We start from the raw sequence: 121,896 nt of genomic DNA on the forward strand, positions 1-121,896 counted from the left end.
TGGGATCCATGAGTATTACCGTGCAAATTGTCCATGACTATTATCATTAATTTTTCTCTTACATCCTATGTGCTTCTAAGCAATGGATTTTTATGTATGCTGCTGCAGAAGTTGTCAACAGCTTGTTTTGAGTTATCTTTTAATTCTTGAAGATCTCACTGGGTAAAATAAAGTGCATGAACATTGTGATGGAGAATTTGCTTGGTAATATTTATGCATCCCACTTTATATCTTCAGTGTCAGACCATAAAAACGGATCACTGCTGTTTTTCTTTGGTGCAAACGATGAGAGGAGCGGCTACCTTGCAATAATGAGAAAAGAAAACGAGGGATGAAAGTCAATACAATTTGGACTGAAGGTTTTAGTGGGTGTTCTGCAATATGTGGGACTGTTTTTTCCTATTGAAATTTGAATATTATGAAATAAACTTGGAGCATCGTTATTTATAAAACTATGGTGACTAATTTGTGAAAGTTTTTAGAAAAAAGTTTAAAGTTTATTCTGAAAGTACCAACACTGGCGTGTCAAGGATTTTCCAAAGGGGAGTTTACGTATAGTTAGTTTCTTTTAGTAATAAGCTTCTATTTTACCATATTTTCCTGCCTTCGACGATCTTTCTTAGGAATGGACTGGGCCAAAGGTGATCCGCAGCAACCCCTACTTGGGCACGCCACTGAGTACTAATTACTTAATTAATCTCGCTTTAATTCAGTATAGTTGTGACCAAGGGTGTCTGCATAAAAAAATAGTCTTCTTCAGTTTTCGTGTTCCTACAAAGACACTCTTGTAAGTGTTGATCGTTTATAATAATTAGCTCAAATTATTGAGTCTGTTATATGTGTAAAATATATAATTTTAAGTTGACATTTAATTTCAAGGGGACAACGACCTCCCCTCCGGACGCCCATGGTTGCGACTGCGAGGTGTTCTGAAAATGAATTAATGGGCGGCATGCAGTATGCAGTTCTGTGTGTTTAGTTCCGCAACACGCCGCCAGACGCCGCTTGGGGCGGAAATATGTTCGTTTTCTGTTGCAAGGACGCGCTGCAAGTTCGGTGACGTAAGATGTATTGGAGTGAGAATATATCCATGTCATGGACATTCACATCTCGAATTACTACCAAACTTCCTTAATTACAAACAACATGAGTGAATTTCACTTCCATTAATTATACAAAAATATAAACAAAGAAATGTCACACGATATGGACTATGACACTAGAAAAGAATGATTTGTCAATTATGAAATAAACAATTTATTAATTATGTTTATTATATTTTTTATATTTATTTATATTATTTTATTATATTTATTAATTATTTATATCTAAACCTTCTCTATATAAAATGAGCAGAAAATGCTTTTAAAAGAGCTTTCCCAGCCCCCCTTTAGAAAGAATTACAATACTTCCTTCCTCCTTGCTACAAATTTGAAAATAACATCACCGGTGCTATTTCAATATTCCTCTACACTTAACAGTGTATATCGTCCATTCGTCAACTTCCAATTTTCTCGCAAATCCAAATATTAGCAATATGAAAGAAATAATAAACCAGAAAACAACATAATGAAAATATAAAAACAACAAAGGTCAAGAAGGAAAGATATCTAATAGTTGAATCAATCACCTGAAGACTATGAAAAGAAGAAAAATAATAAAGTTTGTTAATAGTACATGTAAGATTTATATGATTAAATTTTCAGCTGTTTGTAGTGGATAAGTTTTTAAAAAGTGTAAGTGACGTATAATTCCTGCTATATTTATATGGTTTTAATATAACCGTTATTATTTATGTAAACTTTACAGCTGTTGAGGATTCACTGTTAAAGATTGCATCATCTAATCATATCTCTCCTAATAAAATTCTGAACGCCAACGTTAGATGAGCGTGTCAATTTTGACGTCACTACATTATGGTATTCCCTTGATAGCCACTTTCTTTTCTATCTTACATGCAGGCAGGAACATTATAACCAGTTATAACTGCAGAGTAATTATATCAGTCTCCTAATTATTGAGTCAAATATTTTCCCTTCATCCCACGATGATATTGCTCAGCAGTATTTCTGGCAAGAAAAACTAATTGAATTTTCCCTGAATAAGTCACTTTTCATTCTAATTGAAACATAAATACAACAAGGAACAAGTTTATGCTTCAAAATTATGGTTTTAAACTATATTTTTTCACGTTGTTAGCATCACGCAGGTCACATGCAAGGCATCTGATGGTAGTGAAGATGACACAGGATACATTTGTCTATCTGTGCGCGAGATCCACTTCAACTATATTGCGCTAAATTCTTATCTGAACTTAATGATAATTCGTATAAGAAGCTCATGAAAAATTTTCGTACTAAATATTTGCAACTTCGTTGGATAGCCATTTTTCATGGCTGCAGAATTTACCTTTGAACATTTAACAATGTATGTCATATTCGACTTACTTTGCAGATACAAATATCTGACAAAAAGTTTAAAGTTTGTGCGGTCGGTGCACGCTGTAGTATTTTCGAGACTAGACTTACTATTCGAGATCGAGACGGCAACGAGACCGATGTCTATAAATCGAGATGAAACAACGAGACGTTGCAAGCACAATTTGAGACGAGACTCGTCTCTTCTCGTAATGATACAGTCTCTATTAGAATCTAACACTCAGAGACAAGCGCTAAAACAACCGAGCTATCCCTCCCTCCCCCTTAAAAGAATCATCTTCTAAGATTACTTTTAAAGAACTATTAGATACCTTTTTACTTGGTCTAGCTTTGCGTTTTTTTGCTTTAACTTCCATTTCTTTTTTGACTTTCTCAGGAAGAACAACGGAAGTTTGGCAACATCAGAAGCACGTGACATTTTTCTGAAACCAATGAGTTTTTCGCCACTCCCAGCTGAGCTACGAGAAAAGGCTACCTCCTATGTTTCATCTTTACATAGCCGAACCACAAAAGTCAAATGTATAACGATGATGAACTAGATGATGAACAACACACGTTGTTCAAACGCTTGGTTTTTATGCCTAGCGCCCTACGACGCTAGGGGTCCCGGGTTCGAATCCTGGCCCGACATAGATGTTATTTGTGAGTGTCCATTCTTTAGAATTAGCTTTTCGCAAACTGGTTTTATTATTGTAGAAATTACTCACTTGGCCAAGCATTGCCATGGAATGCCAGAGACCCGAGATCGAGTACTGCTGTAGCTTTTATTTTTTCACCACTTTCATCATATCATCACTCATATTCATCCTCGCGATTAGCCAAGCGAAGTAAAATACACCAAACCAATCAATCAATTGAACGGTTGGTCTTGGAGAAGGTCAACTAGGAAGGTGGCTAAAGCTTCTGCCCAACGATTGGAGACCAAGTGTGCTGTTGCCAAAACGAAAGTCACAGGATTCTGCCGTCTGCTAACTTCTGTAAGGGAAGAATGCTTGTGGGCGACTTTGATCGTCCTTACTCCAGAATGCAGAAGTGTCGAACTGGCAACAGGGCGTTTATTTTCCACGTGCTTTCAGAGGAACCTTTTCGCTGCTAAATGCCTTCCTGTTTGACGAAGCCTCTATGCTAAGTTCTAGATCATCGACATGGCATTTTTACGATGATGATGATGATATGATTAATGCATAATTGTTATGAGCTTCTTTGGTCTAACACACAGAGTCTCAATTGCACCTCGGAAGGTTCTAAATAGAGCACGAGACATTGTATTTAATATTTCATCTCCTTTAGCTAATTCTATCATTATTCATATTTCAGCATAAAGTATCAACAAAGAAACGCTAAATAATAAAAAATTGAATAATTTAATACCGATCTTATATTATTATTATTATTATTATTATTATTATTATTATTAAGAAAGCAAATAGATTTAAATATTTTTATTAAATTTTTCATTTCAAATCTAAAATCCACATCACTTTATGATACAGTTTAGCTAACGAATGATTACACATATTTTTTTATTCATCAGCAGTTCCTTAAAAGATTGATTTTAGAAATCAAATTATTTTAAAGTACAAACATAATTTTCGTGACGAACCAAGGAAATTCACTTCCGTCACATTCAGTGATTTGAGATCGAACCTTGCCATTTCACGCACGAAGACCTGGCCACACTGCACGTTACTCGCAAATTCTTCACGGTTTGGGCCTGAATTGAAACTTCCTATCTAAGAAAAGAAGCACGGCCAGTAACATATGCATGTTCTATTCTTTTTCGTCATGGAAAGTCTGCTCGTACAGTGGGATCCATGAGTATTACCGTGCAAATTGTCCATCACCATGTTCGTGAACTTTATTTGACCCAACAAAAACTTCAAGAATTAAAAGAAAATTCAAATCAAGCTGTTGACAACTTCTGTACCAGCATACATACAAATCCATCGCTTAAAATCACATAGGATGTAAAAGAAAAATTAATGAAAATAGTCATGGACAATTTGCACGGAAATACTCATGGATCCCACTGTACAGTTCTTTATTACCCCGTTATACTAACAATCTCCGAAAAGAAAGAAAAAAATCCTTAATTTGCGTGTGCATTATAACCCGTTCTCACGAAAGAGTCCGCTTGTTGACTGGGACAATATTATTAAGCAAGAATTCAGTGGTGTGCGAAAGAGAAATTGTCCTAATTAAAGCGTAGAATTTGAAATATTTCAGGTAAGGCTGCCAATGACAATGGCGTTATGTACGATGTAAGTTTTTAAATGATTTTGACTATCGTAAAACATTCAGTTATTAACATTTTGGGAGGTAAATCGTACTATCTGGATTCTTAATCCAGAAATCGATGGAATGTTGTTCATACAGTAGGATGCACAACTATTGGTCGGCAAATTATCCACGACTATTTATCTAGGAATTATTTTTTACATATGCTGGTGGAGATGTTTTTAGCATCTGCAGGTTTGTTTCGATTCTTAAAGATCGTTTGGTAATATTTACACATCCCACTCTACATGAGGCGAAAATTAACACCTTTGACTCCTATCGACAGCACATCAATCTGCCATTGTCTTGATACAGAGGGAAGGGATAACTTGTATTACTGTATTTCGTTATACCGGGTCGAGTATCAAGAATGTCGCTTTGCTCGACACCAGTGCCGGATCTACAAATCTTGCCCCCCCCCCGCAAAATATTACCAAAAGCCCCCCCCCCCTACCTACCTTCACACACACACACACACACACACACACACACACACACTATAAATATATATATATATTTTTTATTACACATATATAATGTCTGTGTGTATAATTCTTGATCTCATGTTGACAAACTCACATACGTGAGCCTACAGGGTGATTCAAAAGTCCGTTAACACCCCCTATAAAAAGTAAAGGAGTTAGGCTGGGTACAATTGGTCATGATAGAAACAGGTTAGGCTGTTGGTGTGTTCCAAGCGGACGTCCAACATATTAGTGGCCGCTATATTGAATTCAACTCAATTTTTCTTTAAATGGGAAGGGGTGATGTGCATAGGCGCCGATTTCTTAAGAGATTTAGGGGGGGGGGTAAATCTAAGTAAAGCATAAATACTGATTTCTTTCTGTTTGCTGCAAGAGGGGCAATTTTCTTTTCCTTAAGGTGGAACCTAATACACTTGAATTAACCTTTGAAAAAATAGTAATTGCAATAACTGTCTTTGATAACAAAACATATACGTATACCAGGGTACATCGAACTTTATTAGCTGGACAAAAAATTCACTGCACTACTGTGATTAGGCTATGTAATTACTATACAACATAATACTTTACATGTCTTTTGACTGAGAAATTTTTATCATATTCTGTTTATAATACTTATTCTTACAATCCTTTATAGGAGTTTAATACCTTTACACATATTTACATAAAAAGGATAAAATTTTCATCTGGGCGAGCGATTTTTGACATTTCCGAAGGGAAACAAAGTCAAAGGGCTCTGCCCCCACATATCCTAAATGTGCCTTCATGGCACGGTGCTACATGCACAGGGAACTTTACCTTTACCTGTGTATATTGTATTCGTTTGTGTACCTCGGAGTAACTAACTACGTTTAATTTTTATATGCGCATATACGAACCCTCTACTATGTCCATGGCTCAGGGCCCCCTAAAGGTTTACTTGTCTCCGGGTCCCCCCGCGCTGCGGGGTTTTGCGGGTTGTATATTCGACACTGCTCAACACACTACAATCGTTACAGGGCCTCCCCGATGGCACAGTGGTCGCCTTGTAATCAGTAATCAAGGGATCCCGGGTTCGATACCCGGTGAAGGCACATAGTGGTTTGGATCCCACTTTAAACTATGCTAAGTCCCGATTAGCCTTGCTGTGCATAAAGTGGACTTAAAACACCAACTCAATTAATCAATCAATCTTTACGGAACTACACCATAGTGACGTATTCAGGCTGCTTGAGAATCCGGAATGTCCTAAACTTTAAAAAAAATAATGTACTTGTCTCTGTATTCACGGTGGACTCATGTCAAGAATAGCAAAATATTCCAAAATGAGCATTAAAATTTCGAAATTTTTCGTAATTGCCTATTAATGCATACAAATTTTTAAAAACATCATTATAATGAAACCAGAAAAATTAACGAGGCACTTACGATATATTACATATGCAAAGATAATCATTGAAGCACACAAGTTGTATGTAATTGTGATATGCCAAACTAAGGTTTTATCATGATTTTAAAATATTTCCTAGCAGAGTTGATTTGATTCTAGTATAATACAAACTTAAATTCAAGACACCCATTTTTTTCATGGGGATAGCAACGTTAGTGGACACCAAAGAGCGTATACAACTCTTTCATGGACACATACAAATCTTATCTACTCAAATAAAGTCGTCGCTGTTTATATCACTGATACAAGTATTTTACCCACAGAATACCTTACAGAGGGCATTCTAACAAAATTTTTGATTTTAGATGTTTGCGCTTATTGTTTGTGTAGAGTGTGACGTCTAGAATATACAGTTTAAGGCAAGATACGGCATGAATATTTAATCCGCACGTTACAAGTTTTGGTAGTCCTAGGTGGCGGTGGCAGTGGCGGATATACGGTTTTCAAATTATCCGACAGCACCAGATATCCAGTTGTGTAGAATTATTCAAATACTTTCACAAAAATGTAGCCCTTCTTGCCAATATAAGAAACTTAAAAAAACTTTAATTTAATATGCAAGCAATTTTGACGGTATCTTTTAATTAATTTAAGGTTATCTCATGGGCTCCTTCATTTGTCATCAACTTTCGAGCTGCAATCATGTTTAATGGGAGAAATTATAAACCTTTATGCTTCCGTTTCCTTGCTCAATGCATGAAGACTCATTGGAAATGGAGTTATAATTCACATAGGAATCGATAGCACTACCCATTCACCTACCTGTGCAAGAAATGGCCGTAACAACGAATTTGGTGTAGCAATTAGTGAACTAAATCTAAGCCAAATAAGTTATTTCTGTAGCATATTCGGACATGTTTTTTCTCATATCTAATGAAACATTTTGTCCACTGCTAATAATATTTTTCTGTTGCAGTGTACGTACCACACCGTACCACACAGGCTTGAAAATCATGTGCAGTAACGGTGGAAGATATAAGTCGATAAATTAGAATATTTAGTTTGCAAAATTACTGCAGTATATCGGCGACAAACTTTCAGAGTGCAGAGGAAAACTTCAAGAAGGAACGATTATTCTTAATAACATTTTTTCCCCGTCGCTGAAACATCAAAAACTACATTTTCTATCGTACTTGTATGCAGCCACGTGTAACACATCCACGGGTGTCACTGACATTTATTTCTTGACGGAAATCGACAACATTTTTAATACACCAAGACAGAGTATGTTACTAATCCAGGCAAATGTCTTCCTCGGGAGTGTGAATAATTCGCTCACGAGGTGTTTCCTTCAACGCAAGGGAATCAAATGTGATAGATAAACAACATATGTGTGCGTCTTGTGTGTGTGTGGTGACAAGGATAAGCCTAACGACTTACATCTAACGGTTTATACTGGCATGTCATTTTTTCAATAGAATACTTATAGCTTTTAGTGTCTTATTCGACAGATAAACTAAATACCAGTGGCAACCGTGACTGTACATTAGAAAATTCGAGAAAATGCACTTCCGCGACCGCGACGGCCTAGGATCCGGCGCCAAGACCGCCTTTATGGAAGCGACCCTCTGTTGCCGCGTTTACCTACGAAGAAACTCGCGGTCAAACAACCAATTGGGCAAGACGCGGAAACCTAATCACCCCTCCCCCCAAAGCAGCCAGCAGGAAAACAGGATTTTGTCAAATTAACCTTTCTGCGATGTGAATGGACACCGGACACCGGTTGGTAGCCAGTGTTGCCACAATCAGAAAGTATAATATCCCCTTAGGAGGTGCGAAATTTCACTTTTCCATCAAAATTTTCCTTCATCTTAGAAAGACCACGACCACAAAATGTTACCAAATATTATTATTAGTAGTAATAGCAGTAGGAGAGGTAATTATTTGTATTACTTTCACTGTAACTTATAAATCATTATTTCATGGAAGTATGACGACTTACTGAATAGACTAGGAATGGAATAATTAAGATTGTTGATAGCAAATTCATTTCTAGTCTGTGATTGCCACTTTGTGAAAAACATGCAAAATTCGTCAATTTTTACAAATATGACAATAATATAAATAGTTATATGATAATGGGAAGACAATTTTCGTTCACAAGTCAATTTTAAAACAAAATTATGTTTTGTTTTTGGAGGAGGATAAATTGCGCAACGAAAGAATGGAATGTGTGTTTTATACTTCGATCAGCTTGACTTTAATATGTAAGCCGGATACCTTCAAATTCTTTTGCGATTTTGATATTTTAATTAAAGTTCTATTTTCCCTTTATACTTAAAATTCTGCCTGAAATTCCTTGCATCTAGGGAAATTTCCCTTATTGTGTCAACACTCGTCGCACATCTAAATGAAGCGTCCACGAGCAAAATGTTATCAAGAAAAGGCGTTGCCTTGATGCACTCTCTCTACACGCTGTGAAAGTTTTTGTCAGTGAAGTACAGCTAAACTACATATCATTTTTTTTAACATTCCCAAGTCCTTTGATAATTTCATATTTGATAAGATCGTATTAATTGAAGTTGGTTAAGCTGATTGAAAGAGTGGAAGCGAAATAGTGCCAAGTGACATTTTCGTTACCTGTGAGAAACACATAGTTTTAAAGTTCAAACTATGGCACAGCATTGCCAGGGTGGGCAATCATGTCGGGTGCATACACTGGTGTGCAGTCAGTTTGTAAATTTCAGGGTGGGTAACTTTTCTAAAGGCCGAATCATACGGAACTGGATTTCCAGTAGGAATGCCCTATAATCGTTTTCACGTTCAGAAGACACAACGGCGCTTATGAAGAAACCGCACAGTGTTGCCAATACAGCGCTAGCTCATGTCGCCGGGAAATGATGACCTTCCTTCACAATGAAGGTGTTACATATTTTGTATATATAATGATAATTATATGTAATTATTAATATTAATATTATACTGTGAACGTTACAGTTACCCTTTTTACTATGATCCATTGCGATCACTACACACGCGAGTGTAATGCACGAATATGACACTTCAGAAATCACTTAAAAAAGTAAAAATCACTGAGAGCTCACACAACTGAAAACACTTTTGCGAGAGAGGGAAAAAGTCTAAACAGACCAAAGCAGATCTCTCACTCAAGTAAGGGGAACCTGGCACATGGGTTAGATTCAAGTTGCAACCCAAACAAACAAATGAGTTATGGCCCACGTGAACTGATAAGACGTGAATGACTCAAGCAAGGCATGTCATATTTCTATCTTGAAGCCCCATATTTTGTCACGTGTTGGAAAGCCTTTCAAAGGTTAATATGGTGTCTATGAATTTATGTGTACGTTGGAAACTGAAAGGTGATCTTCATTTCAGTATTAATGTCGACAGTAATGTAAACAAAAACAGCGTGTATTTGCGACAGCACTAATGTTGCTCACAACAGCAGCATTGGAAATACTTGTCAATTATTAAATGTAAGTAATTTCAATTCTATTATAACAAACTGCATGAAGTTCATATTTTTACTGAATGGAAATAAAATAACAACTCGAAAACTTGGTGGTGATTAGCCGGAATGCTGCGGTGAGTCAGCTCAAGATGGCCAGACAACGTCTCCTTACTTCGCGCGCGGTTCGGGTTAAAAAGAAACTCCAAATGCATGGAAGTAATATTTCTGGGAACCTTTGAGTGGTTATAAAAAATAATTTCATTATTTTCTCCACAACTTTGTCGCTGGAAGTTTTTACTTGGAATTAAAGAACAAAAAATGGCCAGCGACGACATTTTCTACTGCACGAATATAAAAAATCTCCACATACTTTATTTGAATATTTTTTAATGCAAATATGCTTTAAAGTATTGATAAATTCTGAGTACCACCGTCACCTATGACAATTAAAAAACAGTGTCAATTTTTTTTAATAATGAATGCTTCAATTTTACGGCATGTTTCAACGTTAGGAATGAAAACAATGTAAAAATTGTGTTTTCACAGAAAATTTGCGTTTTTAATTTATCTAAAATGATGTAAGCAAGTTACCAGGTTTTTGTGTTCACCATCGTATTCTCTACAAAATTTCCTGCAAAACTGCAGGTACCGATTTTACTTAAGCTAAATTTGTAAATCCAGAAATTTCACAACAGCGCTCTCGTATTTCCCATAAGAAAAGCATTGCCCATAAGAGCCCATTGTGTCTTCTGAACGTGAAAACGACTTTAGTTGGCGCTGGACTGGCTACCTGGCCGGAAATGATGGCTGCTTGCAGGGGTGCACATCCCCCCCCCCAGGCAATGGCGTATCCCCTCCAAAAATCATGACATGCGCCCCCCCGAAATCATATCATTAGCGCCCTCAAACCATATCGTAATCCCCACAAAGTTTTTAATTACGACAGCGTGTCTACCGAGTGTAACTACTTTCTTAGCTTAAAGCCCCTATCACACGGAACTGGATTTCTAGTAGGAATGCCCTAGTTGGCGCTGAATTAACTTTCTAGGTAGCAATCATGGCCGCCTGGCTGACTGCTTGACTGGTTTGGAGGAATAGGACATGTTCTAATTGCTACTTGGGCTGTGTCCAAAAGGTACAAAGTACATACTTGAAGTACAGTCTTGACGGAAGTGACGTCACCTAGTGCAGTTCGAAAGCGCCAAGCAAACGAGTGTACAAGACCAGAGGACGCAGCACACGAGCGGTGCACACTTGCGATCTGTGCTTGCTTTTCATTTGTTAAAAAAATGGACGTCTGAAGTCAATCAGCTGGTAGTTGTAGTTCTTCCATTGTGTGGAAATGTAAGTAAACAAGTTTTTAAAATACTATGTAATTTTATTTATTGGTTTTATTCATATATGCGTGGTTTCTTTCTTCTATAGTGAGAAGGTGTTTAAAAGTGAGAAAACAATTTCTTTTCCCGCGATCGTAAACCATGTTGCGGAATGTGTGAAAATTAATTTGAAAGAGCAAATTTCTTTCATATTTCTATAATTAATAACGTGCTGTGTTATATAAACTGCACGCCGAGTCATGTGTGTGTTGTTAACGGAAAACAAGAGTGGCACATACAGTCGATGTTTGATAATTTTAGTTTCGAAGCAACTTTTGTTGCATTCCTCACTTGTGTTGGCGCTGCAGTCGAAGTGCGGTTCGAAAGCTTTCCGCTTCCAGGCTTCAAGACCGCACTGCGAGTATGCTCTCGAAGTATGCTCGCTTCAAGTATGGTCTTGCAGCTTTCGGACACAGCCTTGCTTTCCTCGACTGGATTCTGTGGAACAGCCAATGAGAGCAAAGTTTCGCCATGTGAAGATAATCTGTGAGTGTGCAAAGGAGCGCTTTTGTCTGTGGTTTCAGAGTGTTACCCCAGCAATGTATAACGTATACAGCATGAAAGGCGCGTTGAGTTACACCATCTATGCTGAGGGCACGGTGTTTACATTTCAAACAACTAAAATATTCTTCCATACGTGTACAGTAAGCGTTGTAAAGTATGTATTTAAGCAGCGCCATTGTTTTGTACCTAATAATGTTTTATACGAAACGTTATTCCTCTCGGTTGAATAGTTATCGGCTTTTAAAAATGTGAAGTGATACATTGTTTACATCTCACCCGGCCACCATTACAACTTCCCTCGTATAGGAACAAAAGTCTATCGACAAGTACGCTGATAAGTATCGTGTGAGGCGAAAACTAGCAAATTGGTAGCCAGTCCAGCGCCAACTAGGGCATACCTACTGGAAATCCAGTTCCGTATGATGCGGGCTTTACTGGACACTATACTTGTTCTGCCCCTCCTCCCTAAACACTCCCTCCATCACTCAAAACCACCCCTAAAATCTTTCATCATAATCCCCCCAAAATAGTTTGGATGAATACGTAATAATTGATGTCTAATTGAATGAAATACCATGTTAAACTGTCCATATTTTTTAATTGTTCGATTTTCGAAAGAACTTAAAGCTTGCACATTGATTCGTTAAATGTAGTAAATTAAATTATGTAAATATGCATTTAAATAGTGTTTGTGAGTGGGTTTATAAAGTTCACAATTTGATATTTAAAACAAATTGATACACAACTTAAGATAAAGATAGAAAATTCAACCTTGGCAAACCAAATAACATCTTCCAGCCGTATGACCGATTCAATTCTTGTTTCACTAGCATTACAGAACCCTAGCTAGAAATTGAAGACTAAAATTGGTAAACGCTGTAAGTGCCAAAATAATTCAAACACCGTTTTCCACGTTAAACTGTGCAATGTGCCATGCTTTATAATGTGGTAAACGTGAAATGTGGCTGGTAGCCCTCTAAGTAGTTCAAAGGGCGTGTAAAGAGGTCATTAGTGTGAACGTTCTTAAGGGCTGATGTGCGGAACGATGCGATTTCCCAACACTTTCGCTTTTGGCACTTACAACGTTTACCACTTTTAGTCCTCAATTCTTAAGCTCAAGGCGATAATATAATACGGTTCCTCTTTCAAAGAACTCACCCCCCCCCCCAGTTTTCGTGGGGTAAATATAATTATTTTAGTAACCCATGACAATAATTATGTGGATTTTATTTTTCCTGTAACAAGAAGTTAGAAATACGGATTCGATATATTTTTGTCCCAAGTGATGCACCTGCTTTAAATTAAGCAGTATACGAACACCAAGCATTACATTTTAAGAAGTGATGTTATTAATGAATATCGAGAATGTCGCTTACGCCTTGTAATGCAGCTATAGTATAAAACTTCACATTCACCTCAGTAAAGTGCCAACACACATTCTTGCATCACATTATTGTGAGCAAGAAAATGTTTACATCCATTTCTTTGCAGGCTTTCAAGAATTTTAATTTAATGGGGTGTCAATACTTTCTTAGGCTCCCGAGATATTTACTCTTTTCCAACTTCTCTTTTCACCGTCGAAAACGTGTGGATACCATATCGCTATGTACTGTATAGTCCCCAAAATATAGTAATATAGTGTTCGAACTCTCCCCCAACTACAGAAATCCCTTCACAATCTAAGATTTAATTGATTGATTGATTGATTTGGTGTGTTAAGTCCACTTTATGCACAGTATGGCTAATCGGGACTGGACCTACAGTTTAAAGTGGGATCCGAACCACATGAGCCTCCACCGAATCTAAGATTTAACACTTTATCAAGAGCTTCCCATATCCCCCCTTAAATTTTATACTCAATCCAACCACCAAAATTCCCAAGCCAATTTTACTTACCGTTGGTATTAAAGAGTGGATATTGCCTCCTCCAAATAAATAATTCTCAGTCTTCACAACAGAATTTCCTCAACAATCTAAGACAATAGTAATACACAAGAATTGGATACCCCCCGTCAATTTAATGCTCAATCCCCTCTAACTAAAATATCCGTCATAATCTAAGACCTAGAGTTGGATACTGGCCCCCCAACTTTTCATTCAGAATCCCCAAATTTTAATCCCAGAACCCATATGTAAGAGTTGGATATTTCTCCCTCCCTCCCCCCCTTCGATAATACCCTACACTTTCTTTTCTTCATCTAATGGATTAAATATGGTGCATTTAAGGTGTAAAATGTTTACATACAAGGGTTGATCAAATGAAAAGGTACGAAACGTCGTAACAACGGAATCGTTTATAAAATACCGATGCCGCGATGGGAGAACGTAGCGTGATATGTAGGGGTGCGATTGGAGTCGCCACGCGGCATCGGAGCATGCAGGGGAACGCGCATGCGCAGGAGAGAGCAGAGGCTCCGATACAGAGCGCCGTCCAAGTGACGCGGCGGTGCGTGTTCGGACAGGATGGCGTTAACATTGGCAAATTCGACTGTTGACGTGCAACGTCCACTACTTGTGGAATTCCTTGAACACAGACGAACCATTAACTCTGATGTGTACTGTGACACACTCCGCAGCCTACGCAGGTCCATCAAGAACAAACGACCGGGGCTGCTCACGGAGGGTGTGGTTCTGCTCCATGATAACGCACGTCCACACGTCTCCAGGGTCACACATGCGGAACTGGCCAGGTTCAAGTAGGAGCAGCTAGACCATCCGCCCTACAGTCCGGACTTATCCCCCTGTGACTTCCATGTGTTTGTTCCCCTGAAAAAGCATCTCAAAGGAAAGCGCTTCACCTCGGACGATGAACTCAAGGATGCTGTGAAGGACTGGGTCGCGTCACGGCCAAAGGAATTCTGGGAAAAAGGAATCATTCGGCTCGTTCATCAATGGGATCAATGTGCTCAGGCCTATGGAGGATACTTTTAATAAAGTATTCATTTACACCGACAGTGTCGTTTTGTACCTTTTCATTTGATCAACCCTTGTATATTTTGGAAAAATATATAAATTTTGAATTTTATAATATTTGTCGGGAACCCCCCCCCCCACCAAATCTCGATGGCGCAGCTTGCGCCATTATATCCCCCTGTGGGCACCCCTGGCTGCTTGACTGGTTTTGACGATTATCCCGTGTTCTAATTGCAACTGATTCCTCTGCTGGATTCTGTAGAACAGCCAATCAGAGCGAAGTTTTGTCACATGAAGATAATCTGAGTGTTTGGAAAGGAGAAAGTTACTTGTCTGTGACTGCCGAGTGGTGTTTTTTTTCGCTGCTCGATGAAAGAAAAGAACAGAGACAATGCGCATTCGGGTTCATTTAGGAATTTATCTAAAGCGATGAGATTTGTAAACGACAAAAATGTGATAGCCGATAATGCTTGACATATTTAGTTGAACGAAATATATATTTTTATGAATGAATCCTGCGAATTTCATGTATGAATATACATGCCCGAGTTCATTCAAAAACTTGTTGAGTGCACATTGATTACCATACTTCCTTTCGAGATAATTTCTGGTCCATATAAGTACTTTTATTTTAATTCTTTTAATTTAATTTTTAATCACTTTTTAGCTTGTCTACTCTCATGGCCGCATTTAGAGGGGGGTTTCTAGGGTTCAAACCCCCCGAAACTTCTGACATGTTGGATTAATGGAAGTTCAGAAACCAAAATCTGTAACAAATTTTCAATTATTTTTTTTTCGAAGCATCACTAAAATACAAGGAGACAATGTTGAAACGATCGAGCTAGAATTTTCATACATTTGGAATTCTGAAAGTTGAGTGGAGCAGGATTTATTCTCAGAATCGGAACCAACCCGCGACCCCTCCATTTTCACTTCTGCTGTCATCTTTCCAGTGTTGTTCCTGCGTCACAAGGAATATAGACTGAAGATTCCCTTATGATTGTCCCAAAATTCCCTTTAGAGCTTTTAAATCCCCTGTCCGATAAAGTCGAAAATCCCCCTTGATAGGAGTTCAAACCTAGGATCTCCAGTTTCATAGCGCTACGTTCGCGATTGAGGTTACAATCCATGCACCAGGCTAAGTTTTTAAAAAGAATAACTGGTTCCACACTTTTCAAAATTCCAAAAATTTAATTTTAAAGTCAAACAACAAAAACTTTATGACTGAAATTTCCATCTAACTTTTAAAGCTTTTTCTTGAAGGTGTCTAAAGTTTAATGACGAAGTATAATAATTGTGCATTTCAGTACACTGTATGAAACGTAAAAGAAAACAAAAAGAAACTTGTGCTGGATATTCACTCATCTGCTGGATTGAGTAAGCGCCCCTCAAGGATATAACAATAATATAATAATTATTATTATTAGTATTATTATGAAATAAAATTGTTTTATTATTATGAAATTTTAATAATTATTGTACAATTATTGTTATTATTTCTATTATTCAAATTTCTGGCGACGCCCATGGGAACAATTATGAATGAACCCCCCCCCCGAAACGTTTTCCTGCCTACGGCCGTGTCACTCTACGCAATGCCTTGTGGGAACAAAAGCATACCGACAAGTACGGTAACAACTATCGTGTCAGGCGAATACTAGCAGATGGGTTATGGGTATCCAGTCCAGCGCCAATTAGAGCATTCCTACTGGAAATTCAGTTCCGTGTGATTCGGGCTTAACTCAGGGTGGGCGTAACTGAGTGTAATGTGTTAAGGAGAAATATGGGAAAATACTAAAACGAAATTCGAATATAAACTAAAATACGGAATTCCAAAATTATTGAAAACTTACAAGCGACTTCTATTGTGATGCTCAGTGTCTAACTTTACGGAACCAAAATCAGCTTCTTTCGGAGTTTATTTTTCTGCAGCTAACAAGGGAAGATCGTTCAGATTCAGACCCAGCGCTTCTGAGGTACTCCCTCTGTCCCATAATTATTGTCCGGTACACTTTTGTTTGTTATCCCATAATAATTGTCCGATAGGCAAACTGTGACATTGGTGTATACAGAAGAAAATTAAACACGGGAATGAACCATACAACGTTATTACTCAAGGATCAGTACAAATTTGCCGATCAAGTATCCAAAAGAACATGAATAAAAAGTCACCATTTTGGCATACCGGACTATAGTTATGGGACAGAGGGAGTAGTTTTTAAAGACGACGAAGGCAAGAATAGGTCTTGTCACAGAAGACACGACACGACGCACTAGACGCTGGGATTACGGCCGCAATTATTGCTCATTTGTCACGCTCGTGGAAAGCCATTTGATAAAGTCCTAGTAGAGTTGTAGAAAATGCCCTCCTCCACCCGCATACGTTCGAGGGTATGCGCTTGTGTCCTGTTTCCTATAGCTACACCAGGACTTCAGCACCGCAAAGATGCCGGATTCTCCATTTTTTTATTTCCACTGACTTTATTTATTATTTCATTTTATGTACACAAGAAAGGATGCTTGAACCAATAGCCTAAGCCTAATGCGTCAACCGTAGTTTGATCAAAATTGTTCGGTAAAATCAGAACATAATTGGTTCACAATATGAGCGATTAACCTTGTACAGTTAATACAGACACTGGAAGATATAAGTTAGGATATGAAAGTCTATGGGGTGAGAAAGGGTGATCCTTTCTACGGACACCCAAATGTAAACCTCCCTTCCACGTAATACACCTTGGACTGCATTATGCACACTAGCGAGGCTCTGGCGTCCTGACTCACGGGCAGTACAATCCTCCTGGGACTCATATTGTGCACTGTCCTTGTGTGCTTGTGATTGTTCTCTCATGAATTTCATCTTATCATCATCCATCCTTTGTATGCACTTTATTATTATAGTGGGACCACAGACAATAGGACCTGCGCAGATCAGCTGTGCTAACCACTCCGCCACGACGGTTGGCCGTTTCATACCCAACCTTAATTATAATAGATACCCAGTACCTCTCAGATGTAGTTACTGATCTATGATTTTAGTAGCTTAGTATTTTAGTTTAATATTTCTATTAGTTATAATTAGTGCTCGGAAGTTGAGGAAAAATCCTTTTTTCCCCTAGTGTCCGTAGTCGAGGCCCAACATAATATATGTTCATTTCTGGGTCATTGTAGGCCAGAAAAAGGTGGGTTTTATTTGTCCTTTTTTTGGCTCATTGGTCCTTTTTTAGGTCTTAAAGGCTTTTTTTTGCAACTTCACCTTCTCTCGACTACGTTTTTACTGCCCATTCTCAATTCGAATCATCATCAGTTCATCACCTCTTAAACATCCTTTCTGTAGTAAAGAAATAAAAAAAAAAAAAATTATATATATTTGAACCGATCCCTGAAACGAGAGAAGCAGGTACGGTACAAGATCCTATAACCCTAACTTATCTGGAAGATGGCGCTGTAAGTGGCAACTTTATCTTGTTTTGAAGCTTTCAGCACGGTGTATACGACCAGACAGCACACGCCTGCAAAGATCTCAAGGTGCCGCGCAGAGGAAGGGGATAGGGAGGTTAAAACTGAAGTTATTAATTAATTTGGATCACATTTATACGTCCTTTTTTCCGTTTTTAGGTCCTTTTTTATATATTTCTAGGTCTTTTTTTGACAATTTATAGATCTTCAACTTCCGAGTCCTAGTTATAATGATATCTAACCTTTATCTCAATATAGTTGCCTTTAACTTTCATGTTGATAGATTGATTTGATGTTTGTCCACTTTATACACAGTAAGGCTAATCGGGGCTTGACCTACAGTTTAAAGTGGGATCCGAACCAGTATGTTCCTCCACCGGAACAAACCCGGGGCCCCTTGATTACAAGGCAACGACGCTACCACTGGGCCATCGGGGAGGCTCTTTAACTTTCATGTTTTACTTTATTTTACTTCGCTTTTCTGCCACTTTTAGCTAATCGCGAAGATGAGGATGATCCGGAATTTTTCAGCAGCTGAACTTTCAATCTTTTTTGGTATTCAATAAATAATACATTCATAAAATTTGTTGACGTTAATTTATTTGGTACGACAGCGGCTTGTAGGCATATTTCAGTGATTTTACATAAAATAGATAATGAATACGTGCTGTTATATCTCTGTTCTTATGTAATCTTTTTACATTTCATGTAATAATAATAATAATAATCATTATTAATCATTCTTACCTATTAATTATAAACTTTATTGTTATTATTATTATTTTGTTATTACATTGAGCATGGACGTCCGCAGGATTTTTTTCCAGGGAGGAACAAGGAAGGTATTTTTTCCAAGGGGGGGGGGGCAAACGAAGACAATTTTTTCCCAAAAATAGTGTTGTTCCCTAAAAGACATTGCTTAAATTTGAATTTATGGTGTTCATGCAATAGTTAACACATATTATTGTGGTTAAAATGAAATTATATGTGTGAAATACATATTTTTTGGTTGACTTTCATTTTCCAGGGGGGGCCACGGCCCCCCTTGCCTCCCTTCCGGACGCCCATGACATTGAGACACTTGTTTCGGATCCTATCCAAATACAGTTCTGATACATGCCTGTCCCGAGCCGCAAAGCCAGCAAGTTCCGTTCATATACTGAAATATGACTGTATTTAAAACCTTGATAAAGAAAAAGAAAAAGAAAAACCTTCGCAAAGTGAATTTACATTGGCCGTTGCTTCAGGGTTATTTCATCCCCTGTAGAGCGAAACGGAAACTAAAATCGATATACCAGGTAGGGGGTCAATTTTTTCGAGTTTTTCAATTACTTCGAACGGAACGAAGACAAAAAAAACAAAAAAGAAGGACATTGATTGATTTTTCAAAGTGCGGCCAGCGTACTGTGGAACTTGAAGGTGACGAGGGACTGAAAACAAGATCGGTGGTCGCAAATCGAGACATGACGGAGAACAAGATTTATTACGTGTGTGTGTGTATGTGCATACACGTTCAGACTGTGTTCATCTTCCTGCAGCTTGGTCTCATTTTTTGTCTGTGGTTCTGGCTTTGTCTCGTCTAGGCTAGAGGCATATTTGATTTCGTTTGTTCTTTCGTCTGCAATTAATTCATCCTCATCTTTGGCACTAAAGAGTAGAGAAGAAACGTTACATGACCCAGGGTACAAAATCTGTGTGTGTGTGTGTGGGGGGGGGGGGGATTTCCCCTACCAACATTCTTGCCCTAAAAATCCTCCCCATCAAAAATTTTGGACCAAAAAATAAACAAAAACCTTATCCCACCCCACAGTGGGTGGCAGTGGCGGCGACAGGATTTGAAATCTGAAAAGTTACCGTTACCTAGATAGCACAGAAAACTTGCTGTAAGCCTGCAGCAAGCTTGCCATGTCAAGTGAAGAAGCTTGCAGCAAGCTCTCCATGGCAAGCTTACACCCAGCTATCTACTTACCATAAATCGAAGTTGCAGCAAACGTGCCAAGGCAAGCCTGCATCAAACTTGTCATAATTATCTGTAAGCTTTCGGCAGTAGCCTTTCTGAAAAACAAAAAATGCTGGCGAACACTCACTTGCCGAGTACCACTTACATCGAACTTGCATCAAGCTTCCATATCAAACTTAGCCTACTTCGACAACTACATGTATAAGCAAACTATCATAAACTTGCCACAAGCGTGCGTGCTACTTGGGTAAATTTTAGCAGTCTACCTGGTAACTTACAAAGTAGGGACGCAAAGTTGTTTTTTTTTTTAATTTTAATGTTCTATCATGCATACAGATAGATAACGGTTATAAAAATTTCTTGTCTGATTTTTATTATTTAGCATAGCTATTCCGCCAATTTTTGCTAATCGCGACGACGAGGATGAGTAATGATATGATGAAGGGACACTCAAAAGGAACATTCCCATTCCCAGGCCGGAATCGAACCAGAGAGCCACTGCGTAGTGAGATGCTGTGCTAACCACTCAGTTACGGAGACAGACGATTATAAATTGCGGTTGCATGTCGCATACCATAAATATATTTTATTTATGTACACGACACGCAACTGCAATTTATAATCGGTATCTAAAAACAGAATCAATAAAATTACATTAGGCCTGATTAGGTTAGTCATGTAATAGCCGTTAAAACTCTAAACACTTCTTTTTTTACGGTAGTTGGATGGCAGTTGACCTTAGGCCTAGCGCAAACTAACGATTGAAAAGTTGGGCGATTTGTTAATCACGGTGGGTTTCATATGACGTCAGGATTCACAACGCTGCCATGTTCGCGGCCAAGTTATTTGTCACCATTCGTTACAACTGCGCCCAACTGTACGTTTGTTAGTACTGTGTAAAATGTCGGTAACATTGCCTAAATTTAATGACAACGCCGTGCCATCTGGAAATAGCGGTAATTTTTCATATGTTTAAACTCTTTGAGCAGTCGACATGGAGAAAAAGCGAAGTTTTGCTGTGTAGATCCATATGAACTGGACGATAACGAAATGAAGAGGGGCCTATATATACCTTTCGCCAACTGTATTTCACGTGTTTATTTACTTCACCCAGCTACCTGGAATCAATTGTTTTCGTATTTATTAGTGGTTAGGATTCTGCTTGAAATATTTACATCCAGTACAGATTAACTGTAAATTCCAAGGCTCCGCCATTATCGTCTCTTGTTTCATTTTAAGGTATGTTCAAGCGCTGTAATTTAAAATGTTGAGGTGTTCGAAAAGAGTAATTTCACTCCTTGCTTTAACGATTTGGGATATACCGGCCTCCATGGCAGAGTGATTAACACAGCGTGCTACGATGCCAGGGGTCCCGGGTTCGAATCCCAGCCTGAGCAGTAGCTGGACTCGTGGCATTTTTGGAGTGAAGGAAGAAATTATGGTAAACCGAGGAAGGTTTGAAAAATGCGTTCGATCACAGTCACACATATCGCTTGTACTATCCACTGCATTTTGAATGTGCCAACGAAGATCAAACTGTGCAAGATTTAGTACCATTTTGATGGGGTTGGCACCACTGATCGAGGAACCCCTCGATGCTTTAAAACCGCAACTTTCCCCTGCCTCTTTTCCAATCCTCACCATAGACTTCCCTTCTTAGTCTATGTCCTCACCCTTCTGTTTGTAGTGATACCAGCGAGGTTCCTCAGGCGGGGCAGCAAAGCGTGTGTATCCATAGTCTTTGGCGCTGTGGCTGGAACGAGCAGCAACAGTTAACTCTTGACAGTAGCATAGAACAGTAGCTAACCTAGTCTATTGCACATAGATTGCGCTCATAATTTCATAATGCGCATTATTACTAAACTCCTAAAAAGTAGAGAACTGGAAGCAAGTATAACTGAATTGTAGGAAGTTCCTCACTTCCTACATGGAAGAATCGCCCTGAGCCTGAGCATGGATGTTTGCAAGTTTCGCCTTATCAGTCATAACTATCATCACTCAGCCTCGTCTCCACGATTAGCCAAAACTGGCATAAGAGCGAATCAATCAATTTGGGATAGTTTGAAAGCAGTTCTTTTTTTTTCTGACAGTACGCAAAGCCTACTACCAGCACATTTTCTCATGGATCGAATAACAATTAACAACAGTTTGTGTTAACGATGGAAATATAATAAATAATCAACTACAAACCTGCAATTATCAAGATGAATTTAACGCTGAATATTATCATTTCTATCACCAAACTTATCAGAAGTATCACTGTATCAGCACCTTTCTACCAAAAAAAACAACAACAAAGACACACTATTGCAAGTTTGATTAAACACACTAGTTCGATTCATTTGTACTAAAAGTCACAGAGAAAGGTGACATATGAACTTACCTGAGAGGAAATGTTCGCTGAACACACTGTAAGGTTTGCTTTGTTCATTAATGTTGGCACGATTTACTTTCGCCAACCAGACGACGCGGTATCTTCTGATCAACAATTATCGAGTCCCGTGCCGTGAAGCGCACCTTCTATTCTTTCTCGGAAAATTCGAGGATAAACGCGAGTTTCTGATAAACAACCGAATACTGCAGTGCCATCGTAAACAAGGTTGAAATCTCCCGCCCGTCCGCCTGAATTCCGTATGTTTACAAGAACAGGTCTCAATCATGGCTGCTCGATCCCACAATGCAACAGTTTGTGACGTAGGTGAAACACACTTATACAAGCACGCTGCTTCCTCCAGCTGGCGGCTGGGAAACAACGAAAAAGCGGTAAGTTGTATTCTCCTCGACTGACATCGGGCGTTTTCGAGTCACAAGACACAGGAAGTTCCTGGCGGGATGAAACGAATGAGCGTCGGATACACTGCAAGCAGTGTTGCCACATGAAGGGAAATTTCCCTTTTGCAGAGAAATTCGGACCGAAATTTTAGCCAAAAGGGAAAAGGGAATTTCGATGAAAAATACCACAATTGCAGGGAAATTTTAAGGTCATCTGACTACATTATTACAGTTTATGTTAATTTCGAATTTCATATCCACATTTTGATGTTATTTATTAATTTTGCTATTCCAACTTGTTTCTGCTCCTTTAAGTTTATTGTTCGTTGCTTTTATGCATCTTCGGATAAATAGTAACGATGAGGATTAACGATTAAATGAATTCATGATTAGGATTCAAACCTGGAACATCTGGTCAGGAAGTGATGAAACTAAAATGTGAAATATTTTTTTTTATCAAACGAATAACGAATTGAATGGAATACTTCACTACATACTACTACTGCTTCCACCACCACCACTAATAATGCTGCTGCTGCTGCTACTGCTACTACTACTAATTATTATTATGTAATTTGCTTAGGTGAAGGAAAAAATTGGTCCAAGGGAAATTTTGCCCCTTGGAAAGGGAAATTGTGCCCTCATATTGTGGCAACACTGACTGCAAAAGTTAATCAGCGCCCTTACTGGATAAAATTTGTACACTAGCAGTTTGGTATTTTAAGAAATTTTAAGTGGAGGGAAATTCTACTGACTGTCTAGGGACAGAATGAGAGAATGACTTTATGCCATATAACATTTCCCCCCATATATAAAATTTATCAAGCAGAGGGGGGAAATCCCCCTACAAATACCACCCTGTACACTAGTACACAAAACACCCAAACACTACACAAACAAGCTTATAAAAACAACTGACAAAAACCGACGTACGCTTCTCAACACTCGCAACCTTAGAGTATAGAAGCTCGCAACTGAGGTTGTCGACACTCATCGAAGCGTACACACCCAAAGACGATTGGTGTACACAGAGCTATGTAACAAAAAGTAGATCTGCCGCTAGTTGGACCCACGATCAGTATAGCGATACAATAGTTCTGTGATTTGGAGGACATCACCCTCTTTTACTAGATGCTTAAAAAATCGCCAGTGTGCGCTAACACGTTCCAACATGTGTGTTTCATTTTTACGGGCAACAGTTCCGTCACCTTGAAAAAGGAGCATGCGGTAGCATATTCGTCGCGGTAATTTAAAAGTTACTTGTGCATACCTTATCAATGCTTACATTCTATTTCGGTGGTATAAAAGTTGACCAACCAGAGCAACTTTTAATCGCTATTGCACGCTAGGCCTTAGGGAGCTTTCGAACCCAAGCGAACCCACAGTAATAAATGCAAAATTTCGAACCGAAGCAAAGCAACACAAACTGCACGTGTCGCTCCAACTGGGCAGTTTTCTCCATGACATGCACCGTGTCACCTCGGTTTGTTGAAGGAATGGAGTTAAAATTTTTGGATGCATCAGCACGTGTGGCCAATTTGCACCCTTCAAAGTATACGAGGAAAACGTCGTCTTATCTAAAACCTTAAAGTTAAAAAGGGAATGTATAGAACCCCTTTTAAAAGTGTCAGGTTGTAAATGACCTGCACAGGACACACACATTAAAAAGGTACGGCTAGTCAAAAACTTCCTCAGAAACAGTGTTAATACTATTTTCCAAAAGCTGGAAACATTTGTTAAAACACTGTCATTCTCTTCCAACATGGATGATAAACAGTTGGGAAGATTAAACTTCTGATTTGTTGATATAATAAAGTATTGTACGATATGTACAATGTATTAAGACTTAAACACAACGTTCCTTTTGCTTTATCAAGTTTTTTGATGAAGTTATCGGCTGTAATTTGCCTTCAACATCGTGTAAAGAGGCCGTGTTTTGGTCATTTACGATGTGACTGCTTTTATTTGAAAAAGCCAGCATATGGAGGCACATTAGTCCAAAATAGATCAGTCAACATGGTAAAGTTCTCTAGTGCATTCTCAACTGCCGGGCCGCGACCCGATACCGTGCCCTCGTATCAACTATACTAAGCTGCGGAAGGTTCTGCTGAACGTGGTTGATAACTATCATAATCCCAATATCATACATTTAGAGTTGAGAGTTTTAGTTTTTGAGTCCATTTTATTCACAAATATACTTATCAGGCAGGACTCGACCTACAGTTTAATGTGGGACCCGTGCCAATATGTGGCTCCACTGGTTATTGAACCCAGGATCACTTAATTACAAGGAGTGTAGTCAAGGAGATGACGTTGCCACTTAATCATCTATATTTTTATATTTGAAAACAATCCTACACACGTAATCAAACTATTACTACTCTATGATTATGCTAGAAGTTATTTATCAATATTTAATTTCATAGTTACATGTTAATTCATGCATATTCACGAAGGTTGAGAACCATTTCTCTAGTGTTTAGGTATTCACTTCATTCAGGCTGGAAAGTATAGCGTATACAGTTTGAGGCCAGTGCATATTATTTCTCAAGTTTTCTCATGCACAACATGCCTCTGCTGAGTTTCAATAACTTGCACAAATTTTACAACGTGTTTTACATGTAATAATGCCTCTTTTTTACGTTTTTTTGGGTGACTAATAAACTGATTAATGCAATTATATCGGTACCATCATGCAAATTGAGCAAGGAAACAAGTGTCGCTTGCCGCATGTTGTGTGCATCTTGTCCCTTCGGTGTGAAACTCTCGTGTTTCTTCGGTGTGGTAGGGGTGTAAAATACCACTTCATACAAATTTAAATCGGCAATTATTCGGCATGCAATGGAAACTTCTTGCTTGCTTCTGAGGTGAAGCAGGTGCTTCAGCATTCAAGTGGTAGGAAGAACACAGCCTCCTGCCAGCAAAAGTCCTAGAAAATAATGCCCGCTTCACACAAAGCCATTTTGATCGAAGTCTATTGACATTTTCTTCTTTAACACCAAAACTACACTTACTGGGCACCCAGCAAGTCCTTTTCCTGCATGGTGTTTCACGAGTCATTAAATGAACAACAAATACATTCACATTATTTTTATTCCTGAAGCAACAACAATACAAGCACAAGCACCTTATATGACTAGAATTTAAGAACAAATCTGTAAAAAAAATACGTGACATTACTTGGTAACTCACAAAAATATGCTTCCTGCTCTTTTCATGTGCAGGTCTTTCTTTCTCTCTAATTTACTGTGATAAAATAACTTTTAATAATTTGATCCAGCCATAAAATCGGGAACAATAGTGCAGTCTTTACTGTTAGTTACATTTTTTGTTATAAATCACAATCGTAGAGTCATTCATAAATTGCATACTGTAAAGTGTTTCTGTGTGTATAGCATCAAATCATACTCATCCTTTAATTATCATCTAACTTGAAATTAAATTCATCCAGGTTTTATTTATAATGATATTCAAGAAGAATTATAACATATTAGCAGTGCTCAAAGTGAAAATTGCTAGCTGGGGGATGCTTGGTCGAGTTTGGAGGAGGAGGGAGGAGTGGAACTTGTGTGAATCAATGTGGATAAAATTTAGTAACCTTTATGAAAATTTTCTAAACTGAAGAGGATGGCATCCCCTACTTCAAATACTGCACATTAGTTATGACTAGACAAAACAATCGTCTCTCTACATGTCTACATCTTAATTTGAGAAAACATGAAAATATTCGGGGGTCATTTATAACCTTTTGGCCAGGGATGGCAAAGAAACAATTTCTATTGTGGATCCCCTCCATTCACAAAGCAAGCATGTTTATCATCCCATGACTTCTGCATAAAAAAGAGAAACGACCATCAAAACGCAATTATCTTGCATCTGGTACAAGCAAAAGTAGAGAACAAAGTTCAAATGGTAAGCAAAAAAATTTTCACAGTAGAAAACTAAGCTATCCAGTTATATAAAATATCATTAAATTAGCCACACACTGAGCATGCTGTATAGGAAAATAAATGTTACTACCCTCAAAAGTCTGTTATGCAATTTATGACTGACTCTAGTTGTTTGATGCGCACAAATCTGCATGTCTATCACCATCTTATATTCAATATATATTTTAATTTCTTACAGCCTAATATGTATATGCTTAGAGCACACCTAAACACATAAATCACATGCTGTTTTTCTATAGTTTTTGCTTAAAATTTGCTACAAAAATTATAAATGTACCAAATGTAGTTGCAATGTTAAAGATAAGAAGGTTACGAAACCTAGGGATCACCGATGCTGAAGGAAAGTTTGATACTAAACTAAACAGAAACAAGCTAATTGTTTATTACTTTTGTTCAAGGTCTGTGCTTATGGTGCACCATATTTGCAAATGTGGTATTTCTTTCACTGGTACTACTGAATGTCTTCACATAAGTTGGTGTAAGTCTTCACATTTCATTGTCAAAAAGTGTCAAGTGTAAAAAGCAGACATTTCCTGAGGCCATGTGTTTTTTTAATATTTTTTTTCAGTTTGTGTCAGTTAGGCCAATACGATTTTTTATAGCAGCATATTGCAGCATATTCAGTCCTCCAAACTCATACCCACCCTCCCCCCAAATCTGAAATGTGGGGCCTTAGCAGTCAACAAAAACTAGTACCTCACAAGCACCTGTGCTGAAGAAATCAATATGCTATTAATTAAATACATTTATTTCTCTAGCACAACTTTTGACTTTCATTGCATCTAAGGCAGAGCTAACTACTAACTACAAAGGACAGCCCATAATATGTTTCGTTCTCTCTCTAAGTCAGAAGGAAATGTAGGTCGATGTCAACTTTGGTGAAATGTAGATTCGCTACTTTGACACTAGATGGCAGAACGATCTTAATTTCCAATGCAAAATGAAATTCATCACGAGCTTGAAATGGCTGATACGTGATAGTGGATAAACGATAATTACATGAACATGAAATTCGATGTAACTTTAATACAATTCAATATCAAGAAATATAAATTTTCAATTGGTCTTTGTATATTGCTACGAAATTTTCTAAGGATGCACTGTCCACTGCCTTTCTTTTCATAGAGAAACAGATGGTATTGTGTCACTACATTGTTTACACTAAACTGGGATTAGTTCTGATTTTACCATTTGGTGTTGCTAAGGAGTGCTGGGCACAGCAGACAACAGAGGCTGTCACTCCACATTCCCATCCACCATTGCAGCACCAAAAGGGTAGACAGAACTCCTGCCAGTCAAGTGTAAACAATACAGTGAAACGATAATTCTTGTTCCAGACACCACACCCTATGACGACAGAAAACCTGCAACATTAATTGGTCATAAGCAGAGGAACACTTACTCACACCACATTTACTGCACTACACCATGGAACTTTCCTCTCTTATTCAGTTAACCCTTTTAAAAAATTTTTAAGCCTGATCTTTGCCTCATAATGATATCCATGTGAGGCTATCGAAATATACTTACAATTAAATAATTTTGAGTGACTAAACTTTTTGGCATTTTTATGAATAGATAAAAATATCCCATGCTCTCTCGATGTTCCTTGATGCAACTTCCACTATTTCATGTTTTATTTATTGTTCAATTTGCTGCACTGTTCATGTGAGCTTGTGTGTTACCATCACACAATTAATGGAACATGAACAGCAAACATGCATATTACTTATAGTCTAGAATTATGTGCACATGCAACAAATATTTGTCCTTACACATACTTTCCAGTGTTATTACATGTATATGTCTAAGAACTACAACATTAGAGCCTCTTTTGGCTGAAAAATTTGACCTTTAGATTGTCATATGTTAATTCCAAAACAGTTGCTCACTAATTTGATTTATCTGAAAGACTGTTGACATTAAAAACAAACATTTCAGGGTACATATGAATTTGCTTATAAAAGAATGTTTTGCGTACGCATTTTGTTTCACAATGTTCTTGGGGTGTCTTCCAAATTATACAGCCAAGTCGCCAGCATGCAGGTGATGGAAGGTCAAACAATAGCAGGCAAAATAGGCTTCGGGGGTCGGTTACATTGGCCAATCAGCAGGATGATATCTCTTACAGAAGACATGCACTTTTCAGGCCCTGGAATGATAGACACATGCAATACTGGTTACTACTTGGGGTAGAACTAATCAACTACTGAAAAAAAAAGAACACTGAAAAATCATAGAAAGGGAGCTTACCTGTTTCAAGCAGCTAACGTGGTTACTGATTATTTGATAAAAAATAAACTGCAGACTAAAGTATCATTTGTTTTTTTAGTGATTAGTGTTTTTTTTTACTTGTTTATTAGTGTTTGTTACTCAAAACACAGATTGTAAAGTGTACACAGACCCGCAGTGGTCCTGTCAGTGGGATGTCCGACTAGGAGACCTGGGTTACATTCCTAGGGTGGGTGATGTCCCTGTATGGACTGGCTCTTGGATTCATCCAGTTTCTAATAATTGGGCACATAGCGCTGCAACTCTGGGGAGTATACGTAGCCAGAGTATAATGCTGATCACATCACCAGGATAAAATTGTGCCGACCTCCATGACAGAGTGGTTAGAACAGCAGGATATGGTGCCAGGGGTCATGGGTTTGAATCCCAGCCTGGGGATGGGTGCTCTATGTGAATGTTCCTTCATAAATTTCATCATATCACCACTCATCCTCATCGTTGCAATTAGTCAAAAGTGGCACAAAAGCAAAGTAAAATAAAACAAACCATTCGACCACTCATTATGCTCGGTTGATTGAACAAAGGGTAAGAATGACACATATGACAAGATGTAGTGCTTGCTAATAAGACAGATTATACACACATCGAGACTGAAAGAAATGTTTGTTTACAATTGCTTGAAAATACAACCTCACTGAGTCACAGTTTAGAGAAACTGCTGCCACCACGATTAACTGTGTGAAATATAAGGGAAATGGCAAATGTGAGCAGTAGTGTGAGAAAGCAACACAAAGAATATGAAACCTTAAACAGTTGATTATCTCTTTCTCAATGCTCTCAGCAGCCTCTTCTAATATGACTTTCATCTGCATACGTCCCTAATTCTGCACACAATCTTAATTATCCATTCACTTTTATGCTTCAATGAAAATTTATAGAACACCTAGAATTATATTTACTGTGGATGGATTGATATGAAGTTTTGCTGATAACGATGAAGTACTGATATTCACCAATATCAAATATCAATATTCTATGAATCTCATATAAAATTGCAAATGGGTCATGAAGACATTCACTGCCTCAATTAATGTTTGCAACACCAAACCATCGAACATTAATTATATGGTGTGTTTCATAATGCTTTTCAGAGTCAGGGTAATTTATTACCAGAGTACTGCACATACAACAAAACTAGCACCAGTCGGAACAGAAATTCAAACAGTTCTTTCATTTGTCATCATGCTGTACTTCACATATTCACAGCTACATAGAGCTAATTTAATGTTCGCAAAAATGCCTGCTACACCTGTTGCAAAATTGCTTTGCAATATGGTTTGAACCAGAAGCATTTACGAAGAACCCTCCACATAGTTGCTTTTAACATATCCAGTTCTGTAGCTGCATGTGTGACTGATTTATTTTGGCTAAGCAGAAAACTTGCGCAAACATGTTCCACATCTTCTTCTGAGGTAGTAGACGGGCAACTAGATGATTTGGGCTTACGCAAGCTACTTGTTCCACTAAACTGTTTATACCAAACACAAATTGAAGTGTCACTAGGTGGGTCCTTTCCAAATTTCAAATAAAATTCACATTACACAGTGATTGCAGACTTTGTTGTATAAAATTCCAACACACAAAACAAATTTCTCTGCAGGTGTAGCAACCATTTCATGAATGCACTCAACTACCTCCATGTAGTGGTGGGCACGTGAACTACAGTGGACAGTGTGAGCAAAAAAAAAAAACTGTTCGAGTTTCTGTTTCAACTGGTGCTGGTTTTGTTGCAGTAAATGCAATACTCTTCTTGTAATAAATTATCCTAACCCCGAAGAACATTATGAAACACCCTGTACCATAATGCTTATAAAAATAATAAAAAAATAGTAGGATTTTGCACTAAGTTATAAGCTATTTGCAGACTGGTAAAATTGTCAGCAATTTTACAGATGTACTGATACTAATTGGCTGATACTGACGGTCTCAATTAATCTGTCTCATTCCTAGTATTTACATTCACGGAAAATAAGCAGGTTCATTTTCCTGGCAGATAAAGAACTTACGGAATGGGAATAATACAGAATTATAATAACCTGTATATGTGTGGGTGAACATATTATATCTCTCCCCCTTGGCCCATAAAGAAAAATTATGATAAAATATACCAAGGTGTGGTAGAAACTGATACCATATGGTCAATGGAACAGAAAAATTTAAATTGTAAGCTACTTGAAACAGGATTAACTCCAACTTATATATTTAATATTTAGTTCTTAGAAACTAAACAGGTTTATTATTAATCTAAATGCTGTAACAATATTTTGTACCATAGTTCATGGCTACTTTCATGCTAGCTAATACAATATTAAAGAGGCTTTTGTTGCATGCATCTACAGCTGAAATTAAACATTGTAAACATTATTTAATAATGAATATTTGCATGCATTAATAATGCTCTAGAGCCAATGAAAACTGTATTTAAGATGAGACACACACACCAATAGTCAACTTAACTACCACCTGTCTTGTTATGTGTGTGTTCTAATATCATATCTAGTTTTTTTCTTTAATTATACATTTCATATGACAAATAATTGTTTATAACTTTTACTCTTGATTACATGCACTACTATAATTTCTAATACATAAATAATAACTTGTATTTTTTACTACACATTAAAAGCTTTATAACAAAAAAAAAAAGGATCATATATAAATTTAAGACATGCATGTTATATAATTAGAAATGTTAATGTTAAAGCTAGTTCACTGAAATTACAACTGAACTTTGCTTCTTATTTTATTATACGTAGTTCTAAATTTATATTTAATTGATAAAAGAAATACATGCTTCTTCAACAAGTGTATGTCATATATAGTAATAATTAAATACATTTTTATACTGTGAGCTTTCTATAAATTGTAATTGCCCTGCGCTATTATCTGTAAAACATGATATTGTATTTTCTCTTGTTACAAGTATTGCAGCAGTTTAAATTATCGGAATATAATTTATGTTGTTGTGAATTGGCACTGTAAGATAAACACACATTTTAAAAAGTTATTAGTTAACAACATGTTCACATGTCAAGAGAACATTTCAACAATTTACAATCCAAACTTCTAAAAAGATTACAATTATGGCAAGAAATATGTTTATATTAAGTGGCACATGAAAAATGTACTATGTATAAATTCAAGGGAGAAATACAGGCCTAACCAGTTCTCAAACTCAGGTCCAGTACACTGTGCCATAGCCCATCAAATGAGCTACCCAGTCAGACCTAATTTCACCTGATTCTTAGCTGCGTGGGAATCTCAGCAAGTGTTACAGCAAGAGAATCTGTTGCCTTTGAAACACTGATCTCAATGGTACTAAGTATCTAGCAGGACATTTAAGGTAACAGTTTCGTGTTGGGAGATATTTGCGATCATCAATATCATCAGTGTTTCAAAGGCAACAGATTGGGTTTGGGTGTCACCAAGTCAATTCTCACACATCTAAAAAAAATGGAAAACCAAGGTTTACTCAGTAGCTTAGTGGTAAAGTATGCCAGAGACCAGACTTAGAGCCTGCATTTTTTTTGCTTCATTTCTACAAGGTGTTCATGATTGTTACAAAAAAGAAAGAAATGCTATGGTACAATATAAGGCACAAATAATTATACACCACAAATCTGCAACAAGAATTTAATTAACACTGATAGAGCTACAAATGTTAATCACAGAAACAGTAAAAAAGTATTTAACTCTTCATATTTTATCACAAGTTTAGCTCAGTTTGTTTAAAACAGTGTAATACTTTACACCACAAAGAAGTTATTTCAGAAATATATATATTGTATATGCTTCTACAAGCTCACACACAAATTGCTCATAACAAGAGTGAAAAGGTTCGCAAAGAACTTTGTGCATTGAAAATCTCGGAAGCACACAGAAGTATTTTTTTATATATAATAATTATATATTATTATTATAACATGAGTTACTGGGAGAAATATAATCAACACTGTGCTGAAAGTAATTTGACAGAAAACTTGGTATATAAATGAAAAGTAAGGGAAATACACACAATAAACTGAAATGCATGAACACAATTTGGCATACTTAGTTTTAAAATAAAATAAGTCTTGATAATCCTCAACACTTTCCTTTCAGATAATACAGCATATACCATTTTTACCACCAGCTGACTTTGCACTCACATGGGCCCTGCAAGTTGCAACAGAAGAAGATAAAAAACTACTGACACTTGGTGAGTGTTTGGCAATTGCTATCTATCACTACAATCAGTGTTTTTATTTTTATTTGTGGCACTAGCATATAAACACAACTTATAGTGAACTGCAGCGAGCCTAAATTTACATTAACATTACTGTATAATTAAAATATTTGGTCTCATGTATGTAGAAAATGGTTTCTTGCAAGTGTTCCTATTACTGCCTGATCAACTTCCACACTATAATTGATCTAGTCCTTCTTGCTGATAGAGGTTCGTTAATTATCAAAATTACAGTAAAAATTGAACCTTGGAACAGTGGAGAGTAGAAACACATTAATCAAATAAGAAAAAGTCCTCCCATAAGCAAGGTTTCCTAAGAATGAATACTGCATAGTGAAAGACACTGTGGTCTGGACTGATTTTGTCTGAATGAATCACTCAAAGAGAATGTGTTGATATATATTTTTAGATCATAATACTGCTCATGAGATTGCTAGAACTTGGCACATCTCACCTTCAACTGAGCGTGCCAGATAGTATGTGGCATGTTTTGAATTGACTTTATTGCTGGTCTACTGCATATAACAGAAAACTGCAAGTGTGTCATTCATTTAACATGATGATGCTCCACCTCACTTCACGATGGGATCTGCAACAATCTAAAGGTGGGTTAATGGAGTGGTTCCAAGAAGTATTTACTCTGGCTTCTTGTATAATAACAAGCATTCAACAAAACAGGTTGTGCGTAAAAGTCTGGTTCCTTAAATATTTGATAACAACCTGCTTAATTCCTTGAGAATGAAAAACAAACTACATACATACTGATCAGAAGATAATGTTAAAAAGTATAACAGAATCATTCATCGACAGTTATAAAATAGACACTTTGCACGCCTCCCATCTGCCCCCTTTTTATTTTTATACCTTTTAACATGAGTCTTGGGAGTACCATCCCACCTCTCCCATTTCGAACACTGCTTCTTGATCATCATGCAAGATTTTTGTTTTTACTAGTGTAGCAGCGGCGGCTGCTTAATATGTGCTACAGTGCTATAGCACGTTACTCAATTTACTAAATTGAAAAGAAAGATAGGGACACATTTCATAGATTGAAGAAGTTTAATAAAACACTGAAGTGAAATGAAACTTCTCACGTTAAGAGACTCAAAAATTTGCAGCGCGCTATGTATTTTCCGGACACTGTTAAGCTACAACGAATATAGTGCTATTGGCTTCATAGCACGTTTTCGCCACCTCGCAATGCACCGAATCTGGCCGAATGCCCCTCAGTTCTGCGGAGGAGGTAGGATCGGAGCCAATCAGCTCGGGAAATCAGTCTGCTAGCGTGCTACACAGATTAACAACACGGTAAGTGTTGTTATCTCAGTATAAGAAGAAAGTTTGTGGATAGTTTACAGAATCAGCAGACAATTTTTTTTTGCACAGTTCATGGTCATGCGTGTGGCATATGGAGCAGTCATTTTAAAGGACAGTTGTGCTCTGTTGATCCAAGCAGTGGCGTACGAGAGTTTGGGGCTAGGAAATTGATGGGGGCTACATCCCATCTTCAAATTTTGAGTTTCGGATGAAAGTAGCAAAGAACTCTGAAACAAAGAAACAGTGTTAAATGCAAACACCCCTTAAAATGATCTCAGATTACCATTTTTGTCTTTGAATAGCTTTTAAAATGAAGGTTTAAATCGGTGATTGGAAAATATTTTATAGTTTATTCCGGCTATACATAGAAAGCAGCTGTGTGATACAGACCTTTAAAATTCCAGACCCCCTTGGGAAAAAAAAAAACCCTGCATAAGCTACCTGCTCCAAGTGAGAGTGTAAATGTGTATGTTGGGGGGGATAATTGTAAATGCAAAGAAACAACATCTACCTGTAGCACGCATCTGTGAAAAGTCAACAGCGAAAAGTCAACAGCCACCGCTGTAGTGTAGGCATGTCAAAAACATGGTTTCCAGTTACTAATGTTGTAATTTGATCTAAGCTCAAGGCAAAATTAACAATACAATTGATCTAGATGCTATTGCTCAACTATAAACTGAAATTATTAAGGTGTCTTTGGTAAAAAAAATCCCACAAAATTCAATCTTTCTTGGGAACCTTGCTTGTTTGCATGTTTACAAATTGTAAACTACAATATTTATGATACATTGGTGTTTTTATATTATTTCACTGATGCAGTAATGGAGGAATTATTATGCATTAGTAACTTTAAGTTGTTAAACCTTGAAAACTGGATTAGTAACTTCCTTGACAAACTGCACTGCACTCTCTTTCATGCAGGACATTATAAACAAGTAATAAATCAATAATCAGGAGTACACTTATTCCAAAACCAATCTTTACTCACAACTTAAAAATACCAGCATACCTGAGTATCTTTAACCACATTAACCTATTGCTTATGATTTATATGCTTCATTCACACCTTCACACTTATATTCATAGGTACTATGTATGCAATTGAAGCTTATGAAAAATGTTCTTGTGTGTGATACATATGCATACACAATTTTACATAAATGGTTGGCATCACAATAAAGGAGCTCTAATTCTACTTACATTATTATTACAAATTGCTTTATGTCTGAGGCAGAAAATCATGCACAGAAGTTTGAAATATTTTATCCATTCCATTTCAAACACAGTTGCCTCTTCATGTATCTGTATGTAAATCTCTCTGTTTGCAATAAATGCATGGACACAACACGTGAATTAATATAGTGGGCAAATTGAATATGGAGGGCATGTATCTGCCACTTGGTCAAGCTTTCTTAATAAAAAAGTGTTGTCTGCAGAAAAAGATGGTAACTGACAACTAAATAAAAAAAGGTAAAAAAAAAAAGGTAAAGTGCTCCCCTGTGCTTAGCACCATGCCATGAAGGCGTATAGGGGATGTGGGGGTAACGCCCCACACTTTCTTGATCTGGTCATGAGTGGGGGTGATGTGATCAGCATCACACCCCTGACTGCCTTTACCCCCCCCCCCCCGGTAGCCATGTCATTCGACACTGGGTGGGTGCCGGGGCCGCTTCCAACGTTAGAAAAACTAGATACAACTAAATAAAAGACAGTTTAATTGCTCCCCTCCTACCCCAAGAGTGGATTTAGGGAGTGGGCCAATGGGGCGTAAGCGAACCCCTTGACTGACATTAAACGTAGTATTTATAAGATATTCTGCAGATAGACCTGTACTGGACTGAAGTTGCAAACTGGCCAAATAACTAATTGCAACACACATAGATGTTGAGAATCATTTGCATTATGGTAGAACTACATCATCATTTAAGAAAACCTCAGTATAGGTACTTTCCTTTCCCCTAAAGTAATGATCTTCTGCACCACATAAATTGAGTAAACACAACTGTAGTATTTGATAAACTGATCTCATACGAATAAACTTGTAGTTAAGTCTTCAGGTTTATCAAAAATGGATGAACACTCCAAATGTAAAAGGTCGTGTTTTGGTGCCATCCCTAGCTGCAGCATACATAATCTAAAAACACAATTCAAATATATATTTTTGACCATTGAAGATCTATTGGGTGAGACCTTTACCAAGCAAGTACCAACTACAGGAAAGAGCTTTTCTACCTTGGGCTTGAAACTGATCCCCTCCCTCCCTTTCTACAAAACTTCTAGGCATTTTTTATTACAGCCTTAGTGCAAGTATCAAAACTACAGAACGAAGTGGGGGGGAGGAGTGGTTTACACTCAAGGACATGAAGCTTGATACAGGAGTGTTGTCACATAGTTTGCTATTTCATCACCAGACGTTGCTCAGGCTGTTGTTGACAGCTACCATTTTGGGAAAATTGATCGAAGAATTGCTCTCACCTGTAAATAGTTTTATCTCAATGGAAAGCAGCAGATCATCTGAAATTCAATACATACTTCTGATATATTAATACTGATGTCATGAGCTCTCATGAAGGTAACCTACATAAACTTGTAAAAATTACAACAAACTCACATGTATTCACTGGTTCCAAACATGTGTTACAAATCCTAATTATTGCAGCAAAGAGAAAATGCAGCTTGCATCTAAATTGTACTAACATTATAAAATACATTATACAAACTTCTGTGCATGAATTCCTTATAAATTGTAGCTCATAAGCACAGATAAAGACAACAGGACAAGAAGCTTAATAAAAAAAAGTAGCCCACAATTCATTTAGGAACATGACAAGTTTCTGAAGTAGTGCATCAAAAGAAATGGTCCATACATGGAAGAATCTTTACATGATGCCACTGTACATAATAGTGCTTGAGGCAGTGTCTTACTAAGATAAAGTAAGGTAATTTGTGATGTGGATTTACATTCATGTCATAGTAAAAAGAAATGTTTAAGTTAACATGTTGCTATTCTTAGTAGCATCGCTTTTACTTAAATACTCTGCACATCTTGCCAAGATAGAACTAACAATAGACATGCAAATATAAAGTTAAAGGCAGAGAACACTAACATATCGAACACTATGGCAGAAATTTGCATTGTAACCATGTACATTACTGCCATGTTCCTTTTGAACATTTTCTCCATCTTGAACATCAAGCTGTGCTGCTTGTTTGAAGCCAACAGGCATTTCAGTAATTAATGAAGTAATATTAAAGGTATTCATATTCAGACACCTCTAGCACCACACAACGTGATATCACTTACTATTTTACTTGTCATGAACCAGTAAGAACAAAACTATTACACTACATAGCACACAGTCTACTCAAAAGTTATGGAAACTATTTTGATAATTTAAGGTTCCTTTAAAAAAAATATTTGCATATTCACCCATTCATTCATTGCAAGATTGATTTCTTCATTTTTTTTACCCAACAATATCTGTACTACTTTTTAAAACAATTTTATTCTATTTTTTTGTACATATTTAGCTTCAAAATTATTTATATAATTAAAACTACTTGTAGGAAAATTGATGAAATTAAGCATTTTGAATACAGAAAAAATTGCTAGCAAAATATAGATAAATTACACTATATTGAATAATTCAACACATTAGCTAAGCTAATTAAATAAAATCCTAATCCATTCCTCCAAGAAATGTGTTTTAAAATTTATTCCATGCTGATTTATTAGGAAACTTCTCCAGGAAAGTCCAATAAAAGTTTTTAAAAAAGTTGTCATTAATTAATGTGATTATTACTAACATTCACATTAGCTATTAATCATAAAACATCAAAACGAGCCTAATAAAGATGTCTTAGTTATCACGTGAAACTTTTTAACATTATCATGACAAAAATTGCAGGGTTCCACTAAATAGTACAACAGTGTAGGCCTCTTTAGATATACACTTCAAACAGATAAAGCTATTGGACACTACAACTGAAAAACAGCGTAACACACGTAGGTTATCACTGTAGTTAAACTGACTCATAGTACACCATAACTATGCCAGGAAGACATCAGTCTCATTGTTGAACACATTCTATCTTTAAAATGGAGATCTCAACACTTTTCTATTTTCAAGATCCCAATATCTCACAGGCACATAGCTCTTATACTTCTGATCTGAAAATTCTTCATTTTCTTGCAGTGTGCAACATATTTATTCCATACACTTTTTGATAGAAAAAAGCAAAATCTGCCATATAATTTCACTATACTCTTCTGCAACATATTTCAAACCTCACAATATGCAACAATGCTACCTGTTGTGATTACAATACACCTTGCTGATTACTGGAATACCAGATTCAATCTTTTCTTGAAAAGATAGTCACACAACAGTACACGAAATTCCAGATTCTTATTATGCAAAATGCACGTGGTTCCTTTAGGAAGACTCAAAACAGAAAGATTTTTCTTGGCTTCTCACCAGGTTTATATCTTACCAGCAGATTTCTTATGGTTGAAATTCAATAAATATGAATTTGTTTAGTGCAGAGGTTTCATTATATGCTTTTGTAAATGCACTTAACTGACAATGTTTGCTTTAAATAGTTATAGAGCTAAGTAGCTTTACTTTAAAACAAAGCTTACACTGTTTATATATCTTGCGGAATGTCTAGTCTCTGGTAAACTATTAGTGGGAAAACACACATTCTGCTTCTGACGGAAACAGGAAATGTTTGACTACACACTATAATGTTAATTTCAGATTTAAAAAACTAGGATACGCATTTTCGCATATTTTGCCATGAAATGGTGCAAAATTATATGCAAATTTTAAGTAATGTCATAAATACGAAATTTACAATTTGACAAAAACAAACACCTTCTTGAGTCTGGAGTTATGAAAAATTACTTGAACATCCAATAATTCTGTGGCATAAAAATAAGACTTCTTTAAAATCAAATTAACTTATAAAATTTCATGCGTTTTGTATAGGCATCAGAAGATGAAGCTTGAACATGGGCTATCAGGATATTTTATATTATAAGTGCAATGTTTCAAAATAAAATTTGAGAATTTACTCATCATAACAACACAAATATCAAAATAATTTGAACCTGCTACCAATTTTTGTACAGACATTTTGGATTACTAGTAGTAATTAAAATTGAACCAATGCTCTTTAATATAAACGTTGGATTATACAGATTCATTAATTATGGTTTAAGATTAGTTCCTATAACATATCGTTGTACCAATGCTAAATCTTACTTCAATATAAAAGCATTTTAATGTAAAAAATGGGTAAAAAATGTTTTTACATTAGGATAAATGTCATCGGTAAAAGGTGTACCTACTTATGACTCTTAATTAGGTCATATGAGTTATCGTGTCAGAAACAGCATTAGGTGAAAATGTCCAAATTTGCACATTTATGCTTTTGGCATTGGTGTGATGATATAGTTCTTTTCAAAGTCAGTAAAATTACAATATAATAATCAGGCATTTCCTGTATTGTTGCAATCAACTTGGATATTTTCAACACTTAACATGCAACTGACTAAATGTAAGAACCACCTTACTTGATGCCCACTGAGACGCAGCGAAACATGGAAATATCCGGCAACAGATATTCTATTGAAATCAAATGGTGTAATGCCCATTACAGGGAAACGTGCGGAACCAAAGCGCAGAATTTCCAGCTAGAAGTCTGCAGGTTATCTTGAGGGTTATGATCCACTGAGATGCCGGAAGTGAAACTGTTCCATTATGTTGCCGTGCTTCCGGCGACTTAGTGGGCATCAAGTTTTATTGGGTGACTCATAACACCTCAAGTTGCATCACCACTCAGCTTCCACAAAATATACATATAAGTGCATTAAAGCAAGATGCAATACAAAACTTTGAGACCTCATTATAAATAATAGGGACACTATTTTTCGACCAGCATTAAAAACAAAACTTCACATTAAATGCAACATTTGGTTCATTCAGCACACAATAGCTATTATTCTTATATAAAAAAACAGACGTAATGCAAGTAGTCACAGGAATATAACAACCTGTAGTCCATAGTTAATATTGGTACATGGTGTATAGACTGTTGAAAACAATCACAAGTGTTGCCAACCCAGTAACAGCAAAAGCCACTATTACTTCTGTGACAGAGCATATAGTACATAAATATTTAACCACCAAAAATACATAATTAAATCTAATCAATTGGCACTGACATAACAGAAATCAAAAGGAACTTGCACATACAACAGATTAAATGCAATTTGGTCCTCTATTCCTAAGCCTAAACTCAAAATATATTTATCACATACAATAATACTGATCTCAGGTCATCTTACTTGGCAGTATGCTCTTTCTGCAAATACAATGTTGAGAAAACTATTACATATACTTTATATTTGTAATAATATTTACTATATTATATGATATGCACAGAATACTTCAACCAATCCTACTGTCCCCAACTCACATATACACATTTATCACTTTCACAAATATTCTCAGTGTACAAGATTTGGTTTGAAAAAAAGACTGTATTGAAAATTGATGGTACCACATTATAATATTCATGAGACGTTTTAGCTGCGAAAATTAATCCAAAATAATTATTTAATAAAGAATCATGTATATCTTTTGCAAAAGACAGGCAACATTTGATTCGGACTGTATCTACAGTTACAAATGGGATTTAAACCATTGTGAAATTGCCTCCACCTTAATTACAAGGCAAGACTTGTCTGCAAATTATGATATTTAGCTCTTATTATGTAAAAATACAAAATAATGCATAAGTTTGAGAAACTAATCATTCCACTGACATGGGTATAGCCAGATATCTTAGTAGGGGTTCTCAAGCAATTGATGAAAGTTGAATAGTAGAAATAACAATAATAAAAATTATTATTATTATGCTCATGATTATAATTATAAGATAATAACTATTGTAAACTAATGAAAAACAATTTTATTCCAAGTTTATTATTATTGTTATTATATTATATCTGTGGAGAGATATTATTATTATTATTATATTATATCTGTGGAGATAATATTATTGTTATTATATTATATCTGTGGAGAGATTTTTCTACTCAATCCACCAAATAGTGAATATCCAGCAAAACTGTTCTTATTTTTTTACGTTTCACACAGCTAGTGTACTTAAATGTATAGTTATTCTATTTTGTTATTAACTTTTACACACCTCTCTCAAAAAAGCTTTAAAAGTTAGGAGGGAATTTTAGTCATGGTGTTTATGTTGTGCACCCGGTCACACATAAAACTCTAATTTTTGGAATTTTGGTTTAAATGGCTTATAAAAACAACCTGGTTCCTGTATTTTACACTATTTCTTTCGATTTAACACATATTTTACTTCGTTATTCTGTTCGAATAATAACTAACTGAACTTTCATTTTGTTAATAAAAGTAACAAACTTTTTTTTTTTCTTTTTTGTAATGAAGGATGTCAATTTCTAGGGGACGCTTGACGGACCTGCTGAACCCCGTTTCCTGACACCCATGGTACTGATATTAATGTGTTACTGTACATAATTTCAAAACATGCCTAGCATAGATTAAAAAAAAAAGTAAGACAAGCAAGTGAAAATATTTATGACAACATAAAGACAGCTTAATCATCATTGATTTGCCAAAGAGCAGACTGCAAAGTAAGACCACTACTTCCACAAACTTCATATTTACACAACAGGAAATATATATACATACATACAAAAAGATTGCATGGCAAATGGAGGTAGGGGATCAAATAAAATCCTTACATCTAATGATCATATTTGGTGTTTTAGCTTTATCTCCATGGTATTTTTCACTGTTCTAGTATCTTCTCAGAATGCTCACTGAAACACCATCGTAAGCAAAACTTGGCACTCAAAATGCAGGTACTGTAAGACTAGGAAAGTGTACACATCTCGCTGCATGTCAGCAGATGCTCGTACCCATACTTGAGAAAAGTTGTGAGAGCCTGAGGATGCCCAAGAAATAACTAGTGTATCGACATTGACCTGATAAATAATACCTATGGGAGTGTTACTTTGGCACCATTATAGGAAATCTTACCTAACCTTTAAATTTTGAACAAATCTTCTGCTTCAAATGAAAACATACTTGGAAGTTATTACCCCAGACAGTGTGAGGCAGAAGGGGTAATTCATTCAACAAGAATTACTTTGAGCCCTAACACTAGAATGTTAGGGTAATGTTAAGATGATGATGTGTTAGTAGTGCATTACTGAAATTACATGAATAACTGCATTGCATTGTTTTACTTGCCTTACCTTGATTTATTTGTCAGGATGAAACATGCTTTGTTGTATTAAACCTGTTTATGTAAATTACACTGGGTAAACATGCATTGAAGAGAACAGTTGTGATATTTGTGTATACAATTAAAAATGTCTTCTAGTGTGACACAGTAGCAGTAACAGTAAAGCTTTATTTTTGGAAACAAAGTAATGACAAAAGTAGTATGTTGCTTTTGGAAGTGAAGTAACTGAACACGTTACTCTTTAGTAACTTACCCAACTTTGAGAGTTTTAATACTCAAAACTGGGATTTTTATGCCCTTAAAATCACAAAGATATGCAAAATAAAAATGCAACTGCAACCTAAAATTAATGTAAATATGGCCTAACAATATAAATTTCTAATTAACAATATGCATTTTCTTGATGGAGATATGCAAAATCGAAAGAGAAATAAATAAGCAAAAGGTGTGAAACTTGAGGTCTATCTGTTGTATTCCAAGTATCTATAACCATATACTTCAAAAGATTCACATTTGTCAGTTCACTGTATAAGCCACGAGTACATGGTCAGTTAACAAACCATTGCACCTAGAAAAGCTGCTTTCTGCTTCCACTGACATAAAAGGAACAAACTTAATCCACTTTGAAAACAGCTCTTCATATCTTGGAAAAGTGAAAATATGATGGATATGGACAACAAATTGTTAAAATATACCCTACCAAGTCGAAAATGGTCAAATATCCATGTGTGTGCACTAAAAAGTGCCTTATTGTAATTAGTTTTTCATAACATGAATTTCTACACATTTAAGGAACATATCACCCTTGCCAAAATAAAATATGCAAAATCTGAAATCCTACTACTACTACTAATATATCTGCTTAAATATCTTCTGGATATTATGTTCTTAGCTATTGATGTACATGAGTAAAATAGATACACCACAAAAAAGCACACTAAAATTCCAACATTTCTTTTTCACTCTTTCTCCATTTCTGCCTTTGCTATGCAGTGAGAAATCCTTGATAGAATAGAATGCTAGAGTGTTATTTTGTATTTTATTCAATTAATATGTAAGAACAAACAACCAATATATCTATAAAAACTGCATAAATTGCGGCTCCTGACATAACTTAAATAATTATGTTATTCTGTGACAGTTGTCATAGAAAAAAAATGCATATAACTGATGTTGAGTTTCTATTAGTTAATATAAATGTAAGGCCATCATTTCATAAAGTAGCTGAGGTTCAGTTTAGGTACGTACTTTTTAAATTACTCTAGCTTTCGCCACATCATGTGGCTTCTTCAGGAGTTAAGGCAAGAAAGTCGAAGTTTAAAAAATGTAAAGGCAAGTTGGGTTAAAAGAGGTTAAAAATAGAATGTATAAAAGACAATACAGAGTGCCCTGTTACTGCTTTCTACTCCATCCCAGGCTTGCGACAAAGTGTATGGTTTTCAGATGAAGAAAACATCACGCATTTTCTGCAAGGGTACTAACTTCATTGGCAAGTATGTTTGCATTTTTGCAACAGTTTCTATGTAGCCAAAAGATATGAAATTAATATTATCAATATCAAAAATTTCTTTAACTTATATTTGTATATATATAGTAACCAAAAATCACACTGTTGTCTCTTTATCACTAATAACCTTAATACCATCTTTTGTTATTTGTATCTGTACACTCGCGACCGGCTCCTCCACGGCTCCCGTATCACCAGAGCCATCAGTCGGAGCCTCTTCATTGCTCACCTCAATGCTGTGTGTAGTGATTTTGCCATCAGCGGTGATGATCTGCATCGCCTGACCGGGATACCCCAGGGACTTCTTCGTGTTTTCTTCGTTCTCCATACTAATCATGTTGTTCAGCTGCAACTTTTCGTTCTTCACATGCTCTATTCTCATGAACGAGGAACAATTTTTAGGGGGTACCAGAAAAGGTGCATTCTTATCATTAACATTAATAGGGCTAGGAGATTCCATAAGGACATCATTTGGTGAGGGTGTAAGAATAAGGTTTTGCATTTCATACTTACTACTTGATCCGCAATCACATTATGCAAGCACGGGAAAGAAGAGAAAAAAAGAACATTACAACAACTCACTTGCAACAAATTTTAAATAAGCAGAGACCACTCTTATATTGGATTTCAGAAAATATATAGGGTATGTTGCATTTCTCTACCTCACGTTAGGTGCTATTTTCTGAAGCAAAACAGTATAATATAATATACATGCATGTAAAACAGATTTAACACAAGAACCGCCACAATTATATCTCTAGCACAAAATTTGTTTTAGATTCAGATAGGCTATCTGGGAATGGACCTATAGTTTAATAGTGGGTTTCAAATCAAAGTACAATGTGTGTCAACTGGGGATCGAACCCAAGACACATTGCTTACAGGGCGAGAGATTTTATCTTTTTCTTAGTTTTTGTTTTAAGTTCACTTTATGCACAAATAGACTAGCAGGAATTGGACCTACAGTTCAAAGTGGGATCCGAATCCCTATGTATCTTCACCAGGTATCAAACCTGGGGACCTTTGATTACAAGGCTATGATGTTACCATCACACCATTGGAGAGGCCAAGCTAAGCAATCAGGAACAGTCCTCTCTAGTTGATATAGCTCCTAAGATATCTAACTGTTTTCCAATATCTAATGCTAGTAGACAGGTGGAAGAAATTAGGACTAGATAATGCTTATGCCTTGTGCTTGTAAATTCAATCAAACCCAATGGAGTTCAAACTTTGGATCAGTCTCACTGCAATATGCAGTTTGATGTATTTATTTCTTCTTCAAACTCCATTCAGTTTGATGATACAAACTTGAAGTTTATAAAACATTGTCTCTTGGAAAATAAAAGAGCTGTTGAGATTGTGTTGTGTACATAAAATAGATAATTTTCCATGTTGTCTTGTGTTATTTAATGAAGAGATGAAGAGGACAGATTATCTGATAGTTAGGGGCATGCATATTTCGTTTTTGACGAAAAAACGAAATTTGAAAAAACACATTGTAGTGTTAATTTTTCATGTTTTTGAAAGGTGTGAGGTGCATTTTGTGACCATGTTTTGTCACGAAATAATGCGAAATTAACTTCAAAAAGCGAAATTAACTCTTAAACATGAAATTTACCATTTATATACAGACGCGACACTTTCTGAAGTCTGAAGTATCCTGTGTTATGCAATTCCCGGAAAATAGATTAATTCTGCTGTTAATATTGGAGAAGCAAAAATGGACTCCTTTACGCAGAAATAAACTTAATACTCTTATAACTACATAAATGTGCTATTAGAAGTGAAATGTTAATTCTGTGGAATAACTGTAGTTTTTAAATGAAATTTAGGATTATATTCACAATTTTAAAACCAAAATGTCTTTTTATATACCACTTTTCATCCAATTTTTCACCGCTATAACACCGATATTTCATTTTATTTACCGCTTTTGAACCCGAAATTGACTGTTTTTGTACCGAAATTTTGCTTTTTTATTTACCAAAAATATGTGCCTCTACTGATAGTCTGTTGGTACTGGTCAATACACGCATATTGTTGTATCCATTTAGCAGTGAAATTATTCATATCTATAAATAGCCTGCAATTTAGTGCGAAATGGATATATATACAATTCATATGCCAAAGTTTTACTTTTAAATGTGCAGTTTCGTTTTGAAAGTAAAATCCACTGCAGTCACCTGGCTACATTGTAATTAAGGAGGTGAATAAACCATTTGTTTTCTTAATGAACATTTGTAATTGTATATCTGATCAGCAGAATATCAATTATCGGTTATTTTTATATTAGTAAGTTATTAGTAAAAAAAGGTAAAAAAGGTAAAGTGTTCCCCTGTGCATAGCACCACGCCATGAAGGCGTATAGGGGGTGTGGGGGTAACGCCCCACACTTTCTTGATCCGGTCGTGAGTGGGGGTGATGTGATCAGCATCACGCCCCTGACCGCCTTTACCCCCCAGGGTTTCCCCCAGGTACCCATGTTATTCGACGCTGGGTAGGCGCCTGGTAAGTTATTAGTATCTCCAAAAAATTCATATTGGTAGATCTCTACAATAGATACATATAACTTATTCAAAAGTTTTAGAGAAGGTGCTGTTCAACCAGGGACTGAACCAAAGTCCTTGGTAATTTAACAGAAAATCTCTAGCAAGGTTATCTTTATTACATTTCAAGACTATACAGTACAGGGCATACTAAATGAAACATTCTAGTTACAAACGAACTAAAAATAAAAAAATAAAGCTGATCCAGCAAGAGCAATTTACATTTACTTCTACATACATAGTGCCATGATCACTTACTTTTCCTTGGACTGGTATAAACCATGTTTCTCTATGTAATCAATCACACAGTCAGCTAGCAAATACTTGACACTCTGGGATCTCCTCAGGGCTCTCCTTACTTTGGTTGAGCTTACTTCGTTACTTATCCACTCAGTAATAATGTGAATGTTGTTCTGCAACAATAACATTTCATGGAATCACACACAGGTAAAATTCATATTCTACTACAGAATTTAGATCAAATCAATACATTTTTTTATCTATGATTTGTAAGACTAAAGAATCAAAAATATGGAAAGGAACGAAACTAATATATGCAAAGACACAGTATAATACACTTTATTATATGTCCATGCAGCTACAGATGTAGTAGTAATAATAATACTAATGACATCACCAATGATAACGAAAATGAACATTATTCCTTGAGAGCAATGTTGAAATGAATTTAAAAGATTATGTGTATCATAAAATGTTTTTAAAAATTAAACAAACTAATGGATGCTATTATTATCAGTACTATTTTCAACCAGTGGCATGGACAGGATGTTTTTTGCAACTTCTAGTGATATTCTTTTTTGTAGCTAATCAGTGGTGGGTGATTTATTCATTCTAGGTTTTTTTTTTTTTTGTTTTTTTTTGTTGTTTTTTTTCACCACCACCACCACCACTGTTATTTAAAGTTGATTTACCAACGTTTCGGAGACCAGGGTACACAATTCGGAAACTATCCCTCCACAAACATAAAATCTCATGAATAGTCTCTATAGACTATTCATACACATTGCACACCAACCCCAATTTCTGTCAACATGCAATCCGGGGTACTCCAGTCCCCGGGGATTAAGGTGGAAACCTAACAGTGCCACACGAAGCCTTGATCGTGACCTTGACATGGTCCCTTTAAGAAGTGGAGCCTGGCCACTGATAATCCTACCTGGCAACTTTGTATATACTAGAAGGCCTTGTGACCGACGGATGCGGTGGAGCCTAGGCCACCTAGAATAATCCTCCAAGGCAACCATTTAGACACGCTATCCTGAAGACGGAGGCAGATGTAGCCTCCGAAACGTTGGTAAATCTCTTTTAAATAACAGTGGTTAAAAGTAAGTAAGTAAAAAAAAAAAAAAAAAAAAAAAAAAAAAAAAAAAAAAAAAAAAAAAACTAGAATTCTAGTGATATATTTCTAGTTTTGTATAATGTTCAGTATGTGTAGGGGGGAAGGGGAGCACCTCCTAATCTCAAGCACCCCTCTGTTAATAAGTGCAGAATATCACTGAAAAATAGTTTCTAGTGCTTAGTCTATATAAATATAAAAATAAAAGAAAGAAAGAACCAGATACAATAAAAATTATATATTCACAAATTGATCGTGGTAGATCGAGAGTGACAAGAATGTGCAGAACTTAAAAATAAGCCACGTAAAGGATTAGAAGAAATTATGCAACAAATGAAAAATACGAGTAGTTTCCTGTCTATGAAAGAAATGGATAACATATAGGCAGCACACATGAAGCACTGCGGAAAGTTGGAAACAGGTGGTTTCTGGAATTGGCTAGTAGGCATGTAGAGCAATTAACTAGTCTCTCTTCATTAAATTTCATATTATCATCACTCATCCTCATTGTTGCAATCAACCTAAGTGGAACAAAAGAAACATAAAACAAGAAAAAATAAAAATAGACTAGAATCAGGAGATCCAGGTTTAAATTCCGGACAAGGATTTGATTTTTCCTTCTTCTATTTCTACCATTTCTACAATCAAGAGGACAAAAAAAGTGATGAAAAAATTAGAACAAGAAAATGTACATTATTTTTTAAAACCTCTACAAGTGAAAGCAAATGTTAACTAACTGCCTCTAAAAGCTCTGCACAGAAAAATCATCTAGTATGGTAAAATCACCACACAGCACATACCTGGTACTTTGACAAAACATCCGATTCATAAATAAACTTCAATGGATTTGCACCTTCCCTTGTGATCACAACAAGACCATGGTCTCCCACAATTGACTCGATCTGAAATATAAATGAGAGTTAGGAGTGATAACATTTAATGCATTGGTAGAGGAGAGGGGTGGTGTCGGATTACGTTTCATGTACATTTTCTAGAGAGGTAATTCAGATACCAATTTATTTGAATTTAATTACCAATATTAGATTATACTTTTCTGGAGCGAGAGTATACCACATGGCACTTTTGCAGTCTTAATGCCCTGGAAGTTATGTCAAATGTGCAGTTTTCGTTAATAATTTTCCAATATTGTGCAACAAATGTTGACTAAAAGATAGATACTTCAATATTCGGATGATCTCACATGTGGACTTATGGGTATTTTTAGGCCATGTTCTGATTGATTTCCATTGCATAGTTGCAACTAGCATGTTAGCACCCCTACATTTTATTTTATTACATATAGTCACTCTTTGAATAACTCCAGTGTGTTATTTAAGTCCTTACTCAAAACATGATTAGCATAATAATCATGACCGCACTGTAATCACCACAGAAAACTCATTACTCACATCGTCATCCTTCCATAGACCAGGGGTGTTGAAGGACTCCAACAAGTCAGCCCCACACAACAGTTTGACCTTAACTGGTCCATCAACTCCATACTTTACATCTTCTGGAAGCCACGTCAGGTCATCCCTCTTTTGCCTCTTGTTGGGGGATTCATTTGCATTCACAATAGAGTTCATTTGGTTCTACAATATACAAAACAGCTGCCAACAGTTGTCTCGACATACCAAATATGCATACATATGGATTATATCAAGCATTCAATCATAACGGACTAATAATGGTAATTTTTTCCTTGCATGTACATATTATTTCCCTTGTAGTTTACAATGGGTTACAAGCACATAAACACAAATTTGTAACAACCGTAAACTAAGACATAGTTAAGAAATTAGAACAATGTGTATATATACTACGGCAAAAATGATTAAGCACAAAAATGTAAATTTCAGTACAATTAAAATTAATTCAAAATCTGGCTATTTTTGGTATTATTATTCATATCTCTGCTCAATGCAGTCCAGTGGTCGAAGTGAGGGAAATGCAAGGATGCCTTTCCCAGCCATAATAATTTGCATAGGTATCCTCCACCCAGATATTTCCACTTCCAAGTATGCATTTACGTGGGTTGGAAGTTTAACAGTGATCACAATGGTACATATCAGCACAGAATCACTTTTATAGTACTTCAATATAGTCTTCAGCATTGTCCATGACCCAGCATGCTTAGGGTGACCATAATTATGTATTATGTCCCATCTCAAGAAGGTCAGTTTAACCCCCCCCCCCTTCTTTCGGAAATATCCATAAGGGTAATTATAAAATTATTGTTATTGAAGTGTGGATCACATAAATGATACAACATAAACAATAAATGAAATATGATGTCCCCTTATCCAAAGGTATTATTATAATTTCGGTGTGATTTACATAGTGTTTCTGGTCTCTTCTGATCAACTTTTGATGTTAACCCGATGCTGAAGTTAAGGAGAGCCAGAAGTATTCATCAAAAGAACCGATCTTTTTCTTCTTGAGAACAATTGTATTTTTCACCAAACGTTCACAAAACTCCCCACATATCTGACACACAACGTGATATCTGTTTATTCAGTTTGTTTCAAAATGCAATAATTTAAATTCATTTTGCAGGTTTGTATTGAAACTACGCTATTCATTGCTCTACAAATATCGGAACACACACAAAGCAGTACAACTGTCTGTCTGAACATTCTCGACGACAACGGAACATTTTGACTGTTATGAAGTGCTTCAAACAGTAAAGCTGTTTTGCCATGGTGTAGGTATGATGGTATTTAAAATCTCCCATCAACATTTGTTTTTACATGACATGTCTTTAAAATTTAGATTTGATTTTCAAACTAACTCCTAGACAAATAGTAGTATTTTAATAATATCGACGGGATGACCGGGACATGCCTCTGAAATGGGACTGTCCCGGTCAAAACGGGATGTATGATCACCCTAAGCATGCTGTGATTTTCTGCATACATGCGTAGTTGCTACTTCAGGATTGTTATGATGGTTGTGTGACCGAGACCAGTTTCACAGATGATCTCACAAGCAGCCCAATGTCGATCATCCACCAGGAAGGCAGATATGGCCTCTGCTTGTGCATCCATAACAACAGGTTACCCAGGCTAGGCTCATCATACATGTTTTCACTTGTAGGCAATCACGCACTTCCTCACCACACTTCAGCGGATCCACAGGCCTCTACTTGTCCCTGGTAGTACTCCTTTGCAGTACCACAGACCATTGCACTTTCAATTTTCAGCCAGGAATGCTGCTTGGACTTTGTAAAAATGCTGCACCACAGACTATCTGCTCTGCACTGAATGCATAATGTTACCATGTACAAGCATGTGGGATCCCCATGACACAATGAGGAGGGAAAAGTTTGACCTTTTACGTGCCAACACGTTCTGGATCGCACCTATTACCTACCATTCCCTTCAACACTGCTGTGATTGTTAATAAATTTCCTATGCATGCATATGGGTGCATTCACTTGTGCTACTCATATCTAAATACGTAATTTGGAATTTTTTATCTTATTAAGGAACAGGTCTTTATTGCTATTTGGATTATTCGATGTCAAATCAACCAAGGTCTGAACCTTGACATCTCAGAACTTGATAATTTCTGGTACAGTGATAGTACCATAGACGAAAACTGCCAAATTTCAGATTTTTTCGGCTCTTAGTTTTTGAATTATTGACTTTCAAAAAGGTAACATTACAAAAATTGATGATATTCTGAAATCTTCAAACAGCTGTAGTTCAAAAACTACTTGACCTAGAGAGCTCAAATTGGTGTCATTCTCTTCTGCTTTTAATGAGCTTTAATTTGAAATGCAACATGACTGTGTTATTTGATTTTTCAAAAATTCGAAAAAAGTTTTTTCGTCAATTTTCTGACTAATCGCGAGGATGAGGATGATATAATAAAATTGATAAAGAAACACTCACAAAGAACACCCATGCCCACCCCGGAATTCGAACACAGGACCCTTAGTATCGTAGCACGCTGTGCTAACTACTCAGTCATGGTGGTTGGCGAAATGTGTTGGGAGTATTATATGTAACCACCTATATTATGGTAGTATTGCAGCTAGTGCTAAGTGTACATCCAACGACAAAAGTAAAATTTTGAAATAAAAAGGCCACTCAGCAGATGTCAACATCAGCTTCGCATCAACAGAATTCTATACCTTAGAACAAAATAAAAGCAGAATGAAAATAGCGATGAACAATTTGCCTACTATTATCTTTGATATTGCCTGTACAATTGTAGTCCCAATGTTATGGTTCAAGGTAACGGAAAAAATCTACTCACCGATAGACAGCCCCGATCCGACAATCAGCAACACAGTCGCTTACAGACAAAAGTTGTCACATGGTATGCAGCTTGTGCCGATTGCTTACATTCAATTCTCAGAACTATTCACATAGTACTCTGTTTAAAAAATTAACAAGGTTTTCTTTTTTAAATTCTTATTCCAGCCCCATTCAACAACCATGATAATTCGTTGGTTGGAAAATAATATATTTATAAATTAAATCATACGTATTAGAAATGTAAAATGAAGAACATGTCTAAATGTGAGTTAACTCCCCCCCCCCCCACACACACACACACACATACAAAAAACATTTTCACAACACAACTGCAGTTTGAAAAAAGTTAGGACAAGGATTAAAAAGAATGGACTGTCCTGACTAAATAGGGATGGATCACTTGTAGACTTGCATCAAAGTTAAAAAACAAAAGTTGCTCAATGTTGCAGACTACAGACTTCTGCAGCCTGGCCCCCTCTCTCTCCAAACAACCCACTCATGTATTCAAGCACAAAATTGAAATTCTTGCACAGTGTGAAAAATGGTCCATGTTATTTTCGTAGATTTTTATACCTTTACATTTTCATATTTCGTAGTTCGAGGGGGGATGCATGCCCCCCATGAACTTCCCCTGGGTAAGGGCCTACCTTACAGCTTCAGATTTCAGCTCCCGGAAAACAGAGAAAGACATTTTTAGGGTGAATGAAATTATTAAATATCATTTTCATAAGTCATTTGTTATTACTATTATTTAAATATGATAAATTGCTGACGTATCCCTGAAGATTTTGTATTAATTCACATTGAGATTTCAAATTTAAAGAACGGATGGGTCTCGTGATATGTTGCTATACCACTGTTTGCAGCTTATGTTGATGACTCAGGCACAGACGCTGGCGAGAAATAGTTCTACACAACCTTAATGAAAATCATTCAAAATTTACAGAGTGAAGGAATTCAAAGTTGGCACACACTAGTAAACATCAAGAAATATTGATTTAAAAACTATCTAGAATCCATTTTGAAGGCAACATACAATTTTGATGAATACAAATCATGGACACGAAGATAAATATTATTTGATATCCAGATACAACTCTATCAAAATTAGGATATCTATGTGGATAGCTCTTAATGAGGTACATGGGGAAAATTCTAGAGTTATATCTCCACTACTACTTCATGGACTAGTACTTTAGATGTCCATAATTTTTCTTCTCTTACTGGGACTTGTCAGTGTATTAACAGTGGAGAGACTACTTTGAAGGGGTTAAATCTAATTAAGGTGTGTAAAGAGGTAAATAACAATTTTGAGTTGTTCTTTTTTTTTGACAGTACTTGCATACTGTTTCTTTACCATCGAAAAACATTTGCTAATATCTAATCTACATTAGGAATTGTAGCTTTCCTGGTGACTTGATTCGAACAGGTGTTCTAAGCAACATTGTCTAGATGAAGGAATCAAGTTGTACACATACGTACCTGATGATGTAGGAGCACCTGCCTTGTTGTTGTCCAGCCTTCCTGTTTGGACTCCCAGTCTGAGACTCTAACCCAGCCAGAGCTTTGGAGGGCTAATTTCAGCATCATTATCCTGTGGTGCGCTGGTGCCAAATCCTGCAAAGATTGCACAAGTGGAAACAAAAGGAGCATTTATAAATATATCACTACAATTTAAAAGTGTCAGGGGTCAATTACATTTATTAAAATTTATTTTGATTATCTGCCCAGGATTGCCAGACATCCTGGGTTTTAAGGGACAGGCTCTTATTTAAGTAATATGTCCCACATCCTGTGACAATCTTGCATGGGGAATCAATTGTCCCATATTCGAAACTTACATTTATCCTGGGTATATCCAGGTTTCTGGATACCTAGCTTTTCTTTCGCCAGTAACAGTGCATTGTGGGACAAGATATTAATTCTAGTTCCGATTCCCTCCTCTCTTGTGACAACTACCTCTTCTATTCTGTACACTTGGAACATTATTCACAGCAAACGTGCTGCATGAGCACTGTTTTAAGTTCTGTTCAATGTCACTCATGATTAGTGGTAAATATAAAGTTGTCTCTTCTGATACAAAGATGATTAAATGACTGTGTATATTCTGCAAGTCCCAGATGGGAGAAGATTTTCACCTCTGGTTGAAGGATAGTGGTAATAAATCAGCCAATCCATGACAAAGTAATCCCACTACTTCAAAAAGTAAAGTTAGTTCAAATACTATTCCAATTGCATTAAACTGAAGCTTGTAGTCTATATTTTGGAACCAACCTAAAAAATATTCAATTTCAAATTATGTTTTACTTTTAAGTGAGTCTTTATTAACGCGTAGCAATGATTTTTTCTGTACCAAAAATTGGTAGATCAGAAACAGTCAGACACAGCTGAACAGATGTTTACTGCCAAAACAATATGGTGGCAAGAAGCAGCTGATCTGGAACTTCATTATCCTTTAATTTTAGCATTTTTTTTTTAAGAATATGAAGAAACTAAAAACAAATGGGTAACAATATTTTAATTGTTATGTGTATGAAGTTTCATGAGTGCAATCTTAAGTACATCTTTCAACAGGAAAAGAAAGTTTAATGCCGACTCATGATTATAAGTATAGGAGAGCCAATTGCAAAAATTTATCCAGTCTTGAAAATCGGATGAAACTAAATCTACCAAGATAAAAAAAACAAAAACTAAACTATCACATAACAGGCCTTGAAGGGGAAAGGCATATGAAGTGGCTTTTAACTGGGTGACTCATGATCAGCCCATTGGGATACATTGCCACTGTTCTCTGGCTTTTGAGACAAGAGTCTGCTAGTATTGCTTTCAAGTAGCTTCACAATTGACCTCACAATGCTGGATCAACACTGGATGTTGAAAGTGGGTCCCCACAAACCAAGGGTGAGAGCTTTAACCCTTTAGCTACATGGGAGCACACTCAAATCACCAATAAAAAATTCACAGGCCTTTTACACTATGAGGTTAGTGAATTTGTTGAATCTATAAGTGACCACTCATGCGAACATCCCTGACCGAAGTGAAAGGGGACTCCACTGTTATGATGTGGGGAGCTCACCAGTACAGGAATGCAATTTGTTGCCATATATTTTCTTTGAACTTATTTGAATTACAGGCTAGATAATGTAAAAGATAAACAAAAAAGTAGCAATTTCGAATCCCGCTCGTGCATGGTTGTTTGTAAATGTACATTTCATCCTAATCCCATGGAAGGCAATGGCAAACCACCATGGGTTCACCTTGCCCAGCGACCTTCTGGTCAAAAGACCTACCTTCAGGCAGACAACTCCTCCTCCTCATCATCATCATCATAATATTCATAATGCAAACGGCCCGACCCTGTGGCCGAGCGGTTAGCACATCGCGCTGCGACGCCAAGGGTCCCGGGTTCGAATCCTGGTCGGGCTTGGTTGTTTGTGAATGTCCATTCATCAATTTCATCCTTTCATCACTCATCCTCATCTTCGCAAATTAGCCAAGAGGCACAAAACGCGAAGTAAAATAAACTAAATCAATCAATCAATCAAATCATAATGCAAACGTTAATAAACATGAGAAATCAACTCCCATGCCAACACTACTTTGAAGTAATATTGTTGTCCATAGACCTTTCGACAACATACACAAGTGCACGATAATCTTCACGACATTGCCTTATGGCTTGTAAATATTTACGCCACAATGTCAGGTCTTTTCAATAACATTTTCTATTTATTTCTGTAGGTCTTCCATTCAAAGCTGGGTTTTCAATTTAACAAATGCAGAGAATACTCTTTCCAAGGAAATATTATTTCTTTTTTTGTCATATGGCTGACAAAGTTCACTACATGTTGGCATACTTTCTTATGTACATGTGACAAATTATATTCCTGATGACAATGATATCAGAATCATCACGAGTCACAATCCACTTCTGCGATTCTCTCTCCAATTTTTTTTTTGTCAGCTTTGACAAACCTGTTGTTGAAAATGTAAGTTTCGTGCTCTGCGTAACTGGCACCAAATATTGACTTTCTGCATATTGACAGTCATAGAAATCAATTACTTTGCTTAGAATCTCACATGCTCCACTATGCACTGCACCACATTTCCTCCTTGCACCTACCATAAATCCTAGAACTCCAAAACAGGAGGGGAGAACTAGAACACAAAACAAATCCCACACATTACCCAAGGGACACTGACTGCAACAGAAGACTCCCTGCTACACCTAAAATTTGCATATGGACCAACTTCCCTTTCATCCCTGCACAATGCAATTCTTTCTTTTGGGGAGGTTCTTGTGAGATGACGACTGCACTTCGGTACCTAGTGACCTAATACAGATGCCAAATGGTTAGTTGCATTTCATGACTTCTGACTACTAATTTCAATTAGACAATAGCATACTACTTTCACGTAAATGTCAATTAACTCCTGTTCTCTTTTTCATATTTTACTGACTTTCAACTAATTGAACTTCAAAATCTCACCTTCTTTCCATAGCTGTCGTGAACAGGTGAAATTATCCCTCCAATCACAGAATGATAACCCTGTTGATTCAGTACATCTCTTGCAATTTCTGGAAAAAGAACAAAAAATAATTAACCACCCATTGCTAAAGTGTCCTTGGTACTTTAGTATTCAACAGACTACCTCATTTCATTTTCTGGGAAAGCAAAAGAAACACTTATGGAGATAATAGGAACACTGTATTAGGTTAGGTTATAATTTAATGTAGACAAATGAGGTAGTCCGTATAATACTAAAGTACCACGTCCTTTTATATGTTAGCTGAACAGCTGTAAAGTACTTCATGTAACGGTAATATTTACATTTCTAATTTTCAAATGATGAAATGCAAGAGGGAGCATGTGATCTAATTTTGGAACATCACTCATCCTATCTTTGCCGTGTCTTCCCAATCCCAACCCAACCCATTATCAGCATCTCAAGACATCTTTGTTGGAATATTAACAAAGTGATTTGGGGAATAATTTCAGACCTTGCAAAAGATAAAACAGGTTTCATGCTCAGGATTAAACCATAGCAGAATCTACTTGTTTAAATGTATGGTGAAGGTGACCCTCCGTACACACACAAGAAACTTGAAATTTTTGAGTAGGTTGGAAAAATTGTTATTCACATGAACATTTCTTGTTGCGTGTGGAGATGTGCTACAAGCGGATAATTAGCAATTTTATGGGGCTTGATTTATGATGTCATGCACGAGGAATGCCTATGTTGTTAGTTTAGGACTGTTAGGTTTGGTTCTCTTTGCATAAATATCGTTGAGGTGAACGTCGCAAGTGGAAAGTGTGTTACCAAACATGTTGTCACGTTGTTCTGAGATATTTCAAATTTACTGTGATGCACGGCTGTGGCTGTAGCTCGGTAGACGCGCCGGTAGAGCATGGATTCTAAGCAAAAAGTCGGTGGAGTCGAAATAAATTTTGATATGCTCGTCTACCTCGCCAAGTCGCCAGCCAATGCCCACGAGCTCTGCATTAGAAGAGGGTGATGCATTGGAAAAAAAGCAAATCGTCGACTTTATACATATATTATATACGCACACGAAAATACTGTACAGACCCTATTACACAAGATATACATGCACACATAAAGCAACCATCTACGTTGGCCAACGTACCCCAACACATTCCCCCCAGGGCCCAAAATAGTGTTGCGAGCTGTCACTTACGAAATCACTGTTGTGGGGATGGTGGCCACAATCCTACCTTGTCCGGCCGATGTATGTATGCCGTCCTCCATCCAGCGCTGGTCTGTGTGCAGGGTCACAGGGTCATGGTGAGGTCCTCAGGTCGAGTCCCGACAGCATGGGAAAGAAAGCCGGGCAACGGCACGACGACTGCGGTCAGTGCGCGAGGTTACACTTCCGTACGGTGTCACGGTCACTCGAACACATACGTAACCGACAGTTCCTGGCCAACTCGGAACCGTACTTCTTTATATCACCAAAGTGACATCACTGGAACTACTTCGGTATATCTTCGTGGTAGTACAAGTATCCAGAAACTCAGTTCTCTATCTCACCGCAGTTCTAAGTCAACTGTCTCCTCTCTCTCAAAAATTGTCCTCCTCCGGTCCCCTTCGATTCCAGGGTTGCCACATATTTTGGCGTCATCCCCTCCTTTGGAATGACCACCGAATCTAATGGGGACCAATAGACACACTTGGACCCGTGGTACTGCTGAAAGCGGCCCTGGGGCTGTTGCTCGTCGGGGCCCCAAAGATGTCCTTACCGTTCGGTGCTGCCGTCTAGGGACTCCTCCACACAAGCACGCACACACCGATGAAGAAAATCTTCATCCCCACTATTCCATTTTCATGTCTTGTGCAGTTCTATTAATTAAATATCACCCCCAAATGCACTGTTTCATTGAACATAAATGTTCCCCCTTTATCAATAAAATAATACACACATCTCCTATACAATATCAAAGTCCCCCCCTCTATTAACAAATGCATGGTGCTCATTAACAAGCTGAACTACCCCTAAACACAATATTAATATTCTTACACTGAACTTATGCTGATTGTGATTGAAGGAACGTTTTCAACACGGAATATGAAGTATAATTTAGATATGTGGATGGTGAATTTCTAAGGGGGTTTGCAATTGCTGCTGCGGGCAAGCGAAACGTGGTTGGCAACACTGGCATGGCACCTTTCGGCAAAAAACAGACCCCTCCTTGGACGCAAGTGCAGAAAGCAATGAAGCAAGGCTTCCCTATACATTTCTGGACAGGAGAAGCGGCAAAACGATGCCCACCGGCGCTTAGGATCGAGGAGAGATCAGGCGTCGGTCCTACGTTGCGACATGTCGTCAGTAACGAAGGACTTAGCCTCCTTTTTTAATACAAAAAACAGAATTTGGTTGAAGACCGGGAGAGGCTAGTGCATGATTGGGGTGGAATAACGGTGCATGCCGATATTTAGGAAGAATTCCCCCCGTACCCGTGAAATTGGGAAAAGTGGATTTCGCAATAAAAAGCATCCCTGTAGCCGAACAAGGGTGCCGAAGAACGCGTTCCTCAACCGGCAGAGGGAGCGAGCAACGAGGCAGGCCAATGTAAAACATATCTATACACGTACACGAAAAAATTATATTTATATATGGCAGAAAAAAGCTGTACATTACATTACAATATCTTCAATACAGAGCCTGTCGGGTGTATTGAAGGTTTAGTGTTCCAGAACACAAAATATGTGAAGTGTAGCAGACACTATTTTTTAAAATTTACACTTCTTTTTTTTACAATTGATTATAATAAACTGTGAAAGTGATATTTACAATTTTTGTTAACTTAGGATGGTTACATTTCATGGTGATAGTAATTACACATTATCCTCCGATATTTGCAATTGATTTCTTGCGTGTATGACGAAAATTTCTTAAAATAAGTGGCGAAAGTGGTCTGGGATGTGAAGGATTGGACATGCCGTGGTCACATTTTGAGGATTAATATCTCGCGTATTTGTGGTTTCCGCATGTTAAAATTACTTTCAGGCACCTTAAAACATCGAAACGTGCAGTTCGGAAAGAAAGAAAGAAGTTGCAATTTTCAATATGAAACCAATCCTAAACCATCCCAACCGAAATTAATTCTAATAACCGTTAGAGATTACAGTAAACTTCTCTGGATTTTCAATATCTTTTACTGGAATATGAACGTCACCACCGCTTTCTCCAGCATCCCTATCTGGGTCGGTCGCCAGCTCCAATCTTGTTAGGTGAAACTTTTACACACAGCAAGGAAAATGGCAATCAGATGGCATGATCACAATTAGAACATTATAAATCTAAACCCAAGAACAGGTTTGTCAGCTCACATCATCGAAGAAAAGCATAAAATTCACTTGCGAACCCATAAATAACAACGTAATTTCTTTCCTTGATCTGCAAATTAAGACAACTGACACAACAATTCAAACATCATAGGAAAAAATTAGCAGGGGAAAAATACATCCATGCCAATTCAGAACATTCACGTACAACAATGGATAATATATTTTTAATTTTTTTCGTGAGAGCACAAAGACTATGTTCTAATAATAAGGAAGAAGAAAGACTTTTTAATATAGCAAAAGAAAATGACTTTCACACTAACAGAATAAACCAAATCAAAAAACAAGTCGCAAGAAAACTAAAGGAAAAGAGAAATAAAGACAAAGATGAAAAATCTGTTAAAAATAAATTTGTGTGCATTCTATTCCACAAGGGATTCTCACATAAAATTGCCAAAATTTTTAGAAGATTTAATTTCAAAGTTGTTTTTAGATCACCAAGAAGTTTGGAATGTACATTTAATGAATTCAAAATGAGAAACTCTCTACCAGATGTGGAAACCACTGGAATATATAATATAAGTTGTTCATGTTCAAAGGATTATGTAGGACAAACAGCAAGCATAATGGCAATCAGATGGCATGAACACGATTTGGACATTATAAATCTAAACCCAAGAACAGGTTTGTCAGCTCACATCATCGAAGAAAAGCATTTCATTAAAAAGAGAAGGGTTTTACAAAGATTGACGGGAAACATAGAGTTGAATGTCTGGGAAGCTTCGTTCATTGCAGAAGAACAATGGAATAAATTAATGAAAATGGTAACATAGATCCAGTATGGTGTTTTCTTTTTCACAAATGGAGTAAGCCACCATCTTTAAAATTTAATGTAACAGAAAACATCAAGAGACTTTGTGAAAACAATGATGACTTTGAATTACCTGATGATATTTGGAATTCATAATTTTAAATAAAAAATAATGCGATCAATTTTTTTTTTATCTGAAATAAAAATAAAACAGACTGCTTCTTTTCACAGTTAAGTCAGGCCCGTTGCACCGGCGGCAAAAAGCCGAACAAGGTAAATTTCAGAATTCGTTTGTCTGTGCATGAACGAAGTCGTCACCAGTCAGCGCGACCATCGATGCTAAATCCTAAATTTCTCATTGAAAATGTAGTTTAAGTCTCTATTAATCAATAATAATCAATTGTATGTGATTTTATATTTTATTAATCATCTTTCGCTTCTTAAACATGTATAATAAAAATCGTATTTTGTAGTCACTGTTTATCTATACATGACGTGACGAAACATCGTTCCATCATGGACGTCACATACGAATGTGATGTTGATTGATAAATCGACGAACTTGAAATCAAAAGCTTCAAGAATTACTCGAAATAAAAAGTACAACTAAAATGTGCTATACTGTGTGTCGTTCTAATCCAAGAAGGGGAATCCAGAGCTGATCTTTATAAAGGAAATCTTGAAAGGTTAGTTAGTTATGAATTGTGCTCACTCTTATGTGGGACATGAGTATTTACAGTGTAAAAATGATTTTGTTTATGGGGAAAAGTTGTCAACGAGAATAAATCGGTTTTAGTATTGTTTCATTTAAGTAGAATGACACATGGGATCACATCATATGTTGATTATTAGTGTATATGTGAACGGGTAATGGTGCAGATTGTGTAATGTATTGATATTTACAAATTTCACAGGAGAACGAAGGCATCGTAAATACTGGAAATCACCATTGAAATAATTTGAAAGTTCAGAAAAACAATTTGTCCGTGTTAAAGATGCAGAAAATTGTAATGTGTGAGTACTAATGATGTATTGAAACGTATGTTGTTCGATTACTCGTGCTCCTAATCGCTGCTTCCGATTTTTTGTTTCCACATTGAAAACATTATAAACTTTAACCAACCATGGAAAGTTTCTAAATACTTAGGCGATGAAACCTACCAATATTTAGACGATGAAACCTATCACACTTAAAACGTACGGATTGTTACAACATAATCACATGGGAGCATAATTATAATGCTAAAATCCCTCAAACCTACACCTAGCATAAACATATGCATTAGAGTGATGGAAATACAGTTATCTACATAAAAGTTCATCAATGTGTACTTATATACCTACATGAATAGAATGCGATTCAACTTTAGTTCAAATGTACAGTTCCCTTATTTCCTTCAGATTCATGTTGCATCTTACTATATTTAACTCTATGGTGTAGAACCCAAGTTACATTAGCCTCGCTGCATACACCAAATGTACTACTTGGCACCAAATCGACGAAGTACACGAGTTGGTGTTGCACCGTATAACTAGACGGTTTAGTGCAAGGAGAATGAAAAAGTGCAGCGAACTAGACGGGGTTATTGTAAGTGAAAGTTGTTTCTTTTTTGGCACCAGTTAGGTTAGGTAGTAAGGTTCAGTGGGACATAACTGCTGAGTAGGTTCGGAAATTTAGTTCAATGTCCCTCTTCTACAATAACAGTAATTTTTGTATTTGCATTGTCCCACACTTTATGGTTCCAAGCAAAGAATGTAACTTACAATGAGAAATAATGTAAAAATTGAGCAAATATGAAGAAATTGAACATATTACATTAAATAAAATATTTACAAGCAGGTAACATTTCCCCCCAATATAATGGACCTTCTTTCATTTTATACATGGCTATTCTTGTATGGTCTCAATTCAACAGAAACTAACAATGATCCAGTAAATGGATGTTCCTTTAAGTATATTTTCTTTGTGATGGCAAGCTTTTTCCTCAGATCACAAATGACTATGCACCCTGGAAAATATCTCTTTTGAATGACAAAAAAATGAAAAATATGTAAATCTTGTTGCATTATGTTGTATTATTACATGTTTCTAAAATAATTTATTTTCTCTTACAGCTCTGATATGCATGGAAAGAAATATGGCAACAAGATATTATTCACAAAACTTAAAGAATAAAGAGTATGTGGAGTGCAAGAAACAAGTTCGTGTATGATGCATTCCCAGATGTAGAACCAAGTAAGTACATTGCAATGTGGATTGCGAATGTCGTCAATGCTGTCTTCACTTTGCTCACTTGCTTCACCAACATTTGCCCCCGTGGCATGCCGCTAAGATATACTGTTTTCTTCTAAATTCTCAAAAGAGGTACTAGTGATATGATCTAAATCATTCAATCTTACAATTTTGGAAGTTATTTCAATGCTTTTCATGTGTGAAAAATTTCGTAGGAAATTTAAATGGGACGCTGGAAGTTACTTTTAGATTATTTAAAATATGATTTTAAAATTTTACTGTTCTGTTTAAAGTCTTATATTTTTATAAAGAAGTCTGGAGGACTTCAATGCATTGTCATATGTTAAGCAAAGAATATTAATTGCCAATGTTTCAATAAATACATGTACCTGTATAACAATGTGTTTGTTTATTATCCCTTTCATTTGTTATTAGTAGAGTGCGGATTTTGCATATTTGCATATTTTATTCCGGTCCTCTAATTAATATGCAACCGGGTTCTAAAGTTGTTTCAGAGCATTCCGAACGGAAGTAGAGGGGTTTTATAGTGCATATAAATGCATATTTAAGGTGTTCGTGCATATTTACTGCGTAAGCGCATATAAATGCATATTACGTGAAAAAATCATTAATTTGATAGTTTTTTTTTTTTTTTAAATATACGAGTATTTGTTTACTTGGTTAATGTTTTGTCTGTGGAGAGTTTCTGAGAGTAAAATTTTCAAGCACAGGTGTATTCGAAAACCTATGTTTATGCGCTGCAGGTCAGACGCCCCCCCCCCCTTCCCTCGCGCATACCTGGCAAAGACACAGAGAACACGTGCATCCCCTCCCCCGGCCTTCTTCCTTGGCCTATATAAGGCAACGGAGATTTTTGCTCGTAAACAGTCTGTACTCTGTTGAATTAGTGTAGTTTGCATTGTGTGAAGATTCCGAAGGAAGAATCATCGAAGATTGTTTTACTGAAACAGTGAAACAAGGTGAATCAACAGAACTATTACAAGATCTCACGCCAGAGGACATAGCTGCATTGAAATATTGTCCACTGACAAGTTGTAGTGTGGAGCGCACCGTTTCTTCATACAAGGATATACTAACTGCTAAACGGAAAAATTTCACTCTAACCAATTTAGACAGATATGTTGTAGTGCACTGCAATTTACATACGTGCAAAACTACTTAACGATTTTCGTTATATTTTGTTTAACAACTGGCAATAGTAAATTCAATTTAATACAAGATTTTGCAACCTTACTTGACATGGAAGTCTTTACCTTCAATGGTCACTATGAGTGTGTAGTACTTTAAAAAATAAATGTATTTCGAGGAACTTTATTTGTGCCTATATTTTTCCTTTAGTGCATAATTTGCATATTTCAGTGCATATTTTACTTGTTTTTAGTGCATAGATGCATGCATATTTTCCACTTTTTTAGTGCATGTTGATCCGCACTTTAGTTATTAGCAATAATATATTATGTTTTACTTTTCTACGGAATCATTAATAACTCATAAAATGTAGTGCATTTACTGTGAAATTGTTATTTTCTTCGGGAATGTTTCTGAGAATTCCACGAGAAATAGAACATGTCACCATAGTGAGTTAGTTGTAAATGGTTTATTTGATGGACTTTCATTAACACTATTACGGTAGCATTGAATACAGTGGAAATTAATTGATCTAGGATTTTTAAGACTTATTTCAGTCTTTTATTCTAGATTCCATGTATATTTAATGTTAACAATATAATTTACATAATGGCACTGAACTAGTTTCCATGTATTTTCCAAAATATTATTTCATCTACAGAACACTGAACGTAAGTTATCATAGAAATTAACTGTAGTGTAAAATATTTACTTTTATGTACAGCATAACATAACCCATGGTTCTACAGCATCGTTTCTCAACCTATAGGGTGCGACCCACTCCTGGGTTCTGAGGGGACATTTGGTGGGTCGGGAAGTTGGGCTCGAAACTTTGTTTACTGGGTCTTAAAAACCCATTACATTAAATTACTTAGATATATTGTTTTAACAATTTAAATTCAGGCCGTGTTGTTGTAAAAGAGGACTTCGATGTTAGCAAATACGTGATTATAAACTGCGTGCACACCCCTACAAAGTGATTCCGCTGGTGCCCATCTTATGGGTCCCATAAAGTGTAATATTACTCAAGGTGGGTCCCCGACTGAAAAAGGTTGAGATCCACTGCTCTACAGCACTGGAAGGACCTTGGCCTATCTCCTGACTGCCAGTCTGCCTCCCACAACCCTATCTAGAGGTGTGGAGATCTTCAACAGCAATGGGATGATGTGGGGTCAGCACATCGAACCCTCAGCTGTTATAGGAGATTTCCCAGACTGGGTTGCGCTACTCACTTGTAGGTCCCCAATTTTCTCAGGACGGTGGGTTGCCACCAGTCCTATACACAGGCTGAAAACTCAAGCCCGTAAGAAAAAACTGTGCGATGAAAGTCCTGTTAATGTATTACATCACATTTTAAGTTTGGAAAACAAGTACTGGCTATATGTATATATCTTTTATTCCAGTATATTTCATACCTACAAGCCCCCAGCCGATTTGTAATGGTTTCGTTAGATGAATAGCGCTAATGTTCCATTAGTAGTTCTTAATAATACGTTTTATGTTTTATTCTTATTTCCTGAGACAAAACCTTCCAATCCTGTATTTTGTTTCCTTGGCATTTTCAGCATCAAATGGGTACTTCACCGATATCAATTGCAGAGAAAGTGGATGCATTTGTCTTTCGTTTTATGAGTCCATAGACACATGAATGGAATTTTCTACGTTGGTAAATAACAAATGTCTACATCTTGAGATTGAATATGGTACACAAGGGAGAAAATTACAGCCGATCCCCCTATAATACTAGACATTCAGTGACGGCACCAGAAACAGTTGCTGATATTAAGTGTGCTGTATCCTGCAGTTTGCCGCCCACGTTAAACTGTGCAGCAATTGTTATGAAGAGAAAGAGATAATTTGGGAAATATTGCAAGATGGCTCCAGCGCCCTTTAGAACACCTTAGGTAGCGCAATGATCCACTCATCCCATCCTTCCATTCCTGCTTTTATTTTCTGCTAATAATTCGGATATATCTCGTAAGGTCGTATTATTTATTTTATTTAAGTGCATAAAAATGTTCTACAAGGATAAATACCATTGTTCAGTTAATGCAGGGGTCCTGGGTTCGAATCCCTGTTAGAGCTTTCGTCGTCATCAATGTTTCATAGCATCGTCGTGATTAGCCTAAAATTGAAAAAATGCGACGCTAAATAAACAACGATGAGGGAGGGGTAAAACACATTGACCTACGAACAAAGTAATCGCCGTAGAGTTTACACAAGATAAAACTGCGATTTGCCCAAAATGTCAGAAAAGCAACGCATAATAGGGAGAATACGAAATAAAAATATTTATTGCCACGGATAATACACGGACCATTTTTCATGCACAACGGAATGATTTACGTGCTAGAATTTCAGAAATTTGAAATTATATTCCTATGTTGTGTTTCTGGGCTACTAATACTGTATATCTCGTAACTTAGATGTAGAAATCATTCAAACGTAACATGCATTAACTGAACAACGGTATTTATCCTTGTAGAACATTTTTATGCACTTAAAAGAAATAAATAATACGACCTTATATCCGAATTATTAGCAGAAAATAAAAGCAGGAATGGAAGGGTGGGGTGAGCGGATCATTGCCCTGAGACGCATTCAACTGTCACTGCCAAGAGTAAGACGTGATTGGCGGAGAGGTTGCTATGACAACGCTTTAAGTTTCGAAGGCGCCGTAGGGTGGCTCCACATGCCATTTTTGGTATACGCACAGATTCCAAAGGAGAGATAGGAAGTAAGCGATCTTGTTAATCTGTGGTTAAGTTGCTATATTACAACAATGTAACATTGACAACATCCATTATATAAAGGATTCTTTTTGTTTAAAAAATTACTAACCATTGTTATAACTGTATCTTTAGTCAAAATGAAAATAAATGTCTGATGAAGGGAGTGTGTGTTCTCCTGAAACGTCACAATGAAAAACTGTTTTCTTATGAATAACCGTAAACTACAGGAAAATAATTCTACAATGCAAGCAATGCGTACATACAACAAAAACTATGATCAATGATTTTGGTTGACAATTACTAGTTTACTAGGTTTTTTTTTCCCAGTGTATAGCTATTGCCTTCCTGATTTAGTACCAAAAGTTTGAGAGGAGACAAGTTTTCAGATATTTTGAGTGGTTATTGGTGACTTACATTAACAGGGTGGTCAGCCCTGATATTTCAGGATAATTTTTCTTCAATGTAATTATAATGTTCACTGCAGTTTGCACTATTGTTCTGTTTGTTTGTCCACTATACATTTGCAAATTTTTTGTGGTAAAAAGTACTCCACTATTGTCAATAGCAATATTATCAATGATCCCACAAATACATTTCCATATATTAAATTACTGCATTATTTCTGGTACAGAAGCTTAAACTGTAAAAACTCACCAAACATTCGAAAATGCATGTGTGTTGGTGGATTAAATGATCCACATGCTAGAAGAATCACTTTTGTAGGAGCCATCATACATACAGATCTGCAAAGAAAAAAGCCGGTACCTAAATTCAAGATATATCAACACACACAATTCAGTTAATACATTACAGCATACCTTCTCTGTGGTATGAAATTTTTGTCGACGGCCGAATTACAGCTCTCCAAACATTCGAAACATCATGGAACAACGGTAATATACGTTAATTTCTTAAAACTATGTTATTTTTAAGGTAACAGTTTGATATAGGCAAAACACATTTCTTCAATTTTACAGGAGAAAGTACTTACGGAACTGAGTTTCTGTAGACTTTTGAAAGGTCGTGGAAGTGTTTTCTCCCTTCGTTCAATTTATTAGGCTGGTAAAACATGTATTTTTCGACATTAATGTCTCTGTGATGCACAAAAGCTCTTGCCTCCATTACCTTCGACTACGTGAACCAAATGTTACGTGCGTTCGATGATGTAACCCCCAGTCAGTGTTTCCAACGATGCCGTTGTTTTCCCAGAACATGACAATTTTAACTATGTTTGAATAACCTAACCTTGCTGTGCATGGTTTGTGGAGCTATTTATGAATGGTTTGTGGGGCTATCAGTAAATGGTGTGTGGGCTATGCGTGCATGATTCGTGGGGTTTTGGAACCCGGAAAAAAATACAAAATCTGTAACACGAAAGTAGGAATTTTTAGATTAAGAAGGTTTGAAACACTGCATACCCACAGATGATAGACAACGCTAGTCAAGATTTGCCCACCATATTGCATGTAACGGAAGCGAAAAAGCAACAACAATAAATACTCGTAATGTGAAAAAAGCAAAATTCCACTTTAAATAATGTTTCGCAATGCATAATAGGTAAGTACGAATGTAAAAAATGACGAAATGGATGAGTGAAATGTGTTTTGTCTATATCAAACTGGTACCTTTTCGGGGTAAAAGTTTACTATCCGTCGGACACCTATAACTTCTGAGTTTTCTTCAATTTTTGACATTCGTACTTACCTATCTGTTTCATGGAACATTCCGTGAATGGTTTTTGGGGCTATCCATCCCGGAATCGGTGCGAAATTTAAACAAAAAAATTATTTTCGTTTGAAATTTTTGACTAAAATTTCCCACTGATTCCGGGCTCTGCCCCTGGGGTAATTGACCTACCACCCCCAACTGCTAACGCGGCCCCGCCTCCGCTCCGGCTTTTTCTATAGACTCCCTGTTAAAGGCATGTTAGAAATTGGCAGGACTCACCTGCTCCCAAATGAGCCCCAAACTTTTAAATTTGAAGAAATCTGTTTCCAGGATACGGAAAACTTACCTGAATTTCACACAAAACACTTTCCCGATGTTACACAATACTACAGAAACTTATTACGGTAAGTAGAAAGGAAGAAATCTGTCCGACGGATAGTAAACAAGTACCAAAATGAATTCTCCGATGGACAATAGCCTTTGGCACATACACCTTCGTACATCATCACGCGTTATGATTGTGTTTTGTTCATGTTCATTGGGGATCCAGTGTTTCGAACTGTCTGTGTTTGCAACAAAAGTTAGAAACATGACGTGTCGTGGATGCGTGGTGAAATTCGTACTGGGTGTGGAAGATCCAGTGGATTATTTTAAATTTAATTGAACACGGGATTGTGAAGAAAGGAAAGGAATGTCGAAAATGTGGTAGTGAATGTAAGCTACGTTAGAAGGAATGGGCTGTGGGTATATATTCCTAATATGACGTGTATCGTGGATGCATGGTGAAATTCAGGTAATTTTTCCGTATCTTGGAAACGGATTTCTTCAAATTTAAAAGTTTGGGGCTCATTTGGGGGCAAGTGACTCTGGCCAATTTCTAAAATGCCTTTAATAAGGTCTCTATGGAGAAAGCCGGGTAGCTGGAGCGGAGGCGGGGCCGTGGTAGCGATAGGTCAATTACCCCAGGGGCGGAGCCCGGAATCTGTGGGAAATTTGGACTAATTTTTTAGTTTAAATTTCCCACAGATTTTGGGACTGATAGCCCCAAAAATCATTCACTGATAGCACCACAAAACATTACAATTTTCTTCGCAAAACAATGCTAAAAATTTTTTTAAAAAAAATAGATCAGATGAGCTTTGTTAAGGGGTATTTCTTGGGTTCCGAAGGTTGAAACACTGCATAACGAATGAAAATAGACTGTACTATTATAGTATGGGGGTGACACCTATAAATCATATATTTCACACTTTTTTACATTGCTAACGTACTATTTTGGAATGTGGAACATTTCCTAAGGTGAAATAATGCACTTCTAAGATAATGTCTATTTCTTACATTTACGAGTACATGCTGTTACTTGTTATTTCTATTCTGTAACACATTATGGCAGGCGATAGCATACTGGTTCAGGGCACGTTGTGACAGTGTTTTGTCGATTTATGCAGTGTTACAACCTCGTTCACCGGAAAATACCTACTTTCGTGCCCGGACTTGAAATTATGCTAATACCTCGCAAACTATTGACGTTAGCCTCACAAACCATTGACATTAGCCCCACAAACCATTGACGTTAGCCCGACAAACCATTGATGTTAGCCCCAAAAACCATTCACATTAGCCCCACAAACCATTCACGTTAGCCCCCAAAAACCATTGATGTTAGCCCCAAAAACCATTCACGTTAGCCCAAAAACAATTTTCCGTAAGGTTAGGTTAAGTTAGGTTAGGCAAGCATAGTAAAAAAAAAAATACTTGACACGTCATGTTCTAGTGAAAAGGAACATTGTGCTCTCGTGCAGAAAGCAAATGGCGGCAGCAGACACAGTGTGTCGGACAGAGATTTTCGCAGAAAACAACATCGCATTAAAATGGATCAAAACTACATTCATAAACTTCCACAATGCTACAGAAAATGATTTCCGTAAGTACTTTCTCCTGTAAATTTGAAGAAATCCGTCACCCCTATACTATAATGTTACCAAATAGACAAAACACAAGCACGACGCGCTATTATGTAGGAAGGTGTACGCGAGATATTGTGTGTCAGACAAGCGAAAAGACTACGAGGAAGGAGTATTCGCAATGTGAAAAATTGCAATTACTTTGATCAAATAAGTGGCCGTGGTGGCTCAGTCGGTAACGCGTCTGACTACCATGCTCAAGGTCCCAGGTTCGATCCCCGGCCGGTTCAAATCCGGGAACTTTTCTAACATTGGAAGCGGCCCCGGCGCCCACCCAGCCATCGAATGACATGGGTACCTAGGGGAAACCCTGGGGGGTAAAGGCGGTCAGGGGCGTGATGCTGATCACATCAGCCCCACTCATGACCGGATCAAAAAAGTGTGGGGCGTTACCCCCACACCCCCTATATGCCTTCATGGCGTGGTGCTAAGCACAGGGGAGCACTTTACTTTACTTACTTTTTTGATCAAAAAACCGTCAATACACCTTAAGCAATGTTCCGCGAAGCAGATAGGTACGAATATCAAAAATTAACGAAACAAAGAAGTTATACGTATCTGACGGATAGTAAATTTTTACCATTCCGTATACTACCACGACACCAAACTTTAACTATGTTCGCCTAACGTAACCACACGTCAATGGTTCGCAATTATTTTGCAATTTATAGATCCTGATACTACCCCGACACGAAATTTTAACTATGTTTGCTAACCTAACCACACGTCAATGGTTTGTGGGGCTACCGCCAATGGATTGTGGGGCTAGCGTCAATGGTTCGCAATTATTTTGCAATTTCTAGAAGTTTTTAACTTCAGATTCGTCATTAGCAAGCCTCAATTAGTAAGTATGCCAAATATGAAGAAAATCGGAGAGGGGCCCGGTCATCTTAAGTCATACCGATTTTTGTTATTCTTTACCATCTAAACGTAAACCGTGCAAGTCACGACATTCTTACCTGACATTTACTACTAACAGTTTACGGTTATGTGATTATTAACATTGTGTCCAGTATAGCTCCGATTATCTCAATGCACTTGGCTCAGAAATATACATTCAATAACATTTCCACAAATTTCAATGATCACGGCAACATGTGCAAAATATATTGTGCAATCCCAAGATTCGAACACCGACGACCGACAGGTCTTGTGTCGTTGCAGACCGTTTTTTGATCGATTCACGGCCAATCGATTCGTTCAGGATCAAGGTTGCCAGGAACAGAAGAAAGTGTAGGATGGCAACGATAAAAAGAAAAACACCACGAGAAGCATTACAGAAAGTCGGGCACTGCTATGCTTAGAAAGTGTTCCCTCCAGGATCTATTCTATGCTCCAGGTGCTGAGTTTTTGTTTTATGTCCACTTTATGCACATATAGGTAATCGAGACTGAAAGTTTAAAGTGTTGCCTTACCTCCACCGGGTATTGAACCCGGGAGCTCTTGAATACAGGTTTGTCTTGTTTTGTTTTAATAATTATTTCAAACTTTATTGTGGTTTATGTATATATTTGCACTGATGATATGGGAAAGAAAGAAAAATTGATATGTGGATCAAACTGTTCGATGTCAGTGACGTGCGCAGGAATTTCGTGACGGACTACGTTATTTTATGAATCTGGATTTTTTTATTAGCCCACTCCAATGGCGGGGTTTAGACAAAGTCCACCAACACCACTGAGGACCCCATTCAGTGTGTTTGATATCTGTAATAGTACAGAAACTGCATTATTTACAAGAGATTAACCTATTTTTGCTGGAAAGTCGATAACATAGCGTAAGTAGGTTACTACTTCTGGGAAGTGCATATGTAGGGCAGTTGGTAAGTGGAGCAAACCCTGCACATCCTCTTACAACTCATTTTTTTTCTTATCATTGTCCCGTGCATACGAAGCCCTACACCAATGTTGCGATGAATGGTTAAATAAAATGAACTGCTTTCTAGTGATCACATGAGTTGTGCTGAACGTTTGAGTGGATTACATAATCATTAATATCATAAGTGTAATAACACTGTTAAACCTTGTTTCCATGCTTAATAACACACTAAAAATGCTGACAAAGGCAGAAATTTATTTTAAAAAACACACCATACACGTGACGTTTCAATCTTCTAGCAAGAACTCAAAGTTTGTTCTGAGTCTGAAGAAGACCATCCCGTGCATGTTTAACAGTTTGATACGCAAATGGTTTGATACCTGATGAGGAGAAATAGACCAACACTGGCGACACGCATACTAAGATGGTTCCTGCACACAAAGTTAGTGCATGGAAACAGAGAAGTCGAGTGGTAAAAAATGTCCCGATTTCACGTTTTGTTCAAAATGGCAGCCTTAAACAGTGGCGACGATTTAGGGGATAGTTGCTGCCCATTTGTTTGCCTCCACACTATATGGCCTCTTAATGCTAAGCCTTGTCTACCAAGAGAAAGTAAACTTTACTTGCAATCCCCCCCGTTTAGGAACCAAATTGCCACCACTGGCCTTAATCATACAATTGTGAGGTTCTATCTATACCCCTTTAAAAAATGGTGTTCAGCCCCCCTCCCCTCCAGAAAGCAATTTCTGGATACGTGCCTGAGTTGTACACTGTAAAACACTCGGTCAATGGAATTGGCACAGTTTATTTCAAGTTAAAAATATTAAAAAAACTTGTAATTTTTATTGTTAACAGGAGAAATGAAGTTCAATTAATATTCGAACAGATTTAACCAAAATAGAAACTGCATTTGATCGAACAATACAGAAACGAATTTATGCATTTTTCATAATCTACTTTTTAATCAAAGGAAAAATAGTTCCACAGTTTTGAAAACTTCAAATTTTAAGTTTATGTGAGAGGTCAAACAATATAAAACTTATGACTAAAATTTCCAAGATTTTTCTTGAACAAGAAATCTAAAATTTAATAACAAAATAGAATAACTATGCATCTCAGTACTATGAAATCGAAATGTAAAAAAGACAATGAAAGACACTTAGCCAGATCTGCATTCTACTAGTGGATCGCAATATCCTAAAGATTTTTGGCGGAGGCCCCCGGCCAATTTTTTTCTTATCTATCTACGGCCATGAATCTCGATTAGCCTATCTGAGCATAAAGTGAAAATCTTGATAAGAACAGAAATTACGAAGCGCAAGCAGGAGAAAAACCTGGCATAAAAAAATTGTAAAACTATCACTGCACTGTGCTATCTAGCGACATGTGGCGATGTGGAAATAGTATATCACACATACTCAATCTCGGCCATAATTGAAGTGATGTGATCAGCACCACGCTACGGTCGTCTATATTTCCCTGCGGATTCCTCCAGGTGCCATTGCTTAGTACTCGAGCAAGCACTAGAGCCGCTATATGCAGGGACATTGCCTGAGATCACTCACTTGATGAGACTATACCCACCAACCACACCGCTTCAACTCGAAAGGGGCCTCCCCGATGGCGCAGTGGTAGTTCGATACCCAGTGGAGTCACATAGTGGCACGGATCCCACTTTAAACTGTAGGTCCAGTCCCGATTAGCCTTACTGTGCATAAAGTGGACTTAAAACACCAAATGTAAAGAAGTGCATTACGAAGTAAGGTGAGTTTAATGTAGGGTCTACTGGGTAGATAGACTATATAAATAATAATAATAATAATAATAATAATAATAATAATGTATTACATAGATATAAATAGTAACCAATTTTATAATAAACGAGCTAACTCCTACGAAATTTCGGTATGTTTCAATATTATCCGGCACTCAAACCAATTAGAGTTTGCAGCTATCCTAAGGGAAGACATATAACGATGCATCGACCTTTCACACAAGTGAATGTTGATAACCAGTCTCAAACCTGAAAAACTCAAACACAGTTATCGTCGTATCAATAAAAATACGGATGTGTTTCTGATGCCGCGTTCTTAAGATGAAAATTGGTTGGATTCTACTAGTGATCCAAAATACGCCACTGCTAACAACATTTATTCAGTATCTCCTTTATTATCGACATGTGCGCAGGAACGGTAATTAATGCATTTATTTCTCACGAACTCGCTACAGAGATAAAAATGACGTCAGTAACCAAGTATTTATTTCATTGCGAAGCAATGTAAGTTTTGATGAAGAAACTCACATATGATGTTGAATTTATTTTTACAAGCATTCGAATAATTAAACTGGTTAAGTATCAACGTAAGCAGAAGCAGATATGTTTTTACGCATGGGCGTAACCGTGAGGGCATTTCTCTCTCATTTTTCATTCTCGTGCTCAGAGCCGACCCTAAGGAGGGATCAACTGGAGTTATCCCCTAGAGAGGCCAATGCAATATTGGGGAAAATTAGAGCACTTAGAAATGTTATTAAGTTTGATTTCCAAAACAGTTTTATTTATTTATTATTATTTTTTTAAACTGTATTTTTACATATGTTCTTTCTATTTTCAGTGATACGCTAGAAATGGAACGAAAATAAATATCTTCAGGCGAAGAGTGATAGTTTTGCACCAGGTATGCGATTATTCCAATACCGTCGGAATGGACCTGGCTACACTGAAAAAAAGCAAAGCAGGACAACAGAGGATGAATTTCCCCCCATGTTGCAAGTGGAAGTGATTTTTAAAGTTGATTATTAAGCTAGATACGATCTGTAAAAAATATGACGAATAATTATTTATGTATTCTTTATGGACAAACAGCTTCAACTTGTTACGACCAATGAAATGGAAGTTTTGATTTATCCTAACACAAGCAAAATCTTCAACCTTTTCTGTTCTCACTGATGTGTTTTGCTACACCATCTGAAGTTCGATATTCCCAAGAGAACAAGTAAAACACTAATCTCATGAGCGTAATGCTGTTTCCTCACCCTCCTGCCAAGGGCGCCCGCAGGATTTTTCTCAGGGGGGGAAGTTATAGAAACTTTTATTAATATTATTATTATTATTATTGCTATTATTTTTGGATATTACTATTATTATTATTACCACTACTATTACTTTTTTTAAAAAAAATACCTAAATTTGTAATTTCCATATTCTGTGTATTTATATAGAATTTGCATAACTGGATATTTAACATATTAATTCATGAAGGACAAAAAGCTGTTTTTTATAGTTAGATGCTAAGTGTAAAATAGACTGTAAGCTTCAATGTAACCCTACTTCAAATAATAATAATAATAATAATAGTTGCTGTAATTGCTGTAACTTACTTCCTGTATTACAGTATTTTTTTACAAAATATCGCTACAATTTCACCATTCGAATTTCATTACATCTTTCCAGAAATCTCAGGCAGGGTAAGTGCCCCCTGCCCCCATCCAGCGCAAAGACCTGTCTTTCTCCAGCTCGCCGCTAGGAAAGGTCGGTGGGGGAGGGGTACTTTCGGGTCCTCGCGTCTGGCTAAACGTGGAAACTGTCCCTCGTGCACTGTGGCCATGCGATAGGCGTCAGACTTTAGACTCGTGCTACTCGATTTGATTTGATTTGAATTTAAAATTTTGGGAGCGTCAGCACCTAGGCTATTTTGCTCCCTTCACATTATACGGGGGCCAACCCCTTATCATTACAAATACCAGCTCTAACGCTGCATAACTAAAAATCTTAAAATGTTCTGACTGTTAAAAACTGAGGCTGTAAACGGGCACTCAGCACACACAAGGACAAAAAACAGGACATCACACACAAAATTATACTGGCCATGGAGCCAGTCGCCAGAGCCTCGTTAGTCTTCAGTCCAGGGTGTACTAACGTGGAAGTGAGGTTGACATTTGTGTGTACTACGTGGAAGGTCACCCCTTACACCCCTCGAGCTATTCGACGAGTGATGATGGTTCGTTAACAGCTACGTGCACATCGCGGGTTCGAATCCAGGTCTGGGTATGGATGTTCTTTGTGAGTGTCCCTTCATTAATTTCATCATATCATCAGCCATCCTCATATTCGCGATTAGCCAAAAAGCGGCAGAAATACGATGTAAAACAAACCAAATCAATCAATCATCTGGCGGGAAACTTGACAACTTTTCTTCTGAGATTTCGGCTTTTACTTCTAAAGTTTATGTTGTTTGATCATTCACATAACACTTAATTTTTGGAATTTTGAAAACTGTGGAACCAGTTATTCTTTGAATTAAATGGTAAAGCATAACCTGGTGCCTGTATTGTAACCTCAATTTTTTCGATCTAATGCCATTTTTCTTTGGTTATTCTGTTGGAATACTAACTAACTGGACTTTATTTCCGTTATTAACAATAAAACTAACAAACATTATGTTATTTTGTGACTTGCAATAAACGATGTCAATTCAGGGAAGAAGGGGGGGGGGGGTTCTAATGAACCAGTTCGATCCCACTTTCCGATGCTCATATTATTTCTATACTTACCAAACAGCATTATATACAACCATTATGCACTATACAAGTATGTGCTTTATAGGACCGCATATAGGTTACATGTATGTACTATATCGAACATCTGGGTGAAGTGAATGTAACGTGCTACGAAGCTGGATGTCCTAGGTTTGAATTCTTATAAAGGGAAAATTTAAAAGTTCAAACGGGAATTTTGGGACAATCACAAGGGAATTTCCAGTCTGATCCAGGAACAGCACTGGAAAGAGGACAGCAGAAGTGAAAATGAAGGGGTCGCGGGTGGGCTGCGAATCTGAGAACTAAATCAGTTTCGCCCAAATTTCAGAATTCAAAATATTTGTAAATTCTAGCTCGATCATTCTAGAATTGTCTTCCTGTTGTATTTTTGTGAAACTGCGAATAAATTTTTGAAAATGTGTTACAAATTTAGTTTCTGAACTTCCATTAATCCAACATGCCAGAAGTTTCGGGTGGGGTGAACCCTAACCCCCCCCTCTAAATACGGCCATGGCCACGAATGAGTAGCGTAACCCAGTCACGGAAAACCTACGACTGGGTGCATGGGTGTTGCCAGAAATTTTTGTAGGGGTGTACAGGTGTTCATAAAACTTGAATAGTAGAAACTACAGTAATTATAATTCATTGATTTTCTTTATTTTACTTCGCTTTTAGTGCCACTTTTGGCTAATTTAAGAAGATGGGGATGAGTGATGGCATGATGAAATTGATGAATGCCCAGGCCCATGGGCGTAGGGTGAAGTGCCCATATTTCGGATAGGTTCCTAATTTCGGATACCAAGAAATTTCCACCTTAGAACAGCAGCGCCGAAGTGCAGATAATGCGAACTAACACGTTACTTCGTCCCCCAGTTGCACCCTTGTGCTTGACCTTGAGCAATGTGTTTTTAGTGTGTGGTTGATATTTTTGACTTTTCCGGAGTTTTGATGTAATATTTCACCATCCAAACTTAAGGCCTACAACTAGAAGGTTAGTATTTACTCACTTCTATCTAAATTTTATATAATCTTGAGAGATTCAGCAAACATTTTTACGTAGTTTCAGTCACGTTGTTTCAGAGGGTGAACGCAAAGAATCGCCATATTGAACATGCGACTGGGTTGCCTAATTTCGGATGCTACACGGGTACCTAATTCCGACTATCCGAAATTGTGCACCCTTTCTAAATACTCATGATGTGTTATTTATTTTACAGATGCCTGGAGGAAAAAGGAAAAACTGGTCCCAAGAAGCAATGAAAAATGCTATCGAAGCGGTGAAGAAAAAGGAAATGGGATTTCTAAAAGCATCTGAAGTATTTAAAGTTCCAAAATCCACTCTTTTGGATTATGTAAAGAGTGAAAATGTTGATGAGCGATTGTCATCATCAATTGGCCGGAAGTGTGCACTTGGCAGTGAGCTAGAAGAGGAACTTTCAGAATATTGCAAGGTGATGGATGAACGTTTCTATGGATTAAGAAGACGTGACATCCGAATATTAGCGTACCAGCTTGCAGTGCGGAATAATGTTAATCATCCATTCTCAGCAACGAAAGGTTTAGCTGGAAAGAAATGGTTGAGACGCTTTTTAAAAAGGCATCCTGTGCACTCATTCAGAAAGCCAGAGCTGATTTCGTTAAGTACGGTTAAGAATTTTACCAAAGAAAAGATCTCGGCATTTTTTGATATTCTTCGACCAGAACTACAAAAGGTGACATTTAACCCCACAAAAGTTTTTAAAGTTGACGAAACTGGAATCTGTGTAGTTCAGGGTACTCCGTCTCAAGTCCTGAGTATCAAAGGCAAGAGGCAAGTAGCTCGACTGTCTTCAGCAGAGAGAGGTTCGCCAATCACAATTGTGACGTGCATGAGTGCAGCAGGAACGTTTGTCCCTCCACTGATCGTCTTCCCACGTGCCAGGATGAAGCCTGAGCTGCTGATTGGAACGCCACCAGGGACGGTATCAGCCTATCATCCATCTGGGTGGATACAAACCCATATTTTTACTCAGTGGTTTGAACATTTTATTCGAACAGTCAAGCCATCAAACGAAGATCCGGTGGTTCTTATTTTAGACGGGCACTATTCCCATACAAGAAACTTAGACATAGTTTTGTTAGGAAGACAACATGGAGTACACATTGTGTGCCTCCCACCACATTCAAGCCACAAATTGCAACCCCTCGATGTTAGTTTCATGGGTCCCTTCAAAAAGTACTATTCACAAGAAATAGATTTGTGGCTTGATAATCACCCATTCAAAGCAGTGTCAATGTTTCAAATTGGTGAAATATTCGGCAAGGCATATGTGAAGGCAGCAAACATGCAAACTGCTATGAACGGTTTCAAGACATGTGGAATATCACCCTTTGACCCCACAGTTTTTAGTGACGCTGATTTCTTACCAGAACAGCAGACTAGTAGAGGAAACACTCCTGCACATGTCTCGCCTTTCGACCTTCGGCCTCCACCAACATTGCCTTGCTCCTCCACGATCAGTAGAGAAGCTGGCAAAGCAGCTGTGATTACTGCATCTCCTTATCAGAAGGAACTAGTTAAAAAAAAAAGGATCAAACAAGCGAAACATGCAGCAATAAAACAATGAAATGTAAGAGAGCTATTTTCAGAGAAGAGAAAGATGACGGAGGAAAGAGAAAGAAGAAACCAGCTGTCTCAAAAAGATCGAGAAAAAGCAAGCCAAAATCGATTGATAAGGATTCATCCGAGGATGAGGGAAGTGTCTCCGAAGAATCTATCCACCTCGTTTCCACAGACGACGAAGACAGTGCAGATGAAGAATGTATCTATTGTTCCGTTCCCTACCGTGAAGATACATCTGCAGAAGATTGGATAAGATGTGTGCAGTGCCTCAGATGGGTCCACGAGATGTGTGCAGGAACAGACAAGAATGAATGGAAGACTTTCAAGTGTGATACTGTCAGTGACAAAGAAAACTAAAATTGATTTCATGATATCTTTCAATTTATAAGAACATACACGTCCTTTCTAGACAGTCAGTTGATTTCATTTTATGAGTTTAGCAAATATTTTAACTATATTGAAAGCTGAAATTTATCATTAGTAACCTTATCCGAAATTGGGAAATACCCTATCCGACATTAGGCAACCTTTTTGTCAGACAAAAAATATGCATACAATTCTTTGTTTCTTAAAATATACCAATTATTTCTTATAAATGTTAATATAACTTTCAGAAACATTAATAAATATATGTTCAATGTTTATTAACACATTTATGGCTTATTTTGTTTACATTTAGGTACTGAAAATCTAATTTGAAATTAAGTATCCGAAATATGGGCACTTGACCCTATATTTAGTTCACGTAAGGGAAGGGTTCAACTTTTGGTATGATTAGGGTTGCTATATTTCATAAGTGAAAATCCGGGACACTGCTGACCGGAAGCTTGTTGGGGTGTGTGTGTGTGTGTTGAGGGGGGGGGGTGCTGGTCCCGACAAAGTTGTGTGTATGTACAGTGGGATCCATGAGTTTTACCGTGCAAATTGTCCATCACTATGTTCGTCCACTTTATTTCACCCAATATGAGATTCAGGAATGAAAAGAAAACTTAGAACAAGCTGTTGACGACTTCTGCACCAGCATACATAAACATCCATTGCTTAAAAACACATAGAATGGAAGAAAAATTTATGAAAATAGTCATGGACAATTTATACGGTAGCTGATACTCATGGATCCAACTGTACATATCCATTATCATATTCTTTCGAAATTTTTAATCTTGCAATTCTTTTCGGTGCCATAATGAACTAAGCTGCTATCTCACAATGTCGAAACTTTATTTGAGAACTGCGGACTGAACAGTGCGGACACCCAAGCACTAACTGTTTACAGTAAACAGCTTATTATGCAAGGAAGAGATTTGCAACTGAAATTCAGTACTGCTAGCAGACGGCGGCGCTATCGTGAAGTCAAATATCTTTGCATCATCTTCTTGTAGAGTGAGATTATTTCCGTAACAGCTCTGGCCGTTCTGCGCTTGCACCTTGGGAGCGAGTCATAACTCCCGACGCCTCCAATCAAGAAGTGAACCGCTGACGTCATCTCTACTCTGCGCCTATAGCCAACTCTATTGCTCACGCTGTACACTGCTCGTAGACTCGCTGGCCAGACTCGCGCAGTCAGCTGGAGATGTTCCGAATGTACTCGTGCTTCTAACTCGATAACTCTTGTATCATCGAGAGGGAGCGGTTCAATGTACAGTTATACTGTTTAGTAAAGTAGTATTTTAATATTACACATTTAAATATAAATAAATTTGAGGAAAGTATAGTCTTAATCATTTCTTCTTTCCCACCCTATTTCAGGACATTTGTGCACCCCGAAGAAACTATTCGGGACACCAGGACAAATTATATCATTCCGGGATTGTCCCGGAAAATCCGGGACGTATAGCAGTCCTAATAATGAACAGGCTATCAAAATCCAATCTATCAACCAGGTCATCCAACATTTGACACACTGTTCCAATGAATGAGGGATAGTCATCTCACATTTTTGGAAAAAGTTGTTGCAATTTTGCAATGTGTTCAGAGAAACGTGAGTTCAATTCTACTACAAAATGGTCCAAAAATGGACAACGAAGGTCTACATTGTAATAATCAATTGTGCTCTCAGCTGGTGCATTGTTCCTTCAGATGTGACGGCTGGGTGTTCTACATCTCTTTATTTCTTCATCATAGTCGTCTCTAAGTCTGTTTTGGATTACATTTCATTAAAGTTCTCAGAACTTTTAAATACCTCTATTAGAATACTGGCATGTTCACAGTACTTGAACAGTTCACCTTTTGAGGTGCGCAACATAATCTTGCACTGCCTGATAACAATTTGGTTAGGACAAGTGGTGATATTTCAAAGTTCCCACAGGTTACACAGTGAAGAAACTGAAGAGCTTGCTGAAATATTTCTTTTCTGCTAGTAAAAAAAAACACAATTAGTGAATACAATTCCACAAGTCACGCTACGTACTTAGTGTTGATACTTTTCTGTCCATCTTGTGCAAAATAACTTGAGAATGTTACGGTGTTTTACTGATTTTCTTGCACTGCCTATTTAAAAACCAAATTCCTTTAAGAAGACTCGAGGGGAAGGGGGGAAATAACTGATTTAACAGCCCCAACGCAGTTTCTTATCACAGAAATCCCGAAACTATCAGGAAATTGCAGACATTTGGTCTGCAGTCCCATCTGGTGTGTGAAATTACATAATTTCCTTCCCATCCGTATCTCGTCCTATACGTCTCTAATTTAGGAGAATGAAATAAGTGCGAAGAAATTTTTATCAAGAAGCTGATAGAACAGGTAATATGTTAATTTTACTGGACCTAAGGGAGGTTTGGACCCGTTGAACCCCCCCCCCCTTAAATACGACCATGCCCAGGATCCCAGGCGTGGATTCGAACCCGAGACCCCTGGCGTCGTAGCGCGATATGCTAACCACTCTGCCATGGGGGCCGGCAGTAATTATGATTACAATCATTATATTATATTATATTATATCCTGTAGGAGACATTTCTACTCGATCTGCCAGTTCATACAGTGTATTGGAATGCATAGTTATATTTTGCTATGAACTCTTACACACATCGTTCAAGAGTGGTTTTGTTGCGTGGAGTCTTATATAAAACTCTAATATTTGAAAATGTGAAAACTGGAACAATTGAGCCAGTTGAGGCTGCGTGAGCCCAAGAGCTGCTTTATGCGGAGACAAGGCCGGAAAAATTCCGATCTTAGATCACCATCCCCACCACCAATGAATTTGTTTCTTGAGTTTTTATTTTAAGTATAGACGGTGTTAAAGGCGGAGCTACTGCGGAGCATGCGCACTCGTCTGGCTCCCCTGGAACATCCGGTTACGCTTACGGTGCTATGGACGATAATATGAAACGGCAAAGTGGAAATTCTTTTACAAGGAAATAGCGTGTCAGCTGCATAGCATACGGTTGCACAGTTCGATCGGGAACAAATTTATTGAGTCAAATATCACTTCGTAGGTTTTCGAAGGACGAAACCTGTTGATACAAGCAGAACGAAAAAAAGGATTGGTACCCGTGCAAATTTGTACGACTTGCATTTTGTTACAAGCATGTTGATCGCTTATCTGCGTATTGTGTTGTGGTGAAAAGAACGGCTCTTAGTAAGGTTTCAAACCGAAGCGACACGCGACAGCAGTGGTTCACACCGAAGTGACAAGCGACCCAGGCCCATTTAGTCTATAAATAAGCATTTACCACGCATGGGAAATCAAGTCTCAGGCGGCACAATACACGCCATTGGGAATCTGAGCGACACGTGCAGCTTGTCGCGTTCCTTCGGTTCGATACATTTCGTTGATCACTGAGGATTCACTTTCAAGTGGCACGGAGATTATACACCGGAGCGAGAAGCAACGGCCCCTTATTCTAAAGGAAACAATCCACCTTGCATGCGAGTACAATAGACCGAGGCGACACGATGCTACTGATATAACAGACCAGTCCAAGCGACACGTGCATTTTCTCGTGGTGAATTGGTTCGAGAGGAAGCTTTCAGACTGAAGCGATACATACGTGTCTCTTGGAAACCAACATTAAAAAATAAACAATACCTTCTGAATAAAAGCGACACGACAAATTGCAGGTGTCACTTCTCGCTTTCATATCGCTCGGACTGGGCCGTTTTATCATAGAATATGGTTTTATCAATACCGTGCATTGTGTTATTTGCGCAAGCGTGGTGAATGGTTTGGTTTAGATCGAATGCTTCTGTCCGAAATCTCGATATCGCTTGTCGCTTCAGTCTGAAAACTCCCTTGTTGTTAGAAGTAAATTCGTGCAAGTGATAGTGGCATGCCACATCATAGGTTCTCCCTAAATCCCTCAGGTGGAAAGGCGAAGTTGAAAGCACACATATTTTCTGGCATTTGCATGTGTCATTACTTCTGCAGATTTGTTGGCAAAGATTCACTTAAGCATACTTAATAATATAATAATATCGCTAATTTTATAGAATTCTATTTCCCTCACTTTTTCATTTACAAAATAATTGAGTATATCTAAACTTTCGTACGTTTTCAGTTCGTCGTGCGTGTACATGAGATGCGTAGTGGTAGTATGCTATACAACTGGCGGCCACAAAGACACGTCATGTTTTAATAATCTGCTCTGCAGTTGATTATCCGACGGATTCTTGACGTCCACTTCTTCATAGTAGAACTTTAACAAATGCCTTTCTGGACTATCGTCGCACAATTGATGAAACCAAGCGCTCATTTCTTACTTCGTATGCCGGTGAATCTGTACTGGAAACAACGGGAACTGGCCTAAACCGGAAGTTCCGGGGGGACCGGGCAAGACCTCACCAATGTTTATGTTTACATTTTTAACACGGTCCATACTTTGTGCACAGCAGGCTAATCAGAACTGGATCTACGGTTTAAAGAGGAATCCAAACCACCGGGTATCGAACTTGGAATCTATTGATTACAAGTCGAAGGCCCGACGACGTTACCACTCCCCATGTACAGTGGGATGCACAAGTATTGGTTGGCAAATTATTCATGACTATTTTCATTAAATTATCTCTTGAGTTGTTGTTTTAAGTCCACTTTATTCACAGATAGGCTAATCGGGAATGTACCTACAGTTTAAAGTGGAATCCGAACCACTATGTGCGGATATCGAACCCGGGACCCCTTGAATACAAGTCAAGGACTCCTTTGTGGATTTAAGGACTAGATTTTTATGTATATTGGTGGAGAGGTTCTCAGCAGCTTGTTCATCATTTTGTGTCAATTCCTGAAGCTCTCATTGTGTAAAAGAAAGAGAATAAACATAGTGATGGACAACTTGCTAGGTAATGCTTCTGCATCCCACTGTACAAATATAATGAAATTGTGGAAGTAATTAGGTTCACCATATACATCTCGCAAACTAGCCGTCCTAGTTCTTAATACGTACAGTACTTTCCAATCCTCATTTGTAATGCTCTTGCACAATTTTTTGACCGCAAAGCACCTTTTAAGGAGAACGCTTAAAAAAATTGTGCTTGGAATGTGAAATAAATACCATAGCTCTTAGGACACTGCTTTAAACATTTATTAATTATATATTCCAAATATTTCCATAAATTTCTAGGACCTCGCGGCCATTTTTTGAGCGCTATTCGTTAGAACATCAAGGAAGCTTCCTGTTTCTTCCCTGATGATATTGAAAATGAAAGGAAATAACGTACCTAATGACGTGTGGTTTTCCTTGCGTTACGTAATAGGAGGCCTTGTGTGACTCGTATTTTCTATTGTAGTCCTTGCTGAAAGCACTAGTAGCGGTGTGGCAACGCTGAAAAGAAGTGGAAAAGATGGCGTCTCCCGTATCGGGGTTCAGTTTGGCATTGTTCGAGTTATTTTTATGTATTTTACAAATTAGTGCAAACTGGAACACTAAAGACTATTTAAAAAGGGAACATTCTCTCATCAAACCGTATCAGGGTAAATTTTGCTTTACCTTGAAAAGTATATTTAGTGCATGGAGTTTTTCGTCGAAGTTGCCGTGACCAGATTCAGAACTAAACACATTATGCTTATTATTAACTACTTGTATAGATTACCTCGGTGTTTATTTTTCATTGTGCTGGTCCAGTTATTAATACCGAATGACATTGTAATGTATTTGTAATGAAATAACAATGTGTTCGAGGGAGAGGAATTTATATACATGGTTCGTTCAAGTATGGTGGGCTCTGTAAACAATGTTACTTTTAGCAAAATTACAAAAACTTAGTAAATTTAATGAGGAATCACATTAGTATGGCAGTGTTACATTGTCAGTGGCGACCACAGACGCTGTGTAATTAAGTGTGAGACCGAAAGCACATAAGCAGAATAAATTTACAATTTGACAATGTGCAACTTTTTTTAAATGGGATCAAGAAAAATGTAAAATAATGTCAGAGAAAATGCTTTGTGTGATCTTTGAATATTAGGATTTTGGTAAAAGTTTACTATCCGACGGACACCTATAACTCCTGAGTTTTGTCAATTTTTGACATTCGTACTTACCTATCTGCTTCGTGGAACATTCCGTGAATGGTTTTTGGGTCTATCCATCCCGGAATCTGTGCGAAATTTAAAGAAAACAATTATTTTCGTTTCAAATTTTTAACTCAAATTTCCCACCGATTCCGGGCTCCGACCCTGGGGTAATTGACTTACCGCCGCTAACATGGCCCCACCTCCGCTCCATTCCGGCTCCCCGGCTTTTTCTATAGACTCCCTGTTAAAGGCATGTTAGAAATTGGCCATAGTCACCTACCCTCAAATGAGCCCCAAACTTTTAAATTTGAAGAAATCCGTTTCCAGGATATGGAAAACTTACCTGAATTTCACACAAGACATCTTCCCGATGTTAGACAATACTACAGGAACGTATTACGGTAAGTAGTTTCTTCTGTAAAAATGAAGAAATCTCTCCGACAGATAGTAAACAAGTACCTTAGTGGGAATTAATGTAAAAGTAAATTGGAACCTTAGAAGAAAGCATTTAGCAACTTCATTTTAATGCTAAGAGAACCAAACCTAGCCTGCCTAACCTAACTACGGAATCATATATTGAACAAAATCTTAAGTAATCGCTAAAACTCTGCACTATGTGTTAACAGAAGTAAATCGAAATCTAACCATATTAAAATTGCATTCGTAGCATGATGAAATCTCAATAAAACAAAAGGAACTTGGGTCGATTTTATTTTTATTTTCCGTAACATTTCCACCCCTTTAAGTAATTTGGCGAATTAAGTTTAGTTGAAATTGGCCAACACAAAAGAAAGTCACATAACTGCACCAGGATTCCAATACGAATCTCTTCAGGAAAATTTTGAGTTGGGCAACTATCATTCATGTTGACTGAAAATAGTGTGGATTAGTCTTAATTGCATAGGATCCACTTTTCAGTCACCTGCTTAATTCTTCCCTTGAATTTTCTCCTATTAACAATTCCTTCTAGTGTATATCTTAGTAATTGTCCTAACTAATTTCTTTTTCTCTTCATCATCTCTAGTTTTGCCAAGTGTCAAGCGATATAGATATATTGCTCATATTAGGGTCAAAATAATAATAAAAAAATGACCAATGCCTGCTGCAAATTAGGTAAAGACTAAAGCTGAGCCGATACCGATGACCGATACCAGCCAATACTTTTCCGGCATATTGGTCTTCCCATGGGGTCCACAAAAATGCCACATGATATTTTCGCGGAGTATAATTATCCTGGAAATTATGCAATATTCAATCTTTATGACTTACTTTGCAACAAATTTGCATGAAAATCAGGATTTTCTGATTATGTAACATCAATTTTATTATTCTGGTGTAATTTTTGAATATTCTAAAGAAAATATATTTGTAAATTGATGCATGGAGAAGAATATTTATACACTAATATTGATCAGTATATTGAACAACTTTTAATTTTTGCAATTTTCAAGTATCGGTATCTGTAGGAATCTGTAAGAGTATCGCTATCGGTTCAAAGTGGTATCAGCTCAGACCAATTAGAATAAATAACCAGTTCTCAACAGAGAGTATAAATTTCTGGAAACAAATTAGATAATATGGTGTAAAGAATTTGTGTATGTAGGCCATAAGCACCGACTGTATGTAGACACAAGTGTTTCTTATATTTTTTTTATTTTGTATGCTTCTAGGTTCGGGAATGACAATTCCATACTGGGATTTCATGGGAAGTACAATGGTAACAAATAACTATGTTAGACTAACACCTGATGTACAGAGTAAACAAGGAGCATTGTGGAATACAATGGTATGTTGTAATGATATTTTTGAAGATTTGTGTAAATGAAAAAGTTCTCTGTTGATAGTATATGATTTATTCATTAATCTTTCTCCCCTGTGGTAGAAATGGTAAAAATTTACTATCCGTCGGACACCTATAACTACTTTGTTTCGTCAATTTTTGACATTTGTACTTACCTATCTGTTTCACGGAACATTCCTTAAGGTGTATTGATGTTTTTTTGATCAAAGTAATTGCAATTTTTCACATTACGAGTACTTCTTTCTCGTAGTCTTTACGCTTGCCTGAGACACAATATGGCACGTACACTTTCCTACATAATCACGCGTCGTGCTTGTGTTTTGTCTATTTTCATTCGTTATGCAGTGTTTCAACCTTCGGTACCCAAGAAATACCAGTGAACAAAGCTCATCTGATCTAATTTTTTAAAAACTTTTTTCGCATTGTTTTACGAAGAAAATTGTAATGTTTCGTGGTGCTAACCGTGAATGGTTTTCCGGGCTCTGCAACTGGGGTAATTGACCTACCGCTACCGTTGCCCTGCCTCCGATCCGCTCAGGCTACCCGGCTTTCTCTGTAGAGTCCCTGTTAGAAATTGGCCGGAGTCACCTCCCCCCAAATGAGCCCCAAACTTTTAAATTTGAAGAAATCTGTTTACCTGAATTTCACCACACATCCACGGCACGTCATATTAGGCATATACCCACACCCCATTCCTTCTAACGAGTAGCTTACATTCACTACCACATTTTCGACATTCCTTTCCTTTCTTCACGATCCCGTGTTTAATTAAATTAAAAAATCCACTGGATCTTCCACACCCGGCACATTTTACCACGCATCCATGACACATCATGTTTCTAACTTTCGTTGCAAACACAGACAGTTCGAAACACTGGATACCCAGTGAACATGAACAAAACACAATCACGAGACGTGATGATGTATGAAGGTGTATGCGCCAAAGGCTATTGTCCGTCGGAGAATTAATTTTCAACAAAGAACATGAATTTCCGCTGTGAAACATTCCCACATGACGTAAAACACCTTCCAGATGTTAGACAATGCTACAGGAAGTTATTACCTTAAGTAGTTTCTTGTGTAAAAATGAAGAAATCTGTCCGATGTATAGTAAATTAGTACCGTAGAAATAAGTCTCCATTACAAAGCTTTCAAACTGGTACCATGAAATACTGCTGATCTCTAAAATTTGCAAGTAAGAACTAATAATTAATGATTAAAACACACTGTTGAGCCACTTTGTCAACAATTGTGCTTCTAACGGTAGCCCTATCTTCCCTCAGGTGACCTGGATGTTTTTCATGAGCTTTAAATTTTTCTGTCAACTAGTTCTTAAATTCTGTATCAGCAAATACCATGTACATTTTTGTTGCTAAATGTTTTTACAAATATAAATAATGTGTAAGCCCATTGATATCACTAACTACGTTCAACCATTCAGACTTGGTGCAAACATGCACAAAATGAAACCAACGTCCTTTTAAGTGATGGTCAGGGAAGTTATCTGGTAAAGTAGATGGTTGACGTTCAAATCACTTGCACTACCAACTGAGAAACATTTCAGTATTTATTTGTTTATTATTTAATGTAGATAATGTTTTGCTTGTTTGCAGCCATGTAGCGTGAGAAACTGGGAGATGCACTTGCACTTCAAAGTCCATGGGAAAGGAAGGGATCTGTTTGGTGATGGCCTCGCATTTTGGTACGCAAAGGACCGGATGGCTGGAGGTGAGGTGTTTGGCAACCAGGATTTGTTCCATGGATTGGCAGTCATTTTGGATACATATAGTAATCACAATGGCCCACATAATGTAAGTGTGCTCTTGCTTTTGTATGTGTAAAGATTGTCTTTGTCCTTGCCATAGAATTAAAACTGAATGGCTTTACGTTATAAAGTCTGAAAGGTTGTTAATCTTTATCACAAACAATAGTGAATTTTAAAAATCTGATATCAAGCTGTTATTCAGAAGATTAAAATTAAATGAATACCTGCATTCTTGCATTATAAGTGTGTAAATAACTTTCGTGGAAATCCTCCAATATTGTAGGCTAATAGCAATAGGCTAATAGCAAATTCGGACCTCTCTCCATACACTCCACCCCCCTCCCCCCCAGCACACACACACACACACATATACACATGCATTCCAGTGTATTATTCTATCAATCCAAATATTTGTTCATGAGTTTTATTGATTTTTCTGATTTTATTATGAAACTTCACGGCTTGAGAAATTTAATAAAAATGATGGTGTTTTTGAATTTCCAAAGAAAAAATGATTTTCTGATACAGCCTAGATATGTATCCATACTTGTGTGTGTGTGTTTATAAATGTAATCAAGGGGTTGCAGGTTTGATCCTCGGTGGAGGCACATAGTAGTTTGGATCCCAGTTTAAATGGTAAGACCAGTCCTGATTAGCCTTTCTGTGAAGTTAAGAACAAACTCAAATGAATTAGTATACAGAGGTTGTTCGCTTTATATCCGACCATTTTCGATTCAGTGCTGCCACTTGGCATATCATGCTGGAACTATGGGTCTGCTGGTGGGGGCAGTGTTGTGTCTGACCTTGTAGGTGTCTGAGTGTTGGTAGTGAATGTTATCAAATGGCGCCGAAAATCAACCGGTATTGGGAGGGTTACGTAATGGCCCTTTTCCATGCTAAGTTTTTATTCGTACGCATTGTGAAACAGTGTCGGGAGGATGGGTTAACACTTGGGGTGACTACTGCGAAAGCTATTGTGGCCCGTTACACACAACAGGCTCTCCTTGCGAAACATTCACCCACGAAAACCACCAGGAGAAGGGCTGCAAGCAAAGTGTCATCCGTAGTTCGAAGGGGGATCCGTTGATTGGCGTGCCAAGAAAATCCCCCGACTCAACGTGATATGGCCCACAGATTTCACCTCGCACCACCAACTGTGAACAAAACAATTCGCAAGCGCCTCAGGTTGAAGTGTGTGCGGAAAGCCCTTGTACGCCACCTTCTACCGCGTCCATTGCCGAACGTAAGATGAACTGCAGGAAACTGTATGAAAAGTACCTGGCAGGTTCCAAATGGAAGAAAGTTGTCACAATGGATGAATCATATGTCCATCTCACTGCTGGTGGTCACATTCGGGCAATCACATACTGTGACATTGACGGCAAGGGGCGCAGCAACTTTGTTCGTCAGTGCAGGGAAAGTTTCTCTCGTGGCTTTATGGTTGTGATGGGATTCGGATATGAGGGTAAGTTGATGATACGCAAGGTGGACAAAAACGTGAAGGTGAATGGCAGATACTTCCAAGACTCCATTCTGACACCTATCTATCGGAGAGACATCCCACAATTGTATGGAATGGACGCGAGCCAGGTGATGATCCATATGGACAAGGCTTCGAGTCATACCGCCAGAACATCACTACGTTTTTATCAGGAAATGGCAGAGGAATTAGGAATTTGTGTCATTCCGTTTGAAGACATTCCTGTGAAAAGCCCAGATGCCAGCCAATGGATTTTTGCGCATTTGGACTGTTGAAAGTATGTCTTCAACATTGCCGCCTGCACTCCCTGGATGGTCTATGAAAAGCTTGCAGGGAGGAGTGGGACAGAATTCCCATGCCGCAGCTTCTTGCAAAGGAAACTGCGATGCTGGGGGTCCAATAGAACATGATCGGTGGTGGCAGTGCGGTATCTCTTATGGTGAGTACCCATCAAAAATGGTCGGATATAAAGCACGAACAACCTTCTGTACTTTATAAGTGTAAACAAAAATGGCGGAAGAGAACCTGAAGAGCTTGAAATATTGGAAATAAATACAAATGTATTTTGTGTATTTTCTTCATTGTATGGCTAATAGTTCATGGGTTGCAAGAGGTGACCTTTTCTCAGAAGGTGTCAACATCTCTTCCTGGAAACTGCAGCCTTGGAGGCTAACTAGGCTCTGGAATCTGTGGGGCCCAAGTTCCGTTTGTTTTATTGCGATTTCATAATGCTACGAATGCAATTTTTACATGTTTCGATTTTGATTTATGTCCGTTAACACATGCTGCAGAGTTTTAGCGATTACTTAAGATTTTGTTCAATATATGCTTTCGTGGTTAGGATAGGCTGGGCAGGTTGGTTCTCTTAACATTTAAATAAAGTTCCTAATTGCATTCTACTAAGGTTCAGATTTACTTCTACATTATTCTCACTAGTCTACAATACTTACTGTCGCTTGTCAATGGAGAATACTTTGTCCATGGGAAGCGTGCATGCTTGCGTAAGGTAATTTATAAGTTGTTTTTTCAACATAAATAACTTCTTTTTATCCAAACAGTGCTCATTACTTTAGGAAGGTTCAAATTTCGTGTGACAATGATTTCCAACATTCTACGATAACACTGATTAACAAAAAAATAATTTCGGCGGATATCTTGGTATCCAACACGCGTTCTAAGACAATTGAAACATGCTGATTCAAAATATGCAAACCATTTGTCTGTAACACCCACCATTCTTGAGATATACGACATCAACCATTTATATATGTTTAACATTGTATCAAAGCAAACAACTCACAGACATAGGTTTCACTAGAGCACTTTTTTGCTACATGGAGTACTATTGAACATGGCTTTACCTAAGAAAATAATGCAAATGCATCACATGACACATATACTATATAGTAACATCTAGTTGAAGGTATAATACATATAGAAAATACTTCCTTAATTTAAGGTGTTTGGTTTGAATTTCTTGGCTGTAGAGTTGCCTTTGTGCTGAGCATTTGGCATGTCGCGCTGAAGCGTACAACAGTAGTCCGCCTACATTGCTGCACTCCATCGACACTGATAGCGTGATTCCATCACCAAGATGTCCTGATGAAAATGTTCACCATGTTCGTCGCTGACTGAACCTAGGTTCTCGGGGAAGAAGTCAAGATGTGAGTCAAGGAGATGAATTTTGAAGGACATGTTGCAACCCTGCTGTCTTCTGTACGCACTAATGCACTTCTGCACAACATTCACATAGTCAGCAGATTTATAATTTCCAAGAAAATTGGCTATGACTGACTTGAATGCCACCCATGCATCTCTTTCAGTGCCACCCACTAAGTCTTGGAAGTGGCTGTTAGCAATGATATTCCTTATTTGTGGACCTGTGAACAGACCTTCTTTCACTTTCGTATAACTTAACTCCGGAAACTTCTTGCACAGGTACCGAAAAGCCTCTGAGTCGTTGTCTAGTGCCTTCACGAAATTCTTCATGAGTCCCAGTTTCAAATGAAGCGGTGGCATAATAACTTTTTCACTCTCAACCAACGGCACACGAAGGACGTTTTTACTTCATGGCTGCATTCTATCTCTGATCAGCCAATTCTTCTTTATGAACTGGGGTGTAAGGGGTGCTCCTTCCACATAGTGCACCCAATAGTCAACCTTAGTTCCACGTAGTACACCCTGGACTGGACTAACGAGGCTCTGCGACTGGCCCCGGCCAGTATAATTTAGTTTGTTTTGTCCTTATTCGTCTGAGTGCCCCTTTACAGCCTCAGCTTTTAACGAAAGTCAGAAGATTTTAATATTTTATATTTTATGCTTTTAGTGATGCAACGTTAGAGTTGTTATTTGTAACGATAAGGGGCTGGACCTCGAATAATGTGACGGGTGCAAAATAGCCTTAATGCTGGCGCACCCAAAATTTTAAATTCAAATTCAATTCTTTATGTAGTGGTGCTTCCTATCTCTGCTATCCCACTCGCAGATGAAGAAGCAGTACTTCTTCGCCTTCCTTATCCAACCGCGCAAGTTGCGTGCACATGTCAAACATATGAACTGTGGTACCCACGACTTACCACTATCTACCTTCGAATCAAAGTATAGTTCATATGCTTTCTTCAGAAACTGTGTAAAAGTCTTCCGATGGGATTTCTGTTAGTTAGCCGCACACGTAGCAAAACAGATCTGGTGAATTTATGTAACCTCTGGACTCAATAATCTACTGTCACTCAAAATAAAAAAGAAACAAATGAAAGTATAGTAATGTGATCTCGAAAATATTTCGACATATTACATTAAGTATAACTGTGTTCACAAACGATGAAAAAAAATTTCGGTGTTTCACGAAAAATAACCAATAATGACGATTTTTTTTTTTTTTGAGGAACGGTATTCCATGAAAAATAAAATTTTGTCGATATCTTCAAAACCTGACGTGATAGTGCAAAACGGTTTTCAGATTTGAAATCAGCATGAAAAACTACATTAGAAAATGTCAACAGCATGTCAGATATCTACGGCTTGTTTATCAGTGTAATTAGTCTTTCTTCTAGGAGAGTATGAAAAAAATCATAAAACAATCAGAACCTCGCTGGGAGTTTGGCTTGTCAATATATGTGCTGAGTGTACCTTTACAGCCCAAGTTTTTATCAGTGACATAGTGATTGTAGTTTTTAGATGTATTTTACATTGTTCTTGATAAGAGATTCATCTCCATGACATTTATGATAGTTAAGACACTTTTATTTCATTGTACTGATTTATTTTTTGTTGTTAAGGGGGCTCGTTTCACTGTATGGGGGAGAAGTGCAAATGGCCTGGTAGGATGCACTCCTTTTCATTTTAATAATTAAATCCATGTGAAGAGTTATTTATGAAACTTACAAAATATTCTATACTCTGTCCCGGCTATCTCGGGAGTAAGTGAACAAAAACAAGTCTGCACAAGTAGTGACGCAAGATGGCTCCATCAATGAACATGTGAGAGGGAAATGGTATTGTGTGGCAGCGTGTACTGCTTCACTCTGTTCACTTTGATTTCCCCCCTTTCTCTGCCACTATGCATGGCCTTGCTCCAGAGATACTGAGACAGAGTATAGTCATTAATTTACTTTTATTCTAAATATCATTATTATAATGAATACTTCACAAAAATAAATGACTTTCATTATGTAAACAATGAGTACTTTTATAAGAACCGTGAAACAAGTGGATCTCTTTACTACTTCTGTCCAGTATTTCAAATCTGTTTGTGTATTTTCCTCAGGGAATCCCAGATATTAAAACTTTAAATCAAGATTTAAAAGGTTGAAAGAAGGTTAACATAGAAAGGCCTAATAGGGCTAAACATAAAAGTTAGGTAATAATCGAGTTAGGTTCGGTTGGTGGTGTTCTGCTTCAATGAATGAAGGAGACTCTTAATTTCTTTTCTGCATGCACGTGTGTTTGCGTGTGTGAGAGAGTAAAATTGCATTCAAGAAAATGTAACATGGATTTAATGTCTTAAATTTCCAAATTATGTACCTTGACAGAAATACCATGGGAGTATTGAAGTGTTGCCAATTTCAGAATTATCATAGCCATGAGATTTAGGATTTCATTAGTGCAATTTTTTAGTACAAGTTTCTTATTTCCATTATAGCACCAGCACCCATATGTTTCTGCAATGATAAATAATGGTACACTCCACTACGATCACGACAGAGATGGGACTCACACACAGCTAGCTGGGTGCGAGGCTAAGTTCCGAAACCTGGAGCATGACACACACATAGCCGTTCGTTACGAGAGAGATACATTATCAGGTATGTCCTCACCATGTCAGCAACTAACCATGTGATAAAACAAAATGATTGTTGTTTTCTAAGTGTTGTGTATCCTTTAATATCTCATAACAGTGCTGCCAAAGTTACGTGTCAGGGCTTTTTTCTGTGTATTCAGTTGGAATAAAATTTTGCCGATGGAATGTGCTGAAAATTAAGCATAACAAAACTTTTTAAGAAAAGTATGTTTTTGCAAGATGTTTATTCTGTAGGACAATAGACCAAATATTAACTTGCTTGATCCTGCAGTGTTAGACAGTACCAGGTGTTGTGTATATGTACTTATGACGTTTGATTTTGTAGGTAGTTAGGTGTTTTATTGTCATTTAAGTATCAGGCAACCTTGGAAAGTTCAATCCTAGAATCCACTTGCGAAGAGTTTGTTTTTTCAGTGGTACATTATGTGGGTTTGTTTCTGTAACAATTAGAGTTAATTTTGATTTCGTGGTATTTTGCATACATTTTAAAGTTCTTCATGTTAAAAACTTCTTTTCTTAATTTTGTTAAGTTTTTATTTCATTACTTACAGCATTATTTTGGGAAAATATTTTAATATTTGTGGTACAATATTCATATCAGTGTGTGCGGACCAAGAGTGTAGAGAAACAGGCTGTTATCCATATTGATAGTCCATGTAAAAATGACAGACAACTTTGTTTTCACCTGGAAGTAATTAGTAACCTTTTATTTTTGTGTTCTTGGCCATGAATGTTTTATTGCATTTATAAACCCATTTGTAGTGACTCACATTTGTTGTGAATAAAATATCAAGATTTTTTGGTACAAAAACTGAGCACTGATTACTATAAATAAATAATAATTATTTAGTTTATGCATGTAAGCAGAAGTCCATTTTCCTCACCAAGTTTTGTAGCAGAATTAATAAATTTTTCCATAATTTTGCATAACTTGCAGGATAATTGAGGCTCTGAATATGTGTGTCTGTAAATAAACTCACAATTTTGTGCCAGAGTTTATTTTGCATCATTTTGTGACAAAATATATGGTAGGAATATGAACGTCACATGCTTCAAAGCGTCAAAAATGAACACAGTGTGTACTCACATTTTGTGTTTTGTGAAAAACAAAATATGATGATCCTACCTATTTATAGCATATTTATGTATTAATTTCAGTCCAATGCCTTCACAGTTGTACAGTGGTTGTGCTGCTGTCTTGTAATCAAAGTATCCTGGGTTCTATCCTCGGTGGAACACAGTGCTCAGATCGCAATTTAGACTATAGATAGAGTCCTGATTAGCCTATCACTGCATAAGGTGGACAAACATTGACTCCAAAGGAGTTGTTTAGATCAATATAATTGTGGCAATCTTTTACGTAATGAATTCGTAAGTTTGTTTCATTAATTATATCAGGTATGCTTATGCCATAACACAACTGGATGTACGTTTGTACATATTAGTTGAATGTTGATTTTCTTAAATACACATATCAGTTTATTACCTCACTGTAGGATAAATTGCAGGATATAATCGGAGTAATCACCAGCTTCCGAAACTGAGTGTTTATCACAGCGTGCTACAGTGCCAGGGGCCCCGGGTTTGAATCCTGGCCTTGGCATGCATGTTAATTGTAAGTGTCTCTTCGCCAATTTCATTACTCATCCAATCAATCAGTAGAATTGAAGTATGTGGTAACATAGATAAGTATTCTGAATTAGGTTGCATAGCCTAGTGGTTGATATTCTCTACTGTTGTATGAATGTAGTCTTTGGCCTGATGTTTCCCTATGTTGAGAGGCAACTGCAAGTTATTAAGCCATAATACTAGTTGGTAAAGATGTACATAGGTGCATATTAAAATGGAAAAAAGTATACTTGGTTTTTGACAATTTCCTTGCTAATTTCTGTTTAATAACAACATGTAAAAGTAACAATCTATAGTATTAAGCACATGAAACAAACTCTTCAGAGTGGATTAACTGTTAAGATACTAACCCTGTTGTTGTATTTGATAAATGTTCTGTGTGTGTGCATGAGATCTTCATAGATGTGTTTCATTTATATTTTTCCTTTCTATATCGATTTTTCCCTTCTTCGTTTTTCTATGCTCTCTCCAATTGGAAAACCAGTGAATATATATCCTGGTGATGAGAAGGCAGCAGAAGTGATTAAAAAAAGGAAAGACACCCAGGCATTTGGTAGTATCAACTTACTGCAATGGATTTGTGATAACTTAATTTGCGATGCTGATATTTTGTTATTTTTTGTATTAGTATTTTACTTGTTAACTATGCTTGCACTTAAGGTAGAACAGGTCATTTTTTTCCTTATTCAATAGGATTTTTTTTTCCACATGGTCTTAAGCAGTTGCATTCGTGTTAAAGTGAGAAATTGCTCATTTCAACTGTTTTGTGGAGTGGATTCAATCATGCTTCCTATTTGCCTACATAAGATAATTTATTTATGGTGCTTCAATAGCCTAGTGATACTACCATGCAATCAAGAGGTCCTGGGTTTGATTCCTAATGTGAAACAGTTTAGTCCTTCAGATCCCACCAGTCCTGATTAGCTAAAACCGTGTCACTGTATTCAACGTAATTCTTCACTGGATATGTAATTTGCTGAATCAGTATGACATACATTTTCATATTTGTTCTAAAGAAATAACAAAGACTTCAATTTTTAAATGTGTTTGTATTCAATCATTATAATTGTTTATTATTGTCAAGATTTTGGTACAAAACTGGGCACATTATGGGATCTAAAGTGGTACATAAAATGGAATTTTGTTGTTAAAAATGGTGTTAAACTATACTTATTACACAAAATAAATATTTCATTTTAAACAGCAATGTATGTAGTTATCAGAGTATAAAGTTTATTCCTGTGTGAAGGAGACCACTTTTGCTTCTCAAATATTTACTGCTGAATTAATAAATTTTGTATAACTCGCAAGATAATTCAGACTACAAAGTGTTGTCAGTAACAAAGCATAGTAGGAAAATGTATTTTGCACCTTCCAAAAACATGAGAAATGAACAATACAACAAAGTATTTGACATTTCGTGTGTCCATCAAAAACGAAATATGCGTGTGTCTGTATTATATTTGAGGTCAGTAGAGTATCGGACTTCCACACACCAGAGACCTGTATTGGGTGTTCTCCCATGCAAATTTTTCTAATTACTTTCATACTGAAACCAGCTCCAGGGCTCACCAAGCTTCTATTCGGTGCGTATTAACACTGGTGGGATATTAAAGGCCTTCCAGATCACCGAACATTGATCAGATCAAGAATGTGTTATATCCTCCATTGTGCAACTAGAACTGTTATTTAATCTTTGTAGGTTGAGCTTATGAGGCATTTTCAAAATCAGTGGTAAACAAGTTTGTCAATATTTATGTATGTATGTACGTGTGTTCATATGTCTAAACCCTAGAACCAGACTGAATTAGCTTATCTGTTCATAAAGTGGATTTGGAAGTTTTGTCGGAAATATAAAATATTTTGTAAAACTAATTTAAAGTAAAATAACACCAACAATTTTGAGTAATAACTGATTGCAACGAAAAGAAAAGTTTTTATTTTTGGTAATAATAGTTAAACAATGGACCTGTTTCATCTTAAGACATTATGCTATTGCTTCCTAGAATCATGTTCTGAACAAAATAGTTCATCATAGCAATTTAAGTTTTTGCATTTCCATTGTGAGATCTTTTTGCTATAAACTTTGCACAAAAAGCATGCTGGGTGCCTTTGAAGAAGTACTAGTAGTTTGTAGGATGACTTCACCACTAGCAAAACTATCTTTTACAGTGACAAAAAGTTTGACTTGATTATTCTTCCTGTAAAACACTTCCTGTTTACGAATAGAAAAGAAAATTAGGTTGTAGACACATAGAACAGTGAACCAAACTATACCACCATGGAGGAAGAAATGTGTTCTATATGTGTGCTTTGAAATGTAAGTTTTAAAAGATTTGTACCTCACTATACATATACATTGCTTCAGTGAATATCTGTCTTAGGCACAATATTTTGTTATCTATATAAGAGCCTTACCCCTTTTTTATTTAATGCAAGACTTGTTTGCTATCAATGTTGTGTGTGTTTGTATGACTTGTAGGTACTAGGAAACTTTATTATTTATGTTGAATGGTCTATTAGTGTAATTGACCTTTAGTCCTTTGAACTTTTTATTTTCTTAATTATTTAACAGATTATGATTTGAATAGGTTTCTGTGTTATTAGGGAAGCATAATATGACATATCTGTGATGAACAGTAATATGTATGTGAGTAAGAATATTGCATGAAAATTTGATCAATGTGTAATGAATTGAAAGTAATTTATTTGAAACATACCTTTTGAACAGTTTAAATCTATTTGCTACTTTATTTAGTTATAGAATTTAGAGTGCCAAGAGCATAAAGTTTGCAAAGTACAGCATTTAAGAAATAAGAGGGAAGTACACAAACATACGTACATTGTCTTTGCTAATGAAAGATTGTGACGATCTGAAACTTTATATTTTGAGCATTGCCATTTGATTGCTTAAAATGTCGAGTAAATTTGAGTTCACTGAACATTTAGTGAAGGGCACTCATTCTCGAATAAGAAAGTGTTTGGGAAAAGCAACACAGTGAAACAGTCCTTTGGAACTGTATCAACTTACACCCTTGTGTACCAAATACAACTTTGGTGCAGAAATCACAGCTGAATCTGGGTAGCAGACAGCCTAATACCACCTGAAGATCCTTGACACACACGCTCACACCCACCCACTTTTCCCTCCAATGGATAACTACAGCTACAGTGGAAACCCAAAGTTCCTTGATTTTACGTTTTCCTCATATATTATACATTCAATCTTCGTGGTTCCAACATAGCAAAATGTTATAAAATCTTCCTCAATATTATGTTCTCTTGCATTTTAAATTTTTTCCAGCTAGGACCCCTGAAAAATTTTAAATCTAGGTTCCATTGTACATACTATCTGCAGAATGGCAGTCCAGTTCACTAACCTAACCTACTACCTAACTTATACCCCGAAGTGGCAAACCTCCACCAGCTGATTGTAAACTCGAGAGCTACAGGGTGCGGCAACGTAACTTCCTTTTTTGAAATGCACGCCATGCAGCCTGTAGAGGTCGTAGCGGGGCGGGAGTGGTCTCATTCGACAGGCGCGAGTCTAAAGTTTTGTTTGCGTCTCGGTCAGTCGCCATCATGCGTTGGAACAGTGAGGAGTGTGCATTTGCCGTCAAGGCCTACTTTACGAACGGATCTTCTTTTATCGCAACCCAGCGTGCGTTCCCACGATTTGGCCCTTGCAATTTTTTTTTTGTGGGTTTTTTTGAAATCCTGCGTTTATGTTACCCGTCCAAGGACCCTCCAAGACCTGAAGGCCAACATTCGTCAAGAAATTGCAAACATTCCCGCTGATATGCTGGTTCGGGTCATGAAGAATGCCACAAATCGGCTTCTTCAGTGTATGGACAATGGGGGGCGTCACCTCCCTGATATGATTTTCAAATCTGTGTGAAACATAACTTTGGATATGTACCTACAGTGTAAAAAAACCATTAAACAATTCTAATTCATCACATGGGTTTTCTTGCATTCTGAAATAAGGAAGTTATGTTGCCGCACCCTGTACATGATACCACTTGTGTTCAAGATGCCATCAGTCTGAAGAGAATAGTGGTGGGGAACCTCTGAAATTAAAAGGTTTTTAAAATGATACGTATTATGAAATGGATACAATACCATGTGAATGATTGTACGTATTTTATTAAATAAATAATATAACAACCTGTGGCACAACAGCCGTTGAGAGCCAGGCCCTACCTACTGGGTTGCTGCCGGCCTCATTCCCATATTCCTCAGCATAAATGGGCGATCTTCCAACCAGTTATGGGGTGACATCTGGTCAGCATGACGAACCCCCGTCATTGCTGTAGGTGTTCTGTGAACTGGGTTACGCTACTCATTCCGTAGCTCCCAAATTTCCTCATGATGGTGAGTGGTCACCAGTCTCATACACTGGCCGAGATCTCTGGAGAGAATTTGCCCCCCCCCCCCCCCCCCAGGAGACTTGTCCTGTACCCTGAGCCCAAAGCTTGATGCCTCAGAATGGACTATGGCCATGGTACGGGACAAGTAAATAACATGGTATGAAAATATTTTTTTGCAAGATTAGAATTTTATTTATGCTCTTTTCTGTACTGTTGCTGTGTCCTTTTCAAGAATGGAGGCTGCACAATGAGCCTTTAATTGCATATTAACTTCATGTTGGTGCAGTTCTTACTTTGAAAAATGCACATACTGAGCAAACTGGACACTTCGAACTGTAATGTGACACATCACTTGCTGTACACTTACTTTTAAACGAGTGTAATCACTAGTAAGCCTTGAAGCTTTCGTGGCGATGAATGATGATGAGATTTTCTCAGGCTATCAACCAGGTGAGTTGTGGAAAGGGTTCCAAGTTTTCGAAAGCTAACACCACTCATCTCTCCGTAGAGGTATTTGAAGTAAGTCTTAAAGCTTTCTGCACAACGAATGATGAAAAAATTCTTCAGATTCTTTTTGGCTTTAGGTTTCGAAAGATTGGAATCCTTTCCACACTTCACCTGCTCGGTAGCCCAGAGAATCTTTTCATCAGTGTAATCATGTTTTTTTTTTTTCCACAGCAATACGTATTTTACCCCATAATAACAGCCTTTTAACACATTGCCTGTTTTTGCATCATGTAGCTTTTGCAGTTTCAGAGAATCTTGGTATTGCATTTTATGCTTTCACCCAGTTTGAAGTTGAGTCTGCATGTTTTCAATAATTGTCCCATAGAAGTTGTACTGTTAGAATAAAATGGCACTGTTTTCAATTTCCGTTGAGTGCAGTTCCGAGATGTAGCAAGTGCATGATTGATACGCTCTTTCAGTATCCACCGACATTGAAAACAAAGCAGCATGGAAGGAGTGCTTCAGAGTGCAAGGGGTAAAGCTTCCAACTGGTTACTACTTCGGAGTGTCGGCTGCCACAGGAGATCTGTCAGATAACCACGACATAATCTCAGTGAAGTTATACGAGTTGGATCTACCTGAAGATGTAAGTTTACAAAGCATATGTTGTGTGTAATGAATGTAGATTTATTTTTATGAACTCTTTAATTTTTGTAGTTCTAATCCTTTAACATTTAGTGGAGGTGACCTTTCTATGCTGTAAACCTCTTCCTATGGGAGGTTTTCAGAGGGCACTTTTCAAATGTTCACTGATGTGAGAGAAAAATGGTAGAAGATAGCAATAGGGGAAATTAAATACTTCATCCTCCCATCAGAAAACAGAAGAAAAAAAATGAAATTCTACTGTAAAATATTTACTTCGTGAGTCATTATGGCTGAGCCAAATTTCATTGTATGAAGGTGATATGCCAAAATTTTACTTCCTGTGAAAATCCATTCCAATCAGAGTAAATCAAACGGCAACCTTCTAATTTTCATTCTGTGATTTTTTAATATATCATCATATTTTAAAAGCCCGTATTTTTAGATTGAAACCAATTTCTTTAAAAAGAAACAGCTTTTGACAAGCAATACTCTATTGCATTGAAATTCAAGTATGTCATACCTCTTATATGTTTATAAGTGAAAAAATAAAACAAAAACAAAATATGGGAAGTTGTTCCAGGGAAATTGGAACAAGGCTGTCAGGCACTCGTATCAAAAGTTATTCTGGAGAAATGGTGACGAAGCTATCAGGCACCTGCGGCTAGCTGGCATTTAAGGGTAAAGGACTGGGGTAAGGTAAAGTTCCCTGTGCATATAGCACCATGCCATGAAGGTGCATTTAGGGGGTGTATGTGGTGTAGGGCCCCGCACATTCTTTATCTCTGTCATTTTGGAGGTGATGTGGTCAGCACCATGCTTCAGCTACCTTTTAACCCCCTCCAGGGTTGACCCCAGGTGCCCATTGATTTGAGGCTAGGTGAGCCCGAGAGTTACTTTATGCAGGGACAAGACCAGAATAATTCTGTCGTTAGATCACCCACCCCAGGAATCGAACCCGAGTCTCACACATGATAGTCAGATGCTCTGCCAACTAGACCACCGTGGCTGGGGTACAGAGATATATATAAGGTTAATTTGTGCTGGCAATACATCTTTTATTTATTTATTTTTTTAACTGATTACAGTACTCTTTAATGATTAATTTTGGTATCCATACAGCTATACACTTTTCCAAAGTTTAAAATTATTTTGTACTGGTACAAATGGTGAGAGCTCCCTGGTAGCCAATGGCCAGCGATCTGGAAAGGCAAATAACATGATGGGTGCCTCCCTGATGGTTCAATGGTTGTGTTGTCACCTTGTAATCAAGGGGTCCCGAGCTCGATACCTGGTGGAGGCATATAGTGGTTCGGATCAAACTTTAAACTGTAGGTCCAGTCCCGATTAGCCTTACTGTGCATAAAGTGGACTTAAAACACCAACTGAACAACATGATGGTACTGAATGCATTGACCATGCATCACAATTTTTTCATTTTGGGTTTTTCTCATTTTGTTTTGTTTTTCTACCATATCAGGCCAATTGTAACCATGATTATGAGACACAAATGAATACTGAACAAGAAACACCAATCATTAGCTTTTTTTCAAATTCCGTAACACCGAAAAGCTGCAAAAAGCATTTATTCATGCACAATAAGGAACGCTAATCATTTTTTTCATGCATACAGTTTATAAAATAACACAAATTTGTCATAATGTGCAATTTCACATTTTTTTTATTTGATGAAAACTACAACAGAAGTGAAACATTCACAACGATGCAAATGCAGATGTGAATTTATTTAGATATTTATCATTCTTCCAATGTGAAGTTTTCAGTCAGGTAATTGTTCTTTAACAATTTTGCACATATCATTTTTTAAATGATATTTATTAATAAAGATTATGTCATTGTATCTGTTCATTTACTTACGTGAAATTTAGAAGATTTCGCACTTCCACATTGCACAATTTAATGGTTCAATCCTATTAATTTCGAAGATCCACTGTCTTCATTCACAAAAGGGTACGGCGTTTGAAGCGGAGATGGTACCGCGTCACTACATTGTTTGTTCCCGGGCGGCGGTGGTTGCAATTTTTCCCGTTCGGCAGCACTGGCGCGCGCATCTTAGTTTGCGTTGTCTGCTTCCTGTTGTCCGGTGGCGTTGTCAGTTGGGGGTTGGGGTGCTGGGCCGTGTTGCTCGGTAATGTGCCGTTCCTGTTCCCCGCGTGGCTGGTGGGGGGTCGAGTATGTGCATAGCATCTTTTCTTTTTCCGGTCGGGGATCTTTCTGAGGACAGGGTGCCACGTTGGGTGTGCTTGTCCATTGTCCAGGTTTAGTGCTGGTTTCTGCTGGATGATGGCATGGGTTTCTTTGATGGTGTTTTCTATGACAGAGCCGGTTGGGTGAAGTATGGATATGGAGGAGATGGTGTGGTTAGTGGAGTGGAGGTGTTGGGAGAGGCCTGATTTAGGTGTGTCGTTTTTGGCATCTTTTACATGTTCGTTAATCCGTTCTTGGACGGTGCGGATGGTTCTGCCAATGTAGGTGTTGTGGCATTGGCATGTGGTCTTGTAGACACCGGGGGATGCAAGTTGGGGTAGGTAGTATCTCTTGAAGTTGGGTAGTGCCCTTCCGATTTGGGATATGGGTTTGTGTGCTACTCGGATGTTGAAGGGTTTGAGGGCCTTGGCAAATTTTCCAGATGTGGTGGGGTGGTATGGAAAGGCAATCCATTTGGGTTTAGGATTTTGGTTCGGGTTATCTCTGTTTCTTGGGTGTCTGAACTGGGCTTCTGTTTTTGCGCACCACATGGATAGTTGGCGCTCGGTGTAACCGTTGTTTAGGCCTTGTCGGGTTTGTATTTTCCTGATGTTACGCTCGTATTCCCTCATTTCCTTCCGTATGAAAGGTGTAGAATTCATGGTGGTTGCGGTAAACGCGGTTTAAAATTACTTACGTGAAATTTAGAAGATTTCGCACTTCCTCCTTGCACAATTTAATGGTTCAATCCTATTAATTTCGAAGATCCACTGTCTTCATTCACAAAAGGGTACGGCGTTTGAAGCGGAGATGGTACCGCATAGTGACGTAGTGACAAGCGGATATTGCATTCCTCAAGGCATGCAGGAACAGTGAAGTGACCCCGAAATTCCTCAAGTGGAAAACACCCGCCACCAGCTATAGTGTTAAAAAGGTCATGTTCAATGCTGAAAAACGGGCAATGAGTGCAGTGATCAGTGATAAATATCGTGAAATAGCATCACTTCAAAAAACATTTGCTTCCCTCCGGGACTACATACAACCGAGAATCAACCCCGACGGCTGGAAAAAAGCCCAGCAAAACATCGACTTCATGCTTAAAACGTCGCAAAACAAGAAAACAGCGATCCTAACACAGAAACTGCAAACCCTTGGTACCCAACCTCCGGCCCTCACCACCACACCAGTGAACCCCAACACCCCCGCCAGCACCATAATCAACCTCACCGTGCCGACAGAATTCCACTCCCTCCTCCAACACGGCCTTAAATTCAACCTCCTAAATGACCCCCTCCCCCTCCCTAGACTTAATCTGCTCTGCCGAAAAAACAGCATTTGCAACGAAAACTAACCAAGATGCCGAGTGTGTACGCCTTACCTGTGCTTCCATCATCCTCCGCCAACATGCCCAACCTACTAGCAAACAAAAACCCACAGTGCACAATAAACTAAGGAACACAACACAGGAATTCTGAAAGTGGCTACAGGACAACAAATGTTGGTGCATAAAATCGGACAAGGGTAATCAATAAGTCATAATGGGAAAAGGCCAATACAGTGACAAAATGCAAGCAAAACTAAACTCTGATGGCAACAAAAAGCTGAAACGTGACCCCACAAGCAGATACAATACAGCCATCCGCCGAGCCATAGATAACTGTGCCCTCTTTCAAGATAGTGAAAAGAAGAAACTAAGGAACACCCACCCCAGCCTTCCCTGTGCATATGGCATTCCAAAAACTCACAAACCAGGAACCCCCTTGAGAATCATAGTGGCCGGCTTCAATCAACCAAGTGTCCACCTGACCAAATGGCTCCTCCAGAAACTGACCGCCCACAATGACAAACTCACCTACTGCCTAAAAAACAGCCTCGAAGCAAAAGAATTTGTCACCTCTTTTGTCAAAGCCAACAACTGCAAACTAGCCAGCATAGATGTAGTGGACATGTACTCCTCCATTCCGATTAGCCTTGCACTTGACTCCACCAGAACATGGCTACTCAGCAATAGCACGCCTCCATTTGTAACTGATGAAATCTGCAACCTTCTATAAGCCTGCCTCACCCACAACTATTTCCAGTTCGAGGACAGTTTCTTCCACCAGACAGGGGGCCTAGCGATGGGCAACCCCCTTTCTGCACACCTATCCAACATAGTGCTGCATGTGGCCGAGAAGTCAATTCTCACCCAACCAGAGTTTGCTCATAAAAGATACAAAAGATATGCCGATGACACCATAGTCATTTACAAACAGGAAGAGGACCTAACCCATCTCCTAACTGCCCTCAATAACATACATCCCAACATAAACTTCACCGTTGAAAGGGAACAAAATGGCCACCTCAACTTTCTCGACCTCAGCATCCGACGACTCCAAGACAAGTTTGTCACATCCGTATACAGGAAACCAGGTTCGGGCACCCAATATATCCATGCAAAATCCAACCACCCACCAAAACAGAAAGCTGGAGTATGGATGAACTTTTACAGAAGAGCCTTCACACACAGCTGCACAGAAGATGACCTGCAAAATGAAATAGCGTGCGTAACGGAAATAGGCCTAAACAACGGTTGCACCAAGCGCCAACTATCCATGTGGTGCGCAAAAACAGAAGCCCAGTTCAGACACCCAAGAAACAGAGGTAACCCGAACCAAAATCCTAAACCCAAATGGATTGCCTTTCCATACCACCCCACCACATCTGGAAAATTTGCCAAGGCCCTCAAACCCTTCAACATCCGAGTAGCACACAAACCCATATCCCAAATCGGAAGGGCACTACCCAACTTCAAGAGATACTACCTACCCCAACTTGCATCCCCCGGTGTCTACAAGACCACATGCCAATGCCACAACACCTACATTGGCAGAACCATCCGCACCGTCCAAGAACGGATTAACGAACATGTAAAAGATGCCAAAAACGACACACCTAAATCAGGCCTCTCCCAACACCTCCACTCCACTAACCACACCATCTCCTCCATATCCATACTTCACCCAACCGGCTCTGTCATAGAAAACACCATCAAAGAAACCCATGCCATCATCCAGCAGAAACCAGCACTAAACCTGGACAATGGACAAGCACACCCAACTTGGCACCCTGTCCTCAGAAAGATCCCCGACCGGAAAAAGAAAAGATGCTATGCACATACTCGACCCCCCTCCAGCCACGCGGGGAACAGGAACGGCACATTACCGAGCAACACGGCCCAGCCCCCCAACCCCCAACTGACAACGCCACCGGACAACAGGAAGCAGACGATGCAAACTAAGATGCGCACGCCAGTGCTGCCGAACGGGAAAAATTGCAACCACCGCCGCCCGGGAACAAACAATGTAGTGACGCGGTACCATCTCCGCTTCAAACGCCGTACCCTTTTGTGAATGAAGACAGTGGATCTTCGAAATTAATAGGATTGAACCATTAAATTGTGCAATGTGGAAGTGCGAAATCTTCTAAATTTCACGTAAGTAATTTTAAACCGCGTTTACCGCAACCACCATGAAATCTGTTCATTTGTCTAGTAATAACCATGTTTGTTTCTTTGCAGCCCAAGCAGGAGGAAGATAGGTCCCAGATTTCACCATCTGCAGCATTTTTTGAGCCACCACGAGGTAAGTGTAATTTTCCAATGAATCCACGAGTAATTTCTTTCCTTTATATTAATGAGGAAAAAACATTAAATCCATTTGGAATCAGTAGAAGTACAGATCTAGGTTTACACTTCAAGGCATTGTGTTAATATTTTTCTGAATTTACCATTATTAGTGGAGAATCTCATTTTGTGCATTGGTGCAGTTTTGCTAAGAGTTTGACCTGACCCTTGTACACATACTCACTCTCATGAGCCAAAACAAATTTGCCTTTTGCTTTCTATCAGAAATCTTAAACACTTTTGATCATGGGGTCCCACTTTAAACTGTAGGTACAGTCCCAATTAGTCTATCTGTGCATAAAATGGACTTAAAACAACAATTCAAAAAAGAAGCATTCAAACTGCAGTTCCTCAATAGTCGATCCTGTTGCTGGAACAGTATGTGCCCTCACATTGTCGTGAAGAGACACACTCCCGCTGTCAACAACCAGTGCCATTTTTGGCAAATACCTTGCTTCAGATTTTTGCTCAGAAGTTTTGAGAATGTGGCACTGGTCACATTACATCCTCTGAGTATGTAAAGCTCCAAGATCGGCCCCTTGTGATTCCAGAAGAAGGGCAACCAGCTTCCATTCTGGTTTGTAAAAGTATACCCAGCTTCCCCTGTGCCAATACACTGCAGAATTGCTTCACCATCAGCCTCATATTGATGCAGAAGCTCTTGGCACGCATCCACATGTCTTTCATTTCAGGTGTCAGTTGCTTGGGTAACCATCTTGCACACACTTTTCATAACTTTAGTTCCATCTTGAATGATGTAATGGGCTGATCCAATACTAATGTATAATAGTGATGCAGCTCCTTAACTACGACGTGACAGTTTTCCCACATTACGTTCTTCATGGCTGCAGTGTTGTCTTCCATAACTGCCATAATACTGGAACCGAGCAAGGAGAATCCTCCTCACTACCGGTCATTTTTGAACTTCTCAGTCCATTCATAAACTTGGTATGTGACTGAAACACTTGTCACCGTACTGAATTCTCATCCAGCGATGAATGTCTACAGATTTCATGCTTTTGCTAAACAGAAATCTCTTGCTTGGTGCACTGTTGTAAGGATGCTGCCATCTTGTTGAACTGTTCCCAGGTTCCTATGCATGCCACCATGTAATTTTTAACACAACTTTTCTGGTTTACGACTGAACAGCTCTTGCATAAGCTAGTTCTACAGCAGCATTATTTGATCACTACAAAGACATGGGAAACAGGACAAAAGAAGGAATTGTAAAGGGAGCACGGTAATAATGAGAGAGGGTAAGTGAAATATTTGAATGATAAAAGAGAGCTCAAGAAGAAGAAGAATATCAGTTATCAATATTGGTATTTTTTCTATTCATACTTAATCTGTAATGGCAAAAATTTCATATTAGTTCTCCCACGCATGTTAAGTTCAACAATGTATATGATCAATTTATTTCTCATGTTTGTGCTATTAATTTAAGCAATTTGTTTTACCTTGCAGATCATATACCCGATTCAAAGCCATCTTCTCTAAGTGGAATAAAGGTTTTCCTTCTGTTGCTTGTTGGAACACTGGGTGTCATAGCATGTGTTGTGATCGGCATCATGTTCTACCAGAAGCACCAGGAAAACTCGCGGAAAAGATTTTATTGAGTTCTCTGAGTGGTGTGTTGATTGTTTTCCTCCTCTGTGTTCCAGTTAAAATGAATGATGTCTGCAAATATTTTCAGCTGTTGATGAAGTTGGGAGAAAATATGGTTTTTTATATGTTACGTACAATTTGACGTGAAAAATAGTAAAAAAAAAGAGATAGACTGGAGTGTTATAATCTGTCAGTGTCCCGTTCGTAATGTACATTTACACACTTGTTTTCCTTTAGAAAAGGAACTTGCTTAACAATGACACGATTGTTGAGCAGGTGGAATGCATATTTTGCTATGTACAGTGCCTTGATAAATAATGCGTACTTCATATAGGTTCTAATCTCTATACAAATGTATAAATTCCAGTAATAATGTCCTGAGAAAAATAAATTGTGTACAGATGTTTATAGTGTGTGTGTATATTGTATCTGTTAGTAGTTAGTATCTTTACATGGTCATTTTTGAATTTTTAATACTGTTTTCTATTGTCTATTACTGAGGTCGTCATTGTGCAGCTAAATATATTTTTTAATTGCTGGTCTTCTAATTGGTAAACTGCATGTAATGTTATTTACTTTTTGATTGTGTAAATGTGAGCTTATTTGTCTGATTCTAATTTGTACTGTTGCAATCTTTGAAATTGAAAAAGTAGGAACATGCTTGTTTTTGTGATGTTCATTTAATACTAGGCAAGTCTTCCTTTTTTGTTGTCCTGAATAATGATATGTAACTTTTTTGTGCTTTTGTTTTGTTATATTTCAGGTTTCATGTTGCACAGTTAGTCAGTGCAAGTGATGATAATAAAAATACAAGAAGTTGTTTTGTTTATTTCTGTGTGTGAAGAGTGATGTTCAAATTTAGAAATGGAACGATTCTTAGGAGTATTCAAAGTGCCAGTATTGAAGTATTTCATTTTTTTTTTTTTTTTTTCATACTATGGGAATGAGAGACGCGGTAATAGATAATTAAGGTACTCACATTTTCCACAAAGCTGTTTTACATTATTTTCTATTAATTTCGGTAGGAATTCGTTGTGTTGTTGCTTGACAGTTATGGTTGTCTCACCTTACTGTTGTGTACTTAACAAATTTAGAATTTTTACACAAATAGGATTATTACAATTACTTTTCTTGAGGCTATTTGCAAATGAGAATCTTCATCTGGTATTGAATTCTTACTCTCTCAGATATAATTACAATGAAGTATTATGGATTGAAGGATTCTGTCCAGTATATTATGTATAATTCTTGTGATTTTTTTTTTACATGCGTAGATTAATAACTACAATGAGGATGAGTAATGAACTATTGAAAATAACAGGATCACTTTGCTGATTGAAATTAATATTTGTGATTTTAAGTTTTAGCTTGGCACCTTGGTGTCATTTGGGGCTTTATCTAAACAGTCAGAGTTTTGCGAAACAAAAGTATGATATTTTCCTCTCATAATGGGCTGGATATAAACATTTGGAATATATTTCACGTTTACTTAATTTTTATAAAGTTCTACTACATTGTGCAGAGGTTGGGAGTGAGGCGGTATGGAGGGTTGAGACAAATTCCTCTTTTTTGTTGCAAATTTTTTAGCCCAGTGGTTCAAAAGATGATAATGAAATTTCCTCTGATTTTTCTAGTACCTTGCTGGGCAAAAAATTAAATTTATAAAAAATCCAGATAAAATATGTTTTAACAAGTAGTTTTTTCTCTGGGTACGTAAGGCATGTGTCAAGACACCTAGGAAATTGAAAAAAAATTCTCTTTTTTATAAATAGTTTGTGACAATTTGTAACTTTTTTCTTTAAAACACTTTCAAGTGGTGTCCATTATATGAACGCAGCTCAGCCATCAGGCAAACTTATCTTGATTTTGTATCGCCCCAAGTCCTGTGTTGTTCCATTCACGATTGGACATTTATACTTGTGTTACAGTTATTTTAAGATGGCTAGTGAAAGCATAAGGCAGAAATATGTTTTCTTCACTTTCACATGCAGAGAAGAAACCAGACCAAATTGCACAATGTTGTCATTTATTATAAGAAAACAAGTGGGAGTGGAAAGTGTTTTGAGAGATTTTCGAAAATATAACTTGTGAAATTTCAGGCAGGTTTCGTCATTGTGAGGTGGTGACTCAATTTTCTTGTTGGACAATGTTATTCTCGACTAAAAACAAGCAGATTTGAATCATTTTAGCGCTGCAGTGAAGAAACTCTGCAAGACTAAAGTGCATTCTTCTAGTTTCTTTAAATTTAACATTTATTGCCACCCCCTATCAGAATAGAAGTTTTTTTGTTTTTTTTACCCAGCGAAAGGCTGAATAGGAGTTGCAGAATTAAAAAGTAAAAAAGAACAGGGAAATAATATAGAAGTTGATTAATACAGTCTGCTATTTAGCAAAACGGTAACTGTCATTCTGAGGCCATGAAAATGGATTGTGTAAATAAGAGCAATTATATGGAATTCCTTATTGCAAATGCAGAGTTCAATCTTCCATTAAAAAAAAAATAAAAAAATGTTGACTTGCAGTTTTCTGTGATGCTTCAGCAGACATTCAAAATGATTTAATGGAATATAAAATAATTTAAATATAATTGAATTTTACTCTATTTCTAAATGTACACTTAAATTGCTCTGAGAATATGAATATTTGTTCATAGGAAAAACATGAGTGGGATTAAAGCTTTTGTTCCTTGAATTCAATTAGTCCACAAAGTCTCATTGGGACTGGACCTATAGTTTAAAGTGTAATTCTAACCACTATGTGCGTCCACTGCGTATCAAACCTGTGACCCCTTGATTACAAAGCAAGGACATTAAAACTATGCCAGCAGGGATGTACTTTCGTTCAGATTCAGGAAATCTCGCTGGTCTTAACATGAAGCCCAGGAGATCCAAGTCATCAAAAATTTTAATCTTATTTAAACTGATTTTATTGTCTTTACTTGTTCTAATTAGAAAACATTTACGCTAAATTATATGTCTTTTCCAAACTTTTCCATCTAATTAATGTTGATCTTTAAGAATCGTTCTGTTTCTATATGAAATATATAAGTAGAATTGTCATCTACACTTACTTCGTTATTATTATTATTATTATTTATGTTTAGAGTAGGCATAATAACTAGTATAGCAGTAACAGTGTGACATTGACAGTAAGAAAAAAATGTTTAGTAGAATCTGCTTAATGCGGAATTGAAGACTGAATGTGAGTGGACTTGTGCATGAAGTATGTGTTGATTACTTCCTTAAATGGATTTGTTAATGCATTTATGATCACTTAACTATGTACAATAGTGATGTAAATGTTATTTTTAAAAGCTGCTGTTTGAGATCTTCATGCATAAATAAGACTTTTTGTTTACTGAATGTTCGCTAAACAAAATAAACTCTTGGCTTGGGTCATGTTGATTTGTATGCCATAAATGTGTCTAAACAGAGTTGTATTCCTAGTGTAAGTTACTATTTTTTTTTTCTAGACGTGTCTTTGATGAGGGTTGGATAGTACTGTATAAATATTTTTTTCTGTGTGTTGTTTGAAGAGCCTTTGTCTACTCATACTTTTGGATGTCAGTGGGTACACAGCAAATACTTTTTTTTTTTTTTACAAACAATTTTATGTGCAAGTTTTCAGTTTGGATTTTGATCTTTAGAATTGAAATGTAATAGTTGAGAGCATGAAGTAATTGAGATTTTGGAATGTTAAAATTGATCATGGACGAAGTAAGAGAGAATATCCTTCATTACAACTTGCCTCAAGAATATATACAGAGCTTGCTTTTTATGATACACTACTTTATTATTATACTAACTGTTTTGCCACAGAATTTTGAATACACTACTTTATTATTATACTAACTGTTTTGCCACAGAATTTTGGTAGATTGTGTGAAGCGAATTTCATTTCTCAGTTCTTTGAAATTCAGCTTGTTGTACATTGTTTGAGATTGCTTTTATATTCTTTAAAACTTGTATTAATATTAACAAACTCAAATTGTATTCACTGATTAGGCAGTTATACCTTTTCATTTTAAAATTCCAGAGTGTCTTGTTTGCTTTCCAAACAACTATCAATGATGATGTGTTTTTTAAGTCACTGTTAGAACAAATCTAATTATTATAGTATTACTGTATTGGTAAATTCACACAGAATATAGACTATTCCTCCTATGGGATGATTTTTTGGTTCATTATTTTACTCTGAGGTTTATCTTCGTTTTTGATATTTTTGCACACTATAAAGAATATTTACACCCACTAGTAGTTCAGCTCATTTTATTGATTATAATCAAACCTGTGGTTCTTGTATAAACTGGTACATAGGTGTCAAAACAATGTTAGCTTTCTTTTATACACATCATTGTAGAAAGAGGTGGGAAAGCACTAGTATGCAACTTTTCTTGCTAATATCACATGTTGATGGAATACTTGAAACTAGTTAAAACTTCATTTTGAAGCCAGAGAGATAACTTCATAGCTACATTTATAATCATTAGAACAAAAAAGACTGAGATTTCACACAGAAGTGACAAGCAGCATGCACTTTGCACTTACAAATTCCCTGGAATGACTGGACTTTCAGTGGAGGTAATATATAAGCATTTTACTTCTAGACGAGCAGGAAGCCAGTTAATAACTAAAACTATAGCAAGTGCATAACACCTACGACACAGAGACGAGTTAGGTTGTATAACCTAAAGTCAACAAAGCAAAGGGTCACAGTGGCTGCAGTGGCGTGTGTTGATTACAGTGTAAACGTTGCAGATACTTTGTAACAATGTTGCTAAACCCAGCACCCTGTGTTTGGCAAAAAGAAACCAAATATCTCCATTTGAGGAGTGGAGTGGACATGTTCCAAACAAAAGAAAGTAAACCATTCAAGGGACCCGACCAACGTCTTTCATCTGTTCCGCATCTTCTGGTGGTAAAATCTAAGAGGGTGCATGGAAAACACCCTCAAGTTTGCCCTTTTCACGCCTGAGTGGAGTTCCACTTTACCTCTTTCCTCCATGTTCAAGTAAGATGAGCAGGAAACGTGTTTTTGAACAGATACTTTGTAACAATGTTACTAAACCAGCACCCTGTGTTTGGCAAAAAGAAACCAAATATCTCCATTTGAGGATTGGAGTGGACATGTTCCAAACAAAAGAAAGTAAACCATTCAAGGGACCCGACCAACGTCTTTCATCTGTTCCGCATCTTCTGGTGGTAAAATCTAAGAGGGTGCATGGAAAACACCCTCAAGTTTGCCCTTTTCACGCCTGAGTGGAGTTCCACTTTACCTCTTTCCTCCATGTTCAAGTAAGATGAGCAGGAAACATGTTTTTGAACAGGTCGTTGGAAGTTCCATAGCAATAGTTTATTAAGGAATTCTCCCGAGAAATCAATAGGCCTGGCAACACTGACGTGGGCATGCTGAAGGCTCCTTCCCCCTGCCCTTTCCCACATCCGCCAGCGCGATGTGTTACTGCGCACGTTTTTATGCTTGTGGTTCCACTATAGTTCGTGGTTACATGTTGCTTGTCACTTCAATGTGAAATCTCCCCTACACCACAAATAATTCTCGAACAACCAACAGAAGCAAAAATAATCAAAATGAGAACAATTATGACTTAGGTGCCAAACTGCTCGTCACCCAATGAAATCAAATCACAGGGTCATAGTTTTGTTGCTTTACTATAGATACTATCCAACCTCATTATATTTTGTATTGTAAAAAGAACATCAGTTGTTGACTGAGATTCAATGCAAAACTTAGAAAGTAGGAATGTAATGAAAAACCAATACTGTATCAGTATTTGTTTTTGTTTTCTTCTAAAATACATGATGTATAAATAAAATAATAATGTGATTTTTATTTCTGATTACATTTTTGTGACTGAATGATACATTGTATGTCTAGATATTACTTGATGATATTGCATGATACTTGAAAAGTGATGGAGACATTTACAATGAACAGTTTGGAAATTGGGGGAGGGAGATATTGAATATCATTATTATGTCTTAGGCTTGTACGGGAATTGTAGTGTAGTGATTGAGAATTAATTTTTTGGAGGGGAAAATATCCGCTCTTCAGTATTAACAGCAAGTCTAAAATAAGCATGAATATATTTTTTGGGGGGATATGCAGGTGTCTTATCAGTGTTAAATTTTTAGATTATCAGGGGATTCTGTATGGGGATCAAACATTAAGTTTTGGGTGACTTTATTTACCGACATAGGCGTCATTTGGCAGTGACAAGGGGTTACTTGCCTGAAAAACATTTTCAGGTTTATTAAAATTATCAAGTTATTGGTACTTTTGAGACTGATTCATTGAATCCTTGTTTTAAGTCCACTTCATACACAGAGAGGCTTAATCGGGACTGGACCTACAGTTTAAAGTGGAATATGAAGTTCCGAACCACTGGCAATGTGCCTCCACTAGGTACTGATAATAAAGAGCAGGGGCGGTTACTGATATTGTTGCAGTGTTGCACAATGACCGGATATTTTACAACAAAATTTCATACTTTTTATTAGTATATTTTTTCATTTGTTTTCCTACTAAATATATTGAACATAAACAATTTTGCCCTTCATTGCTTCATAAAGCAAATTCCATTATGATCTGTTAAAAAAAAGGAGGCAACCTGCGAGATTTCACAGTGTATGAGTAGACGCACAGGTATGCGTTGCAAAGCCGGAGAAACGGCCTGATCTCTACAGCGAGGAGTATTGGAGTGAAGTTCAACGCTGTTCTTCCTATCCCCTGCTTCAGTCGGCTTGGTCGTTGCAATGGGTTTACAACACAGCAAAGTCAGGCGACCCGTTTCGGATCGGGAAGAAGAGGACGGACCAACAACAAATGCTTGATTGCTAATTCTTTCATATACCGTTAGAGAGCAGCAGCCAAGTTCTCACTGTCCTGTGTCGTATAACAGACAAAATGTCCACGTTAAGCAAAGAGAAATATTTTATTTTTGGGAGAAACTTAACCTAATTTAAATTATGCTTTAAACTTGTAACAATTTGATTTGATTTGTTGTTTTTTAAATCCACTTTATGCAAGACTATCATCGGGGGTGGACCTGAAGTTTCAAGTGCAATCCGAACATTAAAGTACTTCTTATGTAATCACGAAAAACACAATTCTGCATAATATTGCTGCCGAATATATGGAAACTAAATTTTGTATGATGATTATTAATTGTACTCCTTGAAAGTGTCACGTCTCACTCACATATAAAATTATAAATACATATAATTACATTAAATATATACAAATTAAAGTTATATAAATATATTATATATATATATATTTGCTGCAACCACCAACATTCTGAACCACGAGTTGCCACGGATAAAGAGTAATTATCGTGATTTTGCAAATGTAACCGTTATTTAGCAAATAATCCTGAATGCTATTTTTGTTGGATGGAACACTTATCAAATCTGTCTTCCATAGTTAGACCCCCAGGTTATGCCCATGTTTAACAATATGGTATAATATTCCCATACCCTGTCCTAGCTAACTCTGGAGCAAGGGTGTCCATAGTGACAGAACGGGAGGAAATCGAGTAGGCAGAGCGAAGTAGCACACGCCGCTGCGAAACCTGGTTACTGCAATCCTCCCCCCCCACCCTTGCAATACCCTTCCTTCTTGTGTGTTCATTGGTGGAACCGTCTCGCGTCAGTACTTGCGCAGACACTTGTTTTCATTCGCCTGCTCCAGAGAAAAATTGAGACGGTGTATGTACCATTGAGAAGTCTCATACTATCGAGGGGATTTTAATATTCACAATGGAGGGGACAGGTCTTGTTATAACCATCCTTTCTTCCTCTTCTTCTACAAGAGATGTCGGTTGCGTAAAAAGGAGTAAAGTAAAAAATAACACTGACTACTAAATGTGAAATCCATGGATGCCCACAATGAGAGGGAGGGGAGGTGATATCTCATCTGGTTCATATATCTCAAATATACCTCAACGCCTGTGTTAAAAAAAGAAGTGTCAACTAGAATGACAGATTCACGTTTGGACAAACAGAAACATCAACTCTTTGTTCTGGTGTCATGTCATTATAACCTGTCTCGCATCAGAATATGATAAACACAAAGAGGCTTGTGTTCGCATTTTCCCATCCTTGAAACTTGTATAAAGACTGGATAAAATGGTTGAACGAACCCCTCTTTATGTAATCTCAAGATGCTGACTGCAGGCCCGTAGCCCCCCCCTCCCTGACAGTGTCGCCTGACACTGCTGCCAGCCCCCTTGACATTAGATAACACAATTTGGTATTCTAATTTGTTTGAGGTGAAAAATGAAAATGTAGACAGAATAAACGGTAATTAATTTGTTCACAACTTTGTTCGTTCATCTTGTTTATGAGCAGAAGTCTAAGCAGCAGCAAGTGTTTAGAAGATTCTCTAGACTTTAGAAAGTTCTTTCATAGGGAGCCTACTTTATCTGTACCTTCCCTGCCCCTGTTGCAGCCTCTCGTTTGATAGAAATCTGTGACTTTGATGTCATTATCCACATTCCTTCAGCATCTGCATTAAATGTCAACAGATCCCAAGTTTTATTGCTTTGGCCGGGGGTGGAATGTACGGTAGGCACTATGATTGAAGTGAATATTGTACATTTTAACTTAAATATCTGTATCATCAAAAATAGATGATAAAAGATGGGGACAGTAGCAGTCATTAGCACTTCAAGAGATGTTTTAGAAGATATAGAAAAAGAAACTGTAGTATTTGTATGACATTTCTAAATTTTATATTTAATTTAATGACCCCCGACACACATAATTATCTTCATTTAATACTATTAAACTTTTGAAAAATGGACTTGGTTTACAAATCGACCCTGATAAACTGTGAGCCCCCCTGGAGGTCAGTTCTAGCTACCGGCCTGGCTAGATGCCTACCGCTTCATGCACTAACTAAGAAAATCCATCATAACTCCTTTTGTTCAGAATTGAAAAAGGAACAACATTGATTCTTACAGTTTTTTTCATATCTTTCACTGTTATGGAGATATATCTAGTGAAACTATTTCGTGCCCTTTTCTGCAAGGATTCTATGCATATTTTACACTTTACTTGACATTCTAGCATATAAAGGGGGTAAATTACTGCCTGTGATATTTTGTTGATGCCTACTTTTGTGGCGTATTGCCTGTGTGACATCATACATCCAAGATGGCTGCCTCTGCAGACATTAACAAACAAAATCGACCCTACCTCCTTAACTCCTTTAGGAGTAATTTTGAGCATTTGTAAGTTTGTTAGGTTCTTACACGAAGGGAAGACATGTTTATGAAGGATGCTTTCATTTGGAGGCATGCAATCATGTATCACAATGTGTCAGAAACCATACATAACTAACTAACTAACTCCCTAGCCTTCTTAAACCCGAAGGTTCATGGCTGCAGCAACACAGGCCTTCCATCTTTCCCTATCTTGAGCAAGATCTATATACTCTTTTCTATCTCTACCGATTTCCCTTAGGTCCATCTCAACGTTGTCCCTCCATCTTCGTCTTGGCCTTCCTACAGGTCTCTTACCATCAGGTTTCCCAACAAGAATCCTGTAAACTCCTCTTTCCTCTCCCATTCGTGCCACATGGCCTGCCCACCTAAGTCTTCTTGATTTAATTATTCTAATAATATCTGGACATGAATACAAATTATGTAGTTCTAAATTATGTAACCTTCTCCACTCACCTGTCTCCTCATCCCTTTTAGGTCCAAAGATTTTCCTAAGGATCTTATTTTCAAATACTCTCAATTTATGTTCCTCTTTCAATGTAAGGGACCAAGTTTCACATCCATATAATACTACAGGCAAAATTACTGTTTTGTATATTTCAACTTTTAGTTTCTTAGATATTAAACGAGAAGACAAAAGTTTATGAAGAGAGAAGTAACATGCATTTCCTGAATTAAGCCTACTTTTTATTTCCTCTTTAATATAATTTTCATTTGTTAATATTACTCCTAAGTATTTGAATTTGGAAACTGGTTCAAACGAGTTGTTATCAATAATTAGATTTTGATTATTACCTAACACTTGGTTTCGGCCTGTAAGCATATATTTAGTTTTCTCTTTGTTAACTTCCAAACCTATCTCTTTAGCAGTTTTGAAAAATATTTTAGCATTATTTTTAATTGTAATCACATCATCCCCTAGTAAGTCTACATCATCTGCATATGCTAACAACTGAGTCACACCATTTAATTTTAGTCCTTCATTAGTTTCTTTTACCTTCCTAACAGCATATTCTAAGGCAAAATTAAAGAGCAATGGAGATAATGCATCTCCTTGTTTTAACCCATCATGAATTGTAAATTTGTCAGACATATTAATACCTACACGAATTTTACTTTCTGTTTCACTGGTGCATATTTTTATCATACTAACAAGCTTCTTAGGTATTCCAAACTCTACTAATATATTATATAATTTATCTCTTTTGACCGAATCATATGCTTTTTTGAAATCAATGAATAGCTGATGGACATTTTGATTATATTCCCACTTTTTTTCAAGTGTCTGTCTGATGTGAAAAATTTGATCTGTAGTTGATCTGTTATGTTTAAATCCACATTGATAATCACCTATAATTTCATTAGCATATGGTGTTAGTCTTGTTAAAAGAATGTTAGATAATATTTTGTATGTTGTTGAGAGTAGAGAAATTCCACGGTAATTATTGCAGTTCATTTTATCACCTTTTTTAAACACAGGAACAATTATGGATTCTTTCCACTGTTGAGGGATTTCTTCTTTATTCCATATTAAACAAATTAATTTATGAATTTGACATATTAATGAATTTCCACCATATTTAATTAACTCAGCTGGTATTAAATCAATGCCAGGTGCTTTGTTATTCTTTAGCCTTTTAATAGCATCTTTAACTTCAGTCAAGTTAGGTTCTGGAACTAAAGGTTCTGCTGTGTAGACTTCATTTACTTCTGATTTATCTCCTACATGGACATTTAAAAGGTCATTAAAGTAGTTCTTCCATCTATTTAGAATATCGCTTGGGTCAGCTAGAAAATCACCGTCTTTATCTTTTATCAAGTTTACTTTAGGTTGCCACCCCTTTCGAAACTCATTTACACCTTTATATAGATCTCTGATATTTTCATTTTTGCTGTTTGTTTCAATTTCGTTAATTTTGCTTTTCAAGTAATCTCTTTTTTTACTTCTAAACGTGCGGTTAACTTCTCGCTTTATTCTATTATAATTGTTTAGATTTGTATCATCAGAGTTATTTAACCACCTAAGTCTAGCCTGATTTCTTATTTCTATTAGATTATGACATTCATTATCAAACCATGGCTTACTTTTTCTTGGTTTATGGTATCCTATACTTTCTTTAGCTGCTGATTCTATTGCATTACGTATGTGCTCCCAATTCTTATTTACGTCTCTTTCATTTATATTTTC

The 121,896-nt window shown here is 37.3% G+C and overlaps 3 protein-coding genes across 6 annotated transcripts; 2 read left to right on the forward strand and 1 right to left on the reverse strand.

Moving 5' to 3' along the window:
• Nucleotides 1-26,477: 26,477 nt before the first annotated feature.
• Nucleotides 26,478-72,315, reverse strand: Nmnat (nicotinamide mononucleotide adenylyltransferase). 2 transcript variants are annotated; one of them, XM_083126814.1, is made up of 9 exons: nt 72,108-72,315; nt 68,171-68,259; nt 57,276-57,364; nt 54,268-54,402; nt 49,930-50,112; nt 49,321-49,422; nt 47,422-47,576; nt 44,847-45,129; nt 26,478-29,127 (listed from the first exon to the last, which is right to left on the reverse strand). In XM_083126814.1, the coding sequence occupies exons 2-9, from the start codon at nt 68,247-68,249 to the stop codon at nt 29,101-29,103; spliced, it is 1,053 nt and encodes a 350-aa protein (XP_082982940.1). In that variant the 5' UTR covers nt 68,250-68,259; nt 72,108-72,315; the 3' UTR covers nt 26,478-29,100. The 2 variants fall into 2 exon arrangements, with proteins under 2 accessions (XP_082982940.1, XP_082982941.1); XM_083126815.1 differs by lacking the exon at nt 44,847-45,129.
• Nucleotides 72,316-78,719: 6,404 nt separating this feature from the next.
• On the forward strand, nt 78,720-80,108 carry LOC145991832 (uncharacterized). The gene has a single exon (XM_083127877.1). The coding sequence runs from the start codon at nt 78,720-78,722 to the stop codon at nt 80,106-80,108; it is 1,389 nt and encodes a 462-aa protein (XP_082984003.1).
• Nucleotides 80,109-85,844: 5,736 nt separating this feature from the next.
• LOC145991087 (vesicular integral-membrane protein VIP36) lies at nt 85,845-116,303 on the forward strand. 3 transcript variants are annotated; one of them, XM_083126816.1, is made up of 8 exons: nt 85,845-86,010; nt 88,224-88,339; nt 89,968-90,165; nt 95,741-95,903; nt 98,013-98,081; nt 102,825-102,991; nt 108,755-108,818; nt 110,324-116,303. In XM_083126816.1, the coding sequence occupies exons 1-8, from the start codon at nt 85,881-85,883 to the stop codon at nt 110,473-110,475; spliced, it is 1,059 nt and encodes a 352-aa protein (XP_082982942.1). In that variant the 5' UTR covers nt 85,845-85,880; the 3' UTR covers nt 110,476-116,303. The 3 variants fall into 3 exon arrangements, with proteins under 3 accessions (XP_082982942.1, XP_082982943.1, XP_082982944.1); XM_083126818.1 differs by lacking the exon at nt 85,845-86,010 and adding an exon at nt 86,128-86,239; XM_083126817.1 differs by lacking the exon at nt 98,013-98,081.
• Nucleotides 116,304-121,896: the final 5,593 nt, after the last annotated feature.

The sequence above is a fragment of the Lepisma saccharinum genome, chromosome 8 (assembly GCF_977018435.1).
Source record: "Lepisma saccharinum chromosome 8, izLepSacc3.1, whole genome shotgun sequence".
Taxonomy (NCBI): Eukaryota; Metazoa; Arthropoda; class Insecta; order Zygentoma; family Lepismatidae; genus Lepisma; species Lepisma saccharinum.

Coding starts and splice junctions, on each gene's coding strand:
- Nmnat (XM_083126814.1), bottom strand. CDS start 68,249: ATGATGGCTCCTACAAAAGTGATTCTTCTAGCATGTGGATCATTTAAT. Junction 45,130..47,421: donor TTATACCAGTCCAAGGAAAA/GTAAGTGATCAT, acceptor CGGATCAAGTAG/TAAGTATGAAATGCAAAACC. Junction 29,128..44,846: donor TCACTACACACAGCATTGAG/GTGAGCAATGAA, acceptor CTATCATTCCAG/GGCCTGAAAAGTGCATGTCT.
- LOC145991832 (XM_083127877.1), top strand. CDS start 78,720: ATGCCTGGAGGAAAAAGGAAAAACTGGTCCCAAGAAGCAATGAAAAAT.
- LOC145991087 (XM_083126816.1), top strand. CDS start 85,881: ATGGCGTCTCCCGTATCGGGGTTCAGTTTGGCATTGTTCGAGTTATTT. Junction 88,340..89,967: donor GAGCATTGTGGAATACAATG/GTATGTTGTAAT, acceptor GCTTGTTTGCAG/CCATGTAGCGTGAGAAACTG. Junction 90,166..95,740: donor ATCACAATGGCCCACATAAT/GTAAGTGTGCTC, acceptor TTTCCATTATAG/CACCAGCACCCATATGTTTC.